Consider the following 144179-nt stretch of genomic DNA (forward strand, 5'->3'; position numbering starts at 1 on the left):
TAAATTGATCTTTCTCTACACCTTAGGTATGACTGTAACACTACATTCTATACTCTCTCGTTTTCTTCTCTATGAACGATATGTTTTGTCTGCATACAGCGCAAGAAACAGTAGTTTTCACTGTATGTTATACATGTGACAATAATAAATCGAATCAAATCAAATCAAATCCCATTGTCCTGCTCCCCAACTGGAGAGGTGATCATGATGGATGACAACTGCCAAAGATGAAAAGCCTTGCAACTTTTGCAACCCCCAATACAAAAAAAACTCCCTCAGCCTAGATGTTGCCAGAGGGCCATAGTTATTCTCACCCTTGACCTAGAAAAACTAGGGCAACAGACATATGGGGAGACATCACATTCAACTTACCCTCCAAGTCACACACTATCCTGACTTGGAATTGTATCTTTGTCCCTTCACTGTTGTTGAGTCAAAATCCTGGATCACCCCCTCCTAACAGAATCATGGATGTACCTACACCCCAGTGACTGCAGAATTTAAGAAGGTAACTCAAGAAGGAACACCTTCCCAAAAGCAATTAGGAAATGGGCAACCAAAGTTGGCATTGCCAACAATGTTCAAATGTCATAAATGAATAAATGATTAAAGAAGCAGTGCGGCACAGTGACACAGTGGTTTGCACTGCTGCCTTACAGCTCCAGAGACCCGAGTTCAATTCCGGCCTTGGGTGACTGTCTGTGTGGAGTTTCCACATTCTCCTGGTGTCTGCGTGGGTTTCCTCCAGTTTCCTCCCATACTGCAAAGATGAGTAGGGTAGGTGAATTGGCTGTGGGAACTGTACGGGGTTATGGAGATAGAATGGGGGAGAGGGAGTGAATAAGATGCTCTGTCAAAGAGTTGGTGCAGACTCAATGGGCCGAATGGCTTCTTCTGCATTGTAGGGATTCTATGATTCTAAGAAAAGATTAAGGCCACTGATTGGTGCATGAATTGAATTTTCAGTTGTGTAATGTGTCCTCACTCCAATCTCCTTACATAGAATTGTAACTTTCTGACTTTAAAATACAATCCCCAAGAGGAACTGGCCCTAAATTTCCAATGTTTGGGAAGAAGTAACAGAATGATCCATGTCTTATTAAAATGTAAAATTTCACAGAACGGAGCTCCAGACTGCTTGCATTAAGCTTGATGTGCCAGAGCACAGCATGCTGCGAGTGCAGCACTGTAACTTTAAGCGGGGCGCTTCTGGAGAGCCTGGCCCTTTAAGACAACAGGCGTGTACATGGTACAATTCTTCAGAGGACCTGCTGACATCACTCCATTACAAAACAAACACTGAAATGTATTTTTAGCCTTAAAAGTATTAACTGGGCAGCTGGCACATGCAGAGAATGGAAAGTGCAGTCCAAATCACTCATAAAACGGTGAGTTGGCTGTTTGTGCTGACACTGTTGTAACCGGCTTTGGCTAGCTGTACTTTACATTTGATACAAGACAGTTTGACCAGTGGAGGCAGAGCTTGTGACTGAAACCCTTTTTTTCCCTCCAGATTTGACTCGAGCAAGTGGGATGAGACCATCTCAACAACAACTATGACTTGCATTTATCTAGTGCCTTTAATACAATAAGACAAGGTGTTTCACAGGAATACTATTAGACAAAACAAAATGACACCCGGCTATATAAGAGAGAGAGAGAGGTAGAGCGATTTGGTTTAGGTTCCAAAGCTTAAGGCCCAGGTAGCTGAATGGAACAGTGATTGAAATAAGAGAGGAACAATTGAGAGAGTGCAGAGATCTTGGATGATTTTGGGAGCTGGCAACGGAGACAGCGTGGTTCTGGTGGGCTACAGAAATAGGAAGGAGAAAGGCTAGGGGGGCAGGAATGCCAGGGTGAGATTTTGAACATGGCAGCATTGTCAAATGCCAATCCCCCCTTGTTTCAGGTTTGCGAAAAGCTGTGGCATTTATACAATAACCCAACTCCCCAACTGAACCAACTGGTACATGTGTAGTTAGCAGGAGAGATTGAAGAGGCTGGGATTATTTTCCTTGGAACAAAGAAGGCTGAGGGGTGTCTTGGTTGGGGTGGACAAAATTATGAGGGGAAGCGGTAGAGTGGTCAGGATAAAATTGTTTCCCTTGGTGGAGAATCCTAGAACCAAAGGACATGGATTCGCCGGCACGGTGGCATAGCGGTTAGTACTGCTGCCTCATGGCACCAGGGACCCGGATTTGATTCCCAGTTTGGGTCACCTGTCTGTGTGGAGTTTGCACGTTCTCCCTGTGTCTGCATGGGTTTCCTCCCACAGTCGAAAAATGTGCAGGTTAGGTTGATTGGCCATTATAAATAGCTCCTTGGCTTGTGGGATTGTAGGATTGTGGTCGGTGGAGATTTGATGGGCCGAATGGTCTCCTTCTATAGGGGTTCTATGATTCGACCTGAACAGGCACTGAAGTGTGGCGAGTAGGGGATTTTCATAATAACTTCATTGCAGTGTTAATGTAAACCTACTTGTAACAATAATAAATAAATTTTTTAAAAACTTAATAGATTCAAGAAAAGTGATGGCACGCATAGAGAGGACATGAGAAAGGAGATTTTTTTATGCAGTGAAGCAATGAAATTCACTGCCCAATTTTTTGGTGGAGCGGAGACCCAAAGCTCTTTTGAAAAGTATCTGGAACAGCTTCTTGTCTTTCTGCCATCAGACTTTTGGATGGACCTACCGTATATTAAGCTGATTTTTCTCTATACCCTAGCTGTGACTGTGACACTACATTCTGCACCCTCTCCTTTCCTTGTTCCCTATGTACTGTATGAATGGTATGTTTTGTCTGTATAGCATGCAAAAAACAATACTTTTCACTGTATCCCAATACATGTGACAATAATAAATCAAATCAAATCAATTGGATTTGTGCCTTAAGTGCTGTAAAGTTTATTTATTGTCACAAGTAAGGTTTGCATTAACACTGCAATGAAGTTACTGTGAAATTCCCCTAGTCCGGCGCCTGCTCGGGTCAATTCACCTAACCAGCACGTCTTTCGGACTACGGGAGGAAACCCACACAGACATATGGAGAGCGTGCAAACTCCACACAGAGTGACCCAAGCCGGGAATCGAACCCGGGTCCCTGGGCTGGGTGCAGGAAGGTGGGATTAGAAAGGGCACCTGTGTGTCATGGGCAAGATGGTCCGAATGGCCTCCTTCTGTGCTGTAACTTTTTAATGTATTAGCTTGAGGTGAGCTGTGTGTGTAACCTTCGCGTTGGGAGTCCGGGGTGACTGTTGACTGAGCAATAAAAGCCGCTTGGTTAGTAACAAGCGAACGGTCCAGGGTGCAGACGAATAAACACCTGGGCACTGGTCGGTACTCAATGCAGAGCCAGTAGTATAACTCAATACCGCCAGCCCCACACTAGTGTTGATAGGCATGGAACCTCGAACAGGTACAATACAGAATTCAGACAGCACCGGTTGTGGAAATGTTTGAAGTAAAGAGGAACTGAAGAGGGTCGGTTAGACAGATTAAATAAATTCTGTTTAAGATAGATATACTATCACCTTAATACCTCTGCAAAATATTCTTGTTTTGAACTGAGCACCTACTCAAATCAGAGGAGAGGCGGTGTGTCTGGGAGGGGGAAGCGTTCTGACAACAATTGTGATGCCAAATAAGGTGATTTGAAGGAGTTGGGGGTGGTGTTTTGAGTGGGGAGGGGGGGGCTGTTGGGGGGGGAGGGAACTTGTAAATTACCTACGGTTAATGTCAATGTTAATCCGAGGGCCAATGCCAAATGTTACCCACAGCCACTTTACACTGGAATAGCTGTGGGGTGGGGGGCAACGGTCCCCAACGGCAGAACTGGCTTCCCAGGCAGTAAGAATTCCAGCCAGGCGGGGTACCCGCCGGCTTGGAGCTCAAACCCCAGCCACCAAGCCTACAAGTCTAGGAACTCCGACACTAATGGTCATTCCAGCGCAACCCACAAAGCTCCCCGGACAGAGATACCCCGTGTTAACAAATGAATCCGCACCATCTTATTAACCCTACCTTGACCTTTGTCCCACACTGGGTTATAAGATCCAATAAAATGCTCTCCGTGAATTGACATTAGTTTCAATTACTTTGACAAGAGATTTCGAGACATTCTTTGCTGCAAAGACGCGGGAACGCGAAGATTTAAAAAATGTGTATGGAACTCTGAATAGTGCATCATTTACAAATTAAACTCGGGAGATTTGGGATATTTACAGCAAGAGTGTGGATGAGTAGCGGAATCAGTGAGGATGGGTCAAATTTGAACAATTCGTCCTTTTTTTGTTAATCAACCAATATACTTTTGAAAGCGTGAGTTTGCACTCAATATCAAGTCTCTCAACCTCCCTGTTGGCATTAATGTATCCACGTGTTTCAGAAAGCACTGACTACACATTGATACTCCATCGGATGTTAAAATTATAAAACTCTGAGATGCTGTCTTACTGGTTTATTATCTGCTCGTTTCATCTTCCCGTTCATGTGGACTTTAAAAAATACTCCACATGTTCCTCTCAAAGTAACTCGTTAGCAACGCCACGCCAAATAGTTCTGATGGAACGATTTATTTATTTTCCCCAATTCCTGTGTAAAGTATCGAGCAGCAGGGATTTATATTCAATGATCTGCTGTTGCTTTATCGGAGATTTTTTTTTACCACAATGCGAGTCTTATTTGCTATCTCTCTACCGACAATTCCCTCTCGAAATGAATCCTGTGCCCAGAACCTACCCGTAAGACAATTTCGGCAGAACACTGGGTAAATAATGAGGCTAAAAGGACGTAAACTGAAAACCTGGCCACTCAAACCGATAAACTCACTCCGACTTTAACGAGAGTAAGACTATGACAATTTTTTAAAAAAAGTCTGAACTCTTGCCCCACTCTTAACCCCCCCCCCCCTCCTTTAATAAAACTGGTAGTCGCCAGCCAAACCCCTGATAACAGCCTCACTAGACTGGGAGAAGCCGCCTCTTCATTGTCATGTTTAGACCAAGTAAATTCCTGTAGCCACATCGTGACTTTTTTAGGGCTGGGACAGCATTGTTTATATAATATCATTAATCGACAAAGCAATCTTATTTATTTAATAGGGGGGTGGGCAGTAGACACAACTTGAGAGAGAGAGAAAAAAAAGTTGATAAACGCGGGTCCAACCTATTTACTGTTTATAGTGAAAAAGCCACCTGGGTACAAAATCAAGTGAGGATTCTTTTATAATGAAATCAAACCACGCTGTGGGAGAATACATCAGAGTCGGCGAGAGATGATCGGTCAGAATTAGCCGCTGTTCTACACACACAAAAAAAACGCAGCGTTGCGGGGCTATTCTGGAAAGTTACAAGATTATGAAGGCTGATAACATTGAAGTGACAATGGGCTCCATTCAGCCTTCTCTCTCTCTCTCTCTCTGGAGATTGATTACATAAAGTGCGACTGCATTATGCATCGGGAAGCCAAGGCTTCATTGAAAGGGGGTAGTCGCCGGCTGGATTACCGAAAGGCCCCCATTGCTGCCTCCCCCAACGCCACACACGGGGTGTGACTAGATCATCATCATGGTGCGATCTGGGAATATACCTGCCTCCCTCATTTCTGTTCATGCCCCTCCCCGCACTCTCTGTTCTCAAGAGCAATCAAACATTTGCCCAAGGTGCCAACACTTATTGGCAGCTTGAGTCAGCCAGAGGGAGAATAACATAAATAATTGTGTCTAATCAAGTCATGGAGTCATGTAATTTAAATCGCGGGGGGTTTTGATAGCGATATTTCCAGCTTCCTATTTTATTTCAGGCTGTTTGTGTGTGTTTAATATTGGACACTCTTGTTACACATTTGGACTGTAATTCGGTGGAGGGCGAACACTCCACACTCCCACTCTGTATTCCTGTTTATCGACCCATGCACAATTCACACAGCCGGGAAAAGGCCTGTTTTATGTATTTAGCGTTCGTAAACACAGGCATTTGGGTGCGCAGGTGACCCAAAGGATTGGTGCAGGTTTAAAAATAGGCCCTTAGATGAGACGGTTAAAGTTTAAGTTTTCACTTTATATTTATTAGTAGGCTTGCATTCACACTGCAGTGAAGTTAAACACGTAAAACATTGAAATTTTGGTTTTTTAAGGCTGAGCTCCGGGATTGCTATTCTGCTCTCGAGATAATGTACAGCTGTAAAAGGGGGCGAGTGAATTGAGGGTCATTAGCCACCCCCCCTGTCCACTCAGACACAGCAATACTTACTCTGCACATAGAGCCCACAAGACAGGAACAGCCGAGATTCCCCGCCACGCAATGGACAAAAAAAACATTTAGATTTTTAATCCCCGTCGCTTCTACTCACTACCTTTCCAAAGGTAGCTAACATCCAAGGGCAGTTTCTCTCTTCCCCACACCACAGGTGTGGCCTCTCTCTCCCCCCCCCCCCACCTTCCCCTTCTACAGAAGACTTCCCCCCCCCCCAGTGCTTCATTCAATGCTCCCACTAAGGCAACAGTCTACAAACTGCAGCTCCTCCCGTCCAGAAACGGGTTGTGTACACTAAAAAAAAATCGATTTATCTGCTCATGTCGCTGACCTCTTTTCTACTTTTATCGATCAACCTGTGGTATATTTGGGGATGGGGGGGAGGAGCGGGTATATTTTTTGCCCATTCTGACTGATCTTGTCTGAAACCCCTCAGCGCCGAGGACCCTTTGCTGTGTGTTGAATGGCAGTTGTACCATTTGGAACATTGAAAAAAAATAAATTCGATCAAACCTTGTAAACTTTGAATTATTCCTGTTGCTAGGATCATTAATTAAGGTGCACCTCCTGTTTATTTTTGAACAGCAGAGGATTTTATGTTTGGACAATACTGACAGATCTCCCATATAATCGGAGTTATAAAGGTAGAGAGAGAGGGAATGTTCTCACTCTTTCGTGATGTATTGGAGACATCTCTCATCTTTCGTTAACTCCATCCTTAAAAGTTACAATGCCAATGCTCAGAGTGGACCGGGCAAAACCCAAACCCATCTCCTTGCTTGCTCCAAAAAAACCCCCCCAAATTCAAATTGAATTCCATTCACGTTCCCCACAAGAGAGGCAAATAAGACCCAGGCTGACAAGATGAGGCTCCATCTTGGGCTCAATCTTAGCCAAAGGGCCGAGAAACAGAGGGTTAGCGCCTGAGTCAACTACATGGAGGTCAAAGCGGCCATGTGGGGTGATTATGAGCTCTGAGGAAGAATCACCCAGACTCCAAACGTTGGTTCTATTCTCTCCCCACAGATGCTGCCAGACCTGCTGAGATTTTCCAGCATTTTGTTTCAGATTCCAGCATCCGCAGTAATTTGCCTTTATCTTGGGTGAATGTGTGAACTGGAGACACAGTGAAAAGTCTGACAACACCAGGTTTTAGTCCAACCGATTTATTTGATAATACAAGCTTTCGAGGAGCTTTCCCCTCGAAAGCTTGTGAGTATTATCAAATAAATCGGTTGGACTAAAACCTGGTGTTGTCAGACTTTTTACTGTGTTTATGCCAGTCCAACGCTGGCATTCCCACATCATGAACTGGAGACAACAGGGGTTCCAGTCTCTAACGACACGTATTTTCCTCAATCTCTCAACTGCAGCACCCAAGATAGGTTGGAAAGTCAGTTACAATTTACACTGTGAACTGGAAGCAAAGCGGACCCCTGCAATAAACCGCACCGTGCGGCCACTACATACTTCTAGCAGCATAGAACATTCTGAAATAACCCTCCATTATTAATAATAAATTCATTATGGGCAGTTCCCCTTTTTGGAAGTGTCACAGCATTTACACTCTCTCCCAAAGCACCCATTCAATAATCACCCTCCCATATCCATATTTTAACAACCCCCCCCCCCCCACTCCCCTGCTGTTTCTATTTTGGTTTTAATGTTCACAGAGGACAAATAGATTCGACTTGAGCACTAATTGGACTTGGTTTTATATAATTGAGAAACCCCAAAGTGTTGACAAGAGAGGGGGGTTAAAATAAATAACCCGAATAACAAAATAAATAAACCCGAAGCACCAGTTACCACCCCACACTGGAGCCTCTGGCCCCCTGTTTTTGAGAGGGTATTTATTTTCAGGGCAGGATAACAAGTTATCCCCCAGGATTAGCCGCAGTAGAATCGGATGTGTCGTCCCTTCGCTTTCATTATTAAGAGTAACATTCAAAGTGAAATCGAAACAAATGGTCCAATTCAGGCACAATTTAGGTCTGAGGGGGACAGGCACCGAATCCTCTGCAGAAGAAATAAAATAAAGGTCTCGGTTATATTATATGTAACCCCCCACACAACAGAATGTGGCATTCGATTGCTGTCTCTGGGAGCGAAACACATTCTGAACGGGATGCCTGGAGGAGCTTCGGGGGAACCTTTAACAGCACCCTGGCAATAAAACTGCTGTAAACTGTTGTACAGGACCCGTTGAGTCCGGCCGAGACATTAGCGCCCTCCTGAAGGGGTATTGTTTTAGGTAACCGTTTGAACTATTACTCCGAATATAAAAAAAGACCCAGCGAAACTGGAGATTAAAATGAAAAGGCGCCTTAATTCTTCGTATATTTTGAGCTGCTGTTCTATAATTTCTTATGTTTAATTCGATATGAATTGCATCACATTTATTTTTTTTAATCGAATCGACTTCACCCTACACATTTTCCAACTCCCTAGTTTTAACTGCATGTATAATGCACGTGGTGGTCAAACTTGCAACTTCTGAATGACATGCCTGTTTTAAATCTCCACAAAACGGGCTCTAACTCACTACATTATTCCAAACTCGAACGCACCCCATATTTTTCTTACCCCCCCAAAAAAAACAAAAATAAAATGAAACGAAATAAATAAATTAGACTGAATCCGCACTCCTGAAAAAAAACACTTCTTACAGCTTGGAAGGTTGGTCGGTGACTAAGAGTTCGACAAGAGGCAGGAAAACGGCACATTCGGAGCAAAAGAAAAATCAGTCTCAAATGCAAGGGGTACAAATTTGATAAGGGGTCCAGCCCAGAGTCAGGGACCCCGAATCTAAATCGTCTTGCTCTGAGTAAAAATTGATTTGTTCGCGTTCGGCAGTAACTATCGAAATTAAATCTCTCAAATCATCACTTGGGAGGGGGAGGAGGGGGGACTGGTTAATTCATCGAGAATAACTTCCAGTGTCGTTAATATATTTTGCACTACTTAAACACCTCCCCCAGAAAAGCTAGTATCCAGAGTCCCCGACCTGGCTGCTCCCAATTCTGATTTCATACACACTAATCTCTAAAGAAAAAGTCAGACCTTTGTCTAATTCACTTTGTAACGGCCTGCTTCTCACGTCCTGCGCTGTTAATTCCCTTGAAAACACACTTAAAGAAAAAGTCCAACGTTTGATTTTCCTCTCTCACCTGTTTGGGTTCGTGTTTTTGTTTAGTGTTAACTGAAAGTTTTATCTCCTTCAATTTAACGGTGTGTGTGTGTGTGTGTGTTTTATTTTGACCATAACAGACAACAGCAATCCCTCACTGCTTGCGCAGTATATGTCCACTCGGCAGGTACTTTAAGCAGATTCTGGACTTTGTGCAGCCGCCAGTCCAAAGTTCAGAGCTTTGTAGGCGCGGAGCGATAAATAGCGGCCAATAAAATGTGACAGTCTCAAATGTAAACACAATCAGGCTCGGATCACATTGTCCCAGCTCCTCCAACGCACTCTCTCGCAGTCAGCTTGTATTTGCATATTGCCAAGACTTTTCCAACCTCCCCCTCCTCCCTCCCTCTACCTCCTCCTCCTCCTCCCTCTCTCCCAAAGCCTTCCCGTCGATTTGCATATTCTTATATTCTCTTCCCAATGATCATGGCAGTTTAGTGTAAAGGACGCCTGCAGGGAGAAAAAAAACGCCTTTTGCCGGATTGTCAATTTTTTCCCCCTTCTTACTTTTGATGCACGGCAGGGAACAAGCGTTGACCAAGGATCCGATTGGACTGTCTCTGCTTAGATATATTTCCCCACCAGTTTAGGAGAGAGAGGGAGAGAGAGGGAGAGAGAGAGGTTTGATTTATTTTAAAAATATGGTGTCCAAATTGACATCTCTCCAACAGGAGTTGCTGAGCGCCTTGCTGAGCTCCGGACTCTCCAAAGATGTCCTCATCCAAGCGCTGGAAGACTTGGAGCCCTCGCCCAACTTCGAGGTGAAGCTGGAGAACCTGCCCGTCTCGCCGCTCAAAATGAACGGGCCCGCCCCGGAGGGCAAAGCCGTCTTCCACACGCTGACCAACGGGCACGGCAAGGGCAAGCTCTCCGGGGACGAGGGCTCCGAGGACGGCGACGACTACGACACGCCGCCCATCCTCAAGGAGCTGGAGTCTCTCAACACCGAGGAAGGGGCCGAGCAGCGAGCCGAGGTGGACAGGATGCTGAGGTAACCCCCACTAGGGCTGTGTTTATTGACTAATACTTAGTGTTGTTTCTCTTGAAGTATGATTTTACACCATCTCGCCGCCTGATGTGATCAGAGGTTTACAGCATGGAAACAGGCCCTTCGGCCCAATTTGTCCATGCCACCCTTTTTTTTAACCCCTAAGGTAGTTTCAATTTGGCCCATATCCCTCTATACCCACCTGTAACTGTCCAAACGCTTTATAAAAGACAAAATTGTACTCGCCTCTGCTACTGTCTCTGGCAGCTTGTTCCAGACACTCACCACTCTCTGTCTGCGCTCATAGAAATATCATGACAAATACTGCGGGTACTGGAATATAGAAAATAGAAGTAGGAATAGGCCATTCGGCCCTTCGAGCTTGTTCTGCCATTCATTACAATCATGGCTGATTATCAGATTCAATATCCTGATTCCCCCTATATCCCTTGATCCCATGTCCCTAGGGGATTTTCACAGTAACTTCATCGCAGTGTTAATGTAAGCCTACGTGTGACACTTAATCCCTTTAGCCCCAAGAGCTATATCTAATGCAATTAGATAGGGTGCAATTTTGTAATTTAAAAGGCATTTAGGCAGTTACATGGGTAAGATGGGTATAGAGGGGTATGGGCCAAACGAGGGCAATTGTTTATTTATTAGTCACAAGTAGGCTTACGCTGCAATGAAGTTATTGTGAATATCACCAAGTCGCCACACTCCAGCGCCTGTTCAGGTACACTGAGGTAGAATTTAGCATGGTCAATACACCAAACCAGCCCGTCTTTGGACTGTGTGGGGAACCTGGAGACCTGGAGGAAACCCACGCAGACACAGGGTGAATATGCAAACTCCACACAGATAGTGACCCAAGCCAGGAATTGAAACTGGGTCTCTGGCACTGTGAGGGCTAGCTTAGTGTTAAAAAATAGGGGGGCATGGACAATTTGAGCCAAAGGGCTTGTTTCTGTGCTGTAAACCTCTGTGACTCTAATTCATTCTTGAAATCACACAATGCTTTGGCCTCAACTATTTTGTGTGGCAGTGAATTTCATAGATCCACTCTCTGGGTGAAGAAATTTCTCCTCACCTCAGTCCTAAAAAGTTTGTCTCTTATCCTCAAAGTATGACCCCTAGTTCTGGACTCCCCCCACCAAAAGAAGGGAACGTTCTTTTTGAATCTACCCTATTAGAATTTGTTAAGTTTTTATGAGATCCCCTCTCACTCTTCTAAACTGTCAATTTCTGAATTAAAATCCGGGCGTAAATATATCCTCCACTGCCTATGTGCTGATTACTAAACTCCCCAAGTAGTTTATTATTTATTATGAGGAGGGGGGATATTAATTAAATGCAACGCCAAGACCTGTGTGGAAACGAACGGCTAAGTCTTGGTTACAATCTAAGCATTTGTTCCCTCCTGTATATTTCACGTTTAATCAATTTCTAAAACCAGGTCGCTTGTGTTAAGGACGAGAAAGGGAATCACGCAATCGTTATTATTATGTTTTGCAGTGTTATTTAGCAGGCGCGTTACTTTTGGACACCTTGTCAGTTTCGCGCTGTTATTTTGTCAGTTTCACCTGGAGTTTCACTCTGTCCCATTTTGGCAGAACCTTCGGATCCATAGACAGGACAGGGGGCTGGGGGGAAATCACAGTGAAAAAATAATTACTAAGGAGGCATAGGGTTAGCTAAGTGTGATCAACCCAAAAAAAAGGTGCCCTATTTTCAAAGCTGATATATAACTTAACCATAAAAAGGTACTCCTTATAAAGTGAGGCGATCCGGCTGTCCAGAATGTTAAATTGATTTATTTCTTAGTTGGGGTAACATTAAGTTAATGGGCATATTCTGACAGATATTGATTTGATTTGAAATTCTGTTGATTTTTCACTATCCAAAAACAAACCGGTTAAATTGACAGTTAGTTAAATCCTGGAAAAATCGCCCTCTTATGTCAGAGAGAAAAAAACAGGAGCGTTAGTGGAACCTCAACATCAAATAAAAAAGCACTGCTCTCCCGAAGGCGCCTGTCCTCGAGTGTTACTCCTCAAAGCGGTGGGGTTCAAATTCACAAGCCCATCCATTCGCTTTATTTCGAAGTCATTATGTTTTAAAGCGCCCATAAATCGTAAGCTTTTCGACCCAGTAGCCGAGAAAGGGGGAGTCAAAATTCAGTGAGTGTTAGTTAGACAGACGGACCACTGTGTAAAACCTCCGCGGGCTCCTCTGTATCCCCGTGTACGACAGGGGAGAGAAATTGTAGCCTTTCGTTCAACTTTGGAACCCATATGAAGACGGAGGGAACTGAGTTACCCAAGTGTAAGATTGTAACAGTGTGTGTAGCAAAGTTAATTTATTAGTAAGGCTTACATTAACGTTGCAATGAAGTTACTGTGAAATTCCCCTAGGAAGGCTGAACTGTGTGTATGGAACAATAACTTTGTAGCTTCTAATGTGCACACATACTTACATATCTATCATTATTTAGGTTTTAACACACGCGTTGAAATACATTTTTTAATTTAAAAAAAGCCCGACATCAACTCCGCCAATAATCGAAGGGTGTTAAGTTTGCAGTTGTTTCTTCGTGTTGTTATTTCCAGTTGAGAGAGGAGGCTGGCGGCTGCAGTTTTGTTGTACAATGTTTGACTGTATTGTAACAGTTTGTAAATATAAATCTGACCCAGACTTGCTGAGCACGTGGAGCTGACGTTTCTTGCAGAGTGCTATTAATTTATTATAAATCATCAACCCAGAATGAGCAGAAAAGTGGAGCACACTTTGATTAGGTGAATGGCTAACTTGGTTACTCATTGGCAAAGCCCAGCTGTAAAGGTACTTGAATCCAAATGCGGGGCATTATCCTAAGCAAACATGTGTGTTTGGGTTTTGGGAGGCCGTGATAACTTACTAAATATGATCTGAAAATTACAATCGGCAATCAGATGTGAATGGTAGCCGTGTATGAGGCATGAAATTCGATATAAATAAAAACCAAAACCGCACACCATTCTGTGGCGAGTTGCCTCCCCTTGTTTTCACACAACTCCCCAATGTTTTTGCAATCTGTTAATTTCAGCGACCTATTTAAAAGGCTGATTTGTTGCCGTATTTCTAATTTGCGTTAAAAATTATTTTTTTGTTTATTCGCCCCCTTGGTGATTGTTTAACCTTTCGGTTAGTAAACGCTACCGGCGGTGAATTAACAACACACAAGAGGACAGGAATCCAGTCGGATACTGTCCCTCCAGCTAAACGACGAAAAATGTCTTTTTAATTCTGACGTCTTTTTTTAAAAAAGAAAAAATACGGCTATTTATTTTAAAAATAGGAAAAAGATATTTACACATGGCCACAAACGGGGCTTTGGATTTAGCTCAGACGGAACGAAACGTTATTGCTTCGAATAGATTCCTTCAAACAGGGAATCTTAGTAATCAGATAAACCTTCTGTCGTTACATTGGACGGGCAAAGATTAAGCGGTCGATCAGACAATATATCGAATCGAGATACATTAACGAGGGGGAGTTGTCCATTGCACTGCGAGGGTCTTAAGTCTATGCGTTTGAATAATTTCACAGTATATCGGAATATCACTAAATTAGCCAAACTAATTTGAAACTAAAATGATTAGACACGGCCCCCAAATAATTTTGCTACATTTTAATTGTAGATTCCAATTTTTTTTTGCTATTTCCAGGCCGGGGCAATCAGTTGCTGTCCTGAATGTTTAATTCTCCCCCCACACCTCTCGCTCTCCCAGGGTAGGGGCAAGAGGTGTTAGATCGGTAATCAGGTAACGAAAAGGAATTGAGTTAAAAGATTTGAGTTGAGAGAGCACTAGGGCGGGGAAACGAACGCCCCGGCCCATGTTCAGTTCACGGGAGAATGGGTCTCCTGAGTGATCTCCCAGTCTCCACGCACTGTGAGAAAAACTGTCAGGGAGGGTTTGGTGGGTCTAAGACGACTACCAGTTGCCAATCAGTTGTGGGCAAGATGTGTGTCATCTCTCCAAAAGATACAAAGAAGTCAACACCAGTTAACTGGTAGGGAAGTTTCACCTAACCGAAAAAGGTTTTCCAGATTTTCTGCCGACAGAGTTTCCAACTAGTTGAAGATATTTCGTTCCTGTGTTGGGGACGAGGGAGGGAATCGATTCTAAAAATCTGGGCACTTCAGTTGGGTGAACAAGCAATGAAGAGAAGAGGCTGGTTATGCTGTTCTCCTTAGAGTTCAGAAGGCTTGAGGCGGTCCCCTATCAAAGTGTACAAAAATTATGAGGGACATGGAAGGGTAGATAGGAACTTTCCCCCTTAATAGAGGGGTCAATAACTGAGGGGGGAACAGAGATTTAAATTAAGGGGCAGGAGATTTAGAGGGGATTTGAGGGAAAATATTTTCACCCTGAGGGTGTGATGGGAATCTGAAACTCACTGTCTGAAAGGGTGGAGAGGTGGGAATACTCTCAACATTTAACATTTAAACATTTAGATGAGAACTTGAAATGCCTCAGCGTACAGGGCCATGGACCAAATGCTGAAAATGGGATTAGAATAGATTGGTGCTTGAAGGATGGTGCAGATATGATGATGTGGGTATGCCGGCGTTGGACTGGCGTAAACACAGTAAAAAGTCTGACAACACCAGGTTTTAGTCCAACCTATTTATTTGATAATATACTCACTAGCTTTCGGGGTTACCCCCTGGGGTAACCCCGAAAGCTAGTGAGTATATTATCAAATAAATAGGTTGGACTAAAACCTGGTGTTATCAGACTTTTTACTGCAGATATGATGCCCAGAGCTCTACCAGCTCACCAGCCACAGAATTGGTGCAGGCGAGGGTCAGACAATGAAAATCTATGTTGACTATGGGTGGGGGGGGGGGGGGGGGGGCGAGACTGTAAAATCCTGCCTGAAGGGTCTCTTTTTGTGCTGTAAAGCTCTACAGGGGAATTTTATCATCCCACCCACCATATGAAGCGTAGCAGGCAAGGAATGGATGAGGCAAAGATCTGTTGATCTTGAGCGGGATTTTCTGGTTTTGGGGCAAAGGGAATTCTTGTCCTAATATTCACCTGAATCACAGCTGGATATCCAGTCATTGCGATCTGTACAGTGAAAATTGAGGCTTTGGTCATGCTGGCTCATGGTAAAAACCCACCTGGTCCATAAATGCAGAGAGCAGCAAATGTCCCCTTTTTACCTGGTCTGTTCCATACATAGTTGCAGCCCCACATCAATGTGACTTATTCTTAACTGCCCTCAAGATAGCTTGGCAAGCAACTCAGTTGTGTCAAACCCTACCACAAAGTATAGAAAGACCATCTGGCATTACACCTCGGCCTATTGGCTAAGATGAAGTGTCAGATCAAGCCCAAGATGGGATGCAATGCTTAATCTTGTTAGCTTGGGTCTTGTTTGCGGCACAATGGTTAGCACTGCTGCCAGGGACCTGAGTTCGATTCCTGGTTTGGGTCACTGTCTACATGGAGTTTGTACATTCTCCCCCTGTTTACGTGGGTTTCCTCTGAGTGCTCCGGTTTCCTCCCACAGGCCATAGATGTGCGGGCTAGGTGGATTGGCCATGCTAAATTGCCCCTTAGTGTCATGGAGACTAACTAGATATGCATAACTATGCATGCAGATAGGACCTGGATCGGATTGTGGTCGGTGAAGACTGAATGGCCTCGATGCACTGTAGATTTCTAAGATCTATGATTGTATCACTCCATGATTCTTATGGGGACCATGACTTGGAATTTGAATTTGGTTTTTGGATGCAGCAAGGAATGGATTTAGGTTTTGTCCGGTTCGCTCTGAGTTTTGTAACATTAAGGATGGAGTAAAAAATTATTTTAAAAAACAGTCAGCATTGAATTCAAAGAGCACAAAGCATTTTCTGTTCCAATAATCTTCAGCTGCTTCATCAATCATCTTCCTTCCATCACAAGGTCAGAGGTGGGAATATTCACTGATGATTGCACAGTTTTCAGGCAATTTGCAATTCCTCAGAGATGGAAGCAGCCCGCATTGGCATGCAGCAAGACTTTGGACAATACCCAGGCTTGGGCTGAAATGTAACAAGTAACACCTGTGCCACACAAGTGCCAGACAGCAAGCACCTCCAACAAGAGGTCTTAACCACCCCCCCTTGGATATTCAGTTGTATTACTAATATTGAATGCCCCACCATTAAATGATCATAAACATAACTGGACCAGTCACATCAATAATGTGGCTAGAAGAGAAGGGTCAATAGTTGGACATTCACTGGTTAGTCACTCACCTCTTGGCTCTTCCAAACTTTTCCACCGTCCACAGGTACAAGTCAGGAGTGGGACGGAATACTCTCTACTTATCTAGATGGATGCAGCTCCAACATAACTCAAGAAGCTTGACACCGTCCATGATAAAGCGGTCCACTTGATTGTCACCCCATGGTGGGAGGCATTGGCCAAGTGGTATTATGGCTAGAATATTAATCCAGAAACTCAGCTAATGTTCTGGGGACCCAGGTTCAAATCCTGCCAAGGTTTGAATTCAATAAAAAATATCTGGGATTAAGAATCTACTGATAACCATGAAACCATTGTCAATTGTCAGAAAAACTCACCTGGTTCACTAGGAAAGGAAATCTGGCGTCCTTACCTGGTCTGATCTATATGTGACTCCAGAGCTGCAGCAATGTGGATAAGTCTCAACTGCCCTCTAAGGGCAACTAGGGATGGGCAACAAATGCTGGCCCAGCCAGCGACGCCCATGTCCCACAAATGATTAAAAAAAATCCATAAACACATTCCCTCCGCCATCGATGTGCAGTGGCAGCAGCATGCTGCAGATTAGTTGAAAACTGTGCAATCATCAGCAAATACTCCCACTTCTGACCTTGTGCAGGAAGGAAAGTGATTGATGAAGCAGCTGAAGATTATTGGAGCCTGAGGAACTCTTGCAGTGGTGTTCCGAGGCTGGGATACTTGGTCTGCAAATACAACGTCGGCATTTGGTTTATGCGTCCTGTCTACAAAATGCACTGCAGCAACTCACTTCCTTTGACAGCACTTTCCAAACTTGCAACCTCTACAACCTAGAAGGATGAGGGCAACAGATGCATAGAAACACCACCACCTGCAAGTTCCTCTCCAAGTCACATACCATCCTGACTTGGCACTACATCATTGTTCCTTCACTGTGTCTAGGCCAAAATCCCAGAGCACCCCCGCTCCCCCCAACTCTCCCCCACCCCTCCCTCTCCGGAAAGCACTATGGGTGCACCAACACCACACAAGCTACAGTTGTTCAAGAAGGCCACTCACAGCCACCTTCAAAAGAGCAATTAGCAATAATGAAGCCCTGGAGTGACTCACATCCCATGAATGAATAAAAAATGAATATTGACTTAATGGCGAGAGGTACAGTGTGAATCATAGAATAGAGTCCCGACAGTGCAGAAGAGGCCATTCAGCCCATCGAGTCCGCAACGACTCTCTGATAGAGCATTTTACCCAGCCCCTCTTCCCTGGTCTATCCCCATAAATCTACACATTTCCCACAGCCAACCCATCTAACCAACACATCTCAGGACCCTAAGGGGCAATTTAGCATGGTCAATCCACTTAACCTGCACATCTTTGGACTGTGGGAGGAAACCCAGGAGAAATCCACACAGTTACCTGAGGCTGGAATTGAAACGAGGTCCCTGACACTATGAGGCCGCAGTGCTGCTCACTGTGCCACTATGCCTCCCAAGTTTTAATAAAATGAGGGTGGGGCAGGGGGAGGGGGGGGTCTCACATCAATGTATTTTAAAGTACATTCCCTGCAATAATCATTTAGTTGCTCTAGCACTTTATCTCGAAGTACCTGAATGAATGTAAGGGACTTGCTAAAAGGTACGTTTGCCTAGCTTTTGGTGGCTGTGGATAGTTTGCCCCTTTGTAGGGAAGTGGAGGACGGGAGATGACTGTGTTAAACGCTATGTTTATTTGATGCCACAACAGGGAGGACCCGTGGCGAGCGGCGAAGATGATCAAAGGTTACATGCAGCAGCACAACATTCCGCAGAGGGAAGTGGTGGATGTGACGGGTCTCAATCAATCCCACCTCTCGCAGCATCTCAACAAGGGCACCCCAATGAAAAATCAGAAGCGGGCCGCCCTCTACACCTGGTACATCAGAAAGCAGCAGGAGATTCAGAGACGTAAGTATTTTCGTCTAAAAGGGGGGGAAAGTTGGAGACATCACTGAAATTGTACGTTCTGATCAAATGTGAAAATCGGTGGTAAATAATGTGATTGTGAGAAAAATAAAAATGAAGGGTTGAAACTTTATTTATTAGTGTCACAAGTAGGCTGACATTAGCTCCGCGATGAAGTTACTACGAAAATCCCCTACCCATCCTCTAACATAACCCTTCTAGCTTCTGGTTACGCTCATGTGGTGACAGCCAGCATAATTAAGGACCCCATGCACTCTGGACATTCTCTCTTCCACCTTCTTCTGGTGGGAAAAAGATACAAAAGTCTGAGGTTGCGTACCAACCGTCTCAAGAACAGCTTCTTCCCTGCTGCCATCAGACTTTTGAATGGACCTACCTTGCATTAAGTTAATCTTTTTCTACACCCTAGCTATGACTGTAACACGACATTCTGCACTCTCTCGTTTCCTTCTCTGAATGGTATGCTTTGTCTGAATAGCATTCAAGATACAATACTTTTCACTGTATATTAATATATGTGACAATAATAAATCAAATCAAATATTGAAGCACTTCCATCTCTAGGTGATTTTTACATTAGGGTGACATACAGTTAATGTTTCACATGGACAAACCTTCTGATTTTCCTCAGATATTCAGAAACCATCATTGTCAGTAGCTTTGGGATAATTCATGAAAAATTACAATACCTGTGGTAGTAAATCATGCAACATGGCGTAAATAAGCACAGTGGCACAGTGATTAGCATTCACAGCACCAGGGACCCAGGTTTGATACCCAGCTTGGGTCACTGTCTGTGTGGAACCTGCACATTCCCCCCGTGTCTGCATGGGTTTCCACCGGGCGCTCTGGTTTCTTCCCATGGTCTAAAGTTGTGCTGGTTAGGCTTATTGGCCATGCTAAATTCTCCCTCAGCGTACCCGAACAGGCGCCGGAGTTTGGCGACTAGGGGATTTTCACAGCAACTTCATTGCGGTGTTAATGTAAGCCTACTTGTGTTATTAATAAATAAACCTAAACATAAAATTCAGGGGATTTGTCCAGCTTTCAGAGACTTTGTTTAGGACTGAAAAAATGTGTAAAAAGCTACAGGAAAAAGCCATTTGCCCAGTGAGCCTGTCCCTTTCTGCTTGCTCCTGAACACACCTTGCTGCCTTCTCACCACATCCTGCCATCCCACCTTTCTTCAGAAACACACCAGTTCTCTCGGGCCAGAGTAGGGCAGAGGGACACAGTTGATGTAAACTTGCAATTTAAGGCTGATGTCAGCAAGTTCTTCATCATAAGAACATAAGGACATAAGAAATAGGAGCAGGAGTAGGCCATCTAGCCCTTTGAGCCTGCCCCGCCGTTCAATAAGATCATGGCTGATCCGAAGTGGACCAGTTCCACTTTCCCGCTCTCTCCCCATAACCCTTAATTCCCTTGCCTGTCAAAAACCTATCTACCCGTGACTTAAATATATTTAGCGAGGTAGCCTCCACCACTTCAATGGGCAGAGAATTCCAGAGATTCACCACCCTTTGAGTGAAGAAGTTCCTCGTCAACTCTGATCTAAACTGCCCCCCTACCTTATCTTGAGGCTGTGCCCTCTAGTCCTGCGATCCTTTCGAAGTGGAAAGAATCTCTCTACCTCTACCCTATCCATCCCCTTCATTATCTTATACGTCTCTATAAGATCCCCCCTCATCCTTCATCATGCAGAGAATGATGCACACAAGGGCAGAGTGACGAGAATGGTTTAGAAGGCAAATTGTGTGGGTGAGGGAGAGCTTTAGGATAATTCTTGTTCATTGTAGTAATTCTGAGGAAAGGATGAGCCTGAAGCCAGCCTGTATCTTAAGACAGGTTTCTCTTCAAGCCTGCAGAGTAAAGGCACGGAGCAGGATTTACCATGTAACTAGCAGCGTGTTTCGCGGTGGCAGAGACGGCCTGCCGTTGGCAGGTGGTGGGATCTTATGGTTTTGCCATGGTCAACAGGGATTCCTGTTGAATGTGCCCCTTGCCATCATGATACCCGTGGCAGGGATGTGCCATTGGCAGAGCTGGAAGATCCCACTGGCATGAATGGCTGGAAAGATTCCCAGCCACAGATTTGTTCAGATCCCCCCCAAAACCTCTTTATAATCATAGAGTCATAGAATCCCAACAGTGCTGAAGAAGGCCATTCAGCCCATTGAGACAACAATCCCACCCAAACCCCATAACCTCACATATTTACCCTGCTAGTCTCCCTGACACTAAGGGGCAATTTAGCATGGCCAATCCACCTAACCCGCACATCTTTGGATACAGAAATGAAGCCCAAATACTACCCCAATTGGGGAACACGCTCTTGATTGCCAATTTAACACTTGTACCATGTCACAGCACAATCCAAACATTAACAACAGGACGTCTTTTGGCGCAGTGGGCAGGGTCCCTACCTCTGAATCAGAAGCTTCATGTTCAAGTCCCACCCCCAGACCTGATGGTCAAGGGAAGTGTAAATTTGGTGCTGGCACAGTGGTTAGTGCTGCTGCATCCCAGCGGCAGGGACCCGAGTTCGATTCCCAGCTTGGGTCACTGTCTGCGTGGAGTTTGCACATCTTCCCCATGTCTGCATATGTTTCCTCCGGTTTCCTCCTATACTTCAAAAATGTGCGGGTTAGGCTGATTGGCCATGCTAGGTTGCCCCTTAGTATCAGGGTGATTAGTGGAGTAAATAAATGGGGTTCCAGTGATAGGGCCTGGATGGGATTGTAGGTGAAGGCTCGATGGCCGAATGGCCTCTTTCTGCACTGTAGGGATTCTATGATTCTAAGGTGCGATTATAATGTGCCAAACGGGCTGTGTGTCAAACTGCAAAATCCTTCCACTGCGCACCAAAGGCAGGTGGTCAGAGCAGGAGAGACTTGTGGTCAGCCATGGTTGATGCACAGTGGTGCCCCCTCAACCAGTAAGCCTCAGGCAACAGACTAGTGAACGTCTGGAAAAAATCTTGCTATGGAAACAGTTGAAAGTCTGCCTTAGTGCACCACAGGATGTGAGAAGAGACCCAGGCTAGTAAACAAGTCAGAGACAGCGATCGGAATTCTCCAGCCATTCACGCCGGCATGATTCTCCGGTCCTCCTGGCACTGTATCCCCACCCCTGGGTTTCCCTCCGGCATGGGGTGATACTAATGGGAATCTCCATTGATAGCAGGGGGACCAAAGATTCCCGTCGCTTACGAACAATGCCGTATCTCCCGCCGAAACACACGGCTGAGAGGCCAGAGAATCTCAGCCAGCGTTAACACTTCTGGAAAGATGGGCAAAGTGGCCTTCCTGAACTATAATTGCCTTGTGACCTTGAGAATCATTTTGCACCATATACTCGGTGCACTTTGGTTGGTTCCTCCAAATTAATGTGGGAAGTATTGATAACAACCCTAACCCCAAAACCCGAAAATCCCACCCGAGGTCAACAGATCGTTGCGTGGTCCACCCCCTTAACCCACTACGATTCTCGTGATGGGCGGCATGGGAAAATTCCGCCCATTATTTAAATTATACCTTCAGTCACCCTCCCTGTCCCCTCACATGCATGTGTAACAAAGTCTATTTCGGTATGGAGCTAAAATACAGTTAATTAGCAATAACTAGAAGCAGGAGTAGGCCATTCGGCCCTTCGAGCCTGCTCCGCCATTCATTTTGATCATGGCTGATCATCAAATTCAATATCCTGACCCCACCAGCCCCCCCTCATCCTTTGAGTCCCAAGAGCTATGTCTAATTTCTTCTTGAAATCAGACAACATTTTAGCCTCAACTACTTTCTGTGGTAGTCAATTCCACTCATTCATCACCCTCTGGGTGAAGAAATTTCTCCTCGACTCAGTCCGAAAAGGTTTACCCCTTATCCTCAAACTATGACTCCTAATTCTGGGCTCTGCCACCATTGGGAACATTCTTTCTGATTCTATCCTGTCTAACCCTGTTCGGATTTTATAAGTTTCTATGAGATCCCCTCTCACTCTTCTAAACTCCAGTGAATATAATCCTAACTGACTTAGTCTCTCCTCATATGACAGACCTGCCATCCCAGGAATCAGCCTGGTAAACCTTCGCTGTACTCCCTCTGTAGCAAGGACATCCTTCTTCAGATAAGGACATCACAACTACACACAGTAGTCCAGGTGTGGTCTCACCAACGCCCTATACAATTGCAGTAAAACATCCGTATTCTTACTCAAATCCTCTCGCTATGAAGGCCAACATGCTATTTGCCTTTTTTACTGCCTGTTGTACCTGCGCACTTACTTTCAGCAACTGATGCACCGAGGTCACGCTGAGTATCCACATCTCTCACTTTACATCCATTCAAATAATAATCTGCCTTCCTATTATTGCTAAGCTATTATCACAGTAGATTGAAGGGAAAAGAAGAAATATTCGAAGCAATATACAGTTGAATAGTTGTGAGATAATGTGCCATTTAATTGCCAGTAATCTGTTGCCGGGGGGGGGTGGGGGGGGAATGGAATAGCACATAACACAATAAACTCCAGGTCTGCAATGCACAATTAAACAAATTCTGTGTCACAGCAGTGTAAACAACCTGGTACAATAGCATTTCAGATCACACCATTTAAATGTGGAGTTTGCCATCTGCTACTGTCTGCCATGCCATCCACTGCTGACAAAAACACCACAGAAAGTGAAACAGAAAAGGTTATGTGAGCTGAACTTGTGTATATTCTGTGGAATATTGCAGGTTATAATGTAATCAAAAGGCACACAATATCTTGGAGTTAAGGTGAGCACAATAAACACAGGATCCAAATGGATCTGGTGTTAAGTAATCAGACCATAAGAGCAGAATTAGACCATTCGGCCTGTCCAGTCTGCTCTGCCATTCAATCATGGCTGATAAGTTTCTCAACCCCGTTCTCCTGCCTTTTCCCCTGTAACCTTTGATCCCCTTACTAATCAAGATCCTATCTCTCTCTATCTTAAATACACTCAGTGACCTGGCCTCCGCAGCCTTCTGTGGCAATGAGTTCCACAGATTCATTACCCTCCGGCTGAAGAAATTTCTCCTCATCAGTTCCAAAGAATCGTCTCTTTACTCTGAGGCTGTGCCCTCGGCTCCTAGTCTCTCCTACTAATGGAAACATCTTCCCCGTGTCCACTCTATCCAGGCCTTTCAGTATTCTGTAAGTTTCAATGAGATGCCCCCACTCATCCTACATAAATCCATCGAGTACAGACCCAGAGCCCTCAATGTTTGTCATCCATCAAGCCTTGCATTCCTGGAATCATTCTCATGAACCTTCTCTGGAGTCAGGGTTTAAGATGGACAACATTATCCCTTTAGTTTGCTCCAGTTTCCTTTGGTAGTTTTACATGCCTTTATAAGACCAGTGTGAGATCATGTCACCAATCTTTCTTGATTGATCCCAACCTCACTTTGGTTTTTTTGCTCTGATTGGACTCAAGTCTCCAACAATAAGCAAATGTCATCAGTTTTTAGATTGCAAATGCCCTTGTTATTTTTTTCATACACATTGCATTTCAGCCATCAATATGCTGAACTAACGTAAGAAGAATGAAAATGTGGATTATATACCTCAAATTAAGTCAACTTAAGGCAGTAAATCAATCTCAGACTTCTGCTGTTTCGAACATACTTACTTAATGTATAACATACTTGGCTGAATATGCAAGTCTTTTCCTTTATATAAAAATATACACCTTTACCTATATACACAGAGACGTTAATTGAATTGAACATATTGCCCCATTGGAAAGTGGAAATTGGTGAAGTAGAGGTGATATTTTTAAGCCTCGCTCTACGGTGGGGCAGGGGGTGCGGTGATTCTCCCATCCCATTGCACAGCTTTTGTCATGCTATTGGCTGGGAGAATCTAGTGGAGGCTGTTTCGCGGGCTCCCCACTGGGTGCCACGGCCCCCGTGAGTCTCCAGTAGCTGGATTTCCAGAGCTGTCAGCTCCATGGAGCTGCATAATTTATGTTAATGTGTATTAGCATACAATTTCAATATCATTCGAGGGCCTGTAACTGAAGTCTCTGGGTCACTCCAGCAGAGTTTACAACAGCTACCCACCTGTGGGGAACAAGCGGCCTGACCCCACTGGAGTGAAGCGGGGGGGGGGGGGGGGGGTGCAATCGAGGCTCCCCCCCCCGAGGGTCGGGCACCAGTGTGGGAGTGCACCCTGGGCATTGCCACTTTGGCAGTGCCAGTCTGGACCCACCCAGCATTGCCCAAGGGGCAAAGTGCCAAAGCCCCAGGGGACACCTTGGCACTACCCACCAGGCATAAGGTGGTGCCAGGCAGGCAGGGCCTGATGGGGCGGGACTTCAGGGATGATTGGTGGGGATGGGGGAGGGAGTGTCCAGCTGCCACTCTGCATTTGGGCTGAGTGACAGAGGGAGGGAGGCCAGGGATCGAGGCTGGCCACTGGGGTAGAGGTGTCTGGTCAGCCTGCTGGGAAGGGGGCGGTCAGGCTTCTGGGAGGGAGTTGGGGCTGCGGTGGGGGCTGCTGGTTTGTGTGAGGGGGGACAGTGGGGGTGCAGGGTGGGTGATTGGGAGATTTGGGCTGCGGGGTGGGGGAGATGTTGTGGCCCTGGCATGTTTGGGGGGTGGAGGGGGCGATCAGGCCATGGGTGTTGCACAGCTGGCATTGCGGGGGTCACTGGGCTGTCCAGCGATCAGGCTGTGGGGGGTTGCAGAGCCGGCATTGCGGGGGGCACTGGGCTGGCTAGCTATCGAGCTGGCCAGAAATCAGGGGGCCGGGAGATAGAGGCGACTGCGTATGCATCCATCTCAGCGCTGACAGATCAGTGTATGCACAGTGGCCTGCTCAGTGCTGTGCTGCCGGCCTCTCCAGTGGCAATAGGCCCTGCCCACTAATGTCTGGAGTGAATCACACGAGGATGTGGGAGATTCATCATTTTGAAAATCCCACTGGAAAAAAACAGTGCGATTTACTCCGGTTTTCACATAAATTTACCTCTTGAATTGTTTTGAAAGAATCACCCCCTACATTTTCAGTCATTTAGAAATCCACCTTAATCTAACAAATCCTGAGAATAACTTTCTTAATCTTCAGGATAATGCTTCATACATTAGTCACAATAATAGCACAGAAACGAATATTTATATTTTACCGTCAAATGGGACTCTATTAATCATTATCCTAATATATTATTTGTCTATCCAATTTTCCTGAAGAACATACATATGAAGTTCTCGATTTAAAAACTTTCTCATTAATGTTTAGTCTCTGAACAAATCCAGGCACTATAGCTGCTTCTTTGCATTAACGATTAATTCCTGGATTGGATGATGTCTTCTATGTTAAGATACCTGCAGCACAACTCGTATTTCTCATCGCTCCATGTTCTCCACTCTTAACAGACTTCGGATAGTCAATAGCTGATGACACACCATTTCCTTGTTCTACAATAAAATAGATTTGTCATTAGGTTCCATTACTAAGATCTATATTCATAATGGTTATACTGTGTGTGGAAACCAGTAGGGTGTTAACTCTTTCAGCACGGACTTGTCACATTCCAGCTTTGGATGATGTATATTTATAGATACAGGAAACCTTCAATGGAAAATATTATGAGGAGAGAAACCATGGATTAGCTACCCCTCTGCCTTATGGAAAAGCCTTTTCGAATTGGTTTTGAGAAAGGTCCTGGCACAAACTGACTCAAAACTTCTGATTCTAAAACACTATTCTCGCTAAGAAAAGCTGACATGGAAAGTGTATTGCCTCACCTGGAGCAAGTATTTAGGGTGTCACGGAGGCACAGTGGTTAGCACTGCTGCCTCACAACTCCAGGGACCCAGTTTCGATTCTGGCCTTAGGTGACTGTGCAGAGTTTGCACATTCTCCCTGTGTCTGTGTGGGTTTCCTCCGGGGGCTCCTGTTTCTTCTCACAGTCCAAAGATGTGTGGGGTAGGTTGATTGGCCATGAAAAGCTGCCCCTTGTGTACAAAGATGTATAGGTTAGGAGGATTAGTGGGGGTAAATACCTTGGATTACGGTGAACATTGGGTAAGAGTTGGTGTGGACTCGATGGGCTGAGTGGTCTCTTTCTGCACTGTAGGAATTCTGAGTCAGCTGAGCACACTCTTTTGAGTTTGGGTTAAGGGTGGTTTGATTAAAAATGTCCTGTATAACGCCACAATGAATTCAGAACAGAAAGAAATACCACTTATAAATGGCAATAAATATTAATATCTTGCTGGAAATAACGATCAACTCCCACTGAAAAATGTAAAATTGTGTTTGTAATTGTAGAGCCACTGACATGGAGAAGATAATTCCACCTGTAGGAGAATCTAAAACTAGAATCCATGAATAGATAGGTGCTTGATGGCCAGCACAGTCATGATGGGCTGAAGGGCCTCTTCCTGTGCTGGAAAACTCTATGACTCTAATATGAGGTAGTCACTAATAAATCCAATAATTAATTCAGGAGAAACTGCTTTGCTCAGAGGCTGGTCAGAATGGGGACGTTACCATGTGGATTTGTTAACACGATTAGCAGAGATGTCTTTAAGGGAAAGCTAGATTAGTGCACAAAGTGGGAGGATGTGCAGATGGAGTTAGATTAACTAGAACAAGAATAAAGAACAAAGAAAAGTACAGCACAGAAACATGCCCTTCAGCCCTCCAGGCCTGTGCCGACCATGATGCCCTCACTGAACTAAAACAAGACTTTCTGATCTTACTCAGTCCTTATCCCTCTACTCCCTCCCTATTCATGTACCCATGCAGTTGCCTCAGAAATGTTGCTAATGTGCCTCCTTCCACATTGGTGGCACATTCCAGGCACTCATCACTCCCTGTGTTAGAAACTCACCTCCCTTAAACTTTCCCCCCCTCACCTCGAACCCGTGTCCCCTTGTAATTGACATTGAGTTTGACTAGGATGAGAGGAGGGCTCATGTGGAACATAAACAAGTATGGACCAATTGGGCTGAATGGCCAGTTTCTGTACGGTGCTGTGTAATATTCTTCAGCGTGGGAAGACCCAAGCTGTGAATTTGGTTCCAGGCGCTCTATCAGGTTACATTGTTTTCCCTAACTGGGGGTGGTGTGTGTGTGTGTGTGTGTGTGTGTGTGTGTGTGTGTGTGTGTGTGTGTGTGTGTGTGTGTGTGTGTGTGTGTGTGTGTGTGTGTGTGTGTGTGTGTGTGTGTGTGTGTGTGTGTGGAGTGGGGGGTGGTGTTGCAGTGACATAGTGATATAATTGCAGGGCTAGTAATTCAGAGAGAGGGGGGGCTTGGGTTTCAATCCCATCACTGGACAGCGAAGCCCTTGAACTTGAACAATAATAAACCAAGAGCGACGGAAGGAAGTGCCTTGTGTCCACATCAAGCTCTGTAGCTTTTTTTGTCAATAACCATTGATTTGATTTGTGACTTTTCTTGAAATCTTGTTGTGAATTTTTCTGTTGAAGAATATCTGAATCAGTTTTCTTTCTTCCCTGTTGTGTATAGGCTGGGTCAAATCTATCCTTTCTCTTTCAGAATTCAACCAGACTATCCAGAATACTGGAAACAATATGACAGACAAAAGCAGGCCAGATCAGCTGCTGTTTCTCTTTCCAGAGTTCAATCAGCAAGACCAGGGGCAGGCCTCGGAGGTGGGCAATGAGCCCGCCAACAAGAAGATGCGTCGCAACAGGTTTAAATGGGGACCTGCATCCCAGCAAATATTGTACCAAGCTTATGAGAGGCAGAAGAACCCTAGCAAGGAGGAACGGGAGGCACTAGTGGAGGAATGCAACAGGTAAGCGGCGATAGCTTGCAATTCAAGAATATACACAATTATCATAGAATCTATACAGTACAGAAAGAGACCATTTGGCCCATTGAGTCAGCACCAACTCATCAACAAAGCATTCCACCCAGGCCTATCCTTGTAACCTCGCATAATTATTGTGCTAATCCCCCTAATCGACATACCTTTGGACACTAACAGGCAATTTAGCCTGGCTAATCCCTCCAACCTACACCCTTTGGACACGAAGGGGCAATTTACTATGGCTTCACATTCTTGGGCATTGAGTTAGCATGCCAATACACCAAACCTATACATCTTTGGACTGTGAGAGGAAACCGGAGCACCCGGGGAAACCCATGCAGACATGGGGAGAATGTGCAAACTCCACACAGACAGTGACCCGAGGCCAGAATCAAAGCCATGCCCCTGGTGCTGTGAGGCAGCAGTGCTAACCACTGTGCCACCACGCTGCCCCACGTGGTAAGCACGCTGCCATGTGTGGATGGATCCATGTTTGATTCCTGACTGATCACCTGACAGTGAGCCAGGTGATTGTAACCATCATCACAGTAAGGGGTGCCACTATTGGCCTCAGCAGCCGAGGAGTGGGGAAGAGGACTGGGATCCCCTGACTGATCCAGTGACTTTTCCACACAAAGCCCATCAAGTGAAGACAGGATCAGTCTTGGTTGTGTCCTCAAAAGGCCCCCAACCCTGTAAACTGCACCAGGCTGTAAAGCAGCAAATTCAGGAGGAGGGGGCAAGTGACTACCAATGGAGCAATACTATTTACTGACACAAATCAATTCAGTCTTATTTCAAAAACTCACTGCAATCTCTGCAATGCTTTACTTGGTGACATTGGCCTCTGTACTCCTATCATTTTCTTGCCCTATTTTGACCAGTGGGGCACAGTGGCACAGTAATTAGCACTGCTGCTTCACAGAGCCAGGAACCCAGGTTCGATTCCTGGCTTGAGTCATTGGCTGTGTGGAGTTTGCATGTTGTCTGTGTGGCTTTCCTTCCACACTCCAAAGGTTAGGTTAATTGGCCATACCTTAGTGACCCATGACGCACAGGTTAGGGGAATTAGTAGGATAAATATGTGAGGGTACGGGGATAGGATTGGGGTAAGATTCTCTGTGGGGAGTCGGTATGGGCTGAATGGCCTCATTTTGCACTGTAAGGATTTTATGAATGTTGAGTGTGAAGAGCAGATCATCAAACTGTGTCAAGGGAACGCAAACTGGATGTCCTACTTTAGTCTTCTCTGCAATTTTTAATGGAATTTAGTCAGGGACAATCTCCCTCTGGGTAAAATTGAATTCATGAAATGAAGGGCTCAGAAGGTCACCAGTGGAACACTGAGCTGGAACATGTGTTACTTGGCGTTACTGTTTGAGATAAAATACTGGCACAGTCTTATCATTCACTTTTAATTCTGTATATTTCTGTGTTGTTTAATGTGGAGGAGGCAATATGATTTTGGAACCAGCGTGCTGATGATATATTTGGGACTAGTCATTGAGTCTAATATTGTGAAGGAGTTACAGTTATTAAGAAATGCTTACTTTAAGTATAAAAGTCTGTTGTACCTGTGGACCGTTATCTGCACATTGATATTTTAAGATAGATTCAGCAGATGTTTAATGTCTTTCTGTTGAATTCCTCCAATGTTGTAGACAAAAATGTATTTTTTGGTGGAGTGTATCATAGAATCCCTATAGTGCAGAAGGAGAGCATTCGGCCCATCGAGCCTGCACCAACAACAATCCCATTCAAGTCACATCACCACGTATTTACCCTGCTAATCCCCCTGTCACTAAGGGGCAATTTATCATGGCCAGTCAAGCTAACTGGCACATCTTTGGACTGGAGGAAACCAGAGCACTTGGAGGAAACTCAGGCAGACACGGGGAGAATGTGCAAACACCGCACAGACAGTGACCCGAGGCTGGAATTGAACCTGCGTCCCTGAGGCAGCAGTGCTAACCACTGTGCCTGTACAGAGGCTTGCAAGGGCTGTGAAGGACATTATGACAACTTTTATAGAAATCTCTATGGAAGACTTAGTTTTAAATGAGTTTAAACTATTAAAGAGATAGATTTTGCTTTTCACTCCTTTAGATGCTCTCTTCTGGGCAGGGGAGGTGTGACTGCCTCACACAACCCTTTCAGGCTCAGTAGCGCATCTCCATCATTTCCAACAATGGTACTTGGGTGAGATTGTTTCCCCTGCATTTGCCAATATTTGTAGAAATTAGAAACTAGAAGTAGGAGTAGGCCATTTGGCCCTACAAGCCTATCCACCATTTATTTTGATCATGGCTGATCATCGATCCAGTTGTCCACATGTTCTCTTTAATGAATGGGAAATCTGGGACTGACAAGAGCAGAAAAATGTGACCCGGCCACTTTAAAGTTAAATTTATTTATTAGTCACAAGTAAGGTTACATTAACACTGCAATGAAGTTACTGTGAAAATCCCCTAGTCGCCACACTCCGGCGCCTGTCCAGGTTAATGCACCCTAACCAACATGTCTTTCAGACTGTGGGAGGAAACCCACACAAACATGGGGAGAATGTGCAGACTCCACACAGACAGTGACCCAAGCCAGGAATCAAACCCGGGACTCTGGCGCTTTGAGGCAGCAGTGCTAACCACTGTGCCACCGTGCCACATGAGAAGAACAGAGAAAAACAGAATGATCTAAAGTTTCGACTTATCTCTTCCCCAAAATTTCATCGAAGAGGAAGTAAATAAAACTTGATTCTCAATTCAGCCCCTCCTGCTATCCAAACTCTCTGGCCAGTGAGAAGGTCTTGTTCCCTAATATAGAGGGCATGGTTAGTAACTTTGCAGATGACACCAAGATTGGTGGCATAGTGGACAGTGAAGAAAGTTATCTCCAATTGCAACGAATCTTGATCGATAGGGCCAGTGGGCTGACGAATGGCAGATGGAGTTTAATGTAGATAAATGTGAGGGTATGCATTTTGGTAGATTGAACCAGGGCAGGACTTACTCAGTTAATGGTAGAGCATTGCGGAGAGTTACAGAACAAAGAGATCTAGGGGTACATGTTCATAGTTCCTTGAAAGCGGAGTCACAGGTGGACAGAGTAGTGAAGAAGGCATGCTTGGTTTCATCAGTCTGAACACTGAATACAGGAGTTGGGACATTGGTAGGGCTACACTTGGAGTGCTGTGTGCAGTTCTGGTCGCCCTATTATAGAAAGGATATTATTAAACTAGAAAGAGTGCAAGGAAGATTTACTAAGATGCTACTGGGACTTGATGGATTGAGTTATAAGGAGAGGCTGAATAGAACACAGAGCACTACAGCACAAACAGGCCCTTTGGCCCACAAGTTGCGCCGATCATATCCATACCTACCAGGCCATAGAACTATCTGTAACTCCCAATCCCATTAAATCCCATGTACTCATCCAGGCGTCTTTTAAAAGACCCTAACAAGTTCGCCTCTACCACCACCGACGGCAGCCGATTCCACTCACTCACCACCCTCTGAGTGAAAAACTTACCCCTAACATCTCCTCTGTACTTGCTTCCTAGCACTTTAAACCTGTGTCCTCTCGTAGCGACCATTTCAGCCCTGGGAAATAGCCTCCGAGAATCCACCCTATCTGTATCTCTCAACATTTTATAAACCTCTATCAGGTCGCCTCTGAACCTTCATCTCTCCAGGGAGAAGAGACCTAGCTCCCTCAACCTATCTTCAAAAGGCATGCCTCCCAATCCAGGCAACATCCTTGTAAATCTCCTCTGCACCCTCTCAATAGTTTCCACATCCTTCCTGTAGTGAGGCGGCCAGGGCTGTGCACAGTACTCCAGGTGGGGTCTGACAAGGGTCTTATAAATTAATTACTTATATTAATTAATTTTAAATTATGAAAAGACTGAGACTTTTTTCTCTGGAATGTAGGAGGCTGAGGGGTGACCTTATAGAGGTCTATAAAATAATGAGGGGCAGAGATCAGCTAGGTAGTCAATATCTTTTCCCAAAGGTAGGGGAGTCTAAAACTAGAGGGCATAAGTTTAAGGTGAGACGGGAGAGATAAAGTGTCCAGAGGGGCAATTCTTTCACACAGAGGATGGTGGGTGTCTGGAACAAGCTGCCAGAGGTAGTAGTAGAGGCAGGTACAATTTTATCTTTTAAAAAGCATTTAGATAGTTACATGGGTACAATGGGTATAGAGGGATATGGGCCAAATGCAAGCAATTGGGATTAGCTTAGGGGTTTATATAAAAAAAAAGTGCGGCATGGACAAGTTGGGCCGAAGGGCCTGTTTCCATGATGTAAACCTCTATGACTCAATAAACAGTTATCACCAGGTCTGCGTTAAGCTTTAATCCATATTTATGTCAAGTGAATTTTTTTATTGATGTAATCAAATGCGTTCTGATATGCATGAACTGAAGGAAGTGTGATATTATTAAGCATTTAATTTTTAATGGTGGCAAAGATATTCAGATCAACTATTTAAAACATTGCTGTCACTTCTCACCTCAGAGCTGAATGCATACAACGTGGGGTATCCCCTTCTAAAGCACACGGACTGGGATCAAATCTGGTCACAGAAGTCAGAGTGTATAACTGGTTTGCCAACCGAAGGAAGGAAGAAGCTTTCCGTCAGAAACTTGCCATGGACGCGTACAATGTTCAGTCACACAGCATGAACCCGCTGTTGTCTCACAGCTCCCCGCACCACCCACAGCCAAACTCATCCCCCTCAAGTAAGCACGGTAAGCTCTTGCCCAATGCTTGTTGTCCATTGCCTTATGACAGTCTGTCCTCCGAAGGTGGGAATTCGGGTTGGCACTCGCTGAGGGCGTTTATTTATTCTCTCAGGGGATGTGGACATTGTTAGCTAAGCCATCCCCAGCTACCAGTCAGATGGCGGTGAGCTGCATTCTCGAACCATGTGTCTATAAGAATGTTGCCAGGGCTGGAAAAGTGTTGCCATGAGGAGAGATTGGAGAGGTTGGGGTTAATTATGCATTATTTCAGGTTTGCGAAGAGCTGTGGCATTTATACAACAACCCAACTGGACCAATTGGTACATGTGTAGTTACCAGGAGAGGTTGGGGTTATTTTCCTTGGAACAAAGAAGGCTGAGGGGTGACTTGATAGAGGTGGACAAAATTATGAGGGGAAGTGACAGGATAAAGTTGTTTCTCTTGGTGGAAAATTCTAGAACCAGGGGACATAGGTTCAAGATAAATGGCAGTGGGTGTAGAGGGGACATGAGGAAGGACTTTCTTAGGCAGAGACTCTAAACTCATTTAAGAAGTACCTGTATCCACAGTTTAAGAGCTGTAAGCTGCAGGGCTCTGGGACGGGTGCAGGAAGGTGGAATTAGAAAGGGGATCAGGGTGTCCAAGGGCTGACATGGACAAGATGGGTGAAATGGCCTCCTTCTGAGCTGCAACTTTTCTATGGTTCTGTTGTATTAGGGGGGGCGGCACGATGACACAGTGGTTAGCACTGCTACCTCACAGAGCCAGGGATCCGGGTTCAATTCCTGGCTTGGATCACTGCCTGTGCAGAGTCTACACATTTTCCCCATGTCTGCGTGGGTTTCCTCTGGGTGCTCCGGCTTCCTCCCACGTGAAAGACGTGCTGGTTAGGTGTACTGGCCACGCTAAATTCTTCCTCAGTGTACCCAAACAGGCGCCAGAGTGTGGCGACTAGGGGATTTTCACAGTAACTTCATTGCAGTGTTAATGTAAACCTACTTGTGACACTTATAAACAAACTGGTTCCATGTGGTGTAGGTAGGCCCACACTGCTGTAAGGAAGGGATTTCCAGGATTTTGAAGGAATGTGGCAATATGGTGGTGTGTGACTTGGAGGGGAACTTGCAGTTCCCACACATCTGCTACGCTTGCCCTTTGAGGCGGCGCAGACTGTGGGTTTGGAAGGTGTTGTCGAAGGAGCTTTAGTGAGTTGCTGCAGTGCATCCTGTAGATGGTGCACACTGCTGCCACTGTGCATCAGTGGTGGAGGGAGTGAATGGTGGTGGAGGGGTGCCAATCACGCGAGCTGGTTTGATTTGTTCTACAACTGCAATTTTAGCCTAATTTACTTGCAATGGGATTGATGAGATTTCACACCCCATCCAACTTTACGCTCCATTGAAGTCAAATGAAAATATTATTGGGTGAAATGTAGAACCAGCTTTCTATGAAATTCTCGCTTGGTAAGTTAGGTTAAAGTTAGCTCTGGAGAACCAGCTGTGTTGTTTGGTTTGACAGTTCTTTAACGTGTGCTGCTTTTAAAAGGTGGGATTTGTTAAAGTGGGGCGGTTTGAGGTGTAGACAAAGGGAGGAAAATTATTGTTTTAAATCACAGGATAATAAATGTGTGACGCATTATCATTTACGCTTGCTGGGCCTTTGACAATCCTTTCTTTGACACAAAGTACCCGCCTATCACTCAGTTTGGATTTCTATGTGGTTCCGAGCATTCCTGTTGGAAGAGATATGTGGGTCATTTAATCTCCATTCACTTTGCGTTAGGAGTTTAATTCAAAATGCATAGTGATTTTGAATTACATCGGTTTGATCAGAAGCTAATCAAATACATAAGGTACAAGCCCAAGGAGATAGTTCCTTCTCAGACCTCTGGAGCCAGGTTTTCAAAGGAACTTTACTCAGAGTGGTTGGGGTGTGGAATGCACTGCCTGCTGTGATAGTAGAGTCGGACACTTTAGGAACTTTCAAGCGGTTATTGGATAGGCGCATGGAGCACACCAGAATGATAGGAAGTGGGATAGCTTGATCTTGGGTTCGGACATAGCTCAGCACAACATCGAGGGCCAAAGGGCCTGTACTGTGCTGTAATGTTCTATGTTCTATGAGCTGGGAGGTCTTGAATCCTGGCACTTGCGGGGCTGTTTAGGATTTTCACAGGCCAGCAGGGAATGGGAAAACCTGCTCACTGCCAATTAATGGCCTCTTAAGCTCCCTAAGCCCCTTTTATTCTGTTCAACGCTACTGGCCCTACTGATAGAAGGAAGGAGTTGGGGCAGTGGAGTTGAGGGATGGAATGAAAATTAAATGATGGGTCATTCTGGCAGAATGAAACATGTATCTGGCGTAGCACCAGCTACCTTGACTGAAATGTTCCGTTTCTTTTTGTTGAGAGTACTTGTATTACACTATTAGTTACAGGCGCAACTGGTGACAGAAGATGTTTTGTTAATATACATGGGGCGACATGGTGGCACAGTGGTTAGCTCTGCTGCCTCACTGCGCCAGGAACCTGGCTTCAGTTCCAACCTTGACTGCCTGTGCACACTCTCCCCATGTCTGTGTGGGTTTCCTCCAGGTGCTCTGTTTTCCCCCAACACTCCCAAGGTGTGCAAGTTAGGTGGATTGCTAGGTTGTGCCTTGTGTCCAAGATGGGTAAGTTAGCAGGAATTAACGGGGTAGATGTGTGGGATTACGGAGTAGGAAGGGGATGAACCAGGGTGGGATGCTATGTCAGGGCATTGGTGTAGATGGGCCAAATGGCCTCCTTCTGTACTGTAGTGATTCTGTGATGCATTATGCAAAGCACTATAAGGAAGGCTGTGTACCTTTAAGCCCATAACACAATGACCAGAGGGATCCTAGTCATTTATCACAAACCTTAGTTCCCTAATTTTTAATTGGAATTCCAGTAGATTAAGAGGAAATCAGCATCGCAGGAATGAAACAACAGTTGGGATTTTCCGGCCTTTCCTGCCGCCGGGATCTTCCAGTCCCACGTAAGACGGACCCCCTGCGACGGGACAGGCAAGCCTCACAAAATGGTGTAGACATCAGCAGTTTGGCTAGCGGCCAATTGTGAGCCGTGTCTGCTATTGGAAAACATGTCCTGTGATGCATGGGTGGCGGAAATCCCAGCCGTACTTTTGGCTAAGATGAAGTGTAGTTTTGCTGTGCTGCACTGGATTGAAGTCATGAGGTTACACTGAGGCTTCACTTGAAGCAATTTTTTTAAGAGCGGCATCTCGGCCTTTTGGGCTAAGACTTTTGGGCTAAGATGCGAGTGAGATCAAGCCTTGGAAGGGGGTGCAATGCCTGTTGCAATCAGCTTGGGTCATGTAGATCAAACCCAAGACAGGAAGAGGCCGGCCTGTCTCGTCAGCTTGGACCTGGAATGTTTCACTTGTTGAGATTTTGAATTGGACTTTGATTGGATTGAATTGGATATGAACAAAAAAAAGAATCCCAGCCATATCTCAGGTGACCAACACCCCAACGACACCATGCAGATGCTGTTGTAGGTTAAAGGTAAATTCAATTGTAAAGCTTCTGGTCCCAAGAGTTATTCTGGTGTCGGATCAATGTGAGAATTGAATCTAGAGGCAATGATTTGATATTGGGACCCAACATCATCTTCCATTTCCCAGTCACCATCTACCTGCAATCTAAAGAAAACCTTGCACCTTTTCAACCTCTTTCATAACCTCCGTGATCAAAAGTACTGTGCGGCTAATGAAGTACTTTTGCGGTGTAATTACTGTTGTAACACAGGAAATGTGGGGGCCGGTTTGTTCACAACAAGATCCCACAAACTACAGTGCGAGCTTTTCTGTCTCCCAATGTCAAAAACGTAGTTAAAACTGAGAGCCTTGATTTCATAGAATCTTACAATCCCTACAGTGCAGAAGGAGGCCATTCAGCCCATCAAATCTGCACCAACCACAACCCCACTCAGGCCCTATCCCCACAATCCCATGAATTTACTCTAGCTAGTTCCCTCTGACACTAAGGGGCAATTTAGCGTGGCCAATCCACCTAATCCACACATCTCTGGACTGTGGGAGGAAACCGGAGCACCCGGATTAAACCCACGCAGACACGGGGAGAATGTGCAAACTCCACACAGACAGTGACCCAAGCTGTAAATCGAACTCGGGTCCCTGGCACTGCGAGGCAGCAGTGCTTAACCACTGTGCCACCAAGCTGCAGAAGATTTTGTTGGGGGTAAGTGTGGGTGGGTTTGGTTTGGATGCCATGTTCGAAAGCCCTCTCCCTCCCAGGTCAGCTCGAGGCCTGGGCTGTTCTTAACTACTGGGTCTAATTTTAAGACCCCCCAGCTCTTCTCCCAAAGTGAGTGGGAATGACATTGAGGCAGCTTGTTGGGAATAGGAATGGGATATTGCCAAGGACCCAAGGGAATGATTATGTACATAAGACAAGTGCAGTGTTGTTACAATGGCAGCTGAGTGTGGGTTATAAGATCATGGTGTATGATGGGGGGGGAGGAGCCAGAATTGTGGCAGGAACAGCCTAAGGCATCCTCAAGGGCCTCAGGTGAACCATAGAATTATGCCAGCACAGAAGGAGGCCACTCAGCCATCGGGTTTGTGCTGGCTCTTTGTAGAGCAACCATTTAGCCCCTTACTCCCATTCTATCTCCATAGCCTTGCAAACTTATTTCACGCATGTGCCCATCTAATCTCCTTTTGCAATCAATCATTGTTTTTAATTCCAGGAGGCTGGTGGGCAGTGAGCTCCAGGCCATTACCACTTGCTGTGTTAAAGTAAAGCTCTTCTTCATATTTCCTTTGCATCTATTGCCCAAGAATCTAACTCTGTGTTTCCTAATCCTTGGGCCATAAGATAATGGGAGCAACATTCCATTGTCTGCCTTATCTAAACCTGTCATAATCTTGTTGGCCTCTATCAAATCTCGTTTCAAGTCTCCTTCATTCCAAGGACAACATCCCCAGCCTGATCTGGTAGCCCCTCACTACCCGGAACCATTGAGGTGAATCTCCTCTGCACCTTCTTAAAATTCCCCCAGTAAATCCTCCCACAAATTAATTTACATTACCTCGTCTGGCCACACTGCTGCCACATGGCTGGTATCGGTGGCACTGTGCCATGACTTGCCCTTAACACTGTGGCACCTATTAATTGGACCCCGCACCCATCTCTAATGGGTGGTGGTACCAAAGTTACAATAGCCTGAGGTTGGTGGGGTTGGGAAGGCGATGCTTTCTGCCATTTTGTCAATCCCTCTCCACCTCTGAACCATACCTGCCAGGCTGTGGGACACTTGCCTTTATCAATTGAAGCACAGATTACAAAAGGAGGGCGGTCATGTTGGAGTTGTACAGAATTTTGGTGAGGCCACAGCTGGAGCACTGGGTGCAGTTCTGGTCAATACATTATAGGAAGGATGTGATTGCACTGGAGGGGGTGCAGAGGAGATTTACCAGGATGCTGCCTGGGATGGAACATCTAAGTTATGAAGAGAGGTTGGGTCGGATTGGGTTGTTTTCATTGGAGCAGAAAAGACTGAGGGGCGACTTGATCGAGGTGTACAAGATTCTGAGGCCTTGGACAGAGCGGGTAAGGAGCAGCTGTTCCCCTTACTGGAAAGGTCAGTCATGAGGGGTCATAGGTTCAAGGTGAGGGGCAGGAGGTTTAGAGGGAATGTGAGGAAAAACTTCTTCACTCAGAGGGAAGGATGGCATTGTGTGATCCAATCGCGAGGGCTGGCAGGAGTGTGTGCAACTCCCAGAGCTTCGACATGAAGAACAACCATGAGAACAGCGTGGCAACCGTTGGCGTGAGTGAGTGTGTGAGTGAGTGACTGAATGAGTGAGTGTGACTGAGTGAGTGAGTATGAATGAGTGTGTGAGTGAATGAATGAGTGAGTGAGTGTGTGGGTGAGTGAGTGAGTGAATGAGTGTGTCAGTGAGTGAGTGAGTGAGTGAATGAGTGAATGTGAGTGAGTGTGAGTGAGTGAATGAGTGTGTGAGTGAATGAATGAGTGAGTGAGTGAGTGTGTGGGTGAGTGAGTGAATGAATGAGTGTGTCAGTGAGTGAGTGAATGAGTGAATGTGAGTGAGTGAGTGAGTGTGAGTGAGTGAATGAGTGTGTGAGTGAATGAATGAGTGAGTGTGTGGGTGAGTGAATGAGTGAGTGAGTGAATGAGTGTGTCAGTGAGTGAGTGAGTGAGTGAATGAGTGAATGTGAGTGAGTGTGAGTGAGTGAATGAGTGTGTGAGTGAATGAATGAGTGAGTGAGTGTGTGGGTGAGTGAGTGAATGAATGAGTGTGTCAGTGAGTGAGTGAATGAGTGAGTGAATGAGTGAATGTGAGTGAGTGAGTGAGTGTGAGTGAGTGAATGAGTGTGTGAGTGAATGAATGAGTGAGTGTGTGGGTGAGTGAATGAGTGAGTGAGTGAATGAGTGTGTCAGTGAGAGAGTGAGTGTGTGAGTGAATGAATGAGTGAGTGAGTGAATGAGTGTGTCAGTGAGAGAGTGAGTGTGTGAGTGAATGAATGAGTGACTGAATGAGTGAGTGTGAGTGAGTGAGTGTGAGTGAGTGAATGAGTGTGTGAGTGAATGAATGAGTGAGTGAGTGTGTGGATGAGTGAATGAGTGTGAGAGTGAGTGCGTGAGTGAGTGTCTGACTGGATGAGTCAGTGAGTGAGTGAGTGAATGAGTGAGTGAGTGTGTGGGTGTATGAGTGTGTGAGTGAGTGAATGAGTGAGTGTGTGAGTGTGAATGTGTGAGCGAGTGAAGAGTGAGCTCCGCCTGGAGAAGGAGGGAGGAGAAAATTGGGCGGGGTTGCCAGAGAAACGGGTTGAAAAATAAAATTAATAAAGCAAAAAAAACTGAATTTAGCAAAAGAAAGGTCAGTGTTGAAAAAAAGTAGCGCAGAAATAAAGGCTGAGTGAGTCAGAGTGCAAATGTCATTGTGATGGGAAAACAATCGATATTGTTCTTGTACCTGCAATCTACACACTTCAGTCAGCAAGCCCCCCGAACCAAACAAAGAAACCCAGCAAGCAGTGGGGTCGTGCGGAGGTCACCACGAGGTCACTGTCCGAGTATGGAGGGTACGGAGGGGTGGGTGGTGGGGGTGGGAGGCGACGGGGAGGGGCTGGCTTCCCTGACCCTGACGAGCTGCGACGCAGTCCCGGTGTCAGAGGCCACTCGGTTACAAGATGCCCTACAAGCACATTGTCAGCACCATCAGCTGTTTTCAGTGTCACACTCAGGCTAAAATAATGCACCAGCATGCAGCCAGTGTTGTCATGGCATTGTGTCCATTATGCATGCTTAATTGAAAATTAAGCAAGCCCTTTGAATGAGGCATGTTCCCCTTTGATCTGGCCTATCCTTCCAGTGTGTACTCAGTCACTGCGTGACACCCTTTGTTTTTTTATATTAGGGGACTGCATTTATAGAATGGTTTCCATGTTCATTTATCTTCATCCCGTAAGGCGGTGCAGGGCCTGCCCCTTTGTGCTCCTAGCTCCAGACTCAGCCAGCAGGAGTTGTCCAGTCTATGGGACGGAATGACAGCCCATTCTGCGGGCCCCCTTTTACCAGCCAGGACTGATGGTCTTCCCTCAATGCAGTCTGTGAATTGGGCAGGGGGGGTCTCGAAAGGTCAGGCGTGTCAAGAGGCCAGAACCTGCGAATTTGCCGGGGACTGGTGCTGATATTGATTAGGTCTCCGAGAAGGAGGAAATTAGCTCAGGAAATGAATAATGCAAGACAGGGGAGTGCACGAAAGAGTCAATCAACTCAACTTTTCCCAGGGCACTCAGGTACACAGCCTCTCTGCGGATTAACACTTCTGTACCTCAACACTAGTGGCTTCTTTCGTTAAAATTTATTAACTATACACGACAGGACATTACATTAATTATAACCCTTCCGATCGTCAAGTTTCCTTTGCGGTCAGCAATAGATTTAGGATTAGTTAACTTCCACAGGAGCTGCGTGGTAGAAGTGGTTAATAATTGTTGGCACGAGAGTTGCTTCGTTGCATTAAGTTTGGTTCTATTAAGCTCCTTTTAGAACGCAGTTATACTGCACCTTTAGAACTGAGGTGAGGAGAAATTTCTTCACCCAGAGGGTGGTGAATGCGTGGAATTCACTCCCACAGAAAGCAGCTGAGGCCAAAACATTGTCTGATTTCAAGAAGAAATTAGGTATCGCTCTCGGGGATGAAGGGGTCACGGGATATGACGGGAAGGGGGGGAAATCAGGATATTGAATTCAACGATCAGCCATGAGCGAAATGAATGGCAGAGCAGACTCGAAGGGCCAAATGGCCTACTCCTGCTTCGAGTTTCTATGTTCATGGTGAATGCTGAGTGCAAAGGGAACACTTCCACCAACTGCCATGGTGACCACTACATCATGATGGGCTATTATTCCAGAGGCCCAGGCTAATGCTTTGGGGACACGGGTTCAAATCCCACTATGGTCGCTATGGAATTTAAAATTCTGGGCCTGAAAGGCAGTCTCGGTAATGGTAGCCGCAAAGGTACAATCGATTGCCATAAAAACCCATTTGGCTCTCTAATCCTCCTTTAGGGAAGGATGATGTGGAGATGCCGGTATTGGACTGGGGTAGGCACAGTAAGAAGTCTCACAACACCAGGTTAAAGTCCAACAGGTTTATTTGTTATCTCGAGCTTTCGGAGTGCTGTTCCTTCATCGAGTGAGTGGAAAGGGAAGGGAATTAGCAAAGGAAATCTGCCGTCCTTACCTGGTCTGGCCTATATGAGACTCCAGACTCAGTGGTTGACTCTCAGCTGCCCCCTGAAATGGCCCCTCGGTAGCCACTCAGCTGGCAGGGTGGCTCACCACCACTTTCCCGCGGGCAGTTAGGGCTGGCCAACCAATGCTGGCCTGGCCAGTGAGGCCCACGTCCCGCGAAAGGTGGAAAGGAAAGAAATGGCCGTCTACGCAACACTGGCATCGTGTGTACAGGCTGTGCCTGGCCTAAGTTCCACTGTCTTGCCAGCATTTTTTTCTTGGGCACGAGGAGAGCAGGTGAGAGAGCTCACTTTCATCTAACACAGGAGATGAATTCTTCATGTCAGTTTACAAAGTACACAGTGAAACTATTCACTCTGTGTTGCAACAGGGAAAGGTTCAATGGTCAAAGGTTCCCTGTGGAACATGAAGTGCTGGGAGTAGGCGGCTGGATAAAGGCAATGCCTGGGTAATGTTTTGGTGAGGGCCCAGTGTGAGGACAGAAAGTTGGGAGAAAATGGAGTATTTTTCAGGATTGAACTGAATCGAGTGGCGGTCTCATTACCTTTGTTTTTTTTCACGGTTCAGTGATCGGTTGGGTAATGCCAACATGTCCAAATAAATTCTGGCTGGTTGCCTTTAAGCACTTGTTTAAAAAAAAAGGAGAGCCTGGGGGAAGGCCCAAAGCACAGGGCTGCAAAGTCTTGGGAGGAAGAGGGAACAAAGGCAGAAGTTATGATGAGGTGGTTCCAATGTTTATGTTTAAAATCCGAGAAATTGAAATCTTGGGCGTAGCAGTTCTGGTTTCACCTGTCTGTCTGCGTCTTGATTTCCTTGTGATGTTAGGCAGATTTATGACAACAGAACTGTCATTTTTACAGATTTCTCACCAACTCATCTTGTGGGGGGGTTTTAGTTCAGACGGGCAGCATGGTCGGTGAAGGCTTGGAGGGCCGAAGGGCCTGTTCCTGTGCTGTAATTTTCTTTATTCTTTGTTCTTGTGGAAATCACGGTTTATCCAGTGGCTCAGTGGTTATAGCACTCCTGCCTCATGATGCTAGGGTTTGATTCCAGCCTTGGGTGACTCCCTGTGTTTGCACATTCTCTGCGTGCGTTTCTTCCAGATGCTCTGGTTTCCTCCCACAGTCTGAAAGTCGTGCTAGTTACGTGCATTGGCCATACTAAATTCTCCCTCAGTGTACCTGAACAGGTGCCGGAGTGTGGCGACTAGGGGATTTTCACAGTAACCTCACTGCAGTGTTAATGTAAGCCTACCTGTTACACTAATAAATGAACTCTCAAACTTATCCAAAGTAATCTGATTACCCAAAGGGATATTGCCTTAGGGAGTTCCCACCTCCAGCTCTATAATCACACTCAGCCCACAAACCCCGGCAATCAAAGCCTGGGATATTCACTCTGATTTCCGCTTGGTTCGTGCTGGTTAAATTTTGTGCCATTGTGTCCACTGCCCTACACTGGCCAAACTAACACCTTGACTTTAAAATTCTCACCTTTGCTTTCAAATCCCACCGTGTCCTCGCTCCCCTCCATCTCTACAACCTCCAAATCCGCCACCCTCTGAGAAATCGGCACTCCTCTCATTCTGGCCTCTAGTGCAGCCCTCAGTTTAATTGTGCCACCAATGGTATCCATGCCCTCGGTTGCCTGGATCCCAAGCTCTGTAATTCCTTTCTTATACCCCTCTCTTTGTTGTCCTTCACTAAGACACTTCTTAAAACCTATCTCTTTCACTACGATTTTGGATATCTGACTCCTTACGTGGGCGTGGTGTCATATTTTGTTTTAAGTGTTCCTGTGAGGCACGTGGGGACATTTTATTATGTTAAAGTCGCTATATAAATGTAAGTTGTTGACTGGAGGTTTGGAAAGATCAGTTTTAGTGCTGCTGTCCCATTGTTTATAATCACCTTCCCATGGCTTCCGCTAGCTTTGCAAATCACCCAAATCCCCATCATCAACATCCTGGGATCAATAATGAGAAGAAAGTTAATTACAACAGCCACATAAATTCCATGGCTTTAGGAGTAGGTCACAGGCTGGGTATTTTGTGATGAGTAACTCACCTCCTGAGTCTCCAAAACCACAGGTCAGGAATGTGAATGAGTAGCAGACCTAACCCCACCTCCCTGCCATCCTCCACCCCACGCCCAACCACCCACCCCAACTTTCCTGGGTAAGAGTAGGTCCAACAACATTCAAGAAGCTCAACACCATGTGAAATAGTAACAAGGAGCAGGAACAGGCCATTTGGCCCCTTTGAGCCGGCTCAACCATTTAATAGGAAGTTTGACACCATCCAGGACAAAGCAGCCCATCGATTGGCACCACATCCACAAACATCCACTCCCTCCACCACCAACGCTCAGTAGCAGCAGCGTGAACCATCTACAAGATGCACTGCAGCAATTCCCCAAAGGTCCTTAGACAGCACCTTCCAAACCCACGACCACTTGCATCTAGGACATAGGCAGCAGATACATGGGAACACCACCACTTTGCAAGTTCCCCTCCAAACCACTCACCATCCTGGTTTGGAAACAGATCGCCGCTCCTTCACAGTCGCTGGGTCAAAATCCTGGAATTCCCTCCCTAACAGCATTGTGGGTCAACTCACAGCACATGGACTGCAGCAATTCAAGAAGGCAGCTCACCACCACCTTCTCAAGGGCAACTAAGGATGGGCAATAAATACTGGCCCAGCCACGATGCCCATATCCCATGAATGAAGAGAGGAAAATCAATAACAAAATCCTGGAAGTGCCTCCCTAAGTATGCTGTGGGTGAGGACAGTAAGAAGTCTCACAACAGCAAGTTAAAATCCAATAGGTTTATTTGGTAGCACGAGCCACAAACTTTCAGAGCGCTGCCCCTTCATCACTCACCTGAGCGCTCCAAAAGCTAGTGGCTTGTGCTACCAAATAAATCTGTTGAACTTTCACCTGGTGTTGTGAGACTTCTTACCGTGCCCACCCCAGTCCAACGCCAGCATCTCCACATCATGCTGCGGGTGTACCTCAAGGATTACAGTGCTTCAAGAAGGCGGCTCTGCACCATTTTATCACAGCCATTAGGGATGAACAATAAATGACGGCCTTGCCAGTGACGTCCACATCCACTGAATGAATAGAAATAAATCTGATTCCAGTTGAGTTAGGGATTTTAAAGTACAATAGGCACACAAATCAAAGTTGCTCTTGGGGCAGATAACTAAAATATGACAGAAGCAACAAGCCTTCAGATTAAAAGGTTAGCAGTGACCTGATCGGTACACTAACTGCATTGTTTTAAGAAAGAAACATTTCATTAAACAATCAGTTTCATTGGAGTGTCCCTTAAATTTTTATTATGTATGCGTGCCACTAGCTGGCCAGCATTTATTGCCCATCCTTAGTTGTCCTTGAACTGAGTGGCTCACTAGGTCACTTCAGGGGACAATTGAGAGTCAACCACATTGCTGTGGCCCTAGAGTCACATGTAGGCCAGACCAGGTAAGGAAGGCAGATTTCCTTCCCTAAAGGACCTCAGTGAACCAGATGCCTTTTTCTGACAATCGACAATGGGCTTATGGTCATCAGCAGACTCTTAATTCCAGAATTTTGTTTTTAATTGAATTCAGATTCCACCATCTGCCATGGCAGGATTTGAACCCAGAACATTAGCTGAGTTTTTGGATTAATAGTCTAGCGACAACACCACTAGGCCATTGCCCTAAACATCAAGCACTCTAAACAGCAAGCACCCAAGCAACTAAACTGCTTTCAAAGTGCTTTCCACTTTCATTTAACTCAGTTGTTTTCCCTCAACTTTAGTTCTAGAAACTATAATTAAAGACCAGTGTATGTTGTGGTAGACTGGGTTTACACTAGTCCAGCGGTGTAACTCCGGTGGCTATTGGGATAGATTTTCCAATGGAACTATGCTGGGGAACAGGTATAACTCCAGTTGGTGTTAGGGTACACTTTCTGTTTAAGTTCCGTTCAATAACTCTAAATTTCCTGGTATATCTTGGTAACATCTCCGAATGATTTAGCTCTGTGATACAGCCATGGGAGCCATATTGTGACCGCATTTACATCTTGCCAAAGAAGACAAGGCAGTTTATTTCCCTACATTTCTTACTCTGGTGGCTTGTATTTTATGAATAACCTTTGACTTGGGGATTCGGACTTCTTCCTGATCCTGACACCAAGATCTGAGACATTTGCAGCTTCATAACATTTCAGTTAAACTGCATTTGTGGGCAGTGGGAATGCACCAAAGGGGTCCACCATGCAAAATAAAAGTTGTGAATTGGAGCCTTGTCGTCTATTCTATGATAATGAGCCGATCTCATCTGGATTAGAAGACAAAAGATTGAGATGTCGATGGAAAGGAGACAAGTCTATGACTCATGCTGAATCACGTGTGGACACTGGGTGTGGTGGCCAGCACTGTCCACCCTCACTGATTGAGCACTGACTGTGTGGAAGCAATTAGAACTGCAACCATTATGGAAACATGTGGGAAGAATAAAAAGACGTGAACACATAGAGATGTAGATGTGTACCGCCATGAAGCAAGAGATGTATATGCATATGACTCTGGTACATAGCCTCTGATCTCAGCCCTCACTGTGGGGAGACATCCGCTGGGTTCCTTGAGTGATAAAAATGGAAAATTATCACACACTTTCCAGTGGCATTTTAAAAAGGAGGCTGGCAAGCGGCCATGGGCCAGGTTATCTGTCATTGATGGCATGAGAGGCACTGGAGAAAGTGAAATGGGCACCTCAAACAATTTTGTACACAAAACAAAGAGATCTTTGCAGATCACAAAGGCAATAATGGATATTATTACTGGTTTCTCTTAAGACTGATTTGAGATGCCAGCAGATTCATAGACCCAAGTGAAGCTAGGTCCACAATGGGTTGTGACTCTATTTAGATCGATTTCACACTATGAATGTGAATGATCTATCATTCACACTAATATTCACACTATGAATTTTTCTGCTCTTACTGTTAATGTTTTAATAAGAACATAAGAAATAGGAGCAGGAGTTGGCCATCCAGCCCTTCGAGCCTGCCCCGCCATTCAATAAGATCATGGCTGATCTGTCGTGTCTCAGTTCCACATTCCCGCCCTCTCCCCATAACCCTTAATCCCCTTGCTTATCAAAAACCCATCAACCCGCGTCTTAAAAATATTTAGTGAGGCAGCCTCCACCACCTCAACGGGCAGAGAATTCCAGAGATTCACCACCCTTTGAGTGAAGAAGTTCCTCCTCAACTCCGTTCTAAACCGCCCCCCCTTTATCTTGAGGCTGTGCCCCCTAGTCCTACTGTCCTTTCTGAGCGGGAAGAGTCTCTCCACCTCTATCCTATCCATCCCATTCATCATCTCATACGTCTCAATGAGATCTCCCCTCATTCTTCTAAACTCTAACGAGTACAAGCCTAGTTTATTCAGCCTCTCCTCATAGCTCAACCCCCTCAACTCCGGTATCAGCCTAGTAAACCTCCTCTGCACTCCCTCCAAGGCCAAAATATCCTTGCGTAAGTACGGCGACCAAAACTGCACACAGTACTCCAGCTGCGGCCTCACCAATGCCCTATACAGCCGCAGCAAGACCTCCCTACTTTTATATTCAATCCCCCTCGCTATGAAGGCCAGCATCCCATTAGCCTTCCTGACCACCTGCTGCACCTGCAGGCTGGGTTTTTGCGACTCATGCACAAGGACCCCAAGGTCCCTCTGCACCGTTGCCTGCTGCAGTTTTTCACCCCGTAAGTAATAGTCCTTCCTACCATTATTCCTACCAAAGTGGACCACCTCGCACTTGCCAACATTAAATTCCATTTGCCAGTTCCTGGCCCATTCGCCCAGCCTATCTAGATCCTTCTGCAGACTCTCCACACACTCCGCGCAATTTGCCGTTCCACCAATCTTGGTGTCATCAGCAAATTTCGACACCATACACTCAGTTCCCTCCTCCAGATCATCTATATAAATGGTAAATAGCTGAGGCCCCAGCACCGACCCCTGGGGCACTCCACTAGTCACCAACCGCCAATCCAAATAGCACCCATTAACCCCCACTCTCTGCCTCCTATTTGACAACCAATCCTCTATCCACGCTAACACCCTACCCCCAACTCCATGCCCCCTTACCTTCTGCAATAACCTCTTGTGAGGTACCTTGTCAAACACCTTCTGAAAATCAAGAAAGACCACATCCACCGGCTCTCCTCTATCCACCGCCCTAGACACGTCCTCATAGAACTCCAATAAATTTGTCAGACACGACTTCCCCTTAACGAAACTGTGCTGCGTCTGCTCTATCAAGCAATTCCCCTCAAGATTTTTGCTTTGCCAGTATGCCAGGCACCCATGAGCCTCCATAAGCCTTTTCTATAATAAACAGGCGGAATCATATTAACATTTTCTTTCCATATTCATCTATGATTTTAAGGTACTATGGTCTACTCTTTTTCATAAGTTCATAAGATATAGGACCAGAATTAAGCCATTTGGCTCATTGGGTCCGCTCCGCCATTAGTTCATGGCTGATATGCTCCTCATCCCCATTTTCCTGCCTTCTCCCCATAACCCTTCAACCCAATTAAAAATCTGTGTAACTCCTCCTTAAATTTACTAATTGTCCCAGCATCTTGCACACTTTGGGATTGTGAATTCCACAGATTCACAACTCTTTGGGAGAAGTAGTTTCTCCTCAACTCTGTTTTAAATTAGCTATCTCTTATCCTAAGACTATGACCTCACGTCTGTGAATGCCCCACAGGAGGATGCATGCACTCCACGTCTACTTTATCCATACTTTTTATCAGCTTGTAAACCTCAATTTGATCTCTCCCCATTCTTCTAACTTCCAGAGAGTATAGGCCTAAACTCTTCAATCTCTCTTCACACGACAAATCCCTCATCTCTGGAATCAGTCTAGTGAACCTCCTCTGAACTGTTTCAAATGCCACCACATCTTTCCTCAAATAAAGGGACCAAAACTGTGTACGATACTCCAGGGTGCATTAAGAAGATATAATTATCCAATCAATTGAATTAGGTTTTTAAAAATTGCTTCACGGGATGTGGGCATGCTGGCTGGCTAGCACTTATTGCCCATCCCTAATTACCTTTGAGAAGGTGGTCTTGAACATCTGCAGTTCCCAAGTTGCAGGTACACCCACAGTGCTGTTAGAAAGAGAGTTCCAGGATTTTGACCCAGTGACAGTGAAGGAACGACGATATATTTTTAAGTCAGAATAGTGAGTGACTTGGAGGGGAACCTCCAGGTGATGGCGTTCCCAGGTATCTGCTGCCCTTATCCTTCTAGGTAGTAGAGAGATCTGCAGGTTTGGAAGGTGCTGTCAAAGGACTCTTGGCGAGATACATGCATTATACAGCAAACTGTGAAGCTAGTGCTAATAACAAACTTGGATTGTCATAACATATAACTGGAAATAAGCAAGAGGAGTGAACCATTTAAATAAACTTCGCATGCTTGGTTTCATCAGTCAGAACACCGAATGCCGGAGTTGGAACGTCTTGCTGAAGTTGTACAAACCATTGATAAGACCACATTTGGAATACTATGTACAGTTCTGGTCACCCTATTATAGAATGGATATGATTAAACTAGAAAGAGTGCAGAAAAGGTTTACTAGGATGCTACTGGGACTTGATGTTTTGAGTTATAGGGAGTGGTTGGATAGACAGGGACTCTTTTCTCTGGAGTGTAGGAGGCTGAGGGGTGATCTTATAGAGGTCTATAAAATAATGAGGGGTATACATCAGCTGGATAGTCAATATCTTTTCCTAAAGTAGGGGAGTCTAAAACTAGAGGACGTAAGTTTAAGGTGAAAGCGGAGAGCTACAGAAGGGTCCAGAGGGGCAATTTTTTCACATAGAGGTTGGTGAGTGTCTGGAATGAGCAGCCAGAGGTAGTAGTAGAGGCGGGTACAATTTTGTCTTTTAAAAAGCATTTAAACAGTTACATGGGTGGGATGGGTATAGAGGGATATGGGCCAAATGCGGGCAATTAGGAATAGCTTGGTGGTTAAAAAAAATGAGGTAGCATGCACAAATTGGGCTGAAGGGCCTGTTTCCATGCTGTAAACGTCTATGACTCTATGACTGTAAACTGGAGGGATAGCTGACATAAATGAATAAGGATTTTTTTAAAATTCATTTGTGGCTCGTGGGCGTCACTGGCTGGGCCAGCATTTATTGCCCATCCCCAGTTGCCCTTGAGAAGGTGGTGGTGAGCTGCCTTCTTGAATCACTGCAGTCCACGTGGGTTGACCCACAATGCCATTAGGGAGGGAATTCCAGGATTTTGACCCATCGATTGCGAAGGAACGGCGATATATTTCCAAGTCAGGATAGCAAGTGGCTTGCAGGGGAACTTGTTAATTATGGTCATGTTGCATTAATTTGTTGTTCATTAATGGATTTGCTTCATAGTATGAGGTGACATATTTGCAGTCCTGGGATACAATCCATGTGTTCTCCAAGAGGAAACATTTCACTTCATTAGATCTCATGAATTACTCCTTAAAATGCTTCTTCAACCCCTTCTCGGTTACAAGAGGGAAATAAGTGCCAATCCCTTTCCGTATCTGCCATTTACCGTCTGCCGCATGGTTGCCACTGGGCCTGCTGAATTTACAGCAATGTTCCTGAGGGTACATTGCTAAGATTCAATGTTAGTGTACTGGGCAGGTGTATTTAGTGGTGAGGACCATTCTTATTGTAATTATTTGTATTAATGTTTGTACCAACACATAGGAGTAGATATTCTCCTGTGGTAGATGTACAAAGTAGATGGTATGGCATTGGCCGCCTGTTAATATACATAAGAATATTAGAACTAGGAGCATGAGTAGGCCATTCAGCCCCTCGAGTCTGCTCCACCATGGAACATTATCATGGCTGATCTCACCTCTGGCATTTCCTGCCCGATATATTCAGTTTCTCTAACTTCAATAGGACTGAGTGGGGTCTATAAGAGGCAGCCCAATACTATTATGTCCTGTTTAGCTGATTTCAGCCCCCAGGTTGTTTTACAGTTGGGGAGTTTTCCCCTTGAGGCCTTTGCTCCCTCTGTCTCTCAGAGTGTTTGAATGTCTCTTGTCGAGAAGGTGGATTTGTGTCTGGCCAACGCCACTTGTATATTTTGTGGCAGCAGCTTGTCCCCTGAAGCGCCCACTCAGTTTTCCCTCCCTTCTTTCCATTTATGTCAAAGAACTTCCTTTTCTTTGCTCCAGTATTTACCACATGGTTTTTTGCACTCTCCAATTTTGCAAAAGGAAATGTAATAATAATCCAACATGTAACACAGCTTACTAAGGAATCTTAACCCCCAGTAACATACTCTTGTGCTGTAGGTCTGATAGCCCAAGTGTTTATTTCTTATTGCCACAAGTAGGCTTATATTATTACCACGATGAAGTTACTGTGAAAATCCCCTAGTTGCCACACTCTGGTGCTTGTTCGGGTACTCTGAGGGAGCATTTAGCGTGGCCAATGCACCTAAGCAGCACGTCTTTCAGACTGTGGGGGGAAACTGGAGCACCCGGAAGAGACCCAAGCAGACACGGGGAGAACGTGCAGATTCTGCACGGACAGTGACCCAAGCCAGGAATCGAACCTGGGTCCCTGGCGCTGTGAAGCAGCAGTGCTAACCAGTGTGCCGCCTCACCAGTGTTATCAGTGCAGAGTGACACTCACATGGAGCCCTGGTTTGGGAATTGGAGGGCTGGCAGTCCCCAGTTTTTATGCATTTAGACAAATTGAGGGAAATTTAAGTGCTGTGGATCAGCAATTTCCCAACCAGGACTTCCAGCCTGAACCAGACCCACAGGGAAAGAGCCCTTCTGTCTATAACGTACATCCTGAAACCACACTCTGTGATCTTAATAACAATTCTATAAATTCTACTCTCCATGGGGGTGACACAGAGGCACAGTGGCTCAGAGGATAAGAATGCAGAGGATTAAGTCCCATTTGGCCCATTTTAATTCATCCATCCAAAGATAGCCCAACACCCCTCCATTTCTTTCTTAATTGGTACTGGAGATTACCCCTCTATTTGTTCCACATATTGATCTGTCTGTCTTGAAGGAAAGTGCCCAATCATCCATTCCAAAGTGAGTTTGTGCCAATATCTCCTTAGCTCTGCTAATTCCATTTCAAGTGTTAGTCCAGGTAAGCAGTTTCTTTCCCCTAAACGATGTACTACAGGAGATCAATTCATACTCCCTCTTTTCAAAGTGGAAACGTAGGTCTATCCATACATCCTTCTTTTGATTCATTTGTGGGACATGGGCGTCGCTGGCTGGCCAGCATTCATTGCCCATCTGTAGTTGCCTGAGGGCATTTGGGAGTCAGCCACGTTGCTGTGGCTCTGGAGTCATATGTAGGCCAGACCAGGTAAGGACGGCAGATTTCCTTCCTTAAAGGACATTAGTGAACCCCAGATTGGGTTTTTCCGACAATCAACATTGGTTTCATAATCATCAGTAGGTTCTTAACTCCAGATTGTTCTTACTGAATTCAAATTCCAAGTGGCAGGATTCGAATCCAGGTCCCCAGAACATTAGCTGTGTTTCTGCTTTAATAGTCTAGCGATAACACTACTTGGCCGTTCCCTCCCCATGTAACTCCACACAACTCAAAACATCAACTTTTCCGTCATGCCCCAAGCTCTTAAACCTTTCTCTTGTTTCTGGAAGACCAGACTGGATGCAAAATACTCAGGTTGTGATCTTTGAGCAGAGCACCAAACAACTTCACCCTGGATGAAGTGCTGTTGATAACAATAACCGCCAATTTTAGTGGACATAACTTGTGATGATTATCAATAGTAAACCACTTGGCATAACTCTGAAATGTATTTGTTAGGTTTATTTTTCCCTGAAGTGTGTTAGCACTGATACGCTAAGCAAACCAAGTGACAATAATAAATACCAAGGGCGGGAATTTATAACCTCGCTCATCCTGAAACCGTAAAATCCCGCCTGAGGTCAACGGACCTTCCTGTTGTCCGCCCCTCGCCCGCTCCGATTCCCTGGTGGGCAGGGCAATAAGATTCTGGCCAAAAGTGACAATAATGTCGGAACTTTGTTGAGTATTGGACCGTTCCAATCCTGGAATATTGCACTGTTTTGAAGAGTTAGCTTAAACTTTCATGCCTCCATTTGCTCTCTATGATTATAGCACTGTAATTTAAAGGCTACCAGAACAGAGGGTAATAGATGTAGTCGTCATTACTGAGAGTGTTGAGACTAGTCCATCGACTCATTGACTAACAGATGGGCTGTATGACAGATGGTCAATAGAGTGATGTGTCAATGTACTCATAGGTTGCTACTGCAGGTTGGTAAGGCAGGATTTGATCACCTACAGGTCTAATTCCCTTTGTTCCATTCCCCTGCTTGTATATGTTGCTGTTCTAAATTATTTTAGTGCCAGTGTTAACCTGCTTCCTTTAAAAGTGATTGACAGCAATATTCCGATTGAACTGACAGGAATTTAAGCAAACCTGCACAATGGATGTAACACATTAAGCCCACTGCTTTCTCCACACAACTCATTCCTGGCCCTAACCCAGCAATGATTTTGCAATGTAATTTAAAAAATATATTTTCTCACAATGTTGGGCCAGCCTTTATTGCCCATTCCTAGTTACCCTTGAACTGAGTGACTTGGGCAACCATTTCAGAGTCAGCTACATTGCTGTGAGTCTGGAGTATGCGGGTCAGGCCAGGGTTTCTTTTCCTAAAGGGTTTTTATAACAATCAATTCATGGTCATTATCAAGACTAATTTCCAATTCTGGATTTAATTTTTACTGAATTCACATTTCACCATGTGCTGTGGTGGGATTTGAACCCGGGTCCCTAGGGCATTGCTCTGGGTTTCTGGATTGCTTGCCCAATCTCGATACCACTACGCCACCACCTCCCCTTAAATGTTGGTTCTTCATTCCTCTGAATGAAGGGAGGGGGCACCAGAGATCTGAACATCCTGGACGGCTGGTGGGATATCCTGTAACAGAGGTGGTCATCAGAAATCATATAGGGCAGGCTATTCATCTGCTCAACCGAGGAATATATGTAGCATGGGGAAGAAGTTTAAAGGAAATGAATTGACATAATGGTGACACTTTAGCACAACAGTTAGCACTGCTGCCTCATAGTGTCAGGGGCCTGGCTTCAATTCCAGCCTCAGATGACTGTCTGTGTGGAGATTGCAAATTCTCCCCATGTCTGCGTGGGTTTCTTCCAGGTGCTCCATTTCCTCCCACAGTCCAAAAGACGTGCTGGTCAGCTGCATTAGCTGTGCAAAATTCTCCCTTGGTGTACCCAAACAGGCGCCAGAATGTGGTGACTAGGGGATTTTCACAGTAACTTCATTGCAGTGTTAATGTAAGCCTACTTGTGATATTAAGAAATAAACTTTAAACTTTCCTCCCAAACTCAAAAAATGTGCAGATTAGGTTGATTGGCCATGCTAAATTGATATTAGTGTCGGGGGGATTAGGAGGGTAAAAGGGTTCCGGGGATAGGGCCTGGGTAGGATTGCTGTCGGTGCAGACTCGATGGGCCGAATGGCCTCCTTCAGCACTGTAGGGACTCTATGGTTCTATGAAGTTCTCAGGTGTGGCGGATAGGATAGAGGTGGAGAGGCTCTTCCCGCTCAGAAAGGACAGTAGGACTAGGGGGCACAGCCTCAAGATAAAGGGGGGGCAGTTTAGATCGGAGTTGAGGAGGAACTTCTTCACTCAAAGGGTGGTGAATCTCTGGAATTCTCTGCCCGTTGAAGTGGTGGAGGCTACCTCGCTAAATATATTTAAGACGCGGGTTGATAGGTTTTTGATAGGCAAGGGGATTAAGGGTTATGGGGAGAGGGCGGGAATGTGGAACTGAGACACGACAGATCAGCCATGATCTTATTGAATGGCGGGGCAGGCTCGAAGGGCTGGATGGCCTACTCCTGCTCCTATTTCTTATGTTCTTATGTATGTTTTTTCGGAGAACCTCACATAAACTAGATGTTGCTCTTTAATAAGGAAACCATGAACAGTGCTTCGTAAGTACTGTTTGCCAAAACATCCCTTTAATCAATGCGCCCCGATTGGAGTTGATAAGACATGCCTGAGCAGAAATTTGTGTTAACCATAAAGTTCAGGTAAATTCTTCAGACCACATTATCTGCTTGCTTAACAAGACCAAACAGACGGATCACATCTCAGCCTCTGGGGGTCAAAAGTTCACACCTTATTATTCAAGACCCCGGAAACACAGGGTGGTTGCCACTCTTTTTGGTGCCCACAGCTTTGCATCAGAAGATTAATTGAATTAGCTAATTTCCTTTTACTTTCAGAAAACAAAATTGTGTTGTTGTGGAGTTGAGGACATTCTTGAGATCACTGGTTTAATGTATAACTCGCATGAAGCTTAAAATCTATCGAGAGAAGCTCACAATGAGGCACTTATTGCTTTGTTTGGCCCCCCCTCGAGGCAGTGAGTTTGGGTCAGGCGTGGGTCCATGGGCACCAGCGTCTTTGCTGATTTATTGACTTTCTGTCGTGCCCGAGCCTCGACTGAGACTGTTGACGAGACAGTTTCATCATGGGCACATCACAAGCAGGCCCGGTCCTGAAACTGTACAGTTTCCAGTAGGGGTCACACACGTACTTTCCAACAGGGGGTAGCAATCAGAAGCAGGAACTCTGGCTAAGCTCGCTCCCCGTTCCCCAGATTTTGGACACCCTGGGACGAAGCTACAGAACTAGCCCACCGCATTCTCCTAAAATGCCTCCTCGGATTGGCCCTGAATAATTGTGCTAAAATATGGGAGTAAAGATAGAAGCAAAATACTGGAGTTGGAAACAAAAACAGAAAATACTGGAAAATCTCAGCGGGTCTGACAGCATCTATGGGGAGAGAACAGAGCCAATGTTTCGAGTCTGGATGACCCTTTGTCAGAACTCCAGTTTTTGATGGGAGTAAAGGTGTTCTTGTCTAGTGCACAAATGAATGGGTTCAAAGTTATTTTGTTGCCCAACTGGCAGTACACACCTGCCTGTCATTCACACTTGGGGGAAGAATCATCTGTGATTTTGAAGCCATGGGTCTTACTGGCATCGAACCAATGAGATGGAGGGCATCAGATAAGTGCCAGTGTTGGGCTGCCCTGGCTGCCAGTGAGTAAGGACCAGGAGTGAGGATACCTGGGTTATTCTTGTGAGGGGACTATGACAATAACTCCAAACTTACCTTTGCCGTGCCTCTTTGGGTCCCAGGCCGCTGAATCCAATCGGAGGACACCCCGCCACACACTCTGGGTGGAACTTTCCCTTCCCGCCCGCCATGGGAATCGTAGCGGGCAGGACAGGACATGGCACAGATCCGTTGACCCCCCCAGCCGGGATTTTCCAGCCTTGGGGTGAGCACAGCTGGAAAACCCCGCTCTCTGACTGACACCAGAGCAAAACAGGGCACAATTGACTCCTACATGTTCATGCATTCCTACGTCGCAGTCGCAGAGTCACAGAGATACGCAGCACAGGAACACGGCCTTAGGCCCAACTTGTCCATGGCAACCAGATTTCCAAAACTGAATTAGTCCCATCTGCCTGTGTTTGGCCCATATCCCTCTAGACTTTTCCTCTGCATGTATCTGTCCAAATATCTTTTAAATGTTGCTATTGTACCCATCTCTATCACTGGCATAAATTAAGCAAATAAATCTAGATTTGTTGCATAGGTACCTTGTTCCTCTGCAGAATAGGCCTTGGCAAAAGATTTGACACTGAAATCAAGGCAGTGCCTTGAAATTGCCCATTAGTTCCCTACTAAAGATGTGAGAGAAAGTTAGAGCTGCTGCTTTCAGGGGTAAGTCAACATATTCCTGCATGTCCAAGGATGTGTGAATTAGGTGGATTGGCCATGCTAAGTTGCCCCTTAGTGTATCAAGATGTGTAGATTAGAGGCTTTGGTGGGGTAATTATGTGGGGTTACAGAGATAGGACCTGGGTGAGACGCTCTGTTAAGAACATAAGAAATAGGAGCAGGAGTAGGCCATCTAGCCCTTCAAGCCTGCCCCACCATTCAATAAGATCATGGCTGATCTGAAGTGGATCAGTTCCACTTTCCCGCCTGCTCCCCATAACCCTTAATTCCCTTATCGATCAGAAATCTATCTACCCATGACTTAAACATATTCAACGAGGTCGCCTCCACCACTTCAACGGGCAGAGAATTCCAGAGATTCACCACCCTTTGAGTGAAGAAGTTCCTCCTCAACTCTGTTCTAAACTGCACCCCCCCCGTTATTTTGAGACTGTGCCCTCTTGTTCTGGTTTCCTTTCTAAGCGGGAAGAATCTCTCCACCTCTACCCTACCTAGCCCCTTCATTATCTTGTAAGTCTCTATAAGATCCCCCCTCCAGCCTTCTAAACTGTCGGTGAGTCGGTGCAGAGTCGATGGGCCAAATGGCCTCTTTCGGCACTGTAGGGATTATTACCCCACTGTGATAGTTCAAGCCCAAGTATCCATTGCTTTGCATTACAAAACCAAACAGCTCAATTTGAAAGCTTTGAGAATTGATCCTGGTATCGAGAGGAGGGAAATTTCTGAACCGACTTCCTTGTCGTCATGGAAAAATTTACCTAAAAAATGAGAAGGAAGGATATGTAAAAGATGATCCACGGTAGGTCAATCCCGGCTTTTGTTTTGTAACTCTCCCTGTTGGGTGTAAAATTTGAATAGTCCAGTTCAGGCGAGATGCAAACGTGCAAAAGATTTGCAAAAGAACAAACGGGCTGTAAACAGGGCAATAAAAAATGGTGCAATAGTCCGTTTTTAGAACAAAAACACAAAGCTAGAATTAACCATCTCACTGCCAGGCCTGGACTTCACTGATCACTGACCAATCAGCTTCTTCCAATTATTGGCTCAAGCATCTCATGACGGGGGGGGGGAGGGGAGGAGCGGGGGGGGGGGGGGTGGCAGTGGTGGTTGGTGCGGAGGGGGGGGCGCGGCACAGTGTTGCAGTGCTCAGTGCTGCTGCCTCGCAGATCCAGGGGCGCGGGTTCGATTCCCGGCTCAGTTCTCCGCTGCCTGTGCGGAGTTTGCACATTCTCCCCGTATCTGCGTGGGTTTCCTCCGGGTGCTCCGGTTTCCTCCCACAATCCAAAGATGGACAGGTTAGATGAATTGGCCATGCTAAATTGACCCTAGTATCAGGGGGATTAGCAGGGCAAATAGGTGTGGTGATGTGGATAGGATCTGGGTGGGATTGTTATCGGATCATACTCGGTGGGCTGAATGGTCGCCATTGCACTGTAGGGATTCTAAGTTCTAATCTCTGGCATCCATCTTCGCCGCCCGAAATTATAAATTTTCCTGATGGCCGGAATATAAAATAATAATTCTGACACAGCACTGGGGCTTGCGATGGGTGATTTTTGGAAGCTGTGTCGCTGTTGTCTCATCCAACCTACCAAGTACACAATAGGGGTGGGGAGGAGTGGGGTAAGAGCAGCATGTGTGCCCATCCATGAAAATGGACACACGTTAGAATCATACAATCCCTGCAGTGCAGAAATAGGCCATTCGGCCCATGAAGCTGGCACTGACCACAATGTCACCCAGGTCCTATCCCTGTAATCCCACGTATTTAACCTCCTCATCACCCGACACTAAGAGGCAATTCAGACTGGCCGTTCCACCTAACCAGCACATCTTTGGAGTCTGGGAGGAAACCAGAGGAAACCCACGCAGACATGGGGAGAATGTGCAAACTCCACAGACAGTGACCCAAGCTGGGAATCGAACCCAGGTCCCTGGCGCTGTGAGGCAGCAGTGCTAACCACCGTGCCACCGTGAGCAGCTTTCCCAGTAAGACTCCCAATTACAGCACACATGTGGATCGCTTATAGAATCATAGTGCACCAAAAGGGGCCCATTCAGCCCATGACTGCCTATGCTGGCTCTTTGGACAAACTTTCCAATTAAGTCTTGCTCCCCTCTCTTTCCCATAGCCCTGCAAGTGTTATTTTTCAGTTCCCTCGAGTGCCATTTGTTCTCACCTCTGCACCTGTGTATTGGCTTAAAGGAAAATTATTGAAACTTTTGGCATTCCGCTTCCATATTTGTTGGCACGGTGGCACAGTGGTTAGTGTTGCTGCCTCACAGCGCCAGGGACCCTGGTTCAACTCCAGCCTCAAGTGACTGTCTGTGTGGAGTCTGCATGTTCTCCCTGTGTTTGTGTGGGTGTCCTCTGGGCTCCCAGTTTCCCTCACATGCCAAAGGTGTGAAGGTTATGTGGATTGGCCATGCTAAATGCCCCTGAATGTCCAAAGATGTGTAGGTTAGATGGTAAATGCATAGGGTTATGGAGATAAAAGTGGGGAGCGGGTCTGGTAAGATGCCCTGTCAGAGAGCCAGTACAGACACAATGGGCCGAATGACCTCCTTCTGCACTGCAGTTCGCTTGATTGCTATCCCTTCCACAAACATTCAATCCCCCCACCACTGCTGCACAGTACCAGCTGTGTGTACCACCCACAAGATACACAACAGGAATGCACTAAGGTTCCTTAGGTATCACCTTCCATGACCACTACCCTCTAAGAAAAAGGGCAACAGATCCCTGGGAATACTCACCATCCTGAGTTGGAAATATATCACCATTCCTTCACTATAACTGGGTCAAAATCCTGGAACTCCCTCCCTAACACCACTGTGGGTGCACCTATACCTCAGGGAATGCAGCGGTTCAAGAAGGGAGCTCACCACCATCTTCTCAAGGGCAGTAGGTTTGGGTCATAACTGCTGGCCTAGTCACTGATGCCTACATCCCATAAATGAATTTAAAAAAAGATAGAATTAGAGTGAGGTGAGATGTTAAGAGAAGCACGGAGAGTTTGCAATGCTTTAAGTTTATTTATTATTGTCACAAGTAGGCTAACATTAACACTGCAATGAAGTTACTGTGAAAATTGTAACAGGGAGTGGTTGTTGCAGTGACCAATTCATAGTTTCAAGGAAGAGGAGATAGACCTTTAGAGTAGAGAAAGATCCAGGGTTATGGGACAGAAGAGATTTGTTCTGGATTGTTCTCATAAAATGCAGGCATACAGATGATTGGTTGATTGATCTCCTTATGCGCTGTAAATCCCTTTGATAATCCAAAGGTGTACAGGTTAGGTGGATTGGCCATGCTAAAATTGCCCCTTAGTGTTCAAGGTGGCTAACTAGGGTCAATGCAGGGGGTTATGGGAATAGGTCCTTGTGTGGGATTGTGGTCAGTGCGGACTCGATGGGCCGAATGCACTTTGGATTCTACGTTTGGGCTTTTCCCCAACAACGTTGACTGGCTTCACGAGGAAAGCACAATTCCCAAAGACTGTTTGAGTCTCCCTTTATCCATATGTGCAGGTCTACGCGGTTGACAAGTCCATGTTCAACAACGAGTCTCCAATTGTTTCACATCATTCACTGGAGATTGCGTGGGATAATCTTCTTATTTTCCAGTCTCTTCTGGAAAGAATGCGATTACTTGATCAGCTTCATTTTTTTTTTACACACAAGCAATGTGATTCAGCAAACACTTCCTTCGCACAGTAGGTACAAAAATCCAGGTCAGCATGCAGTTGGCCAAGCCAGGGTGATGCCCTGCACTGCTGACTCCAGCATCTTCCTGCAGTGCCCAAGGCTTTCTGCACTGATGTACACCCAGCCAGCCCTTCACAAGACAAATGATAAGCCAGGTTATGGAAGGGTCGGGGTTGCGGGGGTGGGTGGCATGGGCACGGGAAGGTTGGGAGGGATGTCCTTAAGCCTGGAGACGCTGAGCATCACCAGGGACAAAGCTCTGGCATGGCAGCAGCAGCTGGTATCCTTGTAAAATGAGGCATAACAGCCTCCACGATGGCAGTTGTGAGGGTCCATTCCATGAACTGCCCCTTCAGTCAGGAGAAGTACTGGGGCTGACAGAGAGGAGGCGCTGGCCACTCTTCCAGCTGCTCAGATGGTGGGTGAATTTAAGGGTGCTATGTTGGTGGTAAAAAGACACCTATATTGGTGCTCATGTCCTTCTTATGTATCTTCCCAATGAGTGTAAAAGTTTGGTTGGACCAGTGCTGGTCGGTACCATTGGGCAATATCCTGGTATAACCTCCGGATTCCTATCTCATTGAGTCATAGTCATATCTATGGAATTTTTTTTAGACTACGGTTCCCTTACATTTTACATTGGTACCAGACAGAAATAAAGTAGTGATTACAAAGGGACACTGGAAACGTTCCTCATTAAATACTCTCAACTGTCCATGCAGGCAGAATCGCTTTCAGGAGAACCCTCTTAACTCAAACTGCATCCCTATCTAAGAAAATAAGATGTTAATTGTTAGGTTGCTTACATTGTTGTTATCTAAGAGCACACTAACCCCTTGAATTGACTCACTGAAAATACTTGTGACTACTGATAGTAATTAAAATAAGGTGGAGGCTGGAGTACGTTATCTGCCAGTGACAATCCATCGATAGCATCACCATCCCAATATCCCCGAGGTAGGCCACAACCCACTCCCAGTGCTCTTCTGGCTCATACAATACAAAAAAAAAGTTTCATTTCCTTTTGTGAAATGTTGAAGTTTATGTTTTAGTGTCACAAGTATATAATTAAGGAACCCTCACACCCCAGACATTCTCTCTTCCGCCTTCTTCCGTCAGGAAAAAGATACACGTGAGGTCACGTACCAACCGACTCAAGAACAGCTTCTTCCCAACAGACTTTTGAATGGACCTACCTCGCATTAAGCTGATCTTTCTCTACGCCCTAGCTATGACTGTAACACTACATTCTGCACTCTCCCCTTTCCTCCTCTATGAACGGTATGCTTTGTCTGTATAGCATGCAAGAAACAATACTTTTCACTGTATACTAATAAATCAAATCAATTCAAGTAGACTTGCATTAACAATGCAATGAAGTTACTGTGAAAATCACCTAGTCGCCATATTCCGGCGCCTGTTCGGGTACACCGAGGGAGAATTTAGCGTGGCCGATGCACCTAACCAGCACGTCTTTCAGACTGTGGGAGGAAACTGGAGCACCCGGGGGAGACGCATGCAGTCATGGGGAGAACGTGCAAACTCCACACAGACAGTGACCCGAAGCGGGAATCAAATCCGGGTCCCTGGCATTGTGAGGCAGTAGTGCTAACCACTGTGCCATCCTATAAATGAGCAAGCAAGGCCTGTATATGCTGTAAGGAATTAGCACACCTAATGCAATTGGTGGCGTACTAAGAGTAAGAACAAGGGAATAGGGGCAGGAGGAGACCATTTGGCCTGTCACGCTCACGAGAATTGGTGTGCTGACCAGATTGGGCCTGGGAAGTTGCAGTTTGCTGAATCTCTGACATGCATCAAATTGAATGTAAGCAATCTGTAAATGCTGCTTAAAAGGAGTATGGATAAAATGAAAGGGATTTGATTACTTAGAGGTTACTTGGATGTGCAGTGGCACAAGAATGTCAGTAACATTAATGTTTGTAAGCCTTCTTGCAAAGGCTTCTAATATTTTAATGTATGGTTAATGTTCTGCAAAGGTAATTTGGGTGAGAACAATGGTCCAGTTTGCCTGGACAGTAAATATAAAAGCAGAAAACTGGCTAAGAGAGGGAATGACACAACACCCAGACCCCTGTTAGATTTCTTTCAAAACTCTGTTGCCCTTATCCCAATTCTCAACAAAACTAGTTGACTCCTCAGCCCTGTGCACACTGACTTACTCCTGGCTCAATGACATCTTGAACGTATAATTCTTATCCTTATGTTCAAATCCCTCGCTATGTAGGGGTGGCACAGTGGCACAATGGTTAGCATTATTGCCTCACAGCGCCAAGGACCCCGGTTCAATTCCCGGCTTGGGTCATTGCCTGTGTGGAGTCTGCATGTTCTCCCCATGTCTGTGTGGGTTTCCTCTGGGTGCTATGGTTTCCTCCCACAATCCAAAAGATGTGCTTGTTAGGTGCTTAACTCTCCCTCAGTGTTCCCGAACAGGCACTGGAATGTGGTGACTAGGGGGTTTTCACAGTTACTTCATTGCAGTGTTAATGCAAGTCTACTTGCCACACTAATGAGTAAACTTTACCTGTCTAACCTCTGAGTGTTCCTACAATTCTGGACTCCTTGCGTATCCCTACTTGCCTCACCACTGGCGTGTTGTACCTTCACTGCCTAGGCCTTAAGCCCTGGAACTCCCTCCCTAACCCTCTTCTCCTCTTTATCTCATGAAGATGCTCCTTAAAACCAAGCCTTTTGGCCACCTGCCTTTATATCTCAATATGTGGCTTGGCATCACATTCTCTTTGATCACCATCCAGGGATCTTGTACTATGTTAGTGGCAGTATATAAATGCAAGTTGTTGTTGGTTTGATCCCTGGCAATGTGTGACTGGTGTTTGATGAGTTTGTCACAAGCATCATGGTCCCCCACTGTCACTCCAAAGGCATCTTCTCCGAAGGACAATTGGCTGACATGCCTGAAAAGAGATGGAGCAGGAGAACATCCGTCTCCCCAGCTTTAGCTGCGTGAGTTCTTGCAATCACTGATCGACCAGGCAACATCTGGTGCAGCCTGACCTGACTGGCATCCGTCCATGGCTCCTCCTCCAAAGAAATCAAAATAATGGACAACGCATTGTGCCAGTGTTAGGGAGTGCCAAAATCACTTGGCAAAAGACTCCTGACCAACTGAACACTGATAGGGAAACAAAGGAACAAATAGTCTGCACAAAAGCTGGGAGAACAACTTCAAAATGCTATTTTTAAATTGTGTAGGCTACTTTCAATTAAATTCTAGAGCTCTGAGACCAGAGTAGAATCCCTACAGTTCAGCTCATCGAGTCTGTATTAGCCACAATCCCACGCAGGCCCTTTTCCTGTAACCCTCATTTTCCCTAGCTAATCCTCCTGACACTACGGTCAATTTAGCATGGCCAATTCACCTAATCTGCACATCTGTGGGAGGAAACCGGAGCATCCGGAGGAAACACATGCAGACACGGGGAGAATGTGCAAACTCCACATAGACAGTGACCCAAGGCTGGAATTGATCCTGGGTCCCTGGCATTGTGAGGCAGCAGTGTTGACCACTGTGCCGCCCAGATGTCCTACTTCCACCTATAGAAGGACAGAAAGAGGCTCAAAGGAATTAATGGTATAGTCTAGGAACGTAAGAACATAGCACTTAGTAGGCCATTCAGCCCTTCATGCCTACTGTGCTATTTAATACTATCATGGTCAATCTGGTTGTGGTCTCAACTCCACTTTGCAGTCCACCTGCCACCCCCCATGACTCACGACCCCCTTGCCAACCCAGATAAGACCCATTTATACTACTTTCTGCTTCCTATTAGTACTAATGTGCTAATTAGCTTCCATGCTAATATGTGACCCCTACAGCATGTAATCTTAACCTGTGTTAGCAAGCTTTGATGTGGCACCTTCTCAGATGCTTTCTGGAAATCCAAGTACACCACATCTACATGTTCCCCTTTATCCACTTTGCTTGCCACTCCCTTAAAAAGCTCCAATAAATAATTTGAACACGATTCCCCTTTCACAAACCCATGTTGACTCTGCCTGATCAAATTCTGATTTTCTATCCTGCTACAACCGCTGTGATAATGGATTCCAGCAATTTGCCAATGTCAGAAGTTAAGCTAACAGGCCTGAGGTTTCCTGCTTTCTGCCCCCTCATTTGCTATAATTTCCTATCCTCCTATTTCCTTCTCCTACCACCCAGGTCCTAGGAGAAGCAGAATTGATGCATAAACTAAATCAGCAAAAAATATACATTTTCCCATACAATACTGTTCTTAGTAAACACCTGTTATATACAAGTGGCAGTTAGGGTGTTATAGGGAGCCAGAGTTGTTTAGGCACGCATTGTTGACATCCCTATGTAGGCTAGGGCTGTGGTTGGAACCATAGAATCCTACAGTGCAGAAGGAGGCCATTTGGCCCATCAAGTCTGTACTGATTCTCCAAAAGAGCAGTTTCATCCAAGCCCATCACTCGCCCTATCCTCGTAACCCCACGCATTTACTGTGGCTAATCCCCTAACCTATGTATCTTGGAACACTAAGGGGCAAGTAGCCAGTCCATCTAACCTGCACATCTTCAGATTGTGGTAGGAAACCGAAGCACCCGGAGGAAACCCATGCAGACTTGGGGAGAATGTGCAGATACACAGGCAGTCACCCAAGGCCACAATCGAACTGAAGTCCTTGGCGTTGTGAGGCAGCAGTGCTAACCACTGTGCCACTGTGCCACCCATAGCTAATGATGATGGAGGCTCCAATTTTCCTTGTATCCCCTCGGCTGACCAGGAATCTTTCCCACTTTTACTGCCTGCTGTTGGCAAATCTTGGGGGAGAAAAGCATCTGAAAAGCTGGCACAGTGGGGTCTAATTTCTCCCAAGTTTTTTAAACTATTATTCATGGGACCAGGGCATATATTGCCCATCCCTAATTGCTCTTGAACTCAGTGGCTTGCTAGTCCATATCAGAGGGCATTTAAGAGTCAACTACATTGCTGTGGCTCTGGAGTCATATGTAGGCCAGACCAGGTTAGGATGGAAGATTTCCTTCCCTAAAGAACATTAATGATCCAGATGGGGTTTTTACATTAATCGACAATGGGTTCGTGGTCATCAGTAGCTTCTTAATTCTAGAATTTTCTGTATTTGCCATGATGGATTCAAACCCAGGTCCCCAGAGCATTACCCGTGGTCTCTGGACTGTTATTCCAGTGGCAATACCACCGCCTCCTCTGAAAGCATTATTGTCAAATAGGAGATGGCGGTAAAGGTGCTATAACCCCAGATAACCATAGGCTGCACTCCCCTTTCAGGGGCAGAGCTGACTGGTAATGATTTAATCTGAGGATCACCACACCTCGGCACAACATTGAGGGCCGTAGGGCCTAGACTGTGCTGTACTGTTCTATGTTTCTACTATGCTTAATCCACTCAGCCCCGCCGATCTCTCCCAGCTGGGCGCACCCCAGTGGACCCTGTCTCCCTCTGGGTCCCGCCCCCTTGGCACTGCCCACTGGTGCCTCTTGGGCATTGCCGGTTGGCACTTTGGGCAGCGCCAGAGTGCTAAGCTGGCACAGCCAGGCTGGCAATGTCCAAGAGGCAGCCCTCCTTACTCTCAACATCCCGTGGCAGGGTGGGGGGGGGCGGTCCTCCATGGCTCCCTTCACTCTGAGCAGGGCTGGGCTGCCAGCTCTCAGTTAGTGGGAAGCTGATGTAAACCCTGCTGGAGGAAACCACTCCCAGCAGGGTGGAGACGCAAACGGGCCTGCTAATGGATGGAAATGCTTATTTAAGCATTTAGATCAGCTGGCGCAGAGCTGATGGCGACAGTGATGTGCAGAGTCTGTGGTGCCCAGTGAGGAACCTGCTAAACGGTCTCTGCTGATATCGCCTGCTGGAGTAGTGTAGCGGGCTGGGAGAATCACCCCCAGGGCATTTGCTTTACACTATTTGAACACAGCAAACAGTCAGAGTGACACCTTCTGAAAGAATAAAAAGCAGGAGTGTCGCACTGGAACACTTGGGGACATTAGCAGGTCATGACTCCACCGAGAGGGGCCCAGGAGAACTGAGGAACCATTGCCACGAAAACATATTTATCTTCATCAGTTTCGCTGACACCTGTTATCTGTGAATTTCCCAGGCTCAGGGCCCTGCAGTAAACCTCATGTGTTTTAATGACTCAGTGCTTAAACTGGTCTACGCATCGATCAAATGTCAGTCCTGTTCTTCTATAACCTGCGCTCTCACGATCTCCCCCAGACCTGCCCATTCTCCCAGTCTGAATTCGAGGAAAGTCCCCTATGAGTAGAATTTGGCAAGTTGGTGATTCAAGCCTGCCAAGCAGCTCTGGGAGTGTTATTGGTTTACAGCTACTCATTAATTCCCTGATATTTCTGGACTCACTTCCCTGATTCCTGAAACAGACACTGCATTCAGATCAGCTCTGAGTCGCTGCTCACATCGCGTCTGCTTAACAAAGCCCTAAGTACAACAGGCTAGTCCTACTGCAGACTTTAATTGTAATGAACTGAAAATAAAACTTTAATGTCAAACTTTTCTTTTACCAACTCTGCAGAAGAAAGCCTTCTGGTTCTACTTATTGTAAATATACTTCCCAAGAACATAGCCACAATTTGTACACAATCAAAGTGCTCTTTACCCATCTCTAGAGAAAGGATAAAATAGATGTCATTTGTCCTTCATGGAATCTCACCAACTTCCACAGATGCACCAGAGAAAGCATTCTTTCCAGTTATATCACAGCTTGGTATGGCTCCTGCTCTACCCAAGACTGCAAGGAACTACAAAATGTCGTGAGCAAATCCCAGTCCATCACTCAAATCAGCCTCCCGTCCATTGACTCTGTCTACACTTCCCACTGCCTCGGCAAAGCAGCCAGCATAATCAAGGAACCCATGCACCCCGGACATTCTCTCTTCCGCTTTCTTCCGTCAGGAAAAATATACAAAAGTCTGAGGTCACATACCAACTCAAGAACAGCTTCTTCCCTGCTGCTGTCAGACTTTTGAATGGTCCTACCTCATATCAAGTTGATCTTTCTGTACACCCTAGATATGACTATAACACTACATTCTGCACTCTCCTGTTTCCTTCTCTATGAACGGTATGCTTTGTTTGTATAGCGCACAAGAAACAATACTTTTCACTGTACACTAATACATGTGACAATAATAATTAAATCAAATCAAAAATCTCATGTACCACAGTTTTACAATCAATAGAGAAAGATACAATATCCTCCCTCACCTGCCTTCACAACAGCTGTTTAGAAATCAATTTATGGGATGTGGGTGTTGCTAGCTAGGCCAGCATTTATTATCGACCCCTAGTTACCATCGAGAAGGTGGTGGTGAATGGCCTTTTTGAACCACTGCACTCCCTAGCGTGTAGGTCACCCACAGTGCGGTTAGGGAGGGAGTTCCTGGACTTTGACCCAGCGACAGTGAAGGAACGGTAATGTATTTCAAAGTAAAAAGTCTCACAGCATCAGGTTAAAGTCCAACAGGTTTATTTGGCACTAGTTTTTGGAATCTCAAACTCCTTCATCAGGTGAGTGGGAGTTCAGTTCACAAACAGGCCATATAAAAGGCACAACCTCAATTTACAAGGTAATGGTTGGAATGTGTGCCTTTACAGTTAATCAAATCTTCAAGGTGCAGACAATGTGAATGGAGAGAGGGCCAAGCATAGGTTAACGAAATGTGCATTGTCTCCAGCCAGGTCAGTTAGTGAGATTCTGCAAGCCCAGGCAAGTTGTGGGGGTTATAGATGGTGTGACATGAACCCAAGGTCCCAGTTGAGGCCATCCTCATGTGTGCGGAATTTGGCTATCAGTTTCTGCTCAGCGACTCTGCATTATCATGTGTCGTGAGGGCCACCTTGGAGAATGCTAACCCAAAGATCAGAGGCTGAATGCCTGTGACTGCTGAAGTGTTCCCTGACTGGAAGGGAACATTCCTGCCCGGTGATTGTCGAGCGGTGTTCATTCATCCGTTGTTGTAGAGTATGCATGGTCTCCCCAATGTACCATGCCTTGGGACATCCTTTCCTGCAGCGTATCAGGTAGACAACATTGGCCGAGTTGCAAGAGTATGTACTGTATACCTGGTGGATGATGTTCTCGTGTGAGATGACGGCATCCATGTCGATGAGGTTGTTTTGGCAGGATTGTGTGACATCCTGGTCATTGTTCTCCTGAAGGCTGGATAGTTTGCTCCAGACAATAGTCTGTTTGAGGTTGTGCGGTTGTTTGAAGGCAAGAAGTGGGGGTGTGGGGATGGCCTTGGTGAGATGTTTGTCTTCATCAATGATATGTTAAGGGGTCTGGAGAAGATGTCATAGCTTCTCCGCTCCAGGGAGGTACTGGACGACGAAGGGTACTCTGTCTACCGTGTCCCATGTTTGTCTTCTGAGGAGGTCGGTGCGGTTTTTCGTTGTGTCACGTCGGAACTATCTAAGTGTTGGAACATGTGGCACATCGGAACTGTCTAAAGAACTATAGAAGTGTTCGACACAATGTATTTCAAAGTCAGGATAGTGAATGATTTGGACTGGAACTTACAAGTGGTGGTGTTTCTAGGTATCTGCTGCTCTTATCCTCCTGGATGGTAGTGGTCTAGGGTTTGGAAGGCACTGCCTAAGGAGCCTGATGAGTTCCTGCTGTATGTCTTGTAGAAGGTACACAAGGCTGTCACTGTTTGTCAGTGGTGGAGGGAGTGAATGTTTGGGGTTGGGGTAGCAATGAGGCAGGCTGCTTTGCCCTGGTTGGTGTCGAGCGGCACTATTTTGGTACTAAAAGCCCGAGTTTGGTAAGAGGAACCTCTTAGGCTTTATTCAGCAGGCCACAGCTTCATCTAGCTGGTAAGTAATCGATACTAGTATACTGCCCACCGAGGGAGTATGTTAAAGTGATGAGGGCAGGAGAAGGAATATGAAGTATGTGGTCTCTCTTCGGCTTACAAAGGCGCACTCCTCATTCTTTGGGGTTACTCCTTGAGAAAGACAGGTGTTGAAATGGTGGACTGGCAGGGGAACAGAAAGCATGGTAATGAGAGTGTTGCTTCTCAATTTCTTTTTCCCCATGGCTGTGTGAAATCATTAAACAGGAGATACAAGGGTTCAGATTCCTGTGTGATCAATGCAACACAACTCACCTCGGTCACTGCACCTTCCTCTTCTGGCTTTTAAAATTCTTTCTGAACACACAAATTAGGGGCAGAAGAAGACCATTCAGCCCCTCCAATCTACTTCACCATTCAGTAAGATCATGGCTGATCTGATTGTGGTCTTGTTTGATTTGAATTGATTTATCATTGTCACATGTATTGATATACCGTGAGAAGTATTGTTTCTTGTGTGCTTTCTTGGGGGCCACAGTGGTTAGCACTGCTGCCTCACAGTGTCAGGGACCCGGGTTTGATTACTGGCTTGAGTCACTGTCTGTGTGGACTCTGCACATTCTCCCCATGTCTGCATGGGTTTCATCTGGGTGCTTCAGTTTTCTCCCACACTCCAAAGATGTGCGGGTTAGATGGATTGGCCATGCTAAATTATCCCTTAGTGTCAAGGGGATTAGCTGGGTAAAGACCAGGGTTTATCAGGATAGGGCTGGGTGTGATTATTATTGGTGCCGACTTGATGGGCCGAATGACCTCCTTCTGTGCAAGGGATTCTATGAAATACAGACAAAGCATACCATATATAGCGAAGGAAATGAGACAGTGCAGAATGTAGTGTTACAGTCATAGCCAGAGTGTCGAGAAAGATCAACTTAATATAAAGCATTGTTCCGAAGAGTTAGAGTAGGGTTTTAAAGACATAGAATGAGAGTAAGAGATAGAATTAGTGGGTATGCTGGGCACAGCTCGCAAGAAGTTGCCAGACTCAGGCATGAAACCATTATCCTGCCCACCCTCAATATCCTTTGACTCCCTCAATAATGTATACTGGGAGGAGAGGTGGAGAATGCCCGAACATTTTATAAATTGCAGAGTGGCTCATAATATACAATATAATTTAAAAGGAGAAGTCAAATAGTCCCAGGCCTTACAAATTCATAGGTTTGTACTATTACGTGAGGGCCCCACAGCTTTAACCCACATTTAATCTCAAATCTAATTACATTTGTCCACGCATTTAAACGTTGCGCAGTGTTCAGACCTACTATTGGAAAACCCCGGAACTACAGACTGGCCCTGGTTTCGGGGTGTCTGCACCAGCCTGGGAATTCAGTGACAGGCCAAACAAGCACAGTGCTCTCCAGGGTCAAGGACGTTTTAAACTGCTTTTGGCAATCTGTCAGCTATATTACATATTGACTTAACCCATTACACCCTTGGCACTTAAGTCAAGAAACTCACTGTCAAACATGACTTGGAGTTGGTCTCCATCCAGGGGTGGCCATATCAGAGAAAAGGGATGGATTTGGATTAATGAATAATAGCAACAGTAGCAGTCAAAAGCAGCGTTTTGTTCTGTCAATGAAAGTTTACTATTATTATGAATGCACAGTCCTCTGGCTACAAGTGCATATCCTGATTAGCAAAGTCCTTAATGCTGGCTAATGCAGACTCTGCAGAGTTTGGGCTATGGGTCTCCAGTCGTTAAACTTTATTTTGTAATTAAACAGGTTAATTACTGATACAGACATCAAAACAGGCCTGATGTTATCTAACTTTTGAGCCCAAGTGCATTCCTTAAGTTCACCCTTTTCCCTCTCAAATAATAAAACAGTCATGAATTAATTGGGAGCTGTGTAGATCCCAGACCCGCTGTAGTCAAATTACACATTAGCGGGCTGCACATTGGCACAGTGGTTGCCACTGTTGTCTCACAGTGCCAGGGACCCGGGTTCGATTCTTGGCTTGAGTCACTGTCTTTGTGGAGTTTGCACATTCTCCCTGTGTCTGTGTGGGTTTCCTCCCGTTTCCTCCCACTGTTCAAAAGATACGCAGATTAGGTGCATTGGCCATACTAAATTCTCCCGCAGTGTACCCGAACAGGTGCTGGAATGTGGTGACTGGGGGATTTTCACAGAAACTTCATTGCAGTGTTAATGCAAGCCTACTTGTGACACTAATAAATAAACTTTAACTTTTACAGTCAGGTGTTGAACTTCTTTGCTGAATTCTTTACCCCTCAGTTTTATAGCTGGTGTTTGTTGTAAGTTAATGCAATAAACAGCAAGGAAGAAGCATAATGTGTACAGGTGCTGTGTACCTGAAATGTTACACCTGAAATTTCCTTCATGCTGCTCAAGATGAAGACTCTAGTGCTCCATATTTCCACACTGTGTGAACAAGCTCCAACTCTTTCATCCGTTCAACCATGAGGAATTGAGCAAGAACTTACATACTTCAGACTGACTCGGATGGAGCAAGTCACTCATTGTCCAAAGCTGCCTTCTGACTTTAAAGTTAAAAGTTTATTTATCAGTGTCACAAATAGGCTTACGTTATCACTGCAATGACGTTACTGTGAAAATCCCCTAGCCGCCACACTCCGGCACCCGTTCGGGTACACTGAGAGAGAATTTAGCATGGCCAATGCGCCTAACCAGCACATCTTTTAGACGGTGGGAGGAAACCCACGCTGGCACGGGGAGAATGTGCATACTCTGCACAGATGCTTCATGGTGCACATAATTGTGCCACACACCTTGTGACAGGAGGGGTCAACAAGAGAAGGTGTTTTGCTCAATTCATTAACTTTACTGCAGTGCTATATTGTGAGGGGGAGAGCAGGAAACTTAACACTGGTGATAAAGAGTTGTGTATAGATTCTAGGTCTCCATGCCATGTAATTTATACCAGATTTCATTTTACATTGCTTTACCTATCACCACAAATCCTTATTAATATTTATCTACTTCAGAAGACTTTTTTTGCATCTTTCTACTAAGGGTAGCTTTAATTTCAAGCCTATCACACCTGTCCTACACTAAATATAGGGTGATCTTGCGTCTGTTTCTGGTCACCTGTTCTAACATTCCTCTCTACATTTTTGTTGTAGATGACCTTGTATTATATCCAGTAACTGGTAACCATTTCTCAACTTCAGAAACATATGGCAGATTGCCATCCCATTGAAATTAAAAAGAAAAAGATAATCTGGACCAATATTTTCATTCCCTAGTTTGTACTAGTCTTCTATTTTAAGGTATGCAATACCAGTTCAGACCAGAATTCTCTTTTCCCGTTTTTGCTGTTTTATTTGTTCTGGGATGACAGCTGGGCAGATTCAGTAATGGGCAGGTCATAAAATGGGGGGGGAGGTGGGGGGGTGTGTGCAGTTCTACACAGAGGGCTTATACTGGGAGGTTTCTACAATTGGCCACACTTGGAATACTGTGTGCAGTTCTGGTCACCCTATTATAGAAAGGATATTATTAAACTGGAAAGGGTGCAAAAAAGGATTTACTAGGATGTTACCGGGACTTGATGGTTTGAGTTGTAAGGAGAGGCTGGATAGACTGGGACTTTTTTCCTTGGAGTGTAGGAGGCTTAGGGCTGATCTTATAGAGGTCTCTATAATAATGAAGGACATAAATAAGGTAGATAGGAAACATCTTTTCCCAAAGGCAGAGCAGTCTAAAACTGGAGGGTATAGATTTAAGGTGAGAGGGAAGAGATAGAAAAGGGTCCAAAGGGACAATTCTTTCACTCAGAGAGTGGTGAGTGTCAGGAACAAGCTGCAAGAGGCAGTAGTAGAGGCAGATACAATTTTGTCTTTTAAAAAGCATTTAGACAGTCACATGGGTAAGAGGGATGAGCCAAACGATGGCAATTGGGACTAGTTTAGTGGTAAAAACTGGGTGACATGGATAAGGTGGGCTGAAGGGCCTGTTTCCATGTTGTAAATCTCTATGGAGGGCTTATAATGGGTGGGTTATTCAGTTGGAAGTTTTATAATGGGAGGATTCTGCAGTTGGAGGGCTTTATAATAGGAACGTTCGTTAATTGGAAGGTTTATAATGAGAGGGTTTTATCATTGGAGGGTTTATAATGGGAGGGTTCTATAATGGGAGGGTTCATTAATTGGGGACTTCAAGACCCAGTCCGAAAAGAAACCTCTCTAAAATCCTGCCAGAACTATTTGTTTTTCATTCAGTTTTCTATTAGCCTTATTTTCATCCTTTCCTAAGAGTTTTGCAATTTATTGCACTTGAGAAGTGTGGCATTGTTCTGATGATGCTTTGTCATTCTTAATGTTGAATTTATATTACACTTTGGCAGCAGTTACATTCAACTGAAGAAGGGTCATGAACTTTCTTGAGCAAATATGAAAATGTAATGTCAACTCTGTACAGATCTTTATGTCTGAAGCTTGTGTGAACTCATGTGAGACATTGACCGGAGTTCTCCGATGTCACACAGCCCCGCCAGTGCTGCCAGCGAGAATGGAGAATTTGGCATTCAGCCAAATTCCCATTCATTGCAGCGGGACTGGAAAATCCCAGCCATGGGTGGGGGCGATGAATTCCGGCCATTCTTCAATCACCATTGGGCTTCTCTGCTGTAACTGTAACGGTACTATAAAATATCTAATTAGGGTTAGCACAGGAATCTATACTGTTACAGTTAACAATATAACACGCTCATAAACAGTGAATGCACATCAGTGGAATTAGCTGCTATTAAAAGAGAGACTTTCCTTTACATAGCACCTTCCACAACCTCAAGACACCCAAACGTACTCCAGAGCCAATGAAGCTCCTTTGAAGGGCAGACGTAAATGTAACATGGGAAGTTCTGCAATCAATTTACGCATAGCAAACTCCCAAAACAATGATGTGATAAGTTGAAACTTTACTAGTTCACAAGTAGACTTACATTAACATTGCAATGAAGTTACTGTGAAAATCCCCTAGTCGCCATGCTCCGGTGCCTGTTTGGGGTACACTGAGGGAGAATTTAGCACAGCCAATGCACCGAACCGGCACACTTTTTGGACTGTGGGAGGAAACCTGAGCACCCGAGGGAAACCCATGCAGACACGGGGAGAACATACAGACTGTACTGTCCAAATGTTCAGATGACTGCTTTAATGATGTTAGCTGAGGGATAAATATTGATCATAGACACCAGGAGGTACACAACTGTCTTCTTCAAAATAGCACCATGAGATCTTTAACACTTGCCTGAGCAGGAAAATAGAAGCTCTATTTAACATCACATCCGAAAGACATCACTTCCAACTAGGGCTGGAGTTTCTGGTCCCACCCACTCCGAGACTGGAAATCCTTAGCCAAGGTCAACAAACCGTTAGGTGGCCCTTCAAATTTTCCATCTTGAAGGATTCTCGAAGTGGGAATCTGGGGTGGCAAGGTGGCACAGTAGTTAGCACTGCTGCCTCACAGTGCCAGGGACCCGGGTTCAATTCCAACCTTGGGGTGACTGTCTGTGTGTAGTTTGCACATTCTCCCCATGTCTGCGTGGGTTCCCTCCGGGTGCTCCAGTTTCCTCCCATGCTTCAAAGATGTGTGTGTTAGGTTGATTGGCCATGTTAGATTGCCCCTTAGTGTCAGGGGCACTAGCAGGATAAATATGTGCGGTTACGGAGATAGGGCCTGGGTGGGACTGTTGTCAGAGCAGGTTGGATGGGCCAAATGGCCTCATTCTGCACTGTAGGGATTCGATGATTGCTCTGTGGGTGGGGTTGGAAAATCTACCCCTCAATGTCAGCTTGGATTTGTGTTCGATTATCTGTCGTGGGAAATAAATCCATAATCATTGACTGGAAGGCAAGAATGCTACCAGTGAGCCAGAGAATCTGATCATGTCTAACTCAGGTTGTACCACAGAAATTGCCATGAGGTTTGGTGAATGACATAAAACAAAAATCAATGAGGGCATTCGAGATGAGAGATTGCTCATGAGAGGAAGGAGGGCGTGGGGAGAAGTTGATACAAGAGTGTATTATTGCTAGGCAGTGGGATTAGCAGGACAGAAAAAAAACACTCATTGAAGAAGAGTGAATTGAATATGCAAAGTATGAACTCAAGCAGAGGTAGACTCAATTGCCTTCTGAACTCATGGTTAAAGTCAACCTTTGTCTCATGAATTTATACCTCCTGGTGCCTGGCATGTTTCCAAGTCAACACAACTCATTTTAACAAATGATATTCAATAACAGGGCAGTACTACAAAAGGAAGTGAAAGGTTGTGTGGCAGGTTGGCGAGTTTTTGTAAGTGGCGAAGGTTTGAGGTTCAACCAAATTTACGGGTGAACTGGAATCTGTTTTGGCAGTCAGGGGCTTTGGCTTTATAGACAATAGCAACAGAATTAGAAGAGGGAGGCGATGGCTTAGTGGTATTATTGCTGGACTATTAATCCAGAAACTCAGCTGATGTTCTGGGGACCTGGGTTTGAATCCCACTACAGCAGATGGTGGAATTTGAATTCAATTTTAAAAAATCTGTAATTAAGAATCTACTGATGGCCATGAAATCATTGTCAGAAAAACCCATCTGGTTCATGAATGTCCTATAGGGAAGGAAATTTGCCATCCTTACCATGTCTGGCCTATATGTGAGTCTAGGTCCACATCAATGATTCTTATGTGCCCTCTGAACAAGGGCAATTAGGGATGGGCAATATGTGCTGGTGTAGCCAGCAATGTCTACACCCAAGGACTATATAAAACTTCAAAATTAAAGAATTAATTGGCTGTGAAACACTTTCAGATGCTCTAAATGATAATAGAATATTACTAATATCATTAAGATACACGGGTGAAGGACTTTGTTTAAATAAGCACTTCATAGAATCCCTGCAGTGCAGAAGGAGGCCATTCGGCCCATCGAGTCTGCAGCCAGCATAATCCCACCCAGTCCCTATCCCTGTAGCCTCACAAATCCTGCTAGACCCCCTGACACTAGGGGGCAATTTTAGCACCTAACCTGCACATCCTTGGACTGTGGGAGGAAATCGGAGCAGAGACGAGGACCTTGGCACTCTGAGGCAGCAGTGCAAACCACTGTGTCACTGTGCTCCCTTGAGACACATACAAATAGTGGATAGCTCTCAACTGCTCTCCAAGGGCAACAGGTATGGACAATAAATGCTGGCCAGCCAGCGAAGTCCATATCCCACAAATGAATAATAAGAGACTTCATAAACTTACTTCAAGGAGCCACCTAGTGGTCAGAGTGTACAGCTACACTGTGACAGTTGACATAGCAATTCATAATGGCAATTTGCCTGGAAGTATTGACCAAGTGCCACCAGACATCCAGAATGCAAGGACTGCAGATGGGAGATGCATATCCTACATTAGATTTTTGATAATAATCAATGTTGGTGATCATTTAGAAATGAGAAAGTGGTTGGGAGATTTTTATCGGCAGACTATTTTGAGAAACATCTTCTATTCCCAGGGTTTCTGGCCTCCTTTCTTGTAGCGACTGTTGACATACAACAAAGATTCCTAGTCTGTTTTTCTGTCAGGTTCTATATGATGGAGTGTTGTTTCTGCAGCACAGAATAATGTTCATGAGGAGCAAACAAAACAATGTTCACGTCTATATTTAGAGATTCTGCTGTAAGTTTATGCAGAAGGATAATAAAAGAATAACAAAATCTCAAGAGATTCACAAAGACTTTTCTCCTTTGCTGGATCATTATCTTCCTGGAAATCTGCATTGACAGAGATTCCTCGCTATTTGAACGGTGTTGACCAGACCCCAGTGACCTACCGACCTACTTGGACCCTGCAGAAGGCCACCATTAACTGCTTACACACATCCAAAGACAGGGTTTACAACATTGGCTTTATTGGGCAGCACAGTGGCACTGCTGCCTCACAGTGCCGAGGACCTGGGTTCGATTTTCCAGCTAGGCTCACTGTTTGTGTGGAGTTTGCCCATTCTCCCCATGTCTGTGTGGGTTTCCTCTGGATGCTCTGGTTTTCTCCCACAGTCCGAAAGACATGCTGGTTAGGTGCATTGTCCGTGCTAAATTCTCAGTGTACCTGAACATGCACCGGAGTGTGGGACTTGGGCATTTTCACAGTAATTCATTGCAGTGTTAATGTAAGCCTACTTGTGATGCTAATAAATAAATAAATAAAATGAGAGTTATGATATGCAACCTGAAAGTGGGGAAAAGAAAAGAGATTTCATAAACTTACTTCAAAGAGCCACCTAGTGGTCCGAGTGCATAACTACAATGTGACAGTTGACATAGCAATTCACAATGGCAATTTGTATGAATGTATTGAGCAAACATTACAGATGTCAAGTCTGCAAGGAATGCAGATGGGAAGTGTATAATCTCTTAGTGTCCTCTTTGTTGCATTTATTTATATTTTGCTGACTTTTGGGAAAGCTAAATGGAAATCAAATTTCTTAAAATGAAACTATTTGGAATGATCATTTAGCTCTTGTATCACCATTGGCTTTCCTGGGTTTGAAGTTGCTCTCCCTGTTTTCTGCACTGGTCTCATTACCCACCTGAACTTGAACTATGCACCTTTGTCCACATCTTTAGCCATGATCGTCCAGGACCATTGTTCCAAGGAGACAAATTGGAAAAGTAGTACTGAGTTTTAAAGGATTGCGTATTCATCACAAGTTTAAAACAAAACATGATGATATAGGTGATGAAAATGCTTATGTATTAAAGTTTGATTCTAAATAACAAGGGGTTGGTCAGCCTGTCTCAGCAGTCAAGAATGGTGGCATGGTGGCACGGTGGTTAGTACTACTGCCTCACAGTGCCAGGGTGACTGCCCATATGGAGTTTGCACATTCTCCCCGTGCCTTCCTGGGTGCTCCGGTTTCCTCCCACAGTCCGAAAGACGTGCTGGTTGGGTGCATTGGCCGTGTTAAATTTTCCCTCAGTGTACCCAAACGGGCGTTGGAGTGCAGGGATCTTCACAGTAACTTCATCGCAGTGTTAATGTAAGCCTGCTTGTAACACGAATAACTAAACTTAGATGTTTTTTTTCTCAGAGGGTTGTGAACTCTGGAACTCTCATCCACAGAGATATGGAGGCAGAGCCATTGAACACTCTAAAGGCTGAATTGAGTTAATTGTTGATGGACAAGGGAAATGATGGGTATAGGAGATAGGAAGGGTAGTGGAGTTTGAGGCTACAATCAGATCAGCCATGACCTTATTAAATAGCAGAAGAGATTTGAGGGGCTGAATGGCCTTCTTCTGCACTTGATTGAAATGTTTGCATGTATGTTGATTGATATGTAGTTTAAATTATGATGGTCTGAGTGTGGTGGGTGTGCTTTACCTGAAAGACATTTTTGCATGAACATGGTGTTGTGAGTTGGAGGCTACAATTCTTTCTGATAATAGGGACATGATGGAGAAAGTGTTCCAAGAAGTAAATGTGACACTTCTAATAAAAGTACTCCAAACAGAAGACTTCCAATATATTGTGTGAAGGGCTAGCTTGCTATTGTTCATGGTGAGTTGTAAAATGGGAAATATTCCTGCAGGGCTAATCTCATAGCTGGGAGATTGCAATGGCACCCGATCTGTGGGATCTGCGCTGGGCTTCCCACCCTGATAGCGTCTCCCAGAGCTGGATTTTTGGTGGCGACAGCTCTGTGCTGGAGATCAGTGGGGAGCCGCATGTTTGATTCAAAGGAGAAGTTAAGTACAATTTAAATAGAATTAATGGGCCCAGAACTGAAGTTGCTGGACCCGCTTACATCCGCCCCTTCCCCCCACCCCACGCACCTCTCCCCACTCCCCTCCTCTCATGCCACCCCCACCATTTTTGGGGAGCTGGTTGCCTGACCCTGCTGGAGTGAAGGGGGGGGGACAATTGGGGTCCATCAGAGGGTCAGACGCTGGGAGGGCCACCTGGGCATTAGCACCTTAGCAGTGGCAGCCTGCACCCCTGGCTGTGCTGTGGCGTGTTCCTCCACGGTGGGCATGGTGAGGCATTCAAATCTCTGTTAACTTCGGCAGGACTGGAAGATACTGCTGGCAGGGGAGGCTGGAAAATCCCAGTCATTGTTGCGGTTGAAATGGTAAAATTGAATGGGAAATGGTGATATCATGATTTGCGATGGTAAAGCTCAGTTTGAAAAACAAGTTACCAGAGGGAAGTAAAGTTTGCATATATGAAAAGTGAAACCTGTCTTCATAGAGATTTCCCTAGAGTGCTGACTGAGGCCATTCAGCCCATCGATCACAATCCCACTCAGGGCCTATTCCCATAGCCCCACTTCCTATTACACAGATTTAAGGTGCAGGGAGGCAAGTACAGAAGTGATGTTAGGGGTAAGTTTTTCACTCAGAGGGTGGTGAGTGAATGGAATCGGCTGCCGTCAGTGGTGGTGGAGGCGAACTCGCTGGGGTCTTTTAAAAGACTTCTGGATGAGTATATGGGATTTAATGGGATTGGGGGTTATAGATAGGTCTATGGATTGGTAGGTGTTGATGCGATCGGCGCAACTCGTGGGCCGAAGGGCCTGTTTGTGCTGTAGTGTTCTATGTTCTATGTTCTATTTACCCTGCTAATCCTACTGATACTAAGGCGCAATTCAGCATGGCCAATCCATCCAACCTGCACATCTTTGGACTGTGGGAGGAAACTGGACCACCCAGAGGAACCCAAGCAGACACGGGGAGAATGTGCAAACTGCATACGGGTAGTGACCCAAGGCTGGAATGGAACCCAGGTTCCTGGTGCTATGAGGCAGCAGTGCTAATCATTGTGCCACCGTGCTGCCCATATCTTCATTTCACATATATTCTAGTTATCCTGATATTATTTTATGGCAAAGCATGACACTGCCTTTAAATGTTAGTGTGAAAGATGGATTTGATCTGACTTCTGTTTTTGCAGTGTTTTATGACAGCTTTCTCCCAGGATGTTTTTGTAAGTAAGTTTTAGCTTACTGTCTTCAGCTCTTAAAGACCTTGTTGATTTCAGCTTTTCTGGTCAACGAAGAGCAGCAAGTAATCTGAAGAAGACTAGGTCAAAATAACGTGAAAGCATTGTCATCATATTGGAGAGCAGAAACTGACCAGTGCATCATGTCCATTGATTTCAGCACACCCGTACTCTTGCTGTCACGGAGAAGGAATGATATCAGCTTCAGTCACTAGGTTTGAGTGAGGTAATGGTGGGAGTGCCTCAATTAGCATCAACTTCCCTTGATTAGCAAAGGGAGAGAACCACACAAAATTTCCTTTCTTGATCATAGTTTCCGGGGACTCCAGATGGTAAGTGCCGACGGATGTTAGGTGAGGCTACGGTCAGGATCACAGTGCAGACCAGAATGGTCACTCCAGAAGGCACAGGACGGTACCAATGCCGATGGAACTGACCCTTGGCATTAGTCAATGTCGTCAGAAATAGGTTTTTTTATTCATTCATGCGATCTGGGCCAACATTTATTGTCCATCCCTAGTTGCCCTTGAATTGAGTGTCTCACTCGGCCACTTCAGAGCGCAGTTGAGAGTTGCTGTGGCTCTGGAACCACATGTAGGTCAGACCAGGTAAGGATGGCAGATTTCCTTCCCTCATGGACATTAATGAACCAGATGAGTTTCTCTGACAATCTGCAATGGTTTCATGGTCATCAGTAAATTCTTAATTCCAGATATATTTTGTTGAATTCAAATTGTACCATCTGCCATGGTGGGATTCGAATATGGATTCCTTGAATATTAGCTGAGTTTCTGGATTAATAGTCCAGTGATAGTATTATTAGACCATCGCCTCCCTGAGGCAGATGGAGAGGCAAAAGAGGTACAAAGGACTTACAGGACATTACGGTGGCATAGTGGTTAGCACTGCTGCCTCACGGCGCCAGGGACCTAGGTTCGATTCTGGGCTTGGGTGACTGTCTGTCCATGTGGAGTTTTCACATTCTCCCCATGTCTGCGTGGGTTTCCACTGCGTGCTCTGGTTTCCTCCCACACGCCAAAGATGTACGTTAGATGGATTGGTCAGGTTAAATTGTCCATTAGTGTGTCCCAAGATGTGTAGATTAGGCGGATAAATGTGTGGGATTGTAGGAAAGGGGCAGGAAAAGAGTGGGCCTGGGTGAGATGCTTTTTCAGAGAGTCACTGCAGATTGGCGTCCCCCCGCGCTATTGGGATTCTATGACTTCACAAGCATTCATCTAAGATATTATGAATGGCCAATGTAAGAATAGATTTCCCTCTTTTTGACAGTTTTACAGGAGATTGGGCTGTAAAATAAAGACCTTTTATTAGACTCTGGACCATTGTTTGACCACTGGGCAACAGGACAAGTTAAGTATTTTACTGGCTTGCTGATGTTTATAAGGCAAACCATTGCAGCGTTGACTTGGATTAAGGGTGAAGAAACAGAGCACACCACTGAGTTTACAGGGAAAATTAATGAACCTTTATGGAAGCTTTGTGAAAAAAAAACTTTTAGTCATTAACAGAAAGTCATAGAAATGCAATTGAGAACTGTTACTTCACCACGCCTGTAATCAGATATCTCCATTTTGATATCCAGTTTATGCTGATCTGAGCAACTAATCCTTATTTAAGAAAATCAATGATCAATCAGTGGTGATTGCATTAAAATGATTCACAGACGTAGAGGTAAGACTACACTGTAGTCCTGAGAAAGAGATGACCACTTGCTGAGGTGGTGGGACTTTGTGTGTAAGCGTACAGTTGCATATCAAGGGCAATTATTGCCTGCTGGCATTGCCTTATTGCCTTTGGAAATCAGTCAGGACTTTTCCTGAACTTTTGTTGAAGTTAGAATCCATAGAACCCCTACAGTGCAGAAAGAGGCCATTCGGCCCATCAAGTTTTCTCCGTCTCTCCAAAAGAGCATTGAACCCCGTACATTTACCATGGCTAATCCTCCTAACCTACACAAAGGGGCAATTCAGCATGGCTAATCCACCTAACCTTATTATCTTTGGACTGCGGGAGGAAACCAGAGGAAACCCACATGGACAAGGGGAGAACGTGCAAACTCCACACATCGGTAACCCGAGGTCAGAATCCAACCTGAGCCCCTGGCGCCGTGAGGCAGCAGTGCTAACCACTATACCACTCTAGTGCCCTGGTTTGTCCTTCTCCACTGTTTTGCCTTGTCAGGAGTAAATGATAGTGGTGAGGGAGTTGTATACTATCTAAAGACCAAAGGGAAAATCAGTTTGACTAACAAGCTTTTCTATCCCAAATCTTTATAGGTTTGCATTTTAATTTAGTAATAATATTCAGTCTTTCTTGAAGAAATGAATATCATTATTTCCCTCCCGTTTTGCTGGAATTTTATCACCCCATCCAGCATGGGAATAGGAGCGAGCAAGGGCCGTACGATGGGAAGGTCCATTGACCTCGGTTTCGGGACGAGTCAAGCCATAAAATCCTGACCGCTGATATTGACCGAAAAAGAAGGGAGCTTGTTAGAGATCGACAGCATGGTTTTGTGAAGGGGAGCTCATGTCTCATTTCTTTGAGGAAGTGACTGGAAAAGTTGACCAGGGCAGGGCAGTGATTGTTGTATACATGGACTTTAATAAAGCCTTCGATAAGGTACAGAAGCTGAAGTCATATGGAATCCGAGGTGAGCTGGTAAGATGGATACAAAACTGGCTTGGGCATAGAAAGCAGAGTGTCGCAGTGGAAGGATACTTTTCTAACTGGAAGTCTGTGACAAGCGGTGCTCCACAAGGATCAGTGCTGGGGCCTCTGTTGTTTGTAATATATATAAATGATTTGCAGGAAAATGTAGATGGTCTGATTAGTAGCTTTGCAGATGGTACAAAAATTGGGGAGTAGCAGATAGTGAGGAGGATTGTCAGAGGATACAGCAGGATATGTCTTGGCTGGAGACCTGGGCCAAAAGATGGCAGATGGAATGAACCCAGAAAAATGTGAGATGATGCAATTTGGAAGGTCTACTGCAGAAGGAAAGTACACAGTAAATGGTAGATCCTTAGAAATATTAGCATATAGAGGAATCTAGGCGTGCAGATCCATAGTTCCCTGCAGATGGCAACTGAGGTGGACAAGGTGGTCAAGAAGGCATTGGCATGCTGGCCTTCAACGGTTGGGGTGTTGAGTATAGGAATTGGAAAATCATGCTGCAGCTGTATAAGACTTTGGTTAGGCTGCATTTGAAGTATTGTGTACAATTCTGATTGCCACACAGGATGTTGATGTAGTAAAAAGGGTGCAGAAAGATTTACCAGGATGTTGCCTGGTTTGGAGGATATGGACTATGAAGAAAGGTTGAACAAACTTGGATTGTTTTCATTGGAGGATGAGGAGGGGACCTGATAGAAGTTTACAAGATGATGACAGACTTGGAAAAAGTGAATAGTCAGAGTCTTTTTCCCAGGGTCAAAGGGTTAATTACTTGGGGGCATAGGTTGAAAGTGAGAGGGGGAAAGTTTAAGAGATGTAAGGGGCAAGTTTTTCACACAGAGGGTGGTGAATGCCTGGAATGCACTGCCAGGGAGATGGTGGAAGCAAATTGTATGACAGCATTCTAGAGACATCTGGATAGATACATGAATAGACAGGGAATAGAGGGATATGGATCACACAGAGGCAAGAAAATATTAGATTAGAGAGGCATCTGTGTCAGCACAGACTTGATGGGTCGAAGGGCCTGTTCCTGTGCGGTGCTGTTCTTTGTGGAGAGAGGGTGGTGGGGCATTTGTTCTTCAGTCCTTGCCTACTGCCCATTGAACCAGCCACTATTTGTTTACCAAGAGAGTCCCAGTGAGGGTTATCCTGCCAATATTTCCTTCACGCTGGTTAACACTCTATGCAGTGTCCCTCTGCAATGAGATCAGGCAGGAAATGGCCAGGTTGTGAACCCATGTCTGAATATCTCATTCCATGGCTACTCCATTTGAAGGAAAGTTCATTGCCTGCTGATGCCTAATCCCAAACTGTTTCCTTGGCAGGTTTGTTTTTGTTTGTGGTGGTGTTTACAATTGCCACACATTCTCAGGGGTAGGGTGAGGGGGTGAGTTCAAAGTCAACCTCAGCTGGAACAGGAATCGAACTTGCGCCATTGGTATTATTCTGAACCACATCCTGGCCCACCAGCACACTGAGCTAATGAAGGCACTCCGTGACGTTGCAAGTTGCTTAAACAATCTGGCCTATTAATTAAATCTCCATAACATAGGGGAGGCGATGGCCTAGTGCTATTATCACTAGATTGTTAATCTAGAAACTCAGCTAATGTTTGGGGACCCAGATTCGAATCACGCCACTGAATTTGAATTCAATAAAAAATATCTGGGATTAAGAATCTGCAGATGACCATGAACCCATTGTTGGAAAAAAATCCATTTGTCCATTAATATCTTTTAGTGAAGGAAATCTGCCATTCCTACCTGGTCTGGCCTACATGTGACTCCAGAGCCACAGCAGCAATGTGGTTGACTCTTAACTGCCCTCGGGCAACTAGGGATGGGCAATAAATGCTGGCCAGCCAGCGGCACCCGAATGAATCTCAAAAAATGAGTAAAGGTAAATTCTATAACAATATTCGAGAGGCATCTGGATAGATACATGAATAGACAGGGAATAGAGGTGGTTAGGATCGGCTAATGCAGAGAGAACTGCTTAGCTCCTGGCGCATTTTTCCTCTGAGCCACGTAGGGAGCCAGAGGTCTCAGAAATATTTAGAGAGGTGACAAGATTGCTGGTGTCCATGACAGGATCATTGCTGTGTTTTCTGAGCAGCCTACAACAGGAGCTGCCGAAAAAACAAACAAACGTCACAATGTCAGAAAAATGAAGGAAGTTGGCAATTGTGAAAAATGGTGACAAGAGTTACCCTGGAATATTCGATAATGCCATCACCTTGGCATTGCACAATGTTTGTCCGGGACGTGAGTTAAACAGTTGTGTTGGCAGCTCTCCAGCTATGATCAGGGTTTTGTTTTCAATGCCACTGAAAGGCTGCTTTCAAGGGGCGATGATCGAGTGATGACCAAACAGATTTATCAATCATAAGTCACACAAGTTACCTTAATTGAGCTCATTTTTCATAGCGCAAATGACCTGCAACTAAAAATGTTCTCCTTTTCAGCTGTCCTATTCCTGTACTCCGGAATGTTTGGTCTCACTTCTCCCGGCTTGTCACCTCCCTCCCTGCATTTAAAATGATCTTTCTGCCTAAGCCTTTCCCCGCCTATGCTAACTCTCTGCATTGTTTCATATCCCTTTATTAGAATAAGAGGTGGCGGGTATAGGTTGAGAGGCAGTAGTTTTAATACTGAGGTGAGGAGGAACGACACTCTGCAGAGGCTGGTGGATTTGTGGAACTCGCTGCCACATTGCGTGGTGGAGTCTGAATCATAGAAACATAGAATCCCTACAGTGCAGAAGGAGGCCATTCAGTCCATCAATCCTGCACTGACAACATTCCCATCCAGGCCCTATTCCCGTAACCCCACATATTTACCTTAGCTAGTCCCCCTAGCATGGCCAATCCACCTAACCCACACATCTTTCGAATGTGGGAGGGAACCGGTGCACCCAGAGGAAACCCACACAGACACGGGGAGAATGCGCGAACTCCGATCAGACAGTGACCCGAGACTGGAATTGAACCTGGGTCCCTGGCACTGTGACACAGCAGCATTAACCATTGTGCCAACATGCCGCCTGTGTTGCCATTTGAAAGGCTGTTTCCAAGGGACAATGATCGAGTGACAAAAATCATAAATCATGCAAGTTACCATTAATGAGCTCATTTTTCATAGTTCAAATGATTAAATCATTAAAGTCATTGATTTCAAGAAGGAGATGGATATATTTCTGATTTAACAATAAAGGATAAAGGGATATAGGGAACAGATGGGGAGGTGGATTTGAGACTAGGGAGATATCAGCTGTGATCCGATTGAATGGTGGAGCAGGCTCGAAGGGCTGAATTTGCCTCCTTCTGCTCTTAATTCTTATATTCCTCCTATTCAATATCCACCGTTTTTGCTCTTTCGCCATGTCCCGTAGCTGTTGATATTTGCAAAATGTGGAGCGACTCTGTCTCTAATTCAGTAACTTTTAAATTCAAACTCAACATATAATCTAGGCTGATGTTTCAGTGCAGCGCTGAGGGGATGTTGGAGGCGCTGTTTTTTATTTGATATAAAACTGAGAACCCATCTGCCTTCTTTTACGCGAAGGTAAAATGTGCGTTTGTCACTTTTGCAGATCAGGGGAGCTCACTCCTGCTCTGGCCAATAATTATCCGTCAACCAAAACCTCAGAATGATTGGCTGGGCACTTACCTCATTGCTGTTTGTGGGAAGTCGCTATGTAAACATTGGTTGTCACGTTTGTCTGTTAAGCACGCACACAACAGCACTACAAAAATGTTTAATTGGCTACGAAACACCTTAAGTTGCCCCCAAGATGTTGAATGTTCTGTATAAATACACATTCCTTCTTTGTTCATTTATGGGACATGGGCGTCGCTGGCTGGCCAGGATTTATTGCCCACGCCAGATGCCCGAGGGCAGTTAAGAGTCAACCACATTGCTGTGGCTCTGGAGTCACATGGAGGCCAGACCTGGTCAGGATGGCAGATTTCCTTCCCTAAAGGGCATTAGCGAACCAGATGGGTTTTTCCGACAATGGTTTCATGTAGATTCTTAATTCTAGGTTTTTTTGTTGAATTCAAATTCCACTGGCGGGATTCGAACCCAGGCCCCCAGAGCATTAGCTGAGTTTCTGGATTAATAAAAATCTAGCGATGATGCCACTAGGCCAACACCTCCCCAGCTGGGTTTCACTACAGAAATGCAATTTGTTGTTGTCTGTCCATGTTTTTTTTTGTTAAATTTCATCCTATTTATTTTCATTTTATCTTTCTTTCTCCCCATTTTCTCCCCTCATAGGCCACTCGCTGCCCGGCATCTTCCTTCATGAAGGAAGTCAAGGTTCTCTTGGCTATGAACATCTCCACAACCATCAGTGCCCCAACATGGCCAGCTGGCAGGAGGTGCTGCTCAGTCAGGGTGAGCCGGGCAGTAGTGCTTTTATTTCCTCAGGGTGTTGACGCCTCACTGACAAAACCCGCCCCACCCAGGCAAACCTTGGGCAGCCTGGAGAGTCAGCCTCAGTAATCTCCACACTGCGAGAGACTCAATCCCCCACCACCCCCCACTTCCTCCCCCTCTAAAAGCAAGGTTGGACTGTAAGAAAAACACCATACTTTGCGGTTCTAAACAGCAGTTCTGGTGTTTGATGCTAACTTTATCTCTTGTTCACCCCGTAGGGCGGCACGGTGGCACAGTGGTTAGCACTGCTGCCTCACGGCGCCAGGGACCTGGGTTCGATTCCCGGCTCGGGTCACTGTCTGTGCGGAGTCTGCACGTTGTCTGCGTGGGCTTCCTCTGGGTGTGAAAGGTGTGCTGGTTAGGTTCACTGGCCGTGCTAAGTTCTCCCTCAGTGTACCCGAACAGGCCACAGAGTGTAGCGGCTAAGGAGTTTTCACAGTAACTTCATTGTAGTGTTAATGCAAGTGCACTTGCGACACCAATAAATAAACTTATTTGTGAGTGCAAGGTTTAAAGTGATTGTTACACTAAGATTGGAGTACTGTGCTCACATGAACCTTCCTGCTCACAAGCATTTTCTATGCATAAGATCTGCCATGACACTCGATTGTATGTGCTACCATCTTATTCAATGACTTATAGTTAAATGTATCTAACCCCTGAGTTATACAGATTCTGTTAACCTGTTAAGAAGTGCCCTCTCCTGTTCCTTAGGGACGTCAGTCCAATCAGTCAAAAACTTAGAGACAAGTATTAGGGGCATATATGGGGTAATGTAGAAGTTTCACCAAAACAGAGCACTTGTATACCTCCTCTTCCTTGTCTTGTTGTTCTGGTCTTCCTATCAAGGTATTAACTTGCAGGGTTATCTGGGACTGAGTGGGAAAAATCCCAGCTTGTAGTGACAGGTCTGTCCCCCCCGTGCGCAGTTAGGAGGCCAGTTGATCAATCATCGACACTAAGGTGGAGATTTGCCAATCTGTTGGGTGCATGTGTCAAGTTGCCTTCCGTGTGACTGACTGCCACCGCAGATCACCGTCCAGATAAGTATCCTGATTGGAATTAATGGGCGGGAGGGTTGAGCACGTTCGAAAGAACATCGGAGCTTTGTCACGAGTTACATGAGTCAGGGTTGCATCTAGATTTTATCGCATGATGCAGCTTAAAAAAGCCCATTATTATTGAGAGAAGAAAATCGACAGGGGCTGAAATTCTGAACTGTATTTGTTTTTTGCTTTTTTCCTGTGTTATGAAGTTGAATGTCCCCTTTGACATGTGTCACAGTTTGATGTTCTTATCACGTCTAGTTATGTGCCCAGCACTGCAGATCTTCGCATCCTAATGATTAGTGGGAACGCGGGGCAGAGCGCTGACTGACATACTTAAACATACCAGAGACCTCTTACCTTTGCCCCCACCATCGTGTCAGCATTTATTTACTTCGTGCGTTCGGGGTTTTTTTTCTCTCTCTCTGTGTGTGTTTGTGTGTTTGCTCTCGGTTAGGCCTTGTCACTTCAGAGGCTAAAATAGAATTCAAGCCATCGTGACGTGTCGGATTGCTTTAAATCCACTCTGTTTTGTTGTTGTTCCGGCGCAGCAGGTGTGCGATACGGCCAGCAAGGGACCAGCGAAGTCTCCTCTTCCACGGCAATCAGCCACCATGGTAACAGCGCCATGGTAACGAGCCAAACAGTCCTACAGCAAGTCTCGCCGGCCAACCTGGACCCGAGCCACAGTCTGCTGTCACCTGATGGCAAGATGGTGAGTACACCTGCACCATTGTAACTGCAGCGCTGATAAGATAAGGTGAGGTGAGGGGGGGGGATGGTGGTGGGGGGTTAGTGCTGAGAAGGCAAAACAAACAAGTCTCTTTCTAATGGCGGACTGCCTCAGATAAAACAATGAAAGCTTTGTCGGATAGCAAGATTTGGATTCCAAAATAAGTTGGGTTTGAAAGGCAGTGTTCTAACCCTTAGCCTGCGCAGCACTAAAAGTGCAGGTTCTGTGTTCAACCAATAAAGCTGACAAAGAAACCCTTTCTGATGTATCGATTCCAAGTTGTGTTCTGGGCGTGACGCTGTTCGTTATCACTGACATTGATAATAAGCTCATTTGTTTCATTTTGTTTTCACTCAGTTTCTTTGACATCCCACTAGCTTCACTGAAGTGTTAATGTAAGCTTACTTGTGACATTAATAGATAAACTTAAAACTGTCCGGTATTGCCCTACTTAACATTTTCACAGAAACTTCATTGCAGTGTTAATGCAAGTCTTTGATCCAGGGTTGTCTGGACTCGAAACGTCAGCTCTATTCTCTCCTTACAGGATGCTGCCAGACCTGCTGAGATTTTCCAGCATTTTCTCTTTTGGTTAATGTAAGCCTACTTGTGACGAATAAATAAATACATTTCCAAAGACAATTCATTCGATGTGAATATAAGAACATAAGAACATAAGAAATAGGAGCAGGAGTAGGCCATCTAGCCCTTCGAGCCTGCCCCACCATTCAATAAGATCATGGCTGATCTGTTGTGGCTCAGTTCCACTTTCCCGCCCTCTCCCCATAACCTTTAATCCCCTCTCTTATCAAGAACCCATCAACCCGCTTCTTAAAAATATTTAGTGAGGCAGCCTCCACCACTTCAACGGGCAGAGAATTCCAGAGATTCACCACCCTTTGAGTGAAGAAGTTCCTCCTCAACTCCGTTCTAAACCGCCCCCCCTTTATCTTGAGGCTGTGCCCCCTAGTCCTACTGTCTTTTTTGAGTGGGAAGAGTCTCTCCACCTCTATCCTATCCATCCCATTCATCATCTTATACGTCTCAATGAGATCTCCCCTCATTCTTCTAAACTCTAACGAGTACAAGCCTAGTTTATTCAGCCTCTCCTCATAGCTCAATCCCCTCAACTCCGGTATCAGCCTAGTAAACCTGGGAGTAGACCATTAAGACTTGTCACACCCAGGACACTCCAGGACATTCTCTCTTCCACCTTCCTCCACCGGGAAAAAGCCTGAGATAACATAGCAACCAACTCGAGCAGCTTCTTCCCTGCTGTCATCAGACTTTTTAACTGACCTACCTCGCACTAAGTTGATCTTTCTCTACACCCTAGCTATGACTGTAACACTACATTCTGCACTCTCTCATTTCCATCTCCCCTGTGTACTCTATGAATGGTATGCTTTGTATTGTGTGCAAGAAATAATACTTCTCACTGAGCCCCAATACATGTGACAATAATAAATCAAATCAAAATCAAAATCATAGCCAATCTTGAATTTCAACGCCACTTCCCTGCCTGCTCCCCATCTTCCTTGATCCCCAGAGAGACCTACCTGCCCAAGCCTTAAATATATCCCAACATTGCATCCACATTGGTCTGGGGTGGAGCATTCCAAAGATTAACAACCCTCTGAGTGAAGTAATTTCTCTTCATCTCAGTCCCAAGTGATCGGCCCCCTATCCCGAGACCGCGCCCCCGCACCCCCCTCACTCCCCCACCCCCGTGTTTCCCCGACCAGCAGAACCAACCTCTCAGCGCCTACCCTATCGAGCCCCTCCTGAATCTTGTACCTTTTGAGGCGATTCTGCCTCATTCTTCTAAACTCCTGAGAGAACAGACCCCAGTTTGCTCAACCTCTCATCATAGGCTAAGCCCCTCATCCCAGTTCACTAATTTAGTGAACCTTCACAGCACTGCCTCCAATGCCACAATGGGCAAAATTTTCCCCAAAACATCACTAAGTGTCATATCGGGCGAGAAAACTGGTGCGATTCACCTCGGCACATCAGCACGAACCTGATCATGATCTTCCGGAACTTAGTCTTTTTTCGGGCAGGGAATGTTTTGCGCAGCTCCAGAGAGTGGAGGGAGAGGGATCTGAACACACCGGCAAGTCCAGCTTCACAGAGATCAGGGCACTGCTTTTAAACGGCACCTCCATCTCAAAGTGACATTGAAGACCCCCCCTCCACAGACATCAGGATGCCCCCTCATTAACGGCATGTTCCTCCCACCCAAACATCACTCACCAGCCTGAGCTACACCCACCCCCCCCCCACCCAAACATAACACACCCGCCTGATCTACACCCACCACCCCCACCCCAAACATAGCTCACCCACCTGATCTACACCCACACCCCCACCCAAACGTCACTCACCAGCCTGATTTACACCCACCCAAACATAGCTCACCCACCTGATCTACACCCACCCCCCTCCACCCCGAACATAGCTCACCAGCCTGATCTACACCCACCACCCCTACCCCAAACATAGCTCACCGCCTGATCTACACCCACCGCCCCCCCCGAACATAACACACCCGCCTGATCTACACTGATATCCCCCACCCCGAACATAACACACCCGCCTGATCTACACTGATACCCCCCACCCCGAACATAACTCACCAGCCTGATCTACACCCACCCCCCCACCAAAACATAGCTCACCTGCCTGATCTACACCCACCCACACCCCCCTCACTTGGACATAGCTCACCAGCCTGACTGCCAACCCCATACCCTACCCCGCAACACCGAAGATCGCTTGCTGGCCTGATCTTCCAACACATTCCCAAACCTAAATCGCTGACATTGTTGGAATCGGGGCCTCTCAGTAGGTTGATGTTTTTGGGCTCCGCGGGAAGGCCGGAAGATCCTTCCTCTTGACTGGGCACTTGTCTCAGCCCTGCCAATAGAAGTGCCTCATCCACCAAACAGCTTGGCATGTTGGAATACTTCCCATCAAAGCTCATGTGAATCCCAAGCAAAACACTGAGCTTAGATGTACAGTGGCATCCATGCCATTCTCCTGGGAAGAACAACAGACCATTTTGGGATGTGGTACGTTAGGAAGAAGTGAGACTTGCTCACTGATTGGACAATGCCACTTAGACAGCTGGGATCAATAGGAACATTTCCAGCATAGAGAAAAGGGCAAGAAAGAAAGAGATTTTCATCTCAAAATGCCCTCAGAAAACCCATTTGTTGATGGAGATTGATCATAGCCCTCACAATATAAAACATAAACCGCCAAATTAATCTATAGTTCCCATTTAAAATGGGTAGATAGGTATACAGGGAGACATTGGACTAGCAATCCAGAGACCCAAGGTAATGCTCGGGGGACCCAGGTTCGAATCCCACCATGGCAGGTGGTGAAAATCTGGGATTAAGTATCTACTGATGATCATTGTTGATTCTTGTAAAAACCAATCTGGCTCACTATTGTCCTTTAGGGAGGGAAATCTGCCGTCCTTACCCGGTCTGGCCTATATGTGACTCCAGATCCATAGTAATGCGGTTGACTCTCCAAGGGTAAGCAGGGATGGGCAATTAATGCATCCAGCGACACCCATGTCCCTGAAGCTGAATGAATAGGAGAAAAATAGAACAAATTAAATTCAGTAAAGGGTGAATAGAAAGGCAAGGGAATGGGACTTTGTGGATAGTTCTGTCAGAGAGCTAGCACAGGCACTAAGGGCCGAATGTCTTCCTTCCTTTTTAGAATCATAGAATCCCTACAGTGCAGAAGGAGGCCATTTGGCCCATCAAGCCTGCACTAGCAATAATTCCACCTGGGCCCTAGTCCTGTAACCCCATGTATTTACCCTTCTAAATTATAAAATGATATGATTCTATGAGTGTGTAAAGAGATAAGACGTGTCAATGGGTGAAATATTCTAATCCCACCAGCAACAGAATGATCTTGAAAATTCGGAATGTGGCCCAAAGTCAGTTTCCTATCGGGGTGAAAACAGATTGAAATTGTTCCCTCCGCGTTCCAGACATTACAACAAAATTCCTTTCAGGGTCGCACAGCAGTTAACACTGCTGCCTCACAGCACCAGGGACCCAGGTTCGATTCCCGGCTTGGGTCACTGTCTGTGTGGCATTTGCACATTCTCCCTGTGTCTGCGTGGGTTTCCGCCAGGTGCTCCTGTTCCTCCCACAGTCCAAAGATGTGCGGGTTAGGTAGATTGGCTATGCTAAATTGTCCCTTAGTGTCAGGGAGACTAGCTAGAGTAAATGCATGGGGTTGTGTGGATAGGGCTAGGTGGGATTGTGGTCGGTGCAGACTCAATGGGCTGAATGGCCTCCTTCTGCACTGTAGGGATTCTATGATTCTATGTTCTATGATAATCAGCCTTAGAATCTTGTTTCTAGGCCTTATTACAATTCTATCCTTACATCTGTAGAGTGCAAATAATTCTTCAACAAAGGTTTTCCGTTGATGGCCATTAATTTTGATTAGATTGAAGCTGACAACCATTTACCATTTAATGACATTTTACACTAATTATTATTGGTGTGTAACTGCTCTTAGGGCTTTCCTGTGTAGAGTAGATGATGAGAATTAATTAGTGCAGGGAATTACTCACTGGAGGAATCATAGAGGAGACTCATGGAGTTGAAGAGTCACTAAGGAGACCATAGAAAGAGACTATTCGGCCCATTATGTTCATGCCAGCTCTTTATAGAGCATTCTGGTCAGTCCCATTTCTTGGCTCTGTCCCCATGGCCCCCATGGCTTTATTTCCCTTCCACGCCCATCCAATTTCCTTTTGAAATCGTTCAACATTTTCACTTTCGCCATCCTCTAATAGACAGTGAGCTCCAGGACATTCCCACTCACTGCCTAAAAAGATTCTTCCTCCTGTTTCCACCACCCTCCACCATCACCCCATCCCTCCAAACCCAACCGTACCTCCTCCCCAGAACATTAAACCTGTGTTCCACAGTCTTTGTACCATCAGCTAATGGCAAAAGCTGTTCTTAATCTATTTTATCCAAACTTGTCACAATCTTGTCAGCCTGTGTTGTATCTCCCCTCAATCTCCTTTTAATCCAAGGGGAAACTACCCCTCCTTTTCCAGCCTAACCTTAGAGCTAAACTCCTCATCAGTGGAACTATTTTGGCAAAGCTCCTCTGCAGCCTTTCAGGGACCCTCACTGATAACCGGAACTGGATGCTGTACAATGGTTATGGCCTAACCGGGGCTTTATAAAGGTTCGGGATAACTTTCATGCTTTTGCACTCAATCAATCAATATGAAGCCTAAGATCCCATCTGCTTTTCCACTCCCTCTCTCAATATAACCTGTCACTTTCAAAAATCAGAACCCTCAGGTCCCACTGTCCTTTTAGCTTTTTCAGAACAGTGTCATTGGCTGAGATTTTCAAACCTCCCACCCTAACCCCCGTGGGAGGGCTGGATCCTGCTGGTGGTAGGTGTTGGATCCCACTGGTGTGAGTGTCCGGATCCTGCTCGTGGGGGTGTCCCTACGCTGCTGGTGGGAGATCCTGGATCCTTCCCATCCATTGGGCCTGCATTGTGTCACCCTGTCCCTTTCGCCAAAATGCATCATTTCGTACTTCTCTGTATTAAATTCCAGCAACTACTTCCCTGTCCATTTTGCTAGTCTAATATCTAATCTATCTGTCTCCTGCTGTAGTTGATTGCTGACAGCCTCACTGCTTGCCACGCCTCCAGTTTGGTGTCCATCATCAGCAAATTTTGAAATTCTATTCAATATTCTGATATTTGACTCAAAAGCAATGATCCTGTCACTGACCTTTGGAGAATCTTGCTGTCTACATTCTTCTGTCCTAAAAGAAACAACAGTGTACAACAACCCATTGTTTTTGTCCTGTTTCTTGCGCAAGCCAACATGTGTCCTCCCAAAGAGCTTGTTAACAAGCCCATCATGAGGAACTTTGTCAAATGCTTTCTTAAAATCCAGTCAGACAACATCCATTGCCTTTCCTTCATCTGTTTCCCTTCATCAAAGAATTCAATTGGATTAGCCAAAACATAATCTGTCTTTTACAAATCCATGTTGAAATGTTTGGAGTTGCTTGTGCTTCAGGTATATATTTTTTTAAATTAGAGTCACAAGTAGGCTTACATTAACACTGCAATGAAGTTACTGTGAAAATCTCCTAGTCACCACACTCTGGTGCCTGTTTGGGGATGCTGAGGGAGAATTTAGTGTGGTCAACGCACCCTAACCAGCATGTCTTTCAGACTGTGGGAGGAAACCGGAGAACCCAGAGGAAACCTATGCAGACAACATGCAGGCTCTGCACAATCAGTGACCTAAGCTGGGAATTGAACCCGGGTCCCTGGCACTGTGAGGTAGCAGTGCTAAGCATTATGCAATCATGCCACCTAGTTCTCCCGAAGCCGGGGTCTTCTGTTAGGAGGGTAAGAATTGAGAAGTACAGGAAAAGAGCATTGATCCGAATATCCCATCTGGTCGGTCCCACTCACTTTATAATTGTAATCCTATCTGTATTTGTTTTGTAGCATTGATAGGGATAATGACACTGGATTGGTGTGGGGCCAACGCTTGTTCATGACTCTCAGGAGCTGCTGCAGGTTATGAATCCCTGCAATGGTGGTAGCCACCCATTGTGTCTGCACACTTTGCAAAAAAAAAATCACTATTGTGTCGGGGGATAAAATCCAGAGCTTTCCCTTTGTGTCCATAAAAAACAGGAATTGTGTGAGGGTAAGTTTAGGGAAGGCGTGCGGGGAAAGTTTTTCACACAGAGGGGTGGTGAGTACCTGGTTCGTTCTGCCCATGGAGGTGGTGGAAACAGGCATGTTAGCAACATTCAAGGCGTATCCTGGTAGATAAATGAACGGAGGCAAACAGAGGGTAGAAACCATGTATTGATGCAGAGTTGGTGGGCCAAAGGGCCTGTTCCTGTGCTGTATTGTTCTTTATTCAATAATACATTCAAATACTTCCCGACTGTTTATAGATGTGATGACTCATTCAATGATGCACATACATCCACTGCGGTGGAAAGGTGCCAGTACGCGGGTAACCTTTGGGCTCAGGTTGGTGCATTCCGACTGTATTTAAGCTGTTTTTTGCCTCTCCTCTCTCTGTTTAGATCACTGCCACAGGTGGGCCTCTGCCTCCAGTCAGCACCTTGACAAATATCCACAGCCTGTCACAGCCTCCACATCACAACCATCAACAAACGCAGAACCTCATCATCAACCCCCTCTCCGGAGTCATGGCGATCGCACAAAGTATGGCCTCTTTCCAAAATGGCACACTATATATGTATATATATATGGGTGACATTCAGTCAGCTGCTTCTTTTGCTTTGTAGTGAAGAGGTGCACAGTGTTCTGGACACTTGCATTCACAGGTGTTTATGTTTATTCATGAGAGATTTGCTATGGGGCCCTTGGCTCTGCTGGCAAAATGGATCCCAAGTAGTGTGGCTCTGAGCCCACAGACACTAATAATGTTATAATGGCCCACTCCTCATCTCGATTGAGTCGGCTGGACCTCACTGAGGTATTAGAGATTGGGTGAGACTTCCCCAGAGAGGAGCCATGCTCAGACAGAATATGTGTGTCTCCTTTTTTTGCTGTTATTTATTGGCTGGATTTGACTGTCACTGACCAGGCTGTAGTTGTTCTCCATGTGCAGTGACCCTGAGAAGCTGGGGGGTCTTCACCTTGAACGGTGGTCCTTGTAGACGTGATACTCTCACCATGCTGTTAAGTGACAACCAGCAATACAGTGCCAACAATATATGTGCCCGAGCCACGATGGTGTGTCACTCGGAGGGGAATATGGAGATGACAGTGTTTACATTTCATTGTCCTTCTCAGCAGTACAGAACAAGGGATTGGAAGGTGCAGTCACTTTGACAACCCCCCGCCTTGACATTCAAAGGCATTACCATCGCTAAATCCTTCGCTATCAACGTCCTGGGGGTTAGCATTGACCAGAAACTGAACTGAACTAGCCACATAAATACAATGGCCACTAGAGCAGGTCAAAGGCTATGAATCCTGTGGTGAGTAACTCACGTCCTGACTCCCCAAAGCCTGTCTCCCATCTACAAGGCACAAGTCAGGAGTGTGATGGAACTCTTCACTTACCTGGCTGGCTGCAGTTCCAACAACACTCAAGAAGCTTGACACCATCAGGGCAAAGCAACCAATCTGACTGCCACCCCTTCCACAAACAACTGCTTCTAATACATTTACATCCTTCCTTAAATAAAATGACCAATTCTGGAGACAGTAATCCAGAATAATGTCAGTAATGATTTAGACTGCACTATTTCAATTGGGGGCGATCTTACCAGAAATTGGTGAAGTGTCGGTTCTGGCAAGGAAACTGAAGTGAAACTCTGCAGTTCCTGTGATCAATTTTCTCTCATGATTTTGAGCCTTAATCTGAAAGCAAAGAGTGGGCATGGTTTAAACTGTCAGTGTGGCGAGGCGAGGGCTCTTTGGGTGGGACTTCCCTGCCGCGCTCACCCCAAAACCGGAAAATTCCACCCGAGGTCAACGGACCTTTGCCTGGTCTGCTCCCTCGCCCACTACGATTCCCGTGGTGGGCGAGATGGGAAAGATCCCCCTTCAGAGCCAGGAGCCAGCCTCCACTGAGATCAGGATGCCATCTATTGATTCACAAGGCTACTCCCCGCCACCCCGCCCAATCATCATCGACATCCCAATCTCCCCCCATCATTGCTGGCATCCATATCCTTCTTCAGTGCACAATTCCCCTCCACCACAATAGATGAGCCTCCCAATGAGGCTCCCCCTAGAGCCCGCCCCTGGCATTGCCCCGTACAGGATAGTATTGCCAGGTTGGAGTCCCAACCTGTGCTCGGGGCAGTGCAAGGGGGCACTGCCTGGCCATGTCCCTCTCCCCTGTGGGGGGGGTCTGTACTAACCATCATGCCCCTTCAACAGTTTAACATTTGGGTCACCCCAGCAAGATACTCATGCCGATGAGATGTGAAAATTTATTGAGGGGAGGATAATTTGGTGAGGGGAGTGAGGAGGGGTGTGGGAGCGGTTAAATACTTGCAAATTGATTAAAGTCTATTAAAATCAAGTTCCCGTCCATAACTGATTACATCACCAACGAAGGGTGGAGAAGATTGCAATCTCACCGGTGAGCTCTGCGATTTCCGGTTTTCACTGGATTTTTGATCCCCCTTCCAGCAATCTCACTCAGGGACACAGCGAGCTCCAAGATCCTGCCCATAGTGTTGATACGAGATGTCCTTCCTTCCCACCATCACCAGAAGTTGCGGCGTTAATGTGGGGTCAACGCTCAGTCTGACTCCCAAACAAAGCAGAGACTCCCTCCTTCGTTATAAGAGGTGTTGGATTCTCATCGAAAACCCAACTGGCTCGTGAACTGTCCTTCAGGGAAGGGAATCTGCCATCTCCAACTGATCTGGACAGCACAGCCTGCACTCCATGGCTTACTCTTTATTCCCTCTGAGGTGATCCAGTAAGATACTCAATCAGCAGTTAGGAGAGACAACCAGCGAACTCTCGTCAGCATTGTCTACATCCCGAGAACGTATCTGAATTCGGATGATGTAAATAAAAGGAGCATCACAGAGACCCTTTCACAATTCATCCACCCAATGAAATCCACATTATAACCTCTGCTGTTAACCGGATTATTCCAGGATTGACTCTGTGGACGGGGTTTTCCAGACTCGCTCACCCCGCAACTGGAAAATCCCACCTGAGGTCAACTGAACTTTTCATAGTCCACCCTTCGCCCGCTCTGGTTCCAGTGGCAGGCGGGATGGTAAAATTCGCCCCTATCTGCAGTAGAGACAAGGATTATGAGACTTAGTTTAGAAAGAGGAATTGAGGCCACGGCCTGACTTATAGCAAGAATAGGAGGATCACCTTACCAGCCATGAAAACACTTGGGTTGTTCTTACTCCTATTTCTTATGAAGTCTTTATTAATTTGACCTTAGAATCATAGAACCCTTAGAGTGCAGAAGGCGGTCGTTCAGCCCATTGAGTCTTTACTAACTCTCTGACAGAGTACCTTACCCACGTCCTCTTTGCCCTCTCCCCATAACCCCACACATTCCTCATGGTTAATCCTGCTAACCTACACATCTTGGGACACTAAAGGTTAATTTCGCATGGCCAATCCACCTCACCTGCACACCTTTGGAATGTGAGAGGAAACTGGAGCACCCGATGGAAACCCACATAGACACGGGGAGAAGGTGCAAACTCCACACAAATAGTCTCGAGTTACCTTTTTTTTATTCATTCGTGGGACATGGGCATCACTGGCTGGCCAGCATTTATTGCCCATCCCTAGTTGCCTTTGGAGGGCAGTTGAGAGTCAACCACATTGCTGTGGCTTTGGAGTCACATGTAAGCCAGGCTGGGTAAGGACAGCAGATTTCCTTCCCTAAAGGACATCAGTGAACCAGATGGGTTTTTCCTACAATCGGCAGTGGTTTCATGGACATCAGTAGATTCTTAATTCTGAAAGAGAAAATGCTGGATAATGTCAGCAGGTCTGGCAGCAGCTGTGAGGAGAGAAAAGAGCTGACGTTTGAAGATAACCCTTTGTCACAGGATTTTGATAGACTCCAGCATCTGCAATAATTTGCTTTTATTCATGATTCGTAATTCCAGATATTTTTTAATTGAAATCAAATTCCACCATCTGCCGTGGTGGGATTCGAACCTGGGTCCCTGAAACATTAGCTGAGTTTCTGCATTAATAGTTGAGCAATAGCACCATTAGGCCATCATCTCCCAGTATCTATCAGGCACGTTCTGCCATTCCTCAGTTAGCTCTTGGAGTTCACAGCCTCTTTCCATTGTATACCAGCTGTGAATCTGGTGAGTTTGTGCTGAGTATCTGAAACAGGATACCGAAAGAACATTCAAAACAGTTTCCATCTCAGTGCCAAACCCTGAGACTCCTCACTCAATAGGTTAGAACTTAAAGGTGGAGGCTAACCAGACCATTTTCTATTTAAATTGCCCCACCCATCACAGTGGGATTATGAACTCAAGTCTCTGGAGTTCTTCTCCAGGCTTCTGTATTGCTAGAATATTAACATGTGACAGCCTGGTGGCACAGTGGCTAGCACTGCTGCCTCACAGTGCCAGGGACCTGGGTTCGATTCCTGGGTTGGGTGACTGTGTGGAGTTTGCATGTTCTCCCCGTGTCTGTGTGGGTTTTCTCTGGGGGCTCTGGTTTCTTCCTACAGTCCAAAAATGTGCAAAGGTGCCTCTTATTGTCCAATGATGCTTGGATTAGGGGGATTGGCAGGTTAAATCTGTGGGGAGATGCTCTTTCAGAGAGTAGGTGCAGACTCAATGGGCCTAATATCCTCTTTCTGCATTGTAGGGATTCTAAAAGAACATTACCACAAGGCCACCCACCCTCAGACATCACATTACTTCAAGCATTAGGTGGGATCTGTCTTTATTTAGGCAGTTGATGTTGAACCATGAGCACAAATTGTGAGATTTGAACTCATTTCTCATTGTCTAAGTGTATCCCCAATGTGATCATGTCTGGTGCCCTTGTATGACACTTCCCAACAACTTTTGCTGGTTCCCTTTGAGGAGGCAGTGGCCTAGTGGTACTATCGCTGGGCTATTAACCCAGAAACTGCTCTGGGCACATGGGTTTGAATCCCACCACACCAGGATGGTGGAATTTGAATTCAATAAAATACATCTGGAATTAAGAAACCATTGGCAATTGTTGGGAAAAACCCATCTGGTTCATTGATGTCCTTTAGAGTAGGAAATCTGCCGTCCTTACCCGGCCTGGCCTACATGTGACCGAGTGAGCCACTCAGTTCAAGGACACCTAGGGATGGGCAATAAATGCTGGGCAGCCAGCAATGCCCGTGTCCTGCGAATGAAAGATGGACAATGGGGGATTGTCTTAATTCATCGAACCCTGACAGTGCAGAAGGAGGCCATTTGGCCCATTGAACGTAAATTGTAAATTTAACTTGGCTGAGTTCTTTATGAAAAGTTTCTGCAGCTGACATTGCTCTCTGTTTCTTTTTGGTGTTTTTAGGTATAAGCACATCCCAAGGGCAGAGTGTCCCTGTTATAAACAGCGTGACAGCGGGTAGCCTGGCAGCGCTACAACCTGTGCAGTTTTCACAGCAACTTCACAGTCCACACCAGCAGCCAATCATGCAGCAGTCGCAGAGTCACATGTCACAGCAACCCTTCATGGCCACCGTGACTCAGCTGCAGAACTCTCACAGTAAGACACCGTCATGGCTCGGGGGTGGGAGGCTGGCTGTTCAATAAAAAAAAACAGGCCTCTCAGTGGAATGAAAGTCGAATGATTGATAGTTTTAAATCTGTGCCAATGCACTAAGACCTTTGCCCAGTTACCAACAAAAGTCATACACACACACACACACACACAGGTACACACATGTACACACACATGGACACATACACACATGCACACACATATACATGCATGCACACACATCTACACACACAGATCCACACACACAGATACACACACACACAAATACACATACACAACATACACACAGACATGTACATAGATACACATATATACACACACATACACACACATACAGACACACACATATACACACACAGATACACACACATATACACACACACACATATATACACACAGATACACACACACACATATGTACATACACATACACACACACACAGGGAGAAAGCTGAACAGTTTTTTGAAAAAGACACCTTTACATTGAATAAAATGGACAGTTTATGTTTTTTTTCACACTTTTGCCTTGGCTAGAACCTTTTACTTTCTATTCTTAAAACTAAGTTGAGATTTTTGCTCTCCCACTGAGTCTCCATCACCACCGTGAGTAGATGCCCTCAAGGTTCCGATCAGGTCCACTCCCAGGCTGTCCTGGCTATGGGCTCAGGGTTGGAGGCGGGGGTAGGGGGAGTGGGGGGGGAGGGTGTGCATGAAAATGAGTACATTTGAGATGAGTGATGTTTAAGGGGCATCTTGACAAATACATGAATAGGATGGGAATAAGGGATGTGGTCCCTGGAAGGGTAGGGGATTTTAGTTCCGTCGGGCAGTGTGGTCAGTGCAGACTTGGAGGGCTGAACGGCCTGTTCCTGTGCTGCCACTCTCTTGGTTCTTTGAGATCGCATGTGAGGCCCTATCGTCAAAGTAATGAAACAGGTATTCTGGAAAGTTGAAAGCAAATGAATCATAGAATACCTACAGTGCAGAAGGACGCGTTTCGGCCTGCCCACCCAGGCTCTAACCCTGTAACCCCACATTCTTAAGGGGCAATTTAGCATGGCCCACCAACCTAACCACCACATCTTTGGGCCAAAGGGATCTTGGGGCCTGCCACATCCAAACTTAACCTTGCGATCATGTGAAGTGCCAATCACCTTGTCACAACACAAGGCAAACTAGGACAAGCCAAACTGTAAACACAACGCAGTGCTGGGAGTTAAGTACTGTATATATTTTTTTATGACGTGATTTGCTGGAGCTGTTATTCTGATTTTGAAAATAAAATTCAAATCGTGACCTTGGTGAAACCTTTACGAGCTACTATTAACCCTCAGGCGGCCGGCAGGATCAGATACCTAACCCAATATAGCAATAAAGCTTCTCCTACATCTTTCTTTTTTGTGTGTGTGATATTAACCCTTTCATAACTGGGTCATAAATTGCTATGCCAATCGTCCTTGTGCATGAGTTGCAAAAACCCAGCCTGCAGGTGCAGCAGGTGGTCAGGAAGGCTAATGGGATGCTGGCCTTCATAGCGAGGGGGATTGAATATAAAAGTTGGGAGGTCTTGCTGTGGCTGTATAGGGCATTGGTGAGACCGCAGCTGGAGTACTGTGTGCAGTTTTGGTCGCCGCACTTACGCGAGGATATTTTGGCCTTGGAGGGAGTGCAGAGGAGGTTTACTAGGCTGATGCCGGAGTTGAGGGGGTTGAGCTATGAGGAGAGGCTGAATAAACTAGGCTTGTACTCATTAGAGTTTAGAAGAATGAGGGGAGATCTCATTGAGACATATAAGATGATGAATGGGATGGATAGGATAAAGGTGGAGAGACTCTTCCCGCTCAGAAAGGACAGTAGGACTAGAGGGCACAGCCTCAAGATAAAGGGGGGGCAGTTTAGAACGGAGTTGAGGAGGAACTTCTTCACTCAAAGGGTGGTGAATCTCTGGAATTCTCTGCCCGTTGAAGTGGTGGAGGCTGCCTCGCTAAATATTTTTAAGACGCGGGTTGATGGGTTTTTGATAAGTGAGGGGATTAAGGGTTATGGGGAGAGGGCGGGAATGTGGAACTGAGCCACGACAGAACAGCTGTGATCTTATTGAATGGCGGGGCAGGCTCGAAGGGCTAGATGGCCTACTCCTGCTCCTATTTCTTATGTTCTTATGTCTACCATCAATTTGGTCGGGTCTGCAACCAGAGTGTAGTGACATGCTGTTGCCACTAGATGGTTCTGTGGAGTGAGGGTGGGGAATCTTGTCCAAGTTCCACTTCCATTTTGGATCTAGAAAAAATATTCACCAGCCAACTGTTGAGGGAGGTAGTGGTATTGTCACTGGGCTAGTAATCTAGTAGATCCAGGGTAATGGATCTTGGGGCCTGGGTTCAAATCCCACCATGGTAGATGGTGAAATGGGAATCCAACACAGATCTGAAATTATGGGTGGGATTTTACCACCGGGGAAAGTAGCGTGAGAGGCTAAAAATCTTCCTGGCCCATTTTTAATGGCAAGAACCACTTTGCACCCTGAAGCTTAATGGCATCAGATTGACTGGATTTCCATATATTCAGGGAGTTCACCCTCACCAGCAAGATGTCACCTGCCATGAATCACTACTGGCCTCCCCTAATGAAGACCAGATGCCATGGCCATTCCAGGGGGACTGAAGTCCCCAGGTGGTCGGGGGGCATGTCGGGCAGTGCCCATCAGAGGTTTCATTCATAATAACTATAATTACATAATTAGCCTGGCCAATCCGCCTAACCTGTGTGCCTTTGGACTGTGCAAGGAAACCAGGAGCACCCAGAGGAAACCCACGTAGACACGGGGAGAACATGCAAATTCCACACAGACACACAGTGACCCAAGGCCGGAATTGAACCCGGGTCCCTGGAGCTGGGAGGCAGCGAGTACGTTATGGGGAACAGGTACCTGATGTCCTCCATTGCCTTGGCCACCTCCCAGTGGATTATCTGCCCGCCATGTTTTGCTTGTAGCATTTGGAAAGTGGATTGTTCATCTAACCCAGTTCCTTTTGCCTTTCAAAAAAAAACATTAAAGGGCTGACGTTGCCACAGATGGACTGGTGGATGGATGAATTTTAAATCTTTAAACACTCCATAAGTACTGACATATTGGTTGCACTGGAGGGGAAGGGGGAAGGTGTGATTTGTCTAATGTAGCATAAAAATGGGATGGTGACAAATGACTGCCCCAGTCACAATGGACATGACTTCCTTTCCCATTGGAAGTAACAATGAGAAAGGGTAGCAAAAATTGCAATGAACCCATCCCGTACACTTGACGTAGAGCAGACTCCCCCCTCCCCACCCCCGCCACCGTTGCTCAACTGCTGAAACAAGTATCCGATGAGTTCGCAGTGGTCTCTTCATTAAGTTTCTCCACAAGGAAGGTTTATTAATTTGCTCCCCAGGTGTGATTGGTGGCACCATGACCTTGTTGGATAATTTAAGGCTGGTTCTGTGCTTGTATTCGACAAGAACAGAGGGTGGCTGGAAAAACTCGGCAGGGCTGGCAGCATCTGTGGGGAGAATGTTTCGCGTCTGAGTGGCCCGACTTCAGAGCGGGAGAGAGGGAGACACGTGTCGGACAGCGCACTGTGTAAGAGGGGGTGGAATGGCTGGAGCAGAGTAGAAGGTCAGTGATTAGTCGGAGCTTGGAGAGATTGCAGAAAAGATGTGGTAAAAAATAAGAACAAGTGACAAATGGCCCAGTGGGGGAGGGTGGGGGTGCGGGGGAGGAACAGACTTTGCATTTGGGATATACATTTTAAAAAGGTTATGTTGGAAGACAAAGATCATAGTCTAAAGTTGTTGAACTCAGTGTTGAGCCCTGAGGCCTGTAATGTGCCTAACCAGAAGATGAGATGTTGCTCCTCTTCCTGTGCAGGCCTGGTGATAGTGGCCAAAATTTCCCAATCAATAATACCCCCCTTAACTGACTTAAAAAGTTTTAAATTAATAAAATATGTATAAGGTTACAAGTTGCTTTAAATTTATCATAGAATCCCCACAGTGCAAAAAGGGCCATTTGGCCCATCAAACTTGCACCAATTCCAAAGAGTGAGTTAGCCAGGCCCTCTGCCCTGCCCTATCCCCATAACCCCACACATCTCCCATGGCTAATTCACCCAACCTACACATCTTTGGACACCAAGGGGCAATTTAGCATGGCCAATCCACCGAACCCACGCATCTTTTGGAGGAAACGGGAGAACCCAGAGGAATCCCACGCAGAAATGTGTGGACTCTGCACAGACAATCACCCAAACTGGGAATTGAACCCAGGTCCCTGGCGCTCTGAGGCAGCAGCAATGCCAACCACTGTGCCACCATACCACCCAATCATTGAAATACCTGAACAGGCGCTGAGTGTGGTGACTGAAGTATTGTCATCGTAACTTTATTGCAGTATTAATATAAGCTTACTCGTGACTAATAAATAAATAAATGTATTGATTTGGAAGTAAAGTATCCAGCTTTCATTGCTAGTAATCTAGTAGATTACTGTCTTTGATCTGTTATATGATAGAAAACGCAGAGATTATGAAAGCTTTATCAGTTTGCGGATTCGGTGCTGATGAAGGTGTAGTTTGTCTAATTCTGCTGTTTTGCTTTGCTTCCTTTCCAGTGTACACACACAAACCAGATCCTCCCCAGTATTCCCACACCACACGGTTCCCATCAGCCATGGTCGTCGCAGATACGGGCAGCATCAGTGCACTAGCGAGCATGTCCTCCAGCAAGCAGGTAACTGAGTTCAGCAACCCATAGTAACTGCTGAAAGTGTTGGCACTGGCTGTCAAACAATGATGTTTGGTGGGAAGGGAAGACAGGGCTTTGGGACGGGCGGAGAGTTGAGGCTGGGCCTGGGCATCCGTGGGGGGGGGGCACCAGCGAGCAGGCCGTGGAGGATTTAGACAGCCAATGTTGTGGGGGTCAGGGTTGGTAAGCGGCAAGCTGTGTACGCGCCGACCTCAGCACTGACAGATCGGCACACGCGCAATGGCTCTCTTGAACAAAGCCATAAAATCCCACCCTTAGAATTTTGGGGAGGAGAACTCCCCACAAGGTACTTGACCAAATTTTCAGTCGTCTGTCCAAATATCTCCTTGTGTGGATGGGGAACACGTGTTGTTAGGTAAGGTTGTTATGAAATGCCTTGCGGCTGGAGCCCCAGTGAGTGAATCACCCCTTATACCCTTACACAATCACCCTCTAATGGGGCATAAGCGGGCTGTGAAAACACACAGTCAAATCACCTAGAGCTTGACCCACATTTACGTTGCCAGACTCTGAAATAAGGCTTTATTACACTCGATGGCTCCGCGCATTTTATTGAAAGGGTTACCTTTCCCGCAGATCGATACAGCTGGAATGCAGCAGGTAAGGCTCTCCATGTAAAAGGGGGGGTGGCTTCACCTGAAGCAAACAGCAAGCTCCACATCTCAGTCCACCTTTAACTGATCCCCACCCACCAGTTTGGAAAGACAGAGCTGCCTTGTTTGCTTGGAGTATTTCACGGAGCACAGTCAGTAACTGTCAGTGCGATAATTTATGGCGACCTTTCACAATTTTATGTTTATTTGCTTTTTTTCCATTAACCAATACGATTCTCGGCAGGGAAAAGCACACACCTTTCTTTCACTGGATTCACCCGCCCTGTCTGGTAGCCTCGTTCACCCAGCTGTTTGCTATTTAATCACTCCCCTCCTCCTGCCCACCCCAATCCCCCCTCCCGTTCATACCTTCCCCCTGGATTTGTTTCGAAATGGTTCCACTTCTAACGAAACATCATTGGTCTGTAACACTGGGCAGGGCTGTTTCTCACTTGGGTTTCAGGGATCCCTCTGTCAGGTTCAATCAGAGGTCAGAGGACCCACCCTTGTGTGGCGAACAACCATTCACCTGCGATTGTCCCCAAGTTGGACTACTAGTGCCCAGGGGATGGCTCGCTGCCCAATTGAATAAGGTTTAGTCAATTTAAAGTTTATTTATTTGTTAGTCTCACAAATAGGCCTACGTCAACGCTGCAATGAAGTTACTATGGAAATCTCCTGTCTGGGTACACTGAGGAAGAATTTAGCATGGCCAATGCACCTAATCGGCACATCTTTTGGACTATAGCAGGAAACCGGAGCACCCGGAAGAAACCCACGCAGACACGGGGAGAATGTACAGAATCCGCACAGACAGTGACCCAAGCCGGGAATCGAACCTGGGTCCCTGGCGCTGTGAGGCAGTAGTGCTATCCACTGCACAACTGTGCCGCTGACACATGGTGGGTGGTCTCTTGAAGCCTGAGGACCAATGGGGAGTTGACTTGAATCATAGAATCCCTACAGTGCAGAAGAGACTATTCGACCCATTGAGGCTGCACCATTTCACTGACAGAGTGTCTTATCCAGGCACCCTCCCCCAACCTATCTCCATAAACCCACAATTTCCTATGACTAATCCATCTAAGCTACACTTCTTGGGATACTAAGAGGCAGTGGAGCATCTAACCTGCACATCTTTGGACTGTGGGAGAAAACCGGAGCACCCACGGAAAACCCACACAGACATGGGGAGAATGTGCCGACTCCACACAGGCAGGAATTGAACCCAGATCCCTAGCACTGTGAGGCAGCAGTGCTAAGCACTGTGACACCATGCACCATTTGTGCTGACTTGAACAGAAGAAGCAAAAGCTGGCCTTTTGGGATAATTGAGAGAAACAGAGTTCGCTCTAAGATGGAGGTGTCCTCTCTCCAACTTTTTAAAATTCAAAGCAAAAACAGATGAAGTAACCAGGTTACCATTGTGGTGTAAGTATACCCACATTGCTGTTAGGAAGGGAGTTGCCAGATCCTGACTCAGCTGATGATTAATATAGAGGTTGAAGTCAGTACAGTGTACATCTTGGAGGGTATGTGCAAGTATGGCTGCGAGAATCATAGAACCCTTACAGTGCAGAAGGAGGCCATTCAGCCCATCGAGCCTGCATCAATAACAACCCCAACCAGGCCCTAACCCCATCAGCCCATCGAGTCTGCACCAACAATAGCTAGCACTAAAGGTGCACTAATCCCATTTTCCTGCACTTGTCCCATACCCTTGAATGTTTCAAGTGCTCATCCAAATATTATCTAAAGATTGTAAGGTTTCCAACCCTCCCATCACCTTCTGAGTGAATAAGTTTTTTCTCAAATCCCTTCTGAATCTCCTGCTTCTTATCCTAAAACGATGTCCCCTCATGATTGTCCCCTCAACCAAGGGTAACTGCTGCTCCCTACTCGCCCCATCCATACCCTTCATAATCATAGAATAGAAGCATAGAACTCCTACAGTGCAGAGGAAGGTCATTCGGCCCATCGAGTCTACACCAACCACAATCCCACACAGGCCCTGTTCCCATAGCCCCACATTTTTACCCTCCTAATCCCTGTGATGCTAAGGGGCAATTTAGCCTGGCCAATCCACCTAATTTGCACATCTTTGGTCTTTGGGAGGAAACCGGAGCATCCGGAGGAAACCCACACAGACACAGGGAGAACATGTAGACTCCACACAGTCACTCAAGGCTGGAATTGAATCCGGGTAAAAAAATTGCCCCTCTGGACTCTTTTGTATCTCTCCCCTCTCACCTTAAATCTATGCCCTCTAGTTTTAGACTCCCCTACCTTTGGGAAAAGATATTGACTATCTAGCTGATCTATGCTCCTCATTATTTTAGAGACCACTATAAGATCATCCCTAAGCTTCCTTCACTCCAGGGAAAAAAGTCCCAGCCCATCCAGTCTTTCCTTCGAAGTCAAACCATCAAATCCTGGTAGCATCCTGGTAAATCTTTTCTGCACTCTTTCTAGACCTGATGAGATGTTTGAACTCAATGCACAGGCGGGATTCTCCGATCTCATCCATGCACACCCCACCCGCCCGTGAGAATGGAGAACTTGGCACTTCAGCCAAAACTCCATTTACTTTCCACAGGACTGAAGAATCCCAGCTGAGGTCGGAGGTCTTCGGCAAATGCCACAATGCTTTGTGTTTGCAAACAAGCCGAAGCCAACTTGTGTTGTTGTTTCTCTCCCCACACCTTGTGGTGTACATGGCAGACTTTCATCTGTTGCCATATTGAGGGATTTCCTGGAACAGGTCACTGTCTGGATGTTGCCAGAGGTTTATAGCTTGAGGGGGTGTCACTCTGCAGCAAGTGTATATTACACAGAAGGACTCCGCTATTGACATGTTGGAAGAACAAAGAAAATTACAGCACAGGAACAGGCCCTTCGGCCCTCAAAGCCTGCACTGACCATGCTGCCCAATGTAACTAAAACCCCCTACCCTTCCGGGGACCATATCCCTCATTCCCATCCTATTCATGTATTTAAGACACCCCTAAAAAGTGACTGTTGTATCTCTTTCACTACCTCCCCCAGCTACAAGTTCCAGGCACCCACCATCCTCCGTGTAAAAAACCTCCCTCATACATCTCCTTTAAATCTTGTCCCTTCACAATTGATTCTTCCACCCTGGGTTAAGGCTTCTGATTATCTACACCTCTCACAATCTTGTAGACATTTTACAGATTGGACCTCGTCATAAACACACCTTCCTTGGTCATCAAGTCCTGGGGTGGGACTCGATCCCAGAGCTTCAGGGTCAGAGGCAGCGATGTCACGCATTGCGCCACAAGACTTCCGACATAACTACTTTTGTTCATATTGCACCACGCCATTACTTCAGCACTATCACACTCCCAATTATTGGAGTAACTGAAATAACTCAAAGAACATTACACAGTGGAGTACAGTGGCTTACTTTATGGCAGTGAAGTGAATTAAATCCAATTGTACAATTTATCCCGAGCAGTGTCCATCTTCTTCAATGTTAAAAAAATAAGGAGCCTACCGCACTGCTAAACAAGACACTTGAGCTCAGTTAAACAAGTCATTTATTTTTATTGCACTGGAGTAAAGGTGAACAGGGGTTAATACACATCAAATAGAAATTGAATCTTAATGTTTGCTGAAGTTCTGATACACAAATCTCAATCAGTTGGGCAGCCAGGCAGAGAAATACTCCTAAGTAAACGAGGTTTCCTTTGAAAATATCTATCAATCAATATGCTAACTATTCACCCTTAAACTGGCGTGATTAATTATGCCTTCATACTCCAGTGGTCTCAGATGGGTTGCCTGTTGGAACAAGCCTTCACAGTACAGGAAATGTCCTCTTATCAAAATATGATGTGACGCTACCTGTTAGTTTAACATACATCCAGATAATTACCAGTCTTCCCATCAGACGATGGTCACCCTTCCTTGAAGCACAGTTAACTGAAACTAATGCAAATGCTTTGCGCATGAGATGACACATAGTTTACCCGAATATCCTGATCAAATGGACTCTGCTCAATGTCCTTCCTGTTAGTGTAATTGCGAAAGGCTTTTCCAACAGGCTGCATCTAGTAGGAACGCAACGGTGAATGGTACAAACTCTAAGGAAAGGACTTGAATTTTTGAGTTACTGGGGAAGGCTATTTAAGCAGAGGAGGTGTAGTTGGACTCTGCCAATGACTTGTATTTATATAGCGTCTCTAACACAATAAAACATTCCAAGGCGCTTCACAGGAATATCGTTTAACATGGCAGGCGACTGAGCCGCATTAGGTCAGATGGTCAAAGGTTTGGGCAAAAGAAGTAGGCTTTAAGGAGGGTCTCAAAGGAGGAAAGTAAGATGGAGGGAAGGAATTCCTGCGCTTGAGGCCTTGGCTATGGAAGGCACAGCCGCCAACAGCGGAGCGATGCATGAGAGGCCAGAATCCAAGGATTGCAGATACCTCGGATGCGATGGGGCTGGAGGAGATGATAGAGATGGATGAAGCCATGGATATATGTGAAAACAAAGATGAGATTTTCTTTAAATGCTTGACCAGAAGCCAATGCAGGGCAGCGAGCACGAGGGTGATAGGTGAACGGGTCTTGGTACGAATTAAGATACGGGCAGCACAATATTGGATGTTTCAGGTTTATGGTGGGTGGGGTGTGTGAGTGACCAGTCAGGAATGTGTTGAGATAGTCGAGTCGAGAAGGCAATGGTGATGGTTTTTGCAGCAGATGAGCTGGGACGAGGGTGAAGTCAGGAAATGTAACAGAGGTGGTTTAAGTGATGGTATGAAGGTGTAGTTAGAAGCTCATCTCAGGGTCAAACAGTCTGGTTTTGACTCAGACAGTTGCCGGGGCAAGGACGGAGCTGGTAGTTAGTGAACGGAGATTGAATGGAGACTAAAAACAATGGCTTTGGTTTTTCCAATACTCATAGAATCCTACAGTGCAGAAGAAGGCCATTCAGCCCATTGAGTCTGCACCAACCACAATCCCACCCAGACTGTATCCACATAACCCCATGCATTTACACTAGCTAGTCCCCTGACACTCGGGGGCAATTTAGCATGGCCAATCCGCCTAACCCGTACATCTTTCAGACTGTGGGTGGAAACCAGAGCGCCCGGAGGAAATCAACGCAGACACAGGGAAAATGTGCAAACTCCACATTGACAATGACCCAAGCCGGGAATCAAACCCGGGTCCCTGACACTGTGAAGTAGCAATGCTAACTGCTGTGCTACCTTGCCATTGGAGGAGATTTCTTCTCATCCAGTAGGATGTTGGATAAGCAGTCTGATAGTTAAGCAATGGCGGAAGAGGTGAGCGAGGTAGCAGAGAGGGAGAGCAGGTGTTGTCAGCCTATGTCTGAAAGATAAGATAGTGCTTTTGGACGATGCTCTTGAACTGTAAAACTGAGATAAGAAATAGGATGAGAGATCCTTGGGAGGTGCCAGGGGTAACGGTACAGGATACCCTGACGGTAATCAGATAGATAAAAATGGGACAAGGTTGGAACAATCCCACCCAGCTGGATGACAGTGGAGAGGTGTTGGAGGAGGTTAATGTGGTTCTTTGATTTGACTTATTATTGTCACATGTGTACAATGAAAAGTATTGTTTCTTGCGCGCTATATAGTCATAACATACATGGAGAAGGAAGGGAGAGGGTACAGAATGTAGTGCTACAGTCATAGCTAGGGTGTAGAGAAAGATCAATTTAGTGTGAGGTAGCTTCATTCAAAAGTCTGATAGCAGCAGGGAAGAAGCTGTTCTTGAGTCATTTGGTTTGTGACCTCAAACTTTTATATCTTTTTCCCAATGGAAGAAGGTGGAAGGGAGAATGTCTGGAGTGGATGGGGTCCTTAATTATGCTGGCTGTTATTTCAAGGTAGTGTGAAGTGTAGATGGAGTCAGTGGATGGTTTGAGTGATGAACTATGCTTCATTCGTGACCTTTTGTAATTTCTTGCAGTCTTGGGCAGAGCAGACCAGACCAAGCTGTTATATAACCAGAAAGATTGCTTGAGAAGTATAAAGAGAGGGTGCGACCTCATGAAAAAATTCTAAGTGCCAAATGAGCAAGAAAGTGGGAGCGAATGGCTCCAATTTGTACAGCCAGCTGCAAGTCGCAATCTTATGGCACTTAAGACAAAAATGAACCAGGATGTGATTCTCGCCAGTAGTTGGGGGGAGTTGCCTCAGCCCACCGGTGAAGTGAGCTGCTGAGTTTTTGGGATGCTATTGCGTAGGCGCCCTGATCCCCCAGTGAACTGGGAGAGCTCCCCTCACCCAATCTTACCACCTTGCCTCGCTGAATGACAGGCGGGCAGGGTGAGGTCATAAGATCGCGTCCATAGTTTTGCCACAGTAGCATGAAGACAGGGTTTATAGAGAATCAGCCCACAATTTTTACTTGCAATGGAAACATGATATATAGTTAAACAGAAACTCTTTATCAATTTGGTGTGACGGTACTTATTGCCTATCCTGTTATTGTATTAAGGAAAGGTTCTTGCAAAAAAAATCTCAATGACAGATGTTAACAAGCCTTCATTACAGGAATAGGTGCTAGGTGGGATATGTTCTGTACAGACTCAATGGGCCAAATGGCCTCCTCCTGTACTGTAGGGAGGCTATCATTCTATGATTCCAAGATGTGTTTGTATCCGACCATCCAACAGTGTAATTTTGAATGTCTACAAGGTATGTCTAATCCACTAGAGAAGGGGATTCGATGCAGTATAATAGGGGCCATGATTTGCTATGATTCCGTTTCACACAGCTAGTACTGAACAATTTCACCCAGCCTAACCTTTCTCCTCTGTGTGGATCTTCAGTATCTCAGCCTGAAATCCGTCCTCGTGTCTGAGCGCCAGTCCTTGAAACACCTTTTCCTGTTTGAGAATGGCACTGGGCAGCTCACACACTCACTCCAGCACACTGACATTTCCTGCTTGGAGCCTCTAACATAGTCTGGAGGGGGGAACCTGGTCTGCCTCACAGCTGCATCCACCCTTGGAAGAAGAGCAGGAAGTTTTAAATTCGAAAGGTCAACAGCCGTGTTCCTGGTTACCGGAAAGTCCCAAGCCCCTGAAGATCTGATCAGTAGGCTGTGAAAAATATGAAGCTTATACCTTTTGAGCTTCACATCAACTCATTGCCTCTGACCCTGTGGTTTAAGGAACACCCGTAGTGCAAGTCCAATGCTAACTTTATAAAGTGTTCCATGGCTATTTTCTGGGAGAGAAGGATAGGTGGTCATCACCTTTTCTGTTTCCTTAATGTTGACACGTTGGACTTAAGCCCAATGGGATCAAAGGTTATGGGGAGAAAGCAGGAATAGTAAAGTTTATTTATTAGTCACAAGTAAGGTTTACACTGCAGTGAAGTTATTATGACATTCCCCTAGTCGCCACAGTCTGGCGCCTGTTTGGGTCAATGCGCCTAACCAGCACATCTTTCAGAATGTGGGAGGAAACTGGAGCACCCGGAGGAAACCCATGAGGAGAATGGGCAAACTCCACACAGATAATGACCCAAGCCAGGAATTGAACCCGCATCCCTGGTGCTGTGGAACTCCAGACTACGCTGTGAAGCAGCAGTACTAACCACTGTGCCACCACAGCTATTAAGCTGGATGATCAGCCATGATCGTGATGAATGGCGGAGCAGGCTCGAAGGGCCAAATGGCCTCCTCCTGCTCCTATGTTCTATGTTTCTTTGAAAGCCTGTTGCAGGAAATTCCGGGGTTGTAAAGAGACAGCAAAAGGACCCAGCAAAAGGAATCTCCATCCCATTTTTTTTCTGACCTTTGCGGTTGGGGAAAGAGTTGTGGGGGGGGTGGTGCCAGGGGGTGAAAAGTGCCCTAGTACCAAGTTTGTTTCTGTCATTTTCTCTGTCCGTTTGTGATGATTGTTACAGATTGATGCTGATATTCTAGGAGATGAGACTACACTGTTGGATGGTTGGATACTGACATGTTTTTCATGAAGGTTTGTTAAAATCTACCGGAGCGAGAGTGGGGGCCTCTAGCTGAAATAGGGACTAAGCTGCTGGTAGCAAAGAGTGGAACTCAGAATCTCTCCATGGGCTTTGGTCGTTTTTGTTCTCTTTGCTATCCTGGGAGAATGAGGGAAATTAATAGACAATTACTCACCATCTCTCAGTTTTAAATGAATGGCTGACTCCTGTGTGACAGAAACTGATACAACGCTGGGTTATGTGATTCCTTCTGGAGTCACATTGTGACTCACTGTCTTCGTTTCACAGCCTATTATTGAGGAACTGTTAGTATATGTACTCCATGGGAAGACGAATATTATAGGGAAATAACAGGCCCTATATACAAACATAGAGAAAGCATAACTTGCATTGGCTATCGTTATAAAGGAATAACATGTTTTGGATCCGCTACAGAGGCAATATAAACATAGAAACAGGAGTAGACCATTCAGCCCATCGAATTTTGCTCTGACATTCAATAGGACCATGGCTGATCTTGGGCTTCAAATCCATTTTCCCACCCGCTCTCCATATCCCTTAATTCCCCAAGAGACCAAAACCCTGTCTATCCCACCCTTAAATTCTTAACCTGGTGTTGTGAGACTTCTTACTATGTCCACCCCAGGCCAATGCCAGCATCTCCACCTTAAATATATTCAACGATGTTGCATCCATAGATAAATTTTTGAACAGTAAAGGAATTAAGTGTTATGGTGAGCTGAGTGGAGCTGAGTCCACAAAAAGATCAGCCATGATCTTATTGAATGGCGGAGCAGGCTCGAGGGGTCAGATGGCCTACCCCTGCTCCTAGTTCTTATGATTTTATCCACAACTCTCTGGGTAGAGAATTCCAAAGATTCACAGCTCTTTGCGTGAAGTCATTTCCCCGCAACTTGATCCTAATTGATTAGGCCCTTATCCAGAGACCATGCCCCCTTGTTTTAGTCTTCCTGACCATGGAAACAATCTGTCAGCGTTTACCCCATCCAGACCCTTCAGAATTTTGTAGGTTTCAATCACGTTGCATCTGAGTCTTCTAAACTCAGAGAATACAAGGCCAATTTACTCAGTCTCTCATTATAGACATGTATCCAACGGCCTAAATCCTTTGTCCTATTGGGCACTCACAATTGGCAGGCATAAAAGTGGGGTATGAAATGCACTACCCACCATGAACAGCCAGTCAATGGGCACCAGGGTGAAACACACACTGGGAAAGGCTCAGCGCTGCCAGGGAGGGCAGGAGGAAAGCTGGCACTGAAAACAGGGTGGGTGCGAGCTGGCGTTCTGTTGTCAGGAACAGCTGCTGTGGAGCTATCTCAGGGAGCTGCAGACCTGTAAAAAATAAACTGCAGTGGATAAAATGTGCAAAGAGTGTTGAGGCCGCACAACCAAACGCAAATTTCTGACCCCAGGCAGCTTCTTCAATTTTATTTCGGCCTTGACGTTTCATCGCACCCTGGGTCAAGTAAAACGTAACGGTCACCTGGCCAATCAGCCCGTCTGCCAACCGCTAAAGCAGACAGGCTGGATAAAATTGTGTCCAGTTGGCTTCTTGAAGGGCTAAATTGGCCACTTGATTGTTGACAGATGCCCTTTCCACGCAAGCTTGCGCCCACCACACAAAATTTTGCGCGACTGCACAATGGCGAGGGGGCACGTGCGCGATTTCATGCGATTTCATTGCGTCTGTCCAAGCAATGTAAACTTCTGACTTATGTATTATTGTAGAGGAAAAATATAACCTTGATATATTGAGTCCAGAGCACATATCGTAGGTAGGAAAATGGCATAAACTGGTTATATAACAAAGGAAAAATGTACGTCGGCAAAAGAACATAGCCTTGATATATAACAGATGGTGAATAGCCTGTGTGAAGAAGGAAATCATATGTATTATTACTCTGAGTGAGGATTCTCATTGCGCAGGACAGTAATACTGAATTAAGCTCCAGGAGATATATCCAGTTATTGAGCACTGGGCCACATTCAAAGGGAGGGCAGAGACTGGGCCACAGCACTGCAGTCTGATTCCGACCTACGCTCTCTTTGAACATGGTTCAAGACTGGGAGTGCCGCAACACTGAATTTATAAGTGTAAATAAATAAATGGCCAACACTGCTAATCTTTGCTCTTTATTGTACTAGCATCCAGATTAAATTGTTTTAGTGTCACCCTGGGCACATATATGTAAACGAGTTATAATAGATGTACTCCTCCAATGCCCCTAATCACATATTGTCAGAGAGGACAAATTTGCCCAGGTAAGTCAACTGATAGGACATTCCCATGAGCGCTTCAGTTTAGGAATCATTGCTGCCACTTTAAGGGATCAGTAATGTTTGTATTGCCAGTGCCTAAGTCGCAGGGGTCTGGTCTTAATGACATCTCCTGGCGTCTTCTTATCTACGGGTTATTATGTTTACAATTCCAATAAATTAGGTCGGTCACAAAAGTTATCTTTGGCATCACTCTCCTGCTGAAATAAGATCAACTGGACCGTATCTTTATATCGAATCCCTCACAGCCATTCATCGTGACATGAAATAGATCATTAAAGGAGCTGTCGGAAATCATATAATGAGGCTTAAAAAGTCATAGCCCATGAGGTTTAATGACATTTCTCTGGGAGAGAGGGGAGAAATAGGAAAGAAAGCATTTTTCCTTTTACGGGCTTTGCTTTCAGATTTATTATTCCGTGGTTTGTTCCGTGAAGCCCCATTTTATTTTCCCTAGCAACGCAGAGGCCAGCGTCGGACATGTTAAGCATGCTTTGGTATTTACGATGGGTGTTGGGAACAGAAGTTTCACCATATTGGCAATAAAAAATGATTGACTTTTTTTTTACAGTGGTTTTCTGATTCTTTTTTCCCCCCCAAAATTATGAATAGGTTTTGAAAGGGCAAACAATGACAGATTGTCTCCACTGGTTGGTGAATCGGTAACTAGAGGAAATAACCTCAGGATTATAACCAGAAGAATCAAGGTGGGACATTAGAAGACATTTGTTTTTTTCTCACACAGGCGATTAGAACATGGAATGTTTTACGACAATTTGGGCAGTAAATACGGCGTCAATGAAAAGAGCCTTGGCTTCGTATCTGAAAAGAAAGAATATAATGGAATTTGAGGAAAGGATAGGGAGATGGGATTATTGTAACCAGCTGCAGTTGGACAGCTAACACCAGCTGGTGCAGTAAACGCGTGGCTTTTTTCTGCTGTTATGAACTTTAAGAGGTGAAGTGAAGCTACACTACAGTTTGTATCAGCATGCAGCCTTGAGTTGGCATACAAAGTGTAGACTATTTCAGCTGGGTAGTTGCCCCATTGTCTAAGACAAGACGTGTGAGACTACCCCTGTCTTAACATCGCAAATGTCTTTAATAATGTTTTGTGAGATGTAAGTAATCGGGCACCAGTGAATGCAGCGTCCATGCGCGCCACCACTTTGCTGAATTAAACTCCGGGAGATTTATCCGATTATTGAGTATTGCACCACTTTCATAGGGAGGGCAGAGACTGAGCCACAACACTGCAGTCTGATTCCGACCTGCGCTCCCTTTGAACATGGTTCAAGACTGGGAGTGCCGCAACACTGAACTTATAAGTGTAAATAAATAAATGGCCAACACTGCTAATCTTTGCTCTTTATTGTACTAGCATCCAGATTAAATCGTTTTAGTATCACCCTGGGCACATATATGAAACTGAGTTATAATAGATGTTTTCCTCCAATGCCCCTAATCACATATTGTCAGAGAGGACAAATATAAACATCTGGTTTGGAAGCAGGCATCATCTGTTGTGATGTAATTTATTTCACAACATTGTCCTAAGGTGGCTGCGTATTTCTGGCACCTAGAAGATTGGCTATGAGGGGATAGCTGTGGGCTGTGCAAGTGTGGACTGGTTGAGTAAGGTCTCTACCCACTAAAAAGAGTGGCATTTTCCACTAACAGGATGCTGGCATTGGATCTAAAAGACACTGGGTGGAATCATCCGGCCGTTCACACCGGCGGGACTTTCCAGTCCCGCTGCAGTGAGGGTAAAATTCTCTGCCCTCACTTACAGCGGCAGTGGGGCAGCCGGTAAGATCACACCCGCTCTGTCTAGCACACAGATCAGTATGAATTTCAGTATCAGAGCAAACCCATTGGCCTAATAATTTGTTGATCGAATCGAACAGTTTCCCAGTTGTTCATATAAGGCAGAGTACAGACCGTACTCAACCAGCCCAAGCCAATACAAAACATCTACTGATAATTGTGATTGGGTGGCACTTGCTGCACAATGCTGAGTGTGCCAATAGCTGCACTAATCACCAATTTAAGGTAATCAGTTGACCTCATAATGTTGAGTTCATTTACAGTTGCTATAAGTGACGTACATATGTACATGCAAACACAAAGATTACATTCAATCCTCGTGGCTTTTTGAAATGCCTGGGAGTTTTGGCTATGGTTCCCTATTGCTTTCTCCATGGTAACACTCCAGCTCAGCAGAGTAAGCTTGCCCGACTATCAGCACCCGTTCCTCCTGCAGTGTAAATTGTTGCGATTGTTTGAAATTTGGCATTCTTGCATTTGTCCTGCTCCATGCAGGATGAAAAGCTTTGGCAATGTGTCTTCCTTCTCTGCAATACAGAAAGACGGGAGTGGAAATGTTGTCATTTTGTTCACACTTGGAAGACAAGCAATAAGAGGTGGGATGGGGACAGTGGGCAGGGAAGGCCCTGTTCCAGTCATTTCATATACAGATACAGACACAGTAAATGGAGATTTTTGTTAGATTGTGTTTACTATGTTGAGGGGAATGCCATCCAGTTGAAATTTTCCCAAATGCATCGTAGGTAAAGGGCAAAAATATCCTGCGGAGAGATGGAGACTCAGGAAGTGCAATCTCAGCATTGTCTCATACTGAGAGTGTAGATTTGGACTGGGGGGAGTTTTTCCATCCTGCCCTTCTTGGGAATCATAGTGGGTGGGGAGGAGTGAGGACAAACCATGCGAAAGTCCGTTGACTTCGGGCAGGATTTTCCAGTTTTGTGGTGGGCATGGCCAGAAAATCCCACCCGGAATCTCTGGATTTCAGGGCCTCGTTCATCCCAAAACCATAAAATCCCACCCAAGGTCAACAGACCTTCCCATTGCCTGCCCCTCGCCCGCTCCAATCCCAGTGGCAGGCAGGGCGGTAAAGTTCTGGCAGTTTGTCTCTGTGTTGATGAGAACAACTGTTTTTGTGTTTGTTTTGATGGCAGCCGCTTATTTTTCTCTTCTTTCTTCTTTCCATCTCCTCAGTGTCCTCTACAAGCCTGGTGATGCTCCACTCGCCTCCTCTCTTCTCATCACAGACAACAGCAAACGAAACGGCTGCCACCACCACCACACCTTCCTGGTACCTCAGGGCAACCGGAGGGGCAGAGGGGTCGCGATGGAAGAACTCACTGAGCCAGCCGGTAACACAGAACGATTCCACTGAGCTGTCCAACACCGGTCTCTCCGGCAGCTAAATCCCTGTAGCAGACTGGCGGAGAAGATGGCGGAACCCGGCCCAAACTTTTACCTTGGAATTCCTGCTGGGGCAGCTACTTCCCCACTAACCCAACATGTCCCGTTTCCAGATCCTGCTCTGGTCTGCACGCAGGCCTCACGCAAGAACAAATATAGTGAAAGAAATTTCGAGAATCGGTGAAGGGAGGGGTGGGGGGTGGGGGGTGGGGGGAGGTGGGGTGCGGGAGTGGGGGGGGGGAGGTGGGGGTGGGAGGGGATGGGGAGCGGGTGAGGGGAGGGATGGGCGGTTTGGGCAACAAATACTTTTTTTAAAAAAAAAATCAATTCAGCCAAAGAAAGGAACACCTTTTCATCTTTCGTTGGAAGTTTGAAGCAAAGAAAGGGAAAAAAAAAACTTGTACAGTTAAATCGATTCCAAACTGTGAATATGAAATGAAGACAGATTATAGTAAAATTCTAAAGAAGGAACAGCCTAGAAAATGAACACGGGAATCTTGATTGTCCTGATGAAGCGTAATTCCCAAAGTTGCGGGGGCAACGTACCAGCTGCCGCTTGGAAACTGGGTGCTGAGCAGTGGCAACTCATGGAGTAGTCGGCCCAGCCCCAGGCTGGTATCGATGGATTTTCAACCGACAAGCCCCTGTCGCAGTCGGGAAGGGAAAGGTTGGCGTGTTCCCAGGAGCGGACCCACCGCCTCATAGCGGCGACAGCGGTTCGACACAAAGAGGAACAAGACGGCTCAATCAGTCAGCACCGAGCACCATTTTTTTTTTTGTAAGTGGCACACACCTTTACTGAGGAGGAGGTGGAGGCCCAGGGATTTGAGGCAACGAGAGCAAATCGAAAGAGGGCGCGGCTTCTTCCAGAGGCCCTGTCGGCTTGGCCGTTCCAGGTCAGATGAGCGCTCCTGTTTGACATTCTTGCGGAAGGAGGGTTTGGAAATTGTCCACGCGCACGGCGGAAGAATCCTGGGGGTTTCCTGAGGTGCAAGTCGCAGGTGCCTGCCTACTCATTATGTAGCCCCCAGCCACTTCCTCTCATGGTCCCCCTGTTCACTAATGGCTGGGAAACTCAGTGAAGAGCGCAGTCGACGATCTGTGTCATTTCTATGTGCTTTAAAATCCAATGAGGCCCTCGATCATTTTGTTTCCATGACGACGCTAAGGTGTGCGTGTTGGTACAGTGGACAGGTTTTAGGCTTGAATTCCCTCGCAGTTGAGTCCAGAAATACTGTGCCGGTACAACCGGTTTGCCTGACGGCTCCCCGTTAAGTATATTTTACCGTGACAGTTGCCACGGCCTACACTGGTGGGAGTGACTAACACATTTTTGGAAATGAATCCAGATTTATTCAGCCCTTTGTTTTAAATTTTGCCCAGTTCGGATTGGATCACTTTCAGGTGAATGCAATATCAGGTTCTCGAACGATAGCAATGCCATCCTGGGTGGATGTGTTGGAGTTTGGATTCAGTCTGAACTGGGATCTTGATTCAACCCGGCATTCTGATTTTCTCCCGCAGCCACTGGAAGATGCACAGAAGCAGTGTCCACAACTTCCGTTGTTCTCACAAGTGTCCACAGAATACTAAATCAGAGATCAACCCTTCCCCCAAAATCAGTCTACAAATTGTTGCTTGGCAACCCTGCAGTAGGAAGTCTGATGACTCAACGAGCTGTGCCCCTGCCGCTGAACCAGAAGTTGCGGGTTTACGTCCCACTCCAGGACTCGCTGGCCAAAGAAGGAGAGCTCATGACACAGAAACCATAGAACCATGGAAAGGTTCTGGCACAGAAGGAGGCCATTCTGCCCTCTTTGCCCTTGCCAACCCATGCCATGGTTGAAACAGGTTGACCTATTAATCCTTCCAATATGTCCCCACTATTCCCCAGGAGGAAAAGTGTGCATGAAAGTAAGAAACAAACAAACAATCCCTCCCTCCCCACCCCAGGACGCACGATGACCACTATCAGATTTGTTTTTGGGCTTCATCAGCTCCTTGTGGCTGGAAGGTTGAAGGTTGCTACTGACCAGAAACGTAGAAAATAGAAGCAGGAGTGGGCCATTCAGCCCTTCAAACCTGCTCCGCCATTCATTGTGCTCATGGCTGATCATCAAATTCAATATCCTGATCCCTTCTTTCCCCCGTATCCCTTGATCCCTTTAGTCCCGAAAGCACACAACATTTTGGCCTCAACTACTTTCTGTGACAGTGAATTCCACACATTCACCACCCTCTGGCTGAAGAAACTTATTTTCACCTCAGTCCTAAAAGGTTTACCCCTTATCCTTAAGCTATGACCTTTAGTTCTGGACTCCCCCCACCATAAGGAATGTTTTTTTCAAACCTACACTGTCTAACCTTGTTAGAGTTTTATAAGTTTCTATGAGATCCCCTCTCACTCTTCTAAACTCCAGTGCATATAATCCTATTCGGCTTAGTCTCTCCTCATATGACAGACTTGCCATCCCAGGAATTAGCCTGGTAAACCTTCATTGTGCTTCCTCTATAGCAAGGACATCGTCCCTCAGATAAGGACACCAAAACTGCACACAGTACTCCAGCTGTGGCCCCACCAATGCTCTAAAAAGTTGCAGCAAAACATCCCTAATCCTGTATTCAAATTCTGTACTCAGTGTGGCTACAAGGTGGAAGATCCCTTGCTTTTGACCAGAAATGCTGACATTATCCATCCAACCTGGCGGCAGGAGCACTTGCTGCTATCTTAATACCTGAGCAGGTCACATCTCTGCCACCTTAACCGTGCAACCGACAAGGATTACATGGAAATTGAATATAATGTCAGCAAAATGCCATGGGGGTTATTAAAGGCCCTTAACAATATTTGTTTCAGTAAGAAGTCTCACAACACCAGGTTAAAGTCCAATAGGTTTATTTGGAATCACGAGCTTTTGGAGCGCTGCTCCTTCATCCTTAGTCACTCACCTGATGAAGGGGCAGCGCTCCGAAAGCTTGTGATTCCAAATAAACCTGTTGGGCTTTAACCTGGTGTTGTGAGACTTCCTACTGCACCCAACCCAGTCCAACACCGGCATCTCCACACCAATATTTATTTCCGCGGGGATGTTAAGGCTTGTGGTAGATCTACCTAATCTGAAGGTCTTGACTCCAAAATCTTAAGGCAATTGGTCGCTGAGACACTCTGCCTCATTTCAGGGGGGAATAGCCAACACTTCGAGAAGTTGCCAAGTTGTTGTCAAATGTAAATATGATGCTCGATCTTCAAAGAAGCGAAACACGAGCATGTTCTGACTTGCCCACCCTGACGCCTACCTTGCGTTGGCCAATTGCAGCAAGTCATTAAAAGGCTGCTCATGAATAATTAAAAGGCCAGAACATTCCTCACTTCCAGTGACAGTGAAAGGACCTGCATTGGCAAATCATCCACACGAGGGGGAGAGATTGCTGGAGGAAATTGGCGACCACAGACTGTAAAGCCCTGCTCCTATAGTTCTGTTTGAGTTGCGCTCTCAATCTTCCCCTCATTATCAATCCTGCTGCTCCTGAAAACGTTGGACCGATACCCTCTCCATGTTCTGCCACTTGCGTTAAGAACAATACATTAATAAAACCATGTGAAAAACTGGACCAATTCAAACTATTTTGATCCTAAAACCAGTCAATTTTTCGAGTGCCTCAATGAGGCCAACTTCCTAACAACATGCTCTTAACATTAAAATGAATAGTACACATCCTCCAGTTTCAGCTCAGTTCACAGCTTATGAGAAGGTCCATTAAGAGTCTGACCGATAAAACGGAAGTTGCATTTTACTCACAGCTTTCAGCGTTAGGTCAACGAAATAACAGCAAAATTCCGAGGCCCGGATCCGTGAGCACAAAGACCCAACGCTTACATGATTGAAAATGAGGTTGCGAGGCACTGCGGTTAGCACTGCTGCCTCACAGCGCCAAAGATGTGCGGGGTAGGTTGATTGGCCATGCCCAGTGTCAGGGATTAGCAGGGTAAACATGTGGGATTGCAGCGGGGAGGGATTGTGGTTGAGGCAAACTCAATGGGCCGAATGAATAGCCTCTTTCTGCACAGCAGGGATTCTATGAGATCAGTGTTCTGTACTTGGGGGCCGCCACGTGATTTTAATGTGCCTTTGTGTCAAAAGTGACATATGATTACTCTGACCGCTATTGTGCCCCTCCCTCCTCCGATTTGGCAATAACGCCAGATCATCTCAAACAAATTGCAATTTCTTTGATCGAGAATCAAACTAACCCAGCCCATCGCAGAGGGCAAAGTACCAAAAGCATTTTACTTCACCTTCAATTTTTTTTATGCTGGCCATTTCCAAAACTTAACTGTGTAGGAGCATAATAATTGCACCAGACTCTATACTCGAGGGAACCCTGTTAGACTAAGGTGAGCAGGCAGATAAAGTACTGCAGGTTATTATTAAGACGCAAGTGTTTTGTGCCAATGCACCACTTTGCCAGGGCTACTGCTTTGTGGGTGAGGGAGAAGGATTGTTTTTTCAAACATGGGTCCCTCACTCGGGGCAACACAATGACACAACGCTTAACACTGCTGCCTCACAGCTCCAGGGACCCACATTCAAATCCCGGCTTGGGTCACCATCTGTGCAGAGTCTGCACATTCTCCCCGTGTCTGCGTGGGTTGCTTCCGGGTTCTCAGATTTCTTTCCACAGTCCCAAAGACGTGCTGGTTAGGTGCATTGGCCATGTTAAATTCTCTCTGAGCGTACCTGAACAGGCGCCACAGTGTAGCGACTAGGGGATTTTCAAAGTAACTTCATTGCAGTGTGAATGAAAGCTAACTTGTGACGAATAAATAAATAAATATAAACCGGGATGTCACCCACTAGAAGCCCGTATCAGGAGATTGCAGGATTGCTGCCGATCATTAATAATAAACAGAAAACTGTGGGGAATTTACTTGCAATTTTCCAATAGGTGCCTGCAACAGGTGATGCTCCATTCTGGAACATGTTTGGGTTAAATCCTGCATTACTGGGATTTTTACCTTGGTATTTTGAGGAATGTGTTCCATGATTATAATTATAATTGGGCTTATTGGATTCAAACCCTGATTGAGTAAGTCAGGTTCCATTTCCACTGCGTCAAAATGCACCAACTCTCCACAATCTTAATCATGGTCAGATATAAGAATCTCATTACAAGAATTACTGGATAAGTCATTTAGCTGAAAAGGTGGCATGGATTACCTTCTGCATACTGGGAAGAGACAGTGCCCAGTTCAATTGATTAGAATTAGTTCACAAATTCACTACTCAGATTTTATATTATATTCATATGATCACTCCATCGCAAAAGGAGACCATTCAGCCCATCGAGCAACAACAATCCCACCCAGGTCCTATCCCGTAACATCATGTATTTATGCTAGTCCCCCTGACGCTAAGGGGCAACTTACCACGGCCAATCAACCTAACCCGCACACCTTTGAACTTTGGGAGGCACCTGGAGGAAACCCAGCCAGACACGGGGAGAATGTGCAAACTTCACACAGACAGTGACTCAAGCCAGGAATTGAACCCAGGTCCCTGGCGCTGTGAGGAAGCAGTGCTAACCACTGTGCTACCGTACCACCCCATTATTTACAAAATGTGAGCAGATTTAGTTCTTTTCAATGTCTTCAGCTTCATCCCAGCTGTTCTTCACTTCACATTCAACCCCAATACTTCAGTACATTTTTTGTCTTAATTTAGCAACAGTCACGGAACCTGCAGTTACAATCCATTCAGCTCGCTTGGAAAAATGTCATCCTGTTGAAAATCCTGGTGACATTTTTGCAACGATTTGAGGTTGTGTGCTATGTTGACCGAGTTCTGAATTATCAAACCAACCGCACGTTTGATATATTCACCCTGATTCGGACGTAGTGCTTTTGCCATATAACTAACAACGTTCACACATGTGCACAACAATATACGACGACAGTCAACAGGAATCCAGTTGTGCCCAAACACGTTCTCCACTAAACTGGGTGCCCAGAACTTATTTCCATTGGCAACACATTATACTCAATCATGCAGCAAATTATGTTGCCACTCCTTGAGCCAAACACTGGTGTCCATTGTTTGACTGATGACACCAGGTTAAAGTCCAACAGGTTTATTTGGAATCACAGGCTTTTGGAGTGCTGCTCCGAGTCCCACTCACCTGATGAAGGAGCAGCGCTCCAAAAGCTTGCGATTCTAAATAAACCCGTTGGACTTCAACCTGGTGTTGTGAGACTTCTCACTGTGCCCATCCCAGTCCAACACCAGCATCTCCATATCATTAGTTGTCTGGTAAAAAAGATGAAGCTTGCATTTATATTGTCCTCAGGATTTTGATTTGATTTATTATTGCCACATGTATAGGGAGACAATGAAAAGTATTGTTTCTTGCGCATTTGCAGACAAAGCATACCATTCATAGAGTACATAGGGGAGAAGGAAAGGAGAGAGTACAGAATGTAGCATTACATTCATAGCTAGGGTGCAGAGAAAGATCAACTTAATATCTCGTAGGCCCATTCAAAAGTTGGATGGCGGCAGGGAAGAAGCTGTTCTTGAGTCAGTTGGTACGTGATCTCAGACTTTTGTATTTTTTTCCTGACGGAAGAAGGTGGAGGAGAGACTGTACTGGGTGCATGAGGTCCTTGAATATGCTGGCTGCTTTTTCGAGGCAGTGGGAAGTGTGGACAGATTCAATGGGTGGGAGGCTGGTTTGTGGGATAGACAGGGATATGTTCACAACCCTTTGTAGTTTCTTGCGGTCTTGGGCAGAGCAGGAGCCATACCGAGCTGTGATACATCCGGAAAGGATGCTTTCTATGGTACATCTGTAAAAGCTGGTGAGAGTCGTAGCTGACATGCCGAATTTCCTTAGCCTCCTGAGAAAGTAGAGGCGTTGGTGGGCTTTCCTAAGGAGATGTGCCTCTGATATGTAAATGAGCAGGGCAGCCAATTTGAACACAGCAGAATCCCCCCAAACAGGCAGTGAACAAGATGGTTTTGTCCACATGCACAGATAAACGCCACCACTAGCCACGTTATTACACAGATTCATCCGTTGTTTAAGCCATCCCCTGAACTCCCTGATGAATTTGACATCATCTAACCTTTAACTCATTCTCTTGACGTCTGCAATTCTACATCCTGCCCCTTTTGTATATTGAACAAGCAAAACCCAAGAAACTTCCAGTTGGTTTGATTCTGAGAAGTTTAAAAAAATACAGTTAACATTATTATTTCACCGCTAGGTTTTTGTTTACGCCATTCCTGACTGACACAGCTGACTGAATATGAATTCACTCTACTGGTGTGAAATCAATAAATTTCTAGAAAATATCAGCTTCGTATTCTTGGATTTGTAGGAGATCTGTCTTACTAAACGACTGTACCTCGCACACAGGCTGAGAAAACAGAGGGATTAAAATTATGAATTTTATTTCAAAGTAAGGAAATCTAGTAGGTTTACAACAATTCTTCAGTAGTGCTCCGCATCATCAAACACTTCCTGTTGTGATACTGAATATTTATGTGGTAGCAAAATGGCACCCTCTCTCATTCTCCCACTCTATTTCTCCTTCTCCCTCCCCTTTCATTCTCCTCCATTCTCCCTCTTATTCTCACTCCCCAACTCTCCTCTCTCGCTCCCTCTGCTTCAGCAGGGTGGCACAGTAGTGGGTTTCCTCCAGTTTCCTCCCACAGTCAAAAAAAAATGTGCGGGTTAGGTTGATTGACCATGTTAAATTGACCCTAGTGTCAGGGGGATTAGCAGGATAAATGTGTGGAGTTACGGGAATGGGGGCAGGGTGGGAATATGATTGATACAAACTCGATGGGCCGAATGGCTTCCTTCTCCACTGTTGGAAATTCTATGATTCTTTCTAACCCTCCCTCTTGTTCTCTGTCTCCAGTTACCCTCCCCTCATCCACCTCTCCTTCCCCTTTTGACCTTCACTGCACCTGACAAAAACAGTGTTATTTAAACTTTCCAGAACTTTGGATAAAATGTGTAATTATTTGAACACATTGATTATACCTTACAATTTGGTGTACTTTGATGCTTTGTAACTTTTCTAATGTCCAAGATACAGTATTAATTTACATTTTTGTCTCGGTCAAACTGAATTTTTCAAACAAAAAAAACGGTTATACTAAAATAATTCTTATTTTGTAATGTACAAAATTGTTCCTCGTGGAAATGTGTAATGTTTTATTAATCTCAGTTCCGGCTCATTTTCAGTGGTACTTGCCATTGAATGTATAACTGCAGGCAAGCAGATCACAGAGACCCAGCGGCAGAGATTGTCGAGTCGTTGGTACATTTTTATCTGGCGATTCTGGCGATTTCTTTATTGCCGAGGGCATAGAGGAATTTCTGACCTTTTTACCTAAAAAAAAGCCGCTAGAAATGATTTGTTTCATTGTATTATTTTTGTAAAAATGAAAATCCAGTCTTTTAAAAATCATATTTATACTTCACGTGTAAAGTGAACATTGAGAGTAAACAATGTTGGTGAAAGTCGAAGGTTGTGGGAGTTTTATTTCCACTCAATACTCAGCAAAGTGCACTCATATAGCATCTTTAACACAGAGAAGTGTCACAAGTAAAAATCCAAAAGATATGTTGATGAGGTGCTAACTTGTCTCTCAGTGTGCCTGAACAGCCGCCGGGATGTGGCAGATAAGGGATTTACACAGTAACTTCATTGCAGTGAAAATGTAAACCTACTTAAGTAAAAGTAAAGTTTATTGATTAGTCACAAGTAAGGCTTACATTAACACTGCAATGAAGTTACTGTGAAATTCCCCTAGTTGCCACACTCCCCGGTGCCTGTTCGGGTCAATGCACCCAACCAGTTCGTCTTTCAGACTCTGGGAGGAAACCAGAGCACCCGGAGGAAACCCACGCAGACATGGGGAGAACATGCAAACTCACACAGACACGGAGAGAACGTGCAAACTCCACACAGCGACCCAAACCGGGAACCGAACCCAGATCCCTGGCACTATGGGGCAGCAGCGTTAACCACTGTGCTACTTGTGCCACTAATAAACAAAAAGGAAGAATTCTTTCTTTCATATAATGGGGGAATTTTCCCTCCCGCCCACCACGGGACTTGTAGCAGGCAGGGAGCGGACAATACATCTTCCAAACGTGCAACCTCTACTACCCGAAACGTCAAGGGCTGAGACATATTGGAACACCACCACTCGCAGGTTGCCCTCCTCCCCCTCAACCCACACACCACCCTGAGCTCGGGCAGGATTTAAGTTTAAAGCTTATTTATTAGTATCATCAGTAGGCTTACATTAACACTGCAATGCAGTAATTGTGAAAATCCCCTAGTTGCCGCACCCCAATGCCTGTTTGGGTACACTGAGGGAGAATCTAGTGTGGCCAATGCACCTAACCAGCACATCTTTCGGACTGTGGGAGGAAATCGGAGCACCCAGAGGATACCCACACAGACACGGGGAGAACATGCAGACTCCGCATAGACAGTGATCCAATTGAACCCGGATCCCTGGCACTGTGAGGCAGCAGTGCCAACCACCGTGGCACTGTTTCACCAGAAAATACCACCCAATATATTAAATCACAGGTAGATGCTGAAGAACTGTGCTGGGGCATTGCCAAGGGGATGGGGCCTTGGGGGGAGGCATGTTGGGGCTCAACCAGGGGACCCATTGGGAGGACCCTGATGCCAGTGATCTTTGACAATCAGTGGGGGGGGGGGGGGGTGGGGGAGAACATGCCACCGATGATGGGGGGAAGGCAGGTGCGATATCTGTGGGGGTGGGAGGAGGTCCCGCAGTTCATCGGCAGATCGGGACACCCGAGGGAAATGGTGCCCGAGCGCTCTGGAGGTGGTTTCGGTAAAATGGTTAGGCTCCACCGCCATCCCAGCGCTAGCGCCAAGTTCCCAGCAGTCCACAAAAATGACTGAGTCTCGAAAGATGGCGAGTCGGAGCGCGCCAAAAAGATCGGCGCAGAGGATCATTTGGAGAAAATTCTGTCCAATTTTCCCACTACTGGGGAGTTCAAAGCAAAGGTCACAAAGAGGATAATTGGCAGGAAATCTACTGGGAAATTCAGGGAAAAGGTTTCTACCCAGTAACCATGTGGAATGTGCGACCACAGTAAGCAGTCTCACAACACCAGGTTAAAGTCCAACAAGTTTATTTGGTAGCAAAAGCCACTAGCTTTTGGAGCACTTTGTCAGGTGAGTGGGAGTTCTGTTCACAAACAGGGCATATAAAGACACAAACTCAATTTACAAAATAATGACTGGAATGCGAGTCTTTACAGGTAATCAAATCTTAAAGGTACAGGCAATGTGAGTGGAGAGAGCATTACGCACAGGTTAAAGAGATATGTATTGACTCCAAACAGGACAATACGTGAATTTTGCAAGTCCAGGCAAGTCTTGGGGGTTACAGATAGTGTGACATGAACCCAAGATCCCGGTTGAGGCCGTCCTCATGTGTGCGGAACTTGGCTATCAGTTTCTGCTCAGTGATCTGCGTTGTTGTGTGTCGCGAAGGCCGCCTTGGAGAACGCTTACCCGAAGATCAGAGGCTGAACACCCGTGACCGCTGAAGTGTTCCCCAACAGGAAGAGAACACACTTGCCTGGCAGTTGTCGAGCGATGTTCATTCACCCGTTGCCGCAGTGTCTGCATAGTCTCCCCAGTGTATCAGGCCTCAGGACATCCTTTCCTGCAGCGTATCAGGAATGTGCGACCACACAGATCAGTTGAAGCAAACAGCATGGCTGAATTCAGGGAACACGCGAGATAAACACATTCAGGTGATTTGCGAGGGTTAGATAAAGTAGGGTGTGGGGGAGAGGGGGGAGGTTCATACCAGCAGAGACCAGTCTGGCCAAATGGCCTGTTTCTCTGCAATACACTTGATTGAATTCAATGACCAAAATACCTGGGTCGCCATGGCAGCCAAACCTGATCCTGAAGTGGGCTTGATGCTGATCATGGTGGGAACTCCCTGACTTAAGTTGGCGATTTTCCAGCCTTGTTGCCATGACGACTGAGGTGGAGGAACCAGGCATTGGACCAGCGAATTTCACAATCTGAATCAGGCCAAAAACCACATAATCTATTTATCTACCGAGTATTCAGGGTGGGATAATGAACCAACAGCCAATATTTTCAAACGGCGCAGTGAGTCACATCAAAAAACTCTTAGCGGCTTGCGAGAACAATAGACACACTCTATCGTCGCAAATCTTTTTACACCCTGATAAAGGCAATTTAAAACAAATGGATTGACTCATGAAATCAATGGATTGTGTCAGGTTGTAATGGACAATGTATGTAATCTCTCAACATGAGGCTGAGGTTTTTCAATCATGGATTATGGGATAAATAAACAAGGTATTGCACAACTGAGGAGCCTCACCAGACAGGGATAGGGGCAGACACAGAACGACAAGACCACAGGCTAACTCTTTTAAAGTAAAATTTATTTATTAGTCACAGACAAGGCTTACATTAACACTGCAATGAAATTACTGTGAAATTCCCAGAGTCGCCACACTCCGGTCAATGCACCTAACCAGCGTGTCTTTCAGACTGTGGGAGGAACCTGGAGCATCCGGAGGAAACCTACACAGACACGGGGAGAAAGAGTAAACGGCAGTGACCCGTGCGTGCGTGTGTGTGTCAGTCCCAGTCCCAAACTGGATTGAATTGGGCCAACTATGATGGTAAATCTTGTTTTTATTCATTCGTGGGACATGGAAAAGAAGTTGCCCTTGTTCAGAGGGCAGTTGAGAGTCAACCACATTGCTGTGGCTCTGGAGTCATGTGTAGGCCAGACTGGGTAAGGATGGCCGATTTCCTTCCCTAAAGGACATTAGCAAATCAGATGGGCTTTTACAACAATTGACAATGGATTCATGGTCATCAATAAATTCTTAGTTCCAGATATTCCTTTTATTGAATTCGATTCCTCCATCTATTGTGACGGGTTCAAACCTGGGTCCCAGAACATTGGCTCAGTTTCTGGATTATTAGTCCAGCGACAATACCACCAGGTCATCAGTTCCCCTAATTAAATGGGTTGCTTTGATTTTTAAACTTTTATTAACAATGTTCTTGTGAAAGAGACTAATTCAATTAACAGCATTTTCGTAAAATCCTTCACAATGTGCCTGTCTTGTTTTTCACTATTATTGCCATTTGGGTAACAGCACTGCATCTCTTAAGATATTGGGCGATATTTTCCAGTCCTTCCCACTGGCAGGATTTTCCAGTCCTGCTGTAGGTAACCCCCGCCCCCACAACCAAACCCCCACCCACTGGCAGAGGGACGGATGAGCCCCCAGATTTCAGCAGGACTGGAAAATATCACCAACGGCGCCAATGGCGAGCTGTCTTAGCCGCTGGGAAATGCACCACAGGAGCTGAAAAATCCCAGCCATTGCCTTTCTGACTACATTTAAAACATGGCTACTGTAGTGTGTTATTACAATCCCATGTCCAAGGAGGCTTGCAAAATTAACATTATTATTCAATGATAACATGGAGCCATTGAGGGCTCCCTTAAGTGTGAGCAAGCAACATTGAACAAACCCTTGACTAATACTTAAAGTTATCTATTCCAAACAAGTGACATTCCAGGAGATGATTTCAAAACTGCAATCTAATCCCAGCGCTCAGATAACAGTAATAAACCCACTCGACCTTTTCTCATGCGACTTACGATGTCATCTCAGCTCCTTGATTAGATTACTACCTTGTAGCCACTCCCAAGCTATCCATTGTCCTCTGTCGAGTGGCATCATTCTAAACAGGGTTAGTCTATATTTATTGAAAGGGGACATTATAGTCAGAGTGCCCTATCTATGCCATGGCAGAGCTGGGAGCTCCCAAGGTTGGCTTCACCTCAGGCTGTCCAGGGATTGTAGCATACTGAAACTGTGCAACATGGAAAGAGCAATTTCCACCACATTGCCAGTTGCCAATCCCAGGGTCAGGCAACTGAGCATTCAAGAATGGAGAGGAATTTTCTCAAAGAGAAGGGAAAAAGGAATCATAGAATCCCTACAGTGCAGAAGGAGATCATTTAGCCCATCGAGCCTGCACAGACCACAATCTCACCCACACCCTATTCCCGTAATGTCACACATCTACCCTGATAACCCCCTGACACTTACAGGCAATTTAGCACAGCCAATCAACCTAACCAGCACATCTTTGGAGTGTGGGAGGAAACCAGAACATGCGGAGGAAACCCTCGCAGACATGGGTAGAATGTGCAAACTCCACACAGTTACCCAAGCTGGGAATCGAACCCAGGTCCCTGGCTCCGTGAGGCAGCAGTGCTAACCACTGTGGCATTGTGAGCTAGATGCTCCCTAGAGCGTGTGAGTGGGAGATCATAGTAGAATGTCAAGGAACAGAAATGTCTGAGCCACGCACTGACGCCAAGTGCAAATCTCTTGAGTCCAGGTACAGTCAAACTACAATAAAGTTTAAGGTTTATTCATTAGTGTCACAAGTAGGCTTACATTAACTCTGCAATGAAGTTGCTGTGAAAATCCCCTAGTCGCCACACTCCAGCGCCTGTTTGGTACACTGAGGGGCAATTTAACATGGCCAATGTATCTAACCAGCACGTTTGGACTGTGGGAGGAAATCGGAGCATCTGGAGGAAACCCACGCAGATGGGAAGAATGCGCAGATTCTGCACAGACAGTGACCCAAGCCAGGAATCGAACCCAGGTTAACTTGTGAATTGATTTAATTTCATCCACATGTGTGTTTTATATATAGAGTTATTTCATATGCATATATATGAAGTTATTTTATATACACACTTTTTTTTAATATACAGGTTCTTAGGACACAGTGAGAAGTCTCACAACACCAGGTTAAAGTCCAACAGTTTTATTTGGAATCACGAGCTTTCGGAGCACTGCTCCTTCATCAAATGAGTGAGTGTGAAGGAGCAACACTCCGAAAACTCGTGATTCCAAGTAAATTTGTTGGACTTTAACCCGGGTGCTGTGAAACTTCTTACTGTGTTTACCCTAGTCCACATCTTAGGACGTAAGCAGCGCTGGTAAACTGACCTTTATTACTCATGATCGCTTACCTTGAGAGTATTTAGAATCAACAGTAATATAGGACTGGAATGACATATAGGAGTGGCAGTATTTATCCCTTGAAGGAAGGACATAAGCAATGTTACCATCTGTACTATGTTTTATTTCGGATCATACCTTGGGGGAAATTATCAATCTAGGAATAGTTCAGGTTAGCACACTTTATTTTCCCTTTCTTCTGAAATCATTCAAACTCTGAGCAAGAGCGTAAAATAGACAATATTGAATTACACATCTCTCCTGTTCTGCTTCACATTGCTCCAAATTGATTTGCTGAAAGATTATCTGCATCAACTACACCTAAATGCATTTGACAGGAGAAGATCCTTGGCCAGCCGCGATCGGCATTCATTTCTGAGCACTGTGCCTTATGCAGGATATATCGCCTTGCTATTGGTACAGAACAGCTTCAACCAGAATGGTATCAGGGCTGAATGGGTTGAACCATATCTAGCATAAAGGTTGTGGCTGTTGGGAGGTCAGTCATCTCGGTCCCAGCATATCACTGCAGGAGTTCCTCAGGGTGGGTGTCCTTGGCCCAACCATCTTCAGCTGCTTCATCAATGACTTTCCCTCCATCATAAAGTCAGAAGTGGGGGTGTTCGCTGACGATTGCACAATGTTCAGCATCATTCACGACTCCTCACACACTGAAGCAGTCCATGTCCCAATGCAGCAAGACCTGTTTGAGTTTTAAGTTTATTTATTATTATCACAAGTAGGCTTACATTAACACTGCAATGAAGTTACTATGAAAATCCCCCAGTTGCCACACTCCAGCGCCTGTTCGGGTACACTGAGAGAGAATTTAGCATGGCCAATGCACCTAACCAGCATGTCTTTCATAGAACATAGAACCCTACGGTGCAGAAACAGGCCCTTCAGCCCATCGAGTCTGCACCGACCACAATCCCACCCATGCCCTATCCCCATATCCCTACACATTTACCCACTAATCCCTCTAACCTACACATCCCAGGACACTAAGGGGCAATTTTAGCACGGCCAATCAACCTAAGCCAGTCTTTCAGACTGTGGGAGGAAACCGGAGAACCCAGAGGAAACCCATGTAGACACGGGGAGAACATGCAGACTCCACACAGACAGTGACCCAAGCTGGAAATCAAACCCAGGTCCCTGACACTGTGAGGCAGCAGTGATAGGCACTGTGCCACCAACCTGGACAACATCCAGGCTTGGGCTGACAAATGGCAAATAACAATTGTACCACACAAGTGCCAGGCAATGCCCACCTCCAACAAGAGAGAGTCTAACCATTGCCCCTTGACATTTATTCAATGGCCTTACCATCGCAGAATCCCCTACTACCAACATCCTGGGGTTACCATTGTCCAGAAACTGAACAGGACTGTGGCTGCAAGAGCAGGTCAGAGACTGGGAATCCCATGGTGAGTAACTAGCCTCCTGACTCCCTGAAACCTGTCCACCGTCTACCTACAAGACACAAATCAAGAATATGATGGAATACTCTCCATTTGCCTGGATAAGTGCAGCTCCACGCAAGAAGCTCAATGTCTTTCAGGACAAAGTAACCCACTTGATTGGCACCCCATCCAACATTCCCTCCCTCCATCATCGATGTTCATTGGCAGCAGTATGTGCCATCTACAGGAAAATGTAACTCATCAAAGCTCCTTAGATGGCACCTTCCAAACCCGTGATTAGAAAGACAGAGGTGGCAAACACATGGGAACACCACTATCTGGAAATCCCGCTCCGAACCACTCACCATCCTGAATTGGAAACATATTGCTGTTCCTTTACTTTCGCTGGGTCAAAATCCTGAAACTCCCTTGCTAGCAGCACAGTGGGTGTACCTACACTACACAGACTGTTGAGTTTGAGGGAGGCAGCTCACCACCGCCTTCCCAAGGGCAACAAAGAATTGGAAACAAAAATTGTCTCAAGTGCCATGAATGAATAAATGATAAAAAGATTAAGGCAACATGGGCGACATGGACAAGTTGGGCCGAAGGGCCTGCTTCCATGCTGTAAACCTCGATGACTCTATGTCTCTATAACTGATCGGTGCATGAGTTGAGCTCTCAGTGGTGCAATGTCGCCTCTTCCCCAGCCTGTTTTATCCTCCTTACGTAGAACTGTAACATGTCCAAAGGGGACTTTTTGATTTTAAAATGTGAACCCCAAGAGGAACCACCCCTCCAAAATGACCTCCCCCGCCTTCCAGCCCTCCTGACCCTAACCCTGGGACCTGGGATCAATTCCCCCGACTGATTACGCCCTCCAAGGGCACGTACCTACCGACTATTCCTGCAACCTTCACCACAGCTTCACTGGAATGGAAGCCAGGCCTGTCAATCGTCTGGCCATGATGGAGTAACCAAGCTCTGATGTCTAGGCTCACCGTGCCTTACCAACACCCCCATACACAGTGGGCATGTTAGATCCCAGCTCATTCAATCTTATCTCTGGCAAAAGTGGGAAGGTTGCCACAAAATAGTAGAACCATTTGCTGTTAATTGCTGTCAGTTCTGATAAAGGACCTTCACTGATATTTATAGACATGTTGTAAACATTCCATCCAGGGGAATGAATATGTGAAACATTAAATTAAACTGACATTCCTGAATTCAAAGTAAGAATCAAAGGAACAGGTTTAATAGATCAGCAAGTCGTATCGATGGTGCAATAAACTGCAGAGGTTACCTGAGAGGGAACACCTTGTTTTTGTTATTTTGTCAAGTTAGACAAAGAGTAAAAACTCTTGACATTTACTTTGCATTTCTTCACAAATTGCCCGGATAGGGCGAGCCCCTTTTGATTAAAACAAATGAGCTCATGGCAAAAGAAAGAAGCCATTGATTTAATTAATTGGGCATGGGCAGTACGGTGTCACAGTGGTTAGCACTGCTGCCTCACAGCGCCCGGGTTCGATTCACAACTTGAGTGACTGTCTGTGCGGAGTCTGCACATTCTCCCCGTGTCTGCGTGGGTTTCCTCCAGATGCTCCGGGTTTCCTTCCACAGTCTGAAAGGCGTGCCGGTTAGGTGCGTTGCCCCTGCCAAATTCTCCCTCAGTGTACCCGAACGGGCATCGGAGTGTGGGGTTTTCACAGTAGCTTCATTGCAGTGTTAATGTAAACCCACTTGTGACAATAATAAATAAATTTAATTAAACTGAACCCAGTGAATAATTTGGTCTCAACCATTTTCCCTACAGTTCTGGGCTAGAAACTTGACACATGCCGAATGAGACCATTTCTACCCCACGAGTCTCCAGTTTGTTAACACAAAGGTTCTCTGGAATCTGGTGGTAAGAGCAGCGTGAATATTCATCGCTTGCCTCGAAATACCATTTCACATCAGTGGGTAAAGCAAGTAGAACAGCACCCGGACAGCCTGAAGGACATAGTGCACACGCACTGATGCACAAACAATAAAATTCAGCCTTGGCTTTTTTTTCTCCGCGCTTAATTTGTGCACATTTTTTCCTCCTTAAAGCTGTGACACTCACTCCACCAAACAGGAACTTGATCTTCAAACACATATGAAAATACAGGACACTAAGGTACAGCCATAGGACCTTATTGTAAGTATCCTCCTTCTAAAGATTGCACAGAGGCAGTGGGGGAATTACATGGCGCATTGGGTTTTTAAAACATTCTGTCATGGGATGTGGGCTTAGTTGGCTGGGGCAACATTTATTGCCCATCCCTAATTGCCCTTAGACTGAATGGCTTGCATTTCAGAGGGCATTGCTGTGGATCTGGAGTCATATGTAGGCCAGGCCGAGTAAGGATGGCAGATTTCCTTCCTGAAAGGATAACAATGATCAAACTGTGTTTTTCCGACAATCAGTAATGGTTTTATGGTCATAATTAATTCCAGATTTTTTTTTAATTGATTTCAAATTTCAGCATCTGCCGTGGTGGGAATCGAACCCATGTCCCCAGAGCATTACCCTGGGTCTCTGGATTACTAGTCCAGTTGAGAATACCAATATGCCACCACTTTCTTCTAACATAGCAACTTTAGTTCAGGGCTAATTCAGGCAAAACAATCCCTCTCTGGTTCCCATATCTAGCCCACCTCTCAGGAAGCTGGTGAGATCAGGTGCGACTTTCCTTTGCCACCCCTTGCCCCCACTGGATTTTGAGTTGATCAAAGGTGATATTGGACTGGGTGTAAAACCAATCATCCCACTTGATCCCATGCCAAATAAGGTTAAATTGTTCCCCTTAAAATCTAATATCAAATGGGCTTGGCCAATTTGTCATGGTTGTAAACCAACAACATAAAATCCACTCCAATCACACATAAAGTGCTTATCCACTCACAAGAATGGATAATGCACAGGTCGCTCTGTTACAGGCAGCCCTCCTTTCCTAAGGTGGGCACATTACCGATAGTGAAGGGGAAATCTACCTAACTGGTGCTGTAATTAGGTAATAAGAATGAGAGGTGACCTTATTGAGACATGGAGAATTCTTGGGGGGAGGGGGGGCGGGGGGGCATGACAGGGGAGATGCTGAGTGGTTGTTTTCCCTTGGATGAGAGTCAAGGATCAGAGCACATAATCTCAGAGCAAAGGGGGTCACCCATGAGAAATGAGGAAGAATTTCTTCTCTCAGAGTGTAATGAATCTGTGGAATTCTTTACCGCAAACAACTGTGGGGGTTGGCTCATTAATTATATTCAAGGCTGAGATTGTCAGATTTTTAATTAGTAAAGGAATCAAGAGTTAAGGGGATAAAGCAGGTAGAGTTGAGGATTATATCAGTGCGCTATGATATTATTGAATAGTGGAGCAAACTCGATGGGCCAAATGGCCTACTTCTGCTTCTGCATCTTATGGCTTATGGTATTACGGTTTGGTTAGATGGCTCAAATATAGTGCAGAATGATACCAACAGTGTGGGTTCACTCCCAGTGCTGGCCGGGGTACTTCATGGAGTCCTGCTTCCTTGCCTTTCTCCACCCTGGATGTGGAGTCGTGCGCCTCAAGCTTTATAACCAAATATCTCTCTTGAATGGAGAGAGATGATGCTAATGGCCGCTCATGGACTGTGGCTTAATTACCAATGTAACCTGAGCTAGCAATGCTATAAAATACAATGGGAAACTCTTGCCTTTCCCACTGGGCAATTTCCCCATCCCAATAAGCAGAGAGTTGCCGGAAAACTGGGGCGGCATGGTGACACGATGATTAGCACTGCTGCCTCATAATGCCAGGAACCCGGGTTCGATTCCTAGCTTGGGTAACTGTCTATGTAAAGTTTGCACTTTCTCCCAGTATCTGCGTGAGTTTCCTCATGGTGCTCCGGTTTCCTCCCGCAGTCCAAAGATGTGTGGGTTAGGTGGATTGGCCATGCTAGATTGCCCTTTAGTTTCGGGGGGACTAGCTTGGGTTAATGCATGGGGTTATGGGGATCGGGCCTGGGTGGGATTGTGGTCAGTGCAGACTCAATGGGCCGAATGGCTCCTTCTGCACTGTAGGATTCTATGATTTTCTTTTATTCATTTGTGGGACCTGGGCATCCCTAGTTGCCCTTGTTCAGAGGGCATTTGGGAATCAACTACTTTGCTGTGGCCCTGGATTCACATACCAGCCAGATCAGATAAGGACAGCAGATTCTGTCTGTTGTGTGGAGTTTGCACATTCTCTCCATATCTGCGTGGGTTTCCTCTGGGTGCTCTGGTTTCCTCCCGCACTGAGGGACAATTTAGCGCAGCCAGTGCGCCTAACCAGCATGTCTTTCGGCGTGTGGGAGGAAACTGGAGCACGTGGAGGAAATCCACATAGATATGGGCTGAATGTGCAGACTTCACATAGACAGTGACCCAGATGTGTGTGTTAGGTGGATTGGCCATGTTAAATTGCCCCTTAGTGTTATGGGGACTAGCTAGGCTAAATGTATGGGGTTATGGGGATAGGGCCTGGGTGGGATTGTGGTTGGTGCAGACTCGATGGGCTGAATGGCCTCCTTCTGCACAGTAGGATTCTATGATTCTATGAAAAAGAATTGGCTTTCAGACAGAACTTCGTGGTACCGAAATAGACATTAACCCTTTACATTTCTATCACAGTCCATTTGTTTATAAAGTAAAATAGCAGCAGGATTAACAGCTATTACAAAGCTTGCAGACTGAGAAAATCACAGTCATACACTTCCACTTGAAAGTTGTGAGAGTTGTCCACTTGGTGCTAGACCTGATCCTGAGACAATGGAAAGAGGTCAATATGTGGATTTATACAGTACCTTCTCACCATTATCAGAATGTTCTCAAAATGATTCATGTCAAGAATGATCTTAACGTTGCTATTTCGGGAGCTGGAAAGTAGGCAAGACTGAATGGATTAAAGCTGTGCCTTAGTGCCAGATATCTGTTAAACAAAAACCAGCTTGTTTAACGCGAGAGCAAAACACAGTGGATGCCGGAAACCTGAAATCAAAACCAGAAATGCTGGAAATACACAGCATGTCTGGCAGTATCTGTGTTTCAAGTCCAATATAACTCTCCTTCAGGACACAGATAAGAACTCCCCTGCTTTTCTTCAGGGTAGTATCTTGGGATCTTTTCTGTTCACCCAAGAGGTAGGTGGAACCTCAGTTTAACATCTCATCTTGAAAGATGATACCCCTGATAGATGAGCTAAACAAGCGTTATATTCAACTTGAAATATTAACTCTGTTTCTCTCTCGGCAGATTTTGCCAGACCTGCTGAATATTTCTGGCACAGTTTTAATTTCTTCCATTGTTTCGTTTGTCCACTTCTAAATCTAAAGCTTATCTATTTATTAGTCACAAGTAGGCTCACTGTAATGAAGTTACTGTGAAAATCCCCCCGTCACCACACTCCAGCGCCTGTTCAGGTACACCGAGTGAGAATTTAGCACGGCCAATGCACCTAACCAGCACATCTTTCGGACTGTGGGAGGAAACTGGAGCACCCGGAGGAAACCTACACAAACACAAGGAGAAAGTGCAAACTCCGCACAGACAGTGACCCAAGCCGGGAATCGAACCCGGCTCCCTAGCACTGAGAGGCAGCTGTGCTAACCACTATGCCACCGTGCTGCCCCCTCGCATGGCCAATCCACCTTACCCACACATCTTTGGGCTGTGGAAGGAAACCGGAGTATCCGGAGGAAACCCACACAGACGTGGGGAGAAGCTCCACACAGACAGCCACCCAAGCTGGGAATTGAACTTGGATTCTTGGCAATGTGCTAACCATTGCGCCACTGTGTTGCCCCAAGTTATAGTGCATAAATTCAATGTTTCTTTTGGAGTTATATGATTCTTATGCATTTATTATATAGAATTAGAATGTGTACGGGGAAGACATGAAAGCGAAGACCACTAAAAGTACTTGAAGAGTTTTGATGGTTTGGTTTTTGTGGGACCATTATTTATCATCTGTAATTGAGGATGCTGTTGATTGATTTGCTACATGCTTAATAAATTGAGACAATTAGAGGAACGTGAAAAAATTCTTTACGATTTGCTTTTTGGATTAATATTACCGAAGCCAATCAATATTTCTTGCTGATGGCACATTCAGCGCATGAGACATGACAGGCACTTGAGGTGTAATAAACGCTTTGTAATAACATTTGAAAGGTTCATATTTGCGATTGGAATTGTAATAAGACATGACTTACGTTGGTTCAAAGCTGACTTTGAGCGTGGACTAGACAGCTGACAGAGCCAACACAGCCTCAATCATCCTGAATGTTGGATTGGATGTGCCTGATGTTCAGGGAAGGACTCCAAGCCCAGTGTTTGGAATTTTCCATCTGTGATCTGGGAAGAGTGCTGGCCTGCCTTATCAGAGACAACACAGGCAGTTTGTCCATTGTCAAACCTGGTTTTGGAGCCTTTCTTGACCTTTACACATTCCACACAATATATATTTGCCGTCCTTTCAATTGTGCAACATTAATTCTTGCAGAGAGGATAGGGCAGACTTTGTAAAACAGGTAATACAGAGCTGGCAGCCCATTTCATACCTCATAATATAATAATATAAAATGGCATTTAGAATCTGCCATTTTATATTATTATGTTATGGACGGCACAATGCCTCACAGCGCCAGGAGCCTGGGTTTGATCCCTGGCTTGGGTCAATGTCTGTGCGGAGTCTGCACATTCTCCCTGTGTCTGTGTGGGTTTCCTCCAGGTTTCCTCCCACATTCCAAAGACGTGCTGGTTAGGCGCATTGGCCATGATAAGTTCTTCCTCGGTGTACCCGAACAGGTGCCGGCGTGTGGCAACTAGGGAATTTTCACAGTAACTTCATTGCAGTGTAAATGTAAGCCTACTTGTGACATTAATAAAATTTTCAAAATATATTGCGGTAAAATCTCCCATGGAGAGAGAGAGATGTATGAGGTATTTTTAGTTAGCTGGGTTTTAATGAACTAAAATAAAATGTATGGTTGATCAGGCAACAAACACAGTTCATCTCATTGCACCATTCTTCTGACCTAGTTCCAATTTTTCCCTGTGAGATTCTTCTGAACTATTTGTCTCTAGCAGAGATACAGATTGGGAACTAATTTAAGCCTCCTTAAAATAAACATTACTGTCAAACTGCCCACCTCTGTTTTTATTAAAGATTCTTACTTGGCTAATCATGGCTTTTATAAATGCTGGAATAATGCCATAACAGTTAAAGCACCCTCAGTGATGCCGCACAGCATACTGCAGCACATTTCAAAACTAGAGTTGAGATGTTCATTTGCATTCTCACTGGCCCGAGATTTTGCCCCATTCACTTTAAGGGGCAACAAGAGGTCCCAGGCTGTGCCGTAGATGAGTTAGAAACTCCTGGCCCAGGAATGAACGGATAAATTATCTAAAGCTTAAGATTTGTTTATTAGTGTCACAAGTAGGCTCACATTAACACTGTAGTGAAGTTACTGTGAAAATCCCCTAGTCGCCACATTCCGGCGCCTGTCCGGGGACACTGAGGGGGAATTTAGCACGGCCAATGCACCACCCATGTCTTTCTGACTGCGGGTGGAAATGGGAGCACCGGGATGAAACCCACGCAGACACAGGAGAGAATATGCAGACTCTGAACAGGCAGTGATCTAAGCTGGGAATCGAACCCAGGTTCCTGATGCTGGGAGGCAGCCATGCTAACACATGCGTCTCACCGTAGGAAGTGAGATTAGTTGGTCCTGAATGTAATGCCCATTTGCGGTGTAATCCTTTTGAGAGGGAAAGAAAGAGCTTGCAGTTATCCACTTAGAAACATCTCCCAAAGTATTTCACACGGCCTTTAATAACTTACTTTCTAAGCAAGACAGTCTCACAGTTATAAGTGACACCTGAATGGTGGCACCTCTGGCAATGCCAAACTCCTTTGCTCCTGCACTGGAGTACCACACTAAAGCATCCAGAGGGCGTTGAAT

General features: G+C 45.6%; 1 protein-coding gene across 11 annotated transcripts; it reads left to right on the forward strand.

Moving 5' to 3' along the window:
- The first annotated feature begins 9685 nt into the window (after positions 1–9685).
- Positions 9686–120817, forward strand: LOC145357509 (hepatocyte nuclear factor 1-beta-like). 11 transcript variants are annotated; one of them, XM_080210910.1, is made up of 11 exons: positions 9686–10433; positions 18437–18636; positions 28189–28450; positions 32980–33212; positions 87481–87600; positions 89240–89403; positions 96558–96699; positions 101521–101715; positions 106379–106497; positions 118016–118110; positions 120422–120817. In XM_080210910.1, the coding sequence occupies exons 1-10, from the start codon at positions 10084–10086 to the stop codon at positions 118067–118069; spliced, it is 1839 nt and encodes a 612-aa protein (XP_080067036.1). In that variant the 5' UTR covers positions 9686–10083; the 3' UTR covers positions 118070–118110; positions 120422–120817. The 11 variants fall into 11 exon arrangements, with proteins under 11 accessions (XP_080067036.1, XP_080067037.1, XP_080067038.1 ...); XM_080210911.1 differs by having other exon boundaries at positions 89243–89403; XM_080210912.1 differs by having other exon boundaries at positions 32980–33203.
- Positions 120818–144179: the final 23362 nt, after the last annotated feature.

The sequence above is a fragment of the Carcharhinus amblyrhynchos genome, chromosome 23 (genome assembly GCF_965287045.1).
Source record: "Carcharhinus amblyrhynchos chromosome 23, sCarAmb.v2.hapA, whole genome shotgun sequence".
Taxonomy (NCBI): Eukaryota; Metazoa; Chordata; class Chondrichthyes; order Carcharhiniformes; family Carcharhinidae; genus Carcharhinus; species Carcharhinus amblyrhynchos.

Coding starts and splice junctions, on each gene's coding strand:
- LOC145357509 (XM_080210910.1), top strand. CDS start 10,084: ATGGTGTCCAAATTGACATCTCTCCAACAGGAGTTGCTGAGCGCCTTG. Junction 18,637..28,188: donor GCAGCAGGAGATTCAGAGAC/GTAAGTATTTTC, acceptor TTTCTCTTTCAG/AATTCAACCAGACTATCCAG. Junction 96,700..101,520: donor AGTCATGGCGATCGCACAAA/GTATGGCCTCTT, acceptor TGGTGTTTTTAG/GTATAAGCACATCCCAAGGG.